This window comes from Cnephaeus nilssonii (assembly GCF_951640355.1).
Source record: "Cnephaeus nilssonii genome assembly, chromosome: 18".
In the NCBI taxonomy this organism is placed as follows: Eukaryota; Metazoa; Chordata; class Mammalia; order Chiroptera; family Vespertilionidae; genus Cnephaeus; species Cnephaeus nilssonii.
Genome location: NC_137089.1, coordinates 6,961,749 through 7,105,927, shown reverse-complemented (window position 1 = coordinate 7,105,927; position 144,179 = coordinate 6,961,749).

Here is a 144,179-nt window from a genome sequence, read left to right as displayed (position 1 = left end):
ACGGGACTCTACGGGAGGCTAGGAACAGTCGTCTGCTTAGACAGCCCCTTTCCAGCAGCAACTGTCATCTCTGGAAGTGGAAGCAAGTATCTGTGGTGGACAACCAGCCCTCTCTGGCACAGGCAGTAAATTCCATGAAGCTAGGGACTGTGCATTGCTTATTGTTTGTTTTCTCTGCTTACCAGTGCACGGAGCAGAAGACATTCTCAATGAATGTGTGTGAAATGAAGTGATACTTGCTCCTCTGGCTTCCTAATAACACAGATACAGGGAGGTTGTTTAGGTCTAAAACAGGTTTTATAATGAACTGTTACCTTTTTAAACCTAGAAACCGCATCTCCCAAGTCCTGTGGCTTGTCAATTTCCTTCTGCCTCTCTGCTCTGAGCACTTGTGGATCACCCCAGGCTGGTTGGTGGGAGGATTTTGATTCTCCACTGGGCAAAATATTGGATTTCCCATTTCCTGGAAGTCACCACCCAAGATCTTTCCCAAAGACTACAGGTCTCTAGAGTAGAGGGGAGGGGTGACTAATGGATTAGTTCTTTCATTTCCAATTCAAGGAGGACTTCATTATAGCTTGAAGGACATCAAAGATCATCTGGTCTAGGGATGGAAAATTCTTGTCATATGTGATACCAATTTCCTAATACACCTATGGCAAGCATCGCTAATCATTCATATTCCAACACTCACCAAGCCTGCTGTGGCTTCAGAATGATTTTCAGCACAGAGATTCTGACTTTGACTCACAACTTACTGGAATTGGTATTAAGGGGGCTCTACTTATCATCTTTGATCCACTCCATCTCCTTTATTTTGTGCAGGTATAAGACAGTTGAAGGAAAGAGACATAAAACAACTTTAGAAAGATCACACAGACAATTGGTAGCAGAGCTAAAGCAAAAATTTAGGCATCCTAATCCTTAGCAAAAATTTTTGTTTTATTTATATCACTTAGAAACAGAACACCCAAAGCAACAGGAACCCCTCCAGAAGCCTGGGTGTGGGTTGGAAGAGTGAATGTGCTGCGTGCCCTAAAAATAAAATTTGTGTCTCATAATTTGGCCGAGGTCATTCTCTGACATTTAGGAGGATTTTTATTTTGAGTTGAAAAGATGCTCATTTGTTTCTCAATGGCACCAGCTTGCCATGGAATATAGTTAAGATCTTGGGCCCTAGAAACAGGGCCCAAGATCTTAATTTTTAGATTCTCTCCAGATGTCCAGTGGTTGGGTGACCTGAGGTAAGTTGGCATCCTGCTCCATGCCTCAGTTACCTCTTCTTCTAAATAGAGTATAGTATCAGTTTTTTGAGGTAAGATTAGCTAACCCATGTAAAGCATTAAATGCAATATATCATGGGTATTATACCTATTGCTTTACGCCCAATCTCAGGTCCCAACACACATTGTCAGAAAAAAGGATGTTTGAACAGCTGAGTAAGATAAAAAGAGTACCTCCAGGGTCTCCAGCTAGGATTAATTCTAATTCTAGCTTTTCTGCTGTCAATATGATCTTGGGTGAGTTGCTTTGCTCTCTGGTCCTCAGCTTTCTCACCTATAAAGTGGGAATATTGGAAAAATATATTAAAGGACCCTTTTGAACATCCATGATTCTGTGTTCTCTCACTACCTGAATCCCCAGAATTATGTTTCCTGAGCTATTTCCCTGCACTGAGAAAAAGTTATCAGGAGGGCTGCTAACAAGGTTTATTTTGGGTGCAGTGGCCAATCACCTTTGCACTTGGCATTTGAGATGAATCTCTGTGAGCAAAGTATGCTCCAAGCATGACCTCAGCCTGCTGGCCCAGCAAAGTCTTTGGGTGCTGCCAGCAGGAAATGAGGACTATTCTAGCCGTGAGGCAACCAACTGTCTTGTTATAATGCATGGGCATGGAAGTGAGGTGCATGTCCTTGGGGCATATCCTTATGCCCACCCCAAAAAGGTCATCTTAGGTAAAGCCTCTCTCAAAATAAATATTGGTACAAATGCATGGCAGAAGTGTAGCGTCCAACTCCTGCAAACCACCGACACAAGCAGCATGAAGAACCAGAATAAGGTGGCTGGGTATGTTTTGGAGGGTGAGTACCTTGGTCATTTCTTTATGGAGAATAAATCACTTTGGGCCAAGCATACTTGCTAGGTGCTGGTCACACTGAAACGACGAAGATGCAAAAATGCATTTTCTGTTTTTAAGGAGATTATAGTTACACAGGTACAGTGGTAACTAAGGCAGTCTTATTACTGTAATATATAATGTGGACATTCACCTAGAGATTAAAATAATTATTTTAGCAGGTGAAGTTGGCATCTACTTCAGATTATTGATGGGGATAATAAGTCATCCAGAATCACTACGTAGGGCCTCCCTTAGAAGGACGTAATTCAAAGCACATTGATTCCGCCATTGATGACTTCCCCTCAAATGCAGATACAGGAGAAGGAGGCTTGATGGTTTTGAAAGAAAAGAGTGTCAAAACCTAGAAGCAGCAGCATCACCCAGGAGACAAGGAAGAGGACTGTTTCTGAGTTGGTAATGTAGAAGTTGCTAGAAACAGTCCCGGTGCCCTGAGACCAGTCCCTGTCTTTAGCTGTGTGTGCAAGCTGAAAGGCCTAAATGCTAGAGCTGTAGTACTTGTGGCTCTAGCCTAGTAAATGTTTCCCCCCTAGGTTGCAGCTTTCTAGAGTGGGAGTGTAGTTTCTCACCCACATCACAATCCAGTGAGTTTCAGGATGAGTTCTCCTCCATCCTAACCATCTGCCCATGGAACCTATGTCCTTCTACATTGCCTTGGAAGAAAAAGGAGAGCTGGAAGTTCACTTCCACGCACATTGCGTTGCCCAGCATTCAGTTATATGGCTCCCAACCTATTTGCAATTGAGGTTGAGACGCATCTTCCTGCATTCCCGAGGGGAGAAACAGTGCAGGAAACATGTTACCCCAGTGGAAACTGATGATCTTCACATTGGCTTCTTGGTTATAAATGAGGCCCCAGAATCACTCTCGGATTCACCATGCAACTTTGAAAAGTGGCCACGAATGACCTGAAGAAAAAGGGTAGAGCATCTAGGGACACTGACCATCGGCTACTTTGACTTCACAGAGGCCTGCAGGTGGTCCTGTGTTGAGTCCTTAGCACAAGCCCGTGCTAGAGCAGCCACAAAGAGCCAGAAGGAACCTTGTGCCTCCTTAGTATGAACAGGTGGACAGAAAAGACTTTGGGGCAGTGATTTAGCACAAATGCACAGAGGAAGACCAAGATAATAATGCAAGCTGTTCCTCTGCCTTTCAAAATGAAATCTTATTTATTTTTCTTTCAAGTAACATGAAGCAAGGGCACTGACCACTCAACACTTTATGCTTTATTATTATTTTTTCATCACCATTTATCCCCCCTCTGCCCTCTTCCACCTCCACACACTCCCCTCCCCTCCTCCCGACACTTTATGGTTTAATCCTCCCAACTCTCAAAGTGGACACCAACCTCTCCACCTTATTGCTGAGGAAACGGGGGCTCTGAAAGCTTGAAGGACTTGTCCCTGATCTCCCAGTTTGTCTGAGGCAGAGCCAATGTCACACCCAAGGTGATCAGAGTCCAAAGCCCAGCTGTGTTCACCAAGCGGCCGGAATAAGCTACTGCTCTCTCTGAGAGCCTCAGGAAGACTGGGAGTGAAAAGGAATCTCATTGGCATGTAGGAGAAGGAATAAAGTATTGGTGTTTATCTAAACTCAGGATTTTTTTCTCCCTCAGAAGGGACCATGGAGCATCCTCCATCTTTTTCTCTAGAATATATTCTAATAACCCTTCTTTCCACTTGGCTCCTAGTCTCATGTTAATTTCCGGGGGCAGCAGCTTTTCATTCTGAGCCCATTACGACATCCCAGCTCGCACGTCACCCATTAGCTCCCGCAGAGTCTCCAGAGCTTAACCGCTCAATGCGCTAGAGGAAAGGTTAGCACTGATTTCCTTTGATAACGAAAGAATTTGCTTACCAAACATGAAACAGGAATGTTGATTGCGTTCATATGGCAGGTTACTCGTTCCCCTGCAGAATGGAACATGGCATAGTATTTCATTCCCAGCCAATATCTTCTGAATTTCATTTAAGCAAAAATCTATTGTGAGTCCACTCTGCAACAGGCACTGTGGTACACAAGGTAATACAACAGTAAACAGACATAGTCTCTGCACGCCGGGCCTCACCGTTTGGCTGGGTGAAGTCAGTAGGCGAAGGAATAGCACTCTGGGCAAAAGGAGTTAAAATAAAGGTCTTTGAGTTCACTTTACAAGTCATGGAGGACTAGTCATAAACCCCAAGTTGTCTGATTGCTGAACGAATAGTCTTTTTTTAGGTGTGACTGTGTCTCACCCATTGAGAAATGCCTTATTTTATTTATTTTATTTTTTTAAGATGTTTAGTTATGTGCATTTTATTTCAATTTTTAAAAATTAAAAATGACATGATTTTTTGGATAAATGTGAGGTATCTGGTGGAATTTAAAAGCTGTTTGGTCACAAAGAGAATAAACAAATTGAAGTTTAGTTAATCACACTTTTCAGTTTCTCTGCTATCTTCATCTGAACTTTCTTAAAAATTAAGCACGCAAAGTGAATAGGGCCATAAAGGAACGATGTACAAGGACTGATCTGGGTAAAGGCACGCAACTAAAGAAGCAAGACAGAGCTCACATGCAAACCACTGCCCACTCACTTAACTGTAGGCTCTGGCATGTGGTTTACCTGCCCAGAACAAAGGGTGCCATTTCCTAACTTGCACAAATGTGCTACATGGCTTAACATTAATTCTAGCCAGAGCAATGCAGAAAAGTATTATCTGAGAAATTCCTTATTTTAGTTTTGATATTGTTCTCAGTACTTTTCTGAGAAGAGAACAGCATATAACCATTGATAATAATGCCAAAATTTATTGGGGTACTTGTTATAATTTGGGTATTTGAGCTGTGTCTTATAGTGAGCAAGCGCTCAATGAATATAACCTACTAGAGGCCCAGTGCATGAAAATTCATGCACTGGAGGGGGCGGTCCCTCAGCCCGGCCTGCCCCCTCTCACAGTCCGGGAGCCTTCAGGGGCAGGAGACGACCTGGCGATCAGGGGAAGGAGATGCCCCATCACACCTCTGCTGCTGCCACTGCTGGAGCGCAAGCCTTGGCCGGCCCTGGTTTCCTGAGCCTCGGGCGGCCCTGGGCGGCTGGGCAGCCACCATCCAAGGCTTGCCTGCACCTTGGGTCAGCCCTGGGCAGCTGGAGGGCTGAGGGGATTTGGGGACTCCGGAGGCAGCCTGCCAGCCTGGTGGGGCTGAGGGGACTGGGCGCCGCCATCTTGTGGCTGTGGGTGCTGCCAACTTTGAGGGTGGGGCAGCCAATTAACATATCCCCTCCTTATTGGCTATGGGTGCCGCCATCTTTGTGACGGCATGAGGGTCAATTAGCATATTCCCTCTTTATTAGATAGGATTACTATAGAGCTATAATTAATCCTCAAGCAACACTAGGGAGTAGATAGAGGTAGTACCCCAATGTTGCAAGTACAGAAACTGAGGCTCAGGCAGTTAATTAACTTGCCCAGAATCACATGAGGAAAGTTGTGGATTCATTTGATGTTTACTAAGCTTTCTCTTCAGCTCTTTTAGGGCTGGCCTATGGATAGTTTAGTGCCCACATAAGGTGTAATCTTTCTGACGTCTGTAACAAAATCCCCGTGCATTCAACAAGATCTCTACTCTGTGGCTAACGTGAACCCAACCAATTCCCCCAGGTCAGTGTGAGGTCAGGAAACTTTGCAGTTTAGGGCTCCCTGATAATAATTCTTTGTACAAAGATGTTTTTTGCCTAGTCTCATGAAGTTTCATCCTATGCACATAGAAATTACTACTATGTTGTCATGAGGGGACCGGCCCCATGTAGCTTTCTGGAGTCATTTTCTCTATTATTTCCCCCAACACATTCCAGCTGCCTCTACTTCAACCCCAAATGACTCTGGCTCCTCGATTCAGGAGGCTGTCCAGCTGTTTTGGAGTCTGCCCTTCGCCCCACAGTTCATATACTGTGTCCAGGCAAAAAGCTGGATGATTATAGGGCTACCCTCATTTGTTTTCCTCATTCCAGGGATCATGGTCCTGCACTGCCTATGACCTAGCACTTTAAAATTGTTGTTTTAAATATTTCAGACCATATTCTAATGGTGTGTAATAGGAACCTTAGTCTGAAGAAGGTTACTTGTTCGTGGCTGGAAGCAAATGTTCTACTGTCATGTAACAATATTGGTGGTATTTTGAATGGGGGAAAAACATTGTAATGAAACATGTGCAGTCTGGCCCCATTATGGGAAAATATGTTAGAAAAATAGCTGAAGATACATACATGAAATGTACCTAGCATTTTCTAAGTGGGTAAGATTGTAGACGTTCTATTTTTTCTTCCTTTGATCTACGGTTGGAAACATACATTACTTCAGTAATGTAGAAAAAAGGAGAGCTTTAGGGGAAAATTAAATGATAAAATATACAGTACTCAAAAACAAAATTACAATGAAAATGTGTCATCTATGTTCATCATTAGAGTTGAGTGGTGCCAATCAGAATCAAGGATATTCTACTAGAAAACTTAATGGCACTATTTATACGTCCAGAAATCAGTTACTGCTCTTTAAGTTACTTTGAATGTTTCTTTTTCTCAGACTGAAAAACGTTGACCCAATGTGTTCTTAATTGTGCACAACAGCTTTGCAAAATTTCAGCATTGCCTCCTCCTTACAGAGTGTTTCTGCTAGAAGTTGCTCTTGACACCCTTGTGGCTCTAAGCTACAAGATGTTTTTAATTGTTTGGGTCATTTGTTTAAATTTGCCTCCTTTACTTTTTCCTCCTCCTCTGGCCTGTTCTACCCTGAGAGGAAAGGGAGTTGAAATTTACTGCTATTGATCAGGCACTGTAGTCTCTTTCATATACTTTGCTCATTTGATTCCCAGAATAACCCTGAAAAGTATTTCTAATTCCCATTCGATAGGTGTGGAAACTATGTTTCAAGAGGCAAACTAATTTTTCCAAGACTGTAAAACTAGTAAGCAATAAATCCAAGACTAAGCTCCAGACTCCAGATGTACTTTTTCTTTTTTTTAATTGAATTTATTGAGGTGACATTGCTTAATAAAATTATACAGGTTTCAAGTGTACAATTCTACAGTAAATCATCTATATATTGCATTGTGCATTCGCCACCCAAAGTCAAGTCTCCTTCCATCACCATTTATCCCCCTATAGCCTCTTCTACCTCCCCCGACTTCCTCTCCCTCTGGCAATCACCATATTGTTGTCTATATCTGTTTCTCTCTCTCTCTCTTTCTCTTTCCCTCTCTCTCTGCTTAATCCCTTTTCTTTTTCACCCCAGTTCCCACCCCCCTTCCCTCTGACAGCTGTCAGTCTATTCTCTGAATCTATGAGTCTGTTTCTATATGTACTTTTCAATTTACTGAGAGACTATTATACAGAAATTAAGTAGAATTTCACCCTCCCTGCCCCGTCCAATCTTCATCAGTTTTATAATATGCTAGTAGTTAGTTCACACACACACACAAAAATGTGACTCTATCCTTATCAAACCATGTGGTCTGGGTACAACACTATATATATATATATATATATATATATATATATATATATATATATATATATATATATATATAGAGAGAGAGAGAGAGAGAGAGAGAGAGAGAGAGAGAGAGATTATCTTGCTTCATAAGCAAGCCTTATATCCAGATTTCTGGGGTCATTTTCATTTTGGTCATTATCTTCCCTGTGCTTCCATAGCAGTTAGTACATTCATTTATGTGTTATTTTATTTACAAGCTTTTTCTTAGTAAGTGATATACTTGAGACCTTGGTTAGGTAGCAATAGGTAAGTCTCAGTTCCTAGCCTCATACAGTGTCATGTGAAGACACTTGCATGAGGTGTGCATGAATTATGTTAGCAGTAGGAGTTCCATGAGTGCACAAAGAACCCTGATCTTATCTGGAAAGGGGGTTAGAGACGTCTTCTTGAAGAATATCACAACTGAGTCAAATCTTGAAGGATATGGAAGAGTTAGGCTGATAGTATAGGAAAGAGGGGTCAGGTATTGGAATTACGCAAAAATGCTTGTCAGTATGAAAAAGCATGACGGATTTGAAAATTTATAAGCATTTAAATCTGCCTGACAAATAAGTATGGTGGTAGAATGGTGAGAAGGAGGTGGAAGAATTGGACACAATTTAGATCTCATGCAAGATGGCATGCAATAGTAGAAAGTTTAGTCCCTGAACTAACATTGAGTCTTCACTGAAGACTTTCAGGAAATGAATGATGTAATCAGATCTCTTACTGAAATCATGTCAAATCTTGGAGACATTATACACAGGTACCAGGGGTTAAACTTCAAAATATTTTTTGGCCCTGGCCAGTGTGGCTCAGTTGGTTGGAGTGTTGTCCCATCCACCGAAAGGTCACAGCCTTGATTCCTAGACGGGGCACATACTCAGGTTATGGGTTCAATCCCCAGTCAGTGTACATATGGGAGGCAACTGATCAATGTTTCTCTCTCATAGATGTTTCTCTCTCTCTCCCTGCCTCTCCCTTTAAAATCGCTAAAAAATTTTAAAAGGACATAATTCAAACCCATAAAAGAAGGTATCAATCTTATAAAGATTCCATCCATAGGGCAAGGATATAAAAAATGAGGAATGTCTGTTGGATTCATCAACAAGGAGGTCATTATTAGGTCCTCAAGAAAATTGTTTTCCCTGGAGTGTGTTACCACTGTGGCAGAGTGCCTCCTTGACAGAGCTCAGTCTAATGGAGAAGTCAAGCAGAGATTCAGAGGAAGGCAACCCTTGGAGGGTCACAGAAAGCTTCCTGGAAGGGGTGATAGCTTGCCGGGGCTGACCAGCAGACCCTGAGGGACAGATGAATGATTACTCTGACACAATGTTTGTTGTAAAAGAGAAGGCTAAGGGACTCTCTGGCTAAAGGAACCAGACAGCCTTGTTAGGCTTTTATTGTAACAGCAGTTTGAGATAAAGTTTATCTTTTAGATACAATCAGTAGGATAAGTAATCTTGGGAGGGCACATGTGTTTGAAGTGTCTTTTAAGCAAGGAAACCCAAAGATTAAGCATAAGAATCCCAGTAAACAACCCGGGGGTCTGCACTGCACATGCACAGACTTGTTTGGAAAGGTCCAGGAATAATTAGGGGTGCCTCCTTCTGCTCTCCCCTAAGTCAGAATTCCGATAAATGGGGCAGGCTGCCTTCAGCACACTTCCCTTTTCTCGGAACGTCTTCCTTACAAACTTTCCAACCAAGTCTCGTGTGCTCCCCAACAATAACTGAACTAGGTTTTAAAAGATGAACAAGAACGAGCCATTCAAAGAGGAAGGAAAAACATTCCACATACAGGAACAGTGGGCAAAAGCACAAAGGACAGGGAAAGCATACACTGAGTGGTCAGATTATTACGATCTCTGAATGCATAATAATCTGGCCACTCAGTATATATATATTAGATGCCTGGTGCATGAATTCGTGCATGAGTGGGATACAGCCAGCCTGGCCAGGGGGAGGGGACATGGGCAGTTGGCAGGCCTGCCTGATGGTCGAACTCCTAGTCGAGGGGACAATTTGCATATTAGCCTTTTATTATATAAGATACACACTGAGTGGCCAGATTATTATGTGTTCAGAGATCATAATAATCTGGCCACTCAGTGTAGTTTGTGAAGTAATCTGGTACGGATGAAGAGTAGAGAGTCATGGAGTAGAGGGCAGAAAGTAAACTACAGAATAATTAATCTGGAAAAGAAATGAGCAACCAGGATTCAAACATGGGGCTTCTGAATTTCCGCTTCCCACTCTGCCTCTCTCCCAGCGTCTTGTTTGCCTTTGCCCAGTTTAGAGCCTGCTTTGTGGGAGCCTCATTAGGTTCAGCTTTCACTGGCTGGAAAGGCACGGACTGGCATATGGCACACGCAGGTCAGCCAACGGATATGCAAGGTCAGAAAAAGACTTTCTGTCAACATTTGTCCTCACTCCATAACCCCCACCCCCACAACGAACAAGAAAATAGGAATGCCTGCCCAGCTGTCCTGCTTGATGTCACTGGGTAAATTATCTTTTATTAAGGGTTTGTAATTGTTCTTCACTGAGCTGTGACCTAAATTTAGTCGTGCTGAGGAGTGAGCCCCAGCCAACAGGATTTCCCTGAGAACACGATGAAGTTCCTGTATGGATTCAATTCATTAACCAGCATGAGAGAGCAGGCAGCCAGGTTTTTTTCCCACCCCCATTCTTCAGTGAATTGTTTGTTTAGCTTGAGCAGAATTTTTCTAGGATCAGTCTGAGACTCTGTCAAGAAAAAGAGACTGCAGAGCTTATTCAGATTCTTCCTGAGCATCAACTTTGAGGCAGAAACCAGACTCCAGTCAATGAATCTGATTCTCCTGCTTTTGAGGATCCTGGCTTCACTCCCTGGATATTTTCACTCTCATGGGAAGAAATGCCCTCAACCTGGGTAGGGTGACTTGGGTAAATGAAGGGGAACAATGTGACTCATCATGAGAGGGGAGAAGAGGAGAAAGAAGAGAGGAAAAAATTAATGAAATATAAACCCATAAAAAAGTCCCTCGTGAAAATGTGTGTGCTATAGGGGGACTAATGTAAATGCTAAATACATACAAAAATGTCCTTTAATCATGAAATTCCAGCTGAGGCCAAGAGAGGTGAAGAAATTGACCCAAGGATGCAGTTTTTTAAAAGTATATTTTTATTGATTTCAGAGAGAAAGGAAGAGGGAGAGAAACATCAATGATGAGAGAGAAGCATTGATTGGCAGCCTCCTGCACTCACCCTACGGGGGATCGAGCCTGCAACCCAGGCATGTGCCCTTGACCGGAATTGAACCTGGAACCCTCAGACCACAGGCTGATGCTCTATCCACTGAGCCCAACTGGCTAAGGCTAGGACACAGCTTTTAAGAACTGAGCCAACATTGAAAGCCATGTTTTCGGACTCTACGTCCACTATTCCTCCTCCCCCTTCCCAGCACAGTCTTGGCTTCTGGCAGAGTGGACTGCTGATTGGTGATAGTCAGGAAGGCCTTGAAACCTTATAGACGGATGCTCACACAGATGAGAAGCAAATGACTCTAACCTTGAACATCTTCCCGCATTTTGACAGCAATGCCTCCAAAGAATCACTGAGTGCTGCTGCTTCTACCATTCTGGCCAGAGCCACCTGATGACTGATACTTTACTATATAATCATTCCATGCTCCCTTGTGTGAGAACCACAAAAGCATGGGGAATACAGAGGAGAGGTGACAACATACCCTCCAGAAGTTGACTCTTTATTCAAGAGGCTAAGTGATACACAATTCTTGATATTAATTTATATTGGAGTCTTATTGTCACATTAGTTGAGTTTCATAGCAAATCTGTGAGGCAGATTGAGCAGATAATGTTGTACCCATTTGACAAATCAATAAACTGAGGCTTTGAGGGTTGAGTCATTAGCCTAAGGTCACTAAGATAGTGAGTGGCAGGACCTAGTGGCAAGCCCAGGGTACTGGCTCCTTGTTTTGTGTTTCCCCCACTCTACTGGCAGGACTGTGAAGATTACAGTCGTCCTTTGTCAAATTATGACTCTAGGGTCTGAAGATGGAGCTAGAAGCATCACAGGGTCTTCAAATAAGAGCCTCCCTCTATGAATCAGGTTTTGGATCTCATCCCATCTAAATAGCATAGACTGAGTGGCTTAAATAACAAATGTATTTATCACTGTTCTGGAGGCTGGGAAGTCCAAGATCAAGGTGCTGGCTGATTTGGTACCTGATGAGGGCCCTCTTTCTGGTTTGCAGATGGCCAGCTTCTTGCTGTGTCCTCACACGGCAGAGAAAGATCACCTCTCTCTTGTCTCTTCTCATGAGGGCACAAATGCCATGCATGAGGTCTCCATCCTCATGACCTAATCACCTCCTAGAGGCTCCCCGACCCCATACCCTCACACTGGAGATAGGGAATTTTGGGGGTTGGGGACACAAACATTCAGTCCACAGCACATTCAATCTCAGCACTTTACATGGCTGGGCAACCTTAGACAAGTCATTTAACTCATTTTGGCCTCAGTTTCCAAATCCATAGGGTAGAAGTTTCAACTGGATAGAGCATTAAGTCTATATTGCCTGCTTGACTGTCAGAACTTGCAATTTTCTTTCATTTGAAAATATGGACAATTAACCCAAATGTAACATATTATTGGGCCAGCACTGTATAGTCCAAATAAAATGCATCTCTGGTCCACATGCTCTGGAGACAGGCTGCTTCTTACTCTCACACACTGTTTCCAACTAAGTCATGACCACTTACGTATGCGTGGACTCAACAGTGTAGGGTGGTGGCCGTGAACATGTATTCCAGAACCAGACAGTCTGGATTCAGATTTGACATTAAGTAGTTGGATGACCTTGGACAAGTCATGTTATTTCCTCCATACCTCCATTTCCCTATCTGTAAAGTGAGGGTTACAACAGTACCTACTCCCTTTGGTGGCTGTGAATATCAAATGACTTGACATGTGTAGAACACTTAAAACAGTTCCTGACACATGGGAAGAGCTATGTAAATATCAGTGCTTAGTCGAGCTCTCATCCTAGGATAAATGTTTAGAAATAAGTCTTTCCCCATATAGCAATTTGATCACGCTAACTGTAGTTAATGTTCATGCCACATTATCACATGTCCCTTCTGGTTAGTGTAGCCTGTTGATCCTGACCTTGGAAGAGACAAAGCAGCTTAAACATGCTCCCCGGGGATTAACCTTTAACGGAATGATCACCCTGCTTCCCCAGGGCCCCGGCCAGGGCTGCTCTATTCACAGCTGTGCAAAGAGTTTCCTTCCTCACTTGTGTCTCCTAAAAGCGGAAACGATTGCCAAGCCTCTAAGAGGAAGGAAAGGGGATCTTTTTAATTAGCTTTCTCTTTTGAATGACGTCATCAGGGACCTGATTCATTTCCATGAATTGAAGGGGGGGGAAAAAATGAGGTGGGTGGGAAGCTCTCTGTGGAGGAACGAGTGAAAACTATCCGGAGAGCACAGATTAGAGGGAAGCTGAAGTTGGAGAAAACAGCCCTGTGAACTTGGCCGTCACCGTGACCCATGTGCGGGCCAGGCGATGATGTCAAAAATCTAAATTTAAAATGGAGGCGGCAAAATGTCTGCTTCCACGGTTGGACACTGGAGGCCAAAAGAGTGATGGAGCAACTGGTGTATCTGGAATTTTTCATGAAGGCGTCTCCTGTTTGCAGACCTCTTTCTGTCTGTGTTATTCCACAGGAAGGTTTTCTGCTTTCAGGCCATTTCATGGTGTGTGTGTGTGTGTGTGTGTGTGTGTGTGTGTGTGTGTGTGTGTGCATGTGTGCACGTGTGTGTATAGATACCTTACATAAACTTACACAAGCCTGAGGCAGCCTATTGAATGCATACCATCATCTCCTGATAATCTTTACACCATGAAAAACCAGTGTGTCTCTGGAGAAACTGAAGGAGAGTAAGGACCCAGATTCATAAAGTTGGGATGCAATGCCATTTGTTCTAGTACTTTCCATGTGCCAGGCCCAGTATTAATGCATTTAGTACTTTACCTGTCTGTCCTCACACCAGTCCTCTGAAGTAGATATTAAGTGGATGTAGAGTCAGACTCAGTAAAGTCTATTAATTTGCTCAGCTAATATAACCACTGCGTGGGATTTAAGTTAGGTCTGACTTCTTTAAAAGCCTATATTCTTTTCACTGCCCCATGCTACCTCAAACACACACACACACACACACACACACACACACACACACACACACAATTAAAAAATATTTTTTTATTGATTTTTTACAGAGAGGAAGGGAGAGGAATAGAGAGTTAGAAACATCTATGAGAGAGAAACATCGATCAGCTGCCTCCTGCACACTTCCCACTGGGGATGTGCCCACAACCAAGGTACCTGCCCTTGACTGGAATCAAACCTGGGACCCTTCAGTCCGCAGGCCTACGCTCTATCCACTGAGGGCGATCAGGACGACTTCTGACTTTTTAAGACCTAATGCATAAAACCCTCCTCAATGAAGGTTTTACTGACCTGCCATTGTCTACCACATTCCCCTCGCCAGACACCATCCGTCCCACTTCTGTGATGCCCCAGAGGTGTCTTAGCAACTCTACTGAGTCAGTGGGCATATTATACAACGAGCAAGCATGGCTCTGTGATCACTGATGGACTCTATCATGTCTAGATCACATTGCACTCACCACCAATGCTCAGCCCAGAGTCTGACTCATGGTGTCAATAAAACTGGTTAGTATTTGTAGAAGAAAGGATGGGAGGGAAGAAAGAAGGAAGAAGGAAGGAAGGAAGGAAGGAAGGAAGGAAGGAAGGAAGGAAGGAAGGAAGGAAGGAAGGAAGGAAGGAAGAAAGGAGGGAGGGAAGGAGGGAAGGAGGGAAGAAAGGAGCCTTATAGACTATTTTCACAAGTAAAAGAAACGTAAACAAGAATCACTGTGAAAAGTCTTCTTATTTTTGATTCAGCAAATTGACTTCTGTTCCAGCCTCCACCACCATATGACTTCTTATACAGCTTATGTATGTATGGGCCTCAGTTTCTCTAAACTGATCAGAGTACATTGTTTGCTTCTAAATGCTGATTACATACTCTGCAGAGGATTTTACTCATCAATTCTGTTCACATTTGACTCTTCCCTGGCTAACAGTCACTCAGTGCTGCAGCAGGGAAACCAACTCAAATGGGAGAAGATGGCTTTGGTGTCCATTTGTGTTCTTATTTGTTTCTCTTTAACCCCAAATTCTGCCCCAACTCCACTTATAATACATGTTTCCAACTGAGTCAACAGGTGTCGCTGTTGAGCAGTACAAACATGCCCCCCTCACCCTACCTTTTGGTGCCGACTGCCTTAGTTGGTTACAAGGCCCACCTTCCACTCAATCTTGATCTAACCAAATAAGTTAACTCTGTGCAGAGTTGCCTGAACAGACCTCCAGGGACACCAATACTTTTTTCTTAAAGGCCTCATGACTGAGGATAACCATAGACCATAAAAGTGGGCAGATAGGAGGAAGGAACTCTAACCATTTCCATGATAGGAGATGGCATTGTGCAATGGGAGATAGTCTGAGCTTCAAATGCCTTCACTGTCCCTTACCAGCTCCCACGACTGTGACAGGCTCACACCAGAAGCAAGCTGGAACAGGAGAGGGAAAGGGTTACAAATGATCAAAAACACCAGGTATGAGTTTAGGCCACGGGTCTCTGAGAAACACCAGTTATTCAGTGAGAATTTGAGAGGGGAATATACTCACAGAAAACAGGGTGGCTGGAGCTAAAGAAACATGGAACTTGTTACCATATTTTTAAAAATCCTCAGGCTGATGTAGCCTGGAAGACATGGAATTAGATAGAATGGAATGGAATAAAATAGGGAGTGGAATGGGATGTGATGGGATGTGGGGTAGCGTGTAGTGGAAAAATCATGGGATTTGACAGAGAATGTAATGAAGAAAAACTTTCAAATGAGATTAGGTAAGATGGAATATGGAATGGAATCAAATATGGAATGGAATGGAATGGAATAGAATGGAATGGAGTATAAAAGGATGTGGATTGACTAGGTGTGAAATATGCGTTAGAATGCAAATAGAATGAAATGAAATGGACTAGAATAGACTGGGATATAAAACATATTGTCTCAAAATTTTAAAATGGGGATAGAAAATATAGTGGAATGTGCTGGGCTTTTCCAGTAAATGCTTTGAGATGTACAGAGAAGCATTGTGTGTCTTTGGCATGAAAGTAATACAATGGAAACTGCCCTCATAATTCTAGTCCAGATGACTAGACTTTAGGGACCTAAAAGTGGGGTGCCATCCTTGAATTAGTCCTCAGGTGGTCACCTGCCTTATGATTATAGCACACAACTGACACTCTGTAGTATCAACAACCAACATTGTCGGGACTCCGCTAAACCCTTTATACGAATTACTTCATTTGCTTCTCATGTCAGTCAAATGACACGAATACTATTTTGATCTCTATTTATAGTCACGGAAATGGAGATATCAAAAGATTAAGCTACTTGCCCAAGATCACACAGCTAGAAAGTAGAGGAATTGAAATTCATCATCAAGCAATTTGACTTAAGCTCCCATGGGCTGAACCCCTTTCCACACCTCCTCTTACCACGCCAGGAGTTTGTAACCTATGACACCACAAATAGAAATATTTGGATTGGTATGAACTATGTTTTAACCACGAAATGTCACTTACAGAAAGGCTGGGAACCTTGGCAGAGGCACTGTTCTTATTCAAGTGCCATGGACCAGGGCATGGTCCCAAAGCCACGTAGCTCTGCCTCCTTATTCAGCACATCCGGAACCACACTCATCCCTTCTGCCTCTGAACCAGGTCTCCTTGGGGCTTCCCTCACCGATGGACCAGTCCTCATCCTAACACTTATTTTGTTCAGTAGACATTTTTAAGGACCCACTGCAGACTTGATCAACAATTTATTCATTTAACACTTGAGCACCTTTTCCTTTCCCTGGGGTGTCTAAGAAAGTGGATTCAGGTAATATAGAAAGATTATCCACAACAAGGAAAGGCAGTGCAACTGGAAGTTCAGATAACTGCTCCCTGCCCCTACTGAGATCCTAGAATGTCCATTCATGACAATGTCTGGTGAGGATACTAACAGCTGCCTTTGTTGGGTATCAGTTACTTCAGAGAGGCTGTATAACCTACAGATTGATGGGGACTGCCTGGATTCAAATCTTGGCTCCATCACTACACAGCTCTGTGCCCTTGTGTGAGATACTAAACTTATCTGTGCCTCAAGTCCTCAACTGCTCAATGGGGATAAGAGGATAGTTTGAAAGATATATATATAGAATCACTTAGAATACTTGTCACAAATAAAGAATGTCATAATTCCAGCTATTATTATTGGCCAGGCATCATTTGCTTCATAGGCATGATCTTTTTGAATCCTTATAACCATCCTATGAGGTAGATATTTTAATTTTCACCATTTCGAAGGTGTGAAGACTGAGGTTCCAAGAAATTAGGTAATTTGCCCAAAGCCACATAGTAAGTAGTACAACTGAGTTTCAAATCCAAGCGAGTCCAACTCAAAAGCCCATGTTCTTAGCCATTACACAACCCTGCCTCCTTTTCAAGCTGTTAGAGGGGTCTAGCAGAGCTTAGATAAGGATACCAGCAGTTGGGCAGCAATGGAGAGTTTCAAGCAGCCCTAGAAGAGGAGTGTTGTGGAAAGGGGAGAAGGGTTTATGGGTAGAAAGCAGAAAAACTTAAAAACCACCGGGGCATCAAAGAGAAGTGTCATCTCTTCCTGGAAATAGCTCATGACTTCCTGAGGGCCCCACCCAAAAGACCACATTCGCCCTCCTCCTGCATTTGATCTCTACCTGCTTGTTTCCTCCTACCTTTCTCCTACCAAACCCTAATTGAGTCCTTTCTGCCTACCAATTGTAGCCAACATGGCAACCAATTTATTTAGGAAGACCTGAGAACTTAGCACCTCCAATATGGCCCTGCATTATCAGGCCTTATCTAATGTGATACCACTCTGGTCCAAGCCACTACCTTCTCCCTCCTCATCTCTGCAGTCATTTCTTAGCTGGTGTTTCTCCCCTTATACTAGTCCTCCCCCAATCCACTCTCTAACCTGCAGCCACAATGAGCTCTAATATAATCAGCTCGCTGCATTCTGTAATATCAGTGTTTCATCACTCTTAGATAATATCCAAAATTCTTAACAATAATTATGTTGTACAAAATCTCTGCGATGAGAGAGAATGTGGTTAGTAGGTGAGCGTGTAATGAAAGAGGGTGGGCAGAGGTGAGATTGAGACCCCGCAGGGTCCAGAGTCCTAGAACTATAGTACTAACCTTGGTTTGGGACTTTACCAAACTCCATTGGGAGATTATTTAATTCACAACATTGCATGGCTCAAGTTATAAGTCCCAGAGTCATCTTTACTTCTCTGTTCCTGTCACACTCCAGATCGAATCATTCAGCAAATCTTGATAACTCTACTTTCACAATGTCGTCACTAATATCACTGCAAACACCCTAGGCCGAGCCACCTTCCTTCTTCTTATTGGAGAATCACCAATAAGATTGGGTCCTCAAGGATGATCTTGCTGGTCTCCACCACCCATGCCTCCTACCTACAGTCTAGTCTTCGAATGTCAGAAAGAACTAATTTTTTTTTCCCACTGTGAATCAGATATTTTTTTTTCAGTATTAAACATGATTAAAACCAGTACAGAAAATACTAAGTGCGTTTGGTAAGAGGTGAGCATGCTGTTTCAGTACTTGCTTTTTATAATTTAGTTAAGACAATGAGTGCATAAGAAAGCATCATTAACTCAAGGATGTAGCTGAAGGGCGAAATGGGATACCCTGTGTCCTCTACTGGCCTCCAATAGCATTTAAAGGATCATCAAAATGTTGGCCACCTTCTGTTCAGATCTTGGTTCAGATGGCTGCCTGTGAAGGCTGACTTGTTGGTTTGCTTGTCTTAGCCTGAAGACCAGAGAAGACATCATCCACATCATCATCAAATATAGACCCAGCTTCCACTTTCTGTTTGCACTTTTCTTTTGGGTGTACAGTTAGTTCAGCAATGATATCAATGTTATGATCAAACAAGATGATTTCAAATGTTCTTTTCCTTCTCTCTTGTTTTTGTGAGGGTTTAATTGTTTCAGTAGCAAATATATCATCCTCAAAAATATCTGTGCTTTTGAGATGACATCCTGCTGACTGTTGAATTTTGACTCATTCTTCCTGCTTTTCTGATCTAGAAAGAGATCAGCCTCATCTTCCAAGAGAGGGAAAGGGCTGGTTTTCTTTTCTGGTTTTGGTTTAATAGACTACCTGCCTCATCTTGAGCACTGAAAGAATGGGGCTGAAAGAATGAATTTTTTAACATCTAAATCAGACCGGATGACGACCCTGTTCAAAACCTTCTGGAACATTCTCATCTCACTCAGAGTAAAACCTAAAGTTTTCATCAGGGCATTACAGGGTTCTATACAAAACTGCCCACCCCTCCCTGCTCCAATATCCTATCTGATCTCACTTCTACCACTCTCCTTTTCTCTTCCGGATCACCACCCTCCTTCCTGATCCTCAAGCATTTCAAACATCCTCCAACCTATCTGTGTCCTCCCTCCTCAGAATATGTTTCCACTATCTACCCACATGACCTGCTTCCTAGCTTCATTCAGGTCTTAACTCAAATGTTACTTTAACAGAGAAAACATCTCCAATCATCTATATCTACACTAATAAAAGAGAAACATGCAAATTAACCATCACTCTGCTATATCCACAAGCCACGCCCACCAGCCAATCAGGAGTGAGTATGCAAATTAACTCAACCAAGATGGCGGCCTGCCACTGAGCTGGAGCAAGCAGGAAGCTTGGGTTGCCCCAGCAATGGAGGAAGCCAAGCTTCCTGCCCGCCCTGGCTGGCCCTGGCCTCCGCTCAAGGCTACAAAGTTTCAATTATAGAAGATAAATAAATCCTAGATACTTGCTTCCAGCCAACCCTGGCCTCTGCTCAAGGAGGAGCTGAAAAAAAAAAAAAAAAGAAAAAGAAAAAAAGGAGGGGCTGGGACCTTGGGTCGCCGGGGGGTGATCAGGCCAGGATGGGATAGCAGGGGCCTTTGGGGGTAAGCAGACCAGCAGGGGGGCCAGTTGGGGGTGAGCAGACCATCAGTGGGGGTCAGTTGGAGGTCATCAGGATAGTGGGGGGGGGCAGTTTGGAGTGAGCAGGCCAGCAGGGAGGCAGTTGGGGGTGAGCAGGCCAGTGGGGAGGGAAAGTGGGGGCAATCAGGCCAGCAGGGGGGGGCATTTGGGGGTGAGCAGGCTGGGGGGGGGGGCAGTTGGGGGTGAGCAGGCTGGCAGGCAGAGTGGTTAGGGGCAATCAGGCAGGCAGGCAGGCAGGTGAGCGGCTGGAGCTAGCAGTCCTGGATTGTGAGAGGGATGTCCAACTGCCGGTTTAGGCCCAATCCCTGTAAACCAGCAGTAGGACATTCTTCAAGGGGTCCCAAATTGGAGAGGGTGCAGGCCGGGCTGAGGAAACCCCCCCCCACCCCCGTGCATGAATTTTGTACACTGGGCCACTAGTGTATATATATATGCGTGTGTGTGTGTGTGTGTGTGTGTGTGTGTGTGTATATTTTCTATATAATAAAAGCCTAATATGCAAATAGACCAAATGGTGGAATAACCGGTTGCATTGACACATGCTGTCCATCAGGGGACAGACACTCAATGCAGGAGCTGCCCCCAGCCCACAGGCCCCAACTGGTGGCGGCAGCGGGGAGCGGGGCGTGTAAGCAGGCAGCACCAGGCCAGTCAAGGCAGGTGCCAGCTGGGATCCCTGATCGCCCCGTTGATTGCCCTGCAGAGGGAGGTAACTGGCAGTGGCAGCAGGGGACAGGGCTGGCGAGCAGGCGGCACCAGGCCAGCCAAGGTGGGTGCGAGCAGGGGCCATGATCACCCCACCAGTTGCCCCACAGATCGGCCCTGATTGCTGGCCAGGACTAGGGACCCTACCTATGCACAAATTTCGTGCACCGGGCCTCTAGTATATATATAAAAGGCTAAGTGACTGGCTGGTAGGCATGATGCACACTGACCACCAGGGGGCAGACACTCAATGCAGGAACTGCTGAGCGATAGCAACTTTGCAGAGTGCCCTCTCACACTCCGGGACCCCTCAGGGGATGTCAGACTGCTGGTTTTGGCCCGATCCCTGTAGGCCAGGCTGAGGGACCCCACCTACTTAAGGGACCCCACTCACTCTGAAGATGCCCTTCAAGCTCCGGCGGCGCCGCCTCAGGTGTGGCTGGCCGGGGAGGGACTGCAGGAGGTTGGCTCCAGGGCATGTCTGGCCCATCTGCCCAGTCCTGCCCCACCTGTCACCTTCTAACTAATTTCCTTTCAATGTGCACAAATCCGTGCACCAGGCCTCTAGTTCTATATAAAGTAGAACTACTCATTGCTCTTTTATTTTCCTGCTTTAATTTTCTCCTATCACTTCCTTCCTCCTGGCATATTATTATTTTTTGTGTCTATTGTTCTCTTTCACACCTTACCCCAAAACAATGTAAGCTATATGAGGGAAGGGACAGTATCTGCTCTTCTCTACTATATCCCTCATGCTAAGAACAATAGTGGATGCCTGATAAATATTTGATACTCATAAATAGGTGTCTTGTCTACTCTAAGAAGCTATGGCTCCAGAAAACTAGTGTTATTTGCCATCTATCTCCAATGCAGAGTCTGGCTCATAGAAGATGCTCCATAAACATTGTTGAAGTAATGAGTTAATAGAATACGCAATGAATGAATGGTTATGGTAGTTCATGCATGGATTGGGATCACAGAAAGCGCAGTAAAAGGATTTAAAATGTGAAGCAGAGATCTTCCCAGTTAGCATCACCTAAGAAGGTCATCTGGAAAGAATAACTCAATGTCCCAGTATCAAAGACCCCAAATTAGATTCCAGGCAGGAGAATGGGACAGGGCTGAGGGATCAATCTAGAGTTCAGAGGCGGGATATAAATGAGGCATTTTGTGCTTTATCCCAGGATATGGGAGCGTGTGAACTTTTCCCAGCTTCGGATGAAGACTGACTTTAGAAAAAGACAGGAGGGAGTGTCCAGTGGATGTTAAGTGGCCCCCATGCAGGTGGGGAAGCTGAGCAGTGCAGAGACTTGGAGAGGCGAAGCCTTAGGGGGTGGGTGTGGGGGCATTTCCAAGTTGGCTGTTGGTTTGCTTAGGAAGGCCTCACTTGGGTAGTCAGGTAGACTGTTAGTGCATGTGGAGCCTGTGCCCCGGCCTGAAGGTGAGCCCAAGCCTGCTGCAGAGGCACTGTGCATTCCAAGGTGTTTCATTAGCGTGCAGGCACCACTCCAGTGCACATTTTGCTGACCCACCCGAAATGCAAATAGAAAGAGCCGGCTCTGCTTCAGCTGTTGCCTTCCCTCCAGCTCCGCGAGAAGTCCATCAGTAGCAATTAAGACACCAGGTTCCAAGGAGCTGCATCTGAAAAGCTGTCTTGATATAAAGAGGGAAAGTCAGTGGAGGGTGGAGGGTATGTCATTTAAATTTCAGAGAACATAAACAACGCAATGTCTATGCTGTACATCCTGGAGGCAATGCGATGGGAGGGAAGAAAGAACTGGTGCTCTTGGTTTAAGCCTCGGCTCCAGCACCTACAGGCTGTGGGACTTTGAGATGGCACTTAAGGTCTCTGAGACTCTTTTATCCAAAAAATATGGTTTCCTCTGTACCCTTTAGATTTAACCACAAAGTTAGTAGCAACAACATCGGCATAGTATTTTCTCAAGCACTCATGAGTATTTGAATTTAATCTCCTTATTAATCCTATAGAGTGGGAATTATTATTAGTGTTCTTATGTTACAGACGAGGAAAGTAAAAACCTGCCTCGGGTCACACACACCTGTTGGAGGTGTCCATGCTATTTCCTGTGTTGAGAGTGATTAAGGTGTCATTTGTTATTTAAGAAGATGACTTTTGGAAAGCACCTAAGGATGGAGGCTGGTTGCCAGGAGAACCGACCTTGTGATTAGAGGGTGGGGACTTTCAGTCCCTGCCCAGAAGAGAGAGAGGCTGGAGGCAGAATGAGCTCCAATGGACAATGATTTAATCTGTGAGCCTGTGTAATGAGTCCTCCATAAAAAATAAAAAAATAAAAAATAAAAAAGGAAAGGGTTCAGAGAGCGTCCAGGTTGGTGACACCTGGAGGTGCTGGCAGTGGTGCACCTAGAGAAGGCATTGAAACACTGCACCCTTCCCCCATACACCTTGCCCTATGCATCTCTTCCATCTGGCTGCTCCCGAGTTACATTTTCTCATAAACCAATGGTATGTCGATGTAAGAAATGTCCAAATGTGTAGAGAATTTTTATGAGTTTATTTGAGCCAAACTGATGGCAATTGCCAGGAAGTAAAATCTCGATGGGTTGAGGACATGCTCCGGAGAATGGCGGGTTTGCACCTTATTTTATACATCAGAGTCAGAGGGAAAGACATAAGGGGCTACATGAAATCCATTGGGGGTAGAATAGAGAGGCATTTGGGAGTAGCAAAGTGGGGGAATCTCTGGGATTGGGGTGGGGGAGTGAAAGGAATAGACACATCTACACTAATAAAAGAGTAACATGCAAATTGACCGTACTTTCACAATGCCCACCTGCCAATCAGGAGTGAGTATGCAAATTAACCCAACAAAGCTGGCAGGTAAATTTGCATACACAGGCGCGAGCAGCCGGGGGCGGGGCGGGACGCTTGTGCTTTCACCATGGCGATGACGCAGGCGTTCCGCACCGCCCCAGCCGCTCGGGCCTCTGGGCAGAGTGGGAAGGCAGAAAGGCGGCTCTGGCCCAAGCAAAGGCGGTGCTGACAGCCAGGGGAAGGAAGGCCCATTCTTGCATGAATCTTCATGCATTGGGCCTCTAGTATTTTATATAGGTGGGCATAGGATAGTGGACATTTAACAATTAAGAAGTTAACAATAATAATGAGGGATTCTGTGTTCTCCTGCTCTGGTGCAGTGATTGTGCCCTGGCGGGTCTGGAAAAAGGAAATTTTCAAATTCCAAAGGTATGTTATTGTAGATAAAAAAGGACAATAGACAGGCTCACTTAAGGTAAAGTTTGACCTTTGTCAAGGAAGATACCAGCCTAAGTTGAAGCAAAGTTGGAGCAAAGGAGGACATGACTTCCTTTTTGTTAGAAAATTTTAATTTCAGACCATCTTATATGGTTACTTTAGGTCTCTGAGTTTGTAAGGCTCCGCATGCAGGCCTTCCTGAACTTGTCATGTCTAGTGTGTGGCCCCTTTGTCATCTCCAGATGTAATAAGTAACATGTTCTGTGTGCTGTTCTAGAAAGTTAAGTGAACTTTAGGAGGAGGTTGTAGGAACTTCTGCCTTATAGCCAGTCAGAAACACAGGTAACAGCGGTCTGTGTTAGAAAGAAAGACAAATAGTACCATCAGCTCCCTGAGCCCTTGTCCCGACTGTAGGCTGTGTGGACCTCTAAAGTTACCTGTCAAGTTGCCCAATTTTGCTCCATATGGATAAACTGGGCTAAATGGCCCTTCCATGTTTTTCTAAGTGTGTAAAAGAGAACGTGATTAGTTTTCACAGGCAGCAATTAGCCTGAAGTAGCTCTATTGGTCAGAGTAGTCAATCACCCCAGAGGCAGTGAAAATGCCCCACACTCAGCCCAGAGATGGGGACTTTCTGGCCTATACAAGTGCACGGTTGCAGTTTACTGTGGCCCCTTACAATGTCTCTGGCAAGGGTGACATTAACTGGGGGAGGGGGCATTATTTGACCCCTTTCCTCAGGAGGTATTTGTGTACAGGGAGCTATAAAGGCATTATCAAATCCTCTTTCTGAACAAGACGTTTTAACAATAATTTCTAATTGCTTCTTGAGTAAAGTCATTATGTCAAAGATAATCTGTCAAAAAAAACCCCAAAAACCTCAAGGTGATATTAAAGGCAAGCTCATCAGATAGAAGAGAATCACTATACGTAGCTTTCAAGTCACATATAATTAATAGCCACATCATGTTTCTCTCTTCCATGGGCCAAAGAAAGTTTCTTTCTTACGTGATTAGGAGGAATTGGTCATGAGGATTCAATATACCCCCAAATGACACAAAGCTATATTACCTTCTTTTCTACTTATGCTATGTGGAAAGAATGAAAGGTAACTTTGCTAAAGATAATTTCATTAGCAGTTTGTGGGAAAGGAGTTACATTAATAATTCTGTGATTGGAAATACTCATTGCTTAAATGTTTGAAAATCATTGTGAACAAATTTTAAAAGTCCATTTGAGGTTCCATAGTAGTGCTCAAGCTCATAGAGGCACAAATAGCAAAATTTGGCTGTAGAACACAGAAATGAGCATGTATGGTTATCCTGTGACTAGTAATTAATAAGAGATAGTGAAGAGTTGCCAACATTTATCTTCAATTCTAATTTCTCTAAAATCATTCACACATGTAGAGTTTCAGATACATATACAGTACAACTATTTATGTACAACCAATATGTACAATCTTTATAATTATCAAAACTAAAATTAACTATTTTAGTTGTGCTATTAAAGTTTACTTTAAACAATTTAAATGACAGTAAGTGAAAAGGCATATCAACTTTTCCCTATAGCCATGAATGAAGGAATGAATGAATGTGCGAATGAACAATGATTAAAGATGGTGAATCACACGTGAGGCCCTTACTGCCACCTGGTGGCAGCATACCTTAGTCGAAGAGTTAGTTTTTGAGGGAAATAGAGAAGCCTAAACATGAAAAAATGACAAGTCACATCACATGAGACAATATAATACAAATCAAAGATTAGAGGGTGAAAAACCTCTGTACTTTAAATACAATACTTGTATTCAAATTGTCTATTTTAAGTAAGGAAGAGAAACGAAACTCTCTGGTCTTCAGTAGAAGGGTGGTTTCCCCTAGGCTCTATCAAGACTGTTTACTTCATGAGCCACAAAGCTATTTTACCTCTAAGGTGGCCCAGGCCCATTCAGGGGTCATATTGACTAAAAAGGTTTTACTATGTCATTTCTATGGGCATCGTGTAGTGGACATAACATTGGCAATGGATCTAAATCAGCAGTGGCTTCTAAAGATAGCTGCTCTCTACTCCTCAAAAATCTCTGTAGTTCAATGGATTCCTGTACTTACTTATTTACAAAAGATCGTTTTATTAAAGGAATCCCAACACCCAGGCCACAATTCAGGCCCATTACATCTTTATCTCTAGAGGATGAAACAGGCATCCATGTTTTTGTTAAAGCTTCCCAGGGGTTCCAATGTGCAGCCGATGTGGGAAAGCACTGAACAGCAATAAGGAGAATGTTGAAACACAGAAAGGCCAAGGAAAGATGATTTTCCTGCTTAAAATGAGGCAACTCTGCAGCAAAGCTAATTACAACATTCAAGTGCATAATGAAAGTAAGCAGCCGAAAACCAAAATGCCACTGGCATCTTTCCTCCACAATTCTTCAGAAACGCTGAAGCGTAATGGAACGTAAACTGGCTTTAATTGGCAGCTCTCTGTGCAGGTGCTTTCTGCATTCATTTCGTTTAATCTTCACCCACACTGTCGGTAGACTTGACTATTCCTGTGGCCCTTACAGTTTCAGAAACTGAAGCAAAAATAGATGAGCGCAAGATCGTGCAAGTTATAAATAGCATAAAGCATAGCACCGATTTCAACTTAAGACAGCCTGGCTCCAAACCCATGGGTGTTTTCATGACCCCTGGCCAAGTTCACATTGTTTAAGAAACAGAAGAGCCGTCTGATGTCCAAGGGTCTCCTTTCATTCATTAACAACTTCTTGAGCCTTATAAACCACGAGGGCCAAAGCTTATTCCAGCTCATAGGCGGAGACTCAGCTCAATGACTTATCTGTCCTCTATCTCTTCTCCCTGTTTACCAGCCAACCTAGTTAAAGAAACTCAAGTTCCAATGCAAAGAAGGCAGTGAGTAACGTCTGATTAGGAGATGAATCAAAAATGGGTTTTCAATGGGAAGTTTGGGTCCAAAGAATGACTTTTTCAGCCGTGGAGAGACTGCCCCAATGGTTTCAAATTGAGGTGGGGTGCCGTGTCTGACCTACCGTGTCCTCTATTTTTGGACTCTGGACAATTTTCTGGACTTGCCCAGCCACCTTGTGCCATTTATCTCATCTTATAAGCAAATACTTATTTGATGAAATCCGGCTCTCCGCCTCACCTCTGACCTCCATGAGGGCAGGGGCAAGGTCTACATTTCGGTGTTTACCACCAAGCCAGACCCAAAGTCGCCGTTCAGTAGGTGCTTGTTGACGGAACACCAGCATGTGAAAGTCAAGTTGAGAGCAAAGTGGTTTACAGGTAGTTACCACTTCCTAGCTGTGAGAACTTCATCAGGTTACACAACCACTTACATCTTGTTTTCATATCAGCAAGCTGAACGTACACACGGTAGGTGCCAATAAATGCCCTTGAAAGCAACATGAGATGAGCGATTTAATGTCAGGTGAAAAAAAATATGCATTTTATCCTCAGATACTTTTAGAAAAACAGGGGATTATCAGCTCCTGTATTGATTAGTTATTATCAACACACACACACACACACAAAACACTGCTCTCTGTGCCATTTATGTATAAAGAAGGATGGAAGTAGATGGTAAAGAAAGACGGAAGCCTTAATTATCCTCCAAAAGGGTCTTTGTAACCCTCAGGTGCCTTTTTTTATTTTATTCAATAGCAGGTGGAGAAAGTTTCCCACCTACCATCTGATCAAAAACACCCAGGATTTGTCTTTTAAGAGCCCCTGATATTTTTAGTGCTGGGAAATCTGTCAGAATGACCCCAAAGACTCACATTTTACAAGAGTAGAAGAAACAAAAAACCACGGGTAGACTGAAATGAGACAGTCATTAGTAGTGAGTTTGAGGTTGACTGCTCTTAAAAAAAAAAAAGAAAGAAACAAACCCGTTTCTTCTGTTTTTCCAGTGGTGCCAGACCTCAGGGGCCCCTCTTTGTACTCCGTGAGAGGCAGCTCTGTGCCTGTCCCTTTCCGGTTTCCTGCCCTTGTGTCTGAAATACACATTTTGCATATTGGAGGTGAGCACCAGAATAGCCTCTTCAGTGAAGTTGACCTTCATAAGTTAAAAATACTCTGATTTCAGAAACCAAGTGCTCCAGGGGTTACAAGTGATGACCATCTTGCTGTTCCCACCTGGGCAGATGACAGCCTTTGTAAATCCCCAAACATGAAGTACTATTTTTTTCTTCTCTCACATTCTCTCCATTCTCTCTTTTTAATTTCCCCTAACCCAAGAGATATATATATATATATATATATATATATATATATATATATATATAATCAACTTTCCCAAAGCACTGTGACAGAAAGCAGTTTCAAAAAGCACGAGAGAGTTTTATCAAAGAGAAATAGTTCACAGTAAAAGTTTAAAAGACCTCTGGGCAACAGGCTCCCATAATCCCAGCATTCTTTGGATCAGATATGTATTCGTCAGCTTAGGCCAGACTGCGATAACAAATAGATCCGGATTTGTAACGGTTCAGCGCTCCACAAAATGTTCCTTGTGTCATTCATTATGTAACCGTTCAGTGAGGTGGCAATTAAAGTGCGTGTGGTGGGGGGATGGGCTCTGCTCCGCAGCCTTTCAGGAATTCACGCTGATGCTTCTGCCATCTGGACCCAGTGGCTCCCAGTGTCACCTGGAGATTGCTGTCGCAGTCAGCAGAAGAGGAATGGGAATAAAGATCTGTTCACGGTCCATTGGCCCAAGCTCAGCCTCAGAGCCACCACTAACTGCTGAAGAAGCTGGGTGGTGGCATGTGTGTATCTGAAATAAAAAGAGGAAGATGGAGTTGGGTTAAAAAATACACACAAGATACTGACACAAGAAAAAAGAAAGCTTTCAATAAGAAAACAGTTCATCGATAGTATTTCCCATTTCTTCTCAAAGTGGCCCTTCTCTCGGCCACTAGACCAGCTTTCACACTGTCCTCCACACGGCACGCTTCTTCCAGACTTCCTGCCTCCAGCACCTCCATGGCTCCCTTCCATCCGGGCTGCGCACAATGCTCAGCGCCTCTTTTTCACATGGCAATGCAGTCCTCTTGCGAGTCTGTTCTCCAACCACTTCCAGTGACGCCCTGGATGAAGGGACATGGTCATGGTGGACAGGCTCCTTCTTAACCCAGCTCTTTGATTTCGCGATGTGGAGCTTGGGGACACGCATTCCGCAACCACAGGGCCTGGGTTTGATTTGTGTCTGTGCTGGGTAACGCTGAGCAAGACTTCACGTCTCGCCGAGTTCCTTTCCTCATCTCTAAAATGGGGATGGCACTGCTGTCTACTGCACTGAGTTCTTGTGAGTTCTAATGGACTTCGTGTAGGTACAGCACGTGAATAACATACACCTGCCTGAGTTATTACTGTTCTCTCACCTGACCTTCCACAGCTCTATCCTGCACACCTCGGTCCAGCTATACACATTGTTGAGAGCAAAACATGATCAACAAAAATAACCAACACTTATATAGGCCAGGAGCTGGGAGATGATACGCCTCTGTTGTGCTAAGCTACGAAAGTTTGGGGCGATTTGTTACCTTCCCTCGATAAGGTAATGGGAGGTCATATCTCTTTTATTTCACCTCTCTGGCCTACGTTTCTCAAAGCCTCTGATTCTTCTTTTAGAACAGAGATCATACCCATTTCACCAAGTTATTGGGAGAATTAGATTCAATGATTACTTGAGGCCAAATCACATGTTAGAAGGGATATGAAAGTGTTTGACTCAATGCCCAGAACTTAGATAGGATTTAGTAAACATTTACATCCTTCTTCTCCCGGGATAAGTCACTGCCAGTGCCTCCTCACTACCAGCCTTAGTTTTTAGCCATCAGAATGGTTTACTGAATACATCCTTACACGTAATTATCAGCTCCTCTAGCGGTCTTTCGCTGAGGACGTTGGGGAGAATTGTTTTCTAGACTAATGCTAAGCATGCCTGCAAACCCCGCCAGGCAGGCTCTCTGCCGTTCTCAGTGTCACACCCCGGGATCTTGATTGTCGCATTTCTGAGCAATCATTTCAAACTGCAGTAAAGGCAGTGTGGCTGTACAAGGACTGGGTACGTTGAAAACAAAGGAAATGCAATGGAAATATGCAAGCGCAGGACAAATGTAAATGTGAGACGGTAAGAGATGTCACCTGGGCACGAATGCCTCAGGGAGCACACTCCGCGCTTTATTGAGAGGATGTGTAGAAGTCGCTGCACAACCCTATGTGCGGCCCGGGTTTCTGTGGGCCAGGCTTTTACATTTGCGGGAGATGAGATGCTCCGGGACCTTTACCTGTCCTTGAAATCTAAACGATGAATGTTGCAAGGACTCAGCAAGTTCATCCTTATCCTCATAACACAGACTCCCATAACACAGAATCTAAGACCATACGAGTTTAAGAGTCTTGACCAGGGAGGAGACAAGTGAGGAAAATGAAACATAGAAAAGAGGGGGTGATCTCTTTTCTGAAGGAAGATTCTTGGGGGGAGGAGCGGGGAGGGCGGTACCTTTAGGGCTGGCCAGGAAGCAAGAGTGTTTGCCTGTTCTTTGATTTCTTTGCCAGTATCTTCACCATGTTTACGTCAGAAGTCTGCTTCCACTGGAAAGTCACACAGTGGTAGTGATGAGAGGGAAAATTTATTATGTCAGTGCTGTTCTCAGACAGACAAATAAATATGTGTAACACACACGAGGATACTGAGGCACAGGGAAATGAGTACCTTGACCAAGGTTACACAGCAAGTAGGTGGTAACTATAGGATCTAACCTAGGCTCTCTGATTCTAGGGTCAGCCTTGTCCTGAAGGGTACCCATGACTTACTAAAATACATAAAAACACCTTAAATACATACTCTTTACAGTAGACAATGTTGTTGTTGTTGTTTTTCACATGGATTGCTCATATTCCGAAACGGGTCCTATTCATTCCCATTTCGTAGCTGGAGAATCTAAGACCATACGAGTTTAAGAGTCTTGACCAATATCACTCAGCGCGTGAGTGTTAGAACTAGGAACCTCATATTTATCGTGCCAGCTTCACCACTTAACAGCATGTGATTGAGTGAATTCCTTCACCCTCTAAACCTCTTTAAACAAATTTCCTAATCTATAAAATGGGAATAGTAAGTTTCCACCTAATGGGTTTGTTGGAGCATCCAATTAGGCTATATATGTAAAGCGTTTAGCACAATTCATGGTGCATAGCAAGTGTGTGATACATATTTGCTATTATCATCAGTAAAATATTTACAGATAAAGTATCCTCAGTAAAAAAATTATGAGTGGACTTGATTTGCCTTTATACATTTCTGGGCAAACATAGTGGATAATCATCAACTGAGTTTTATCATTTAAAGTGTATACTCCCCACTCTTAAAACTACCTACTTGGAAGAAATTTGTCAATGTTAGACTTGGAACAAAGAAAAACCCTGCCCTAGCAGGAAACCGGTGAATAGAAAGGTGAAGTTTTCCTTCATAAGCACTTTTCTTTACTCTCTTGGAGGTGGACACTAAATGATTTGTGTGTGTGCACTTGTCTATGCAGCTCTCAAAGTTAAAATTCTTTACAAGAAACTGTTGAAAACTAATCGTTCAAAAATGCTTTAAAAATAACATCTTGAAGAGATCCTGGGTGCCAGTTCATCAAAGTTAGCAATGATTCAACTGTGATTCTTTATTCAGACTTGTCTCTCCCACAACACTAAGTACCATACAGCTTTGCATCGTTGTATCTCAATAAACGAAGATACTAAGGAGAAAGTAGGGTGAGTGAGTGGGTGGAGAACCATGAGATGTATCCACTCTAACAGCTCTCAACAAACAAAATAAAATAAAAAGCTCTTCAGAAAGAATGATCACTTTCCCTTGACAATTTCCGCACTTAATAGTGCAGCGATAGGGTCACCTGTCTCTAACAATAGGGAATTTGTCTCCAGGTTACAATTAGCCTTTCTATATCACCTTCAAAAACATTTCCCACCAGCATTACCTCAGCCAGCCCTACTGTAATCCTGCAAAGTGAACAATATTGTGTTCCTGTTTTACAGAAGAGGGAACTGAGCCACAGAGAGGCTATGTACTCAATAACACTGAGAGCCAGGAATGACACTGTCTTCCTTCTCCAAATCTGTTCTTCGCACAATTATTAGTATCTCAGGAATAATTGACATAAACAGCTCCGTAAGAATAAATATAATGCCTCATATGAAGTCCGAGTTTTAAAAGGTAGGGACATCTATCTACAAATTAAATGCCAGTCATCTACACTAATAAAAGAGTAAGATGCAAATTGACTGTACCTTCGCGACACCCACCAGCCAATCAGGAGTGAGAATGCAAACTAACCCAACAAAGATAGCGGGTTAATGTGCATATGCAGGCACCGAGCGGCGGGAGTGGGGCGGGATGCTTGCGTCGTCGCCATGGCAATGACGCAGGCGTTCCGCACTGCCCCTGGCTGCTCCGGGCCTCTGGGTAGCATGGGAAGGTGGAAAGGCAGCTCCAGCCGGAGCAAAGGCGGTGCCAGCAGCCAGGTGAAGGAAGGCCCATTCTTGCACGAATCTTCGTGCATTGGGCCTCTAGTTTAACAATATTTTTTGAGCATATACTGGAAGCACACATGAGGCCAGGGGTACACATGAACTGTAAGGCCCAGTGTCTGCTCACAGGGAGAGAAATATAAACTGGGTAGCAAATGACATAAAATGGAAATTGGTCATTACTTTAGACCAGCTTTTCATAAATTGAAAGTTGTCTTTCTGGTTCTTCGAGGTGTTAGTCATTGTTCTGCCTTTAAAATCTTGGGGGAAGGGGAGTGTTTCATTTAGGGGAAGATATCTTATAGAAACATAAGCATCCTTTCTTAGAGATTCACAGTGCGCACTAGCCCATCAAAGTGTGCCATAAAGTTCCACAAAAGATGAAAACCTGCTTTGCTTTATTGAGTCAGCATCTTTTAAGCATTTCATCATGAAACACGTTTCCTTACAAAGTCTTGTTGAGGAGGAACGAGTGTCCTAGAAAGAACTCAAACATGAGAATACATACAAATCACTAGGAAAAAGTAATAAAACAAAAATTCCTGGCTCCACTTGAGAAATTCTGACTCAGGAAGTCTTGGGTGAAGTCTGAGAATTTGTGTATTTGTAGGCAACCAGCTGATCCTATGTTGCAGGGTTGAAATGAAATTTGGGGAGCATCTCTACGGAATTGTTTCTAAAATATCCTTCTAGAATGCTAGATCCTTACTATGGACTGAATGGTACCTCTCCCCCCAGATTTATATGTTGAATCCCCAACCCCAATGTGATTATATTTGGAGATAGGGCTGTTAGGAGGTATGTAAGGTTAAATGAGTCAGAAGGATGAGGTCCTAATCCTATAGGATTGGTGGCCTTAGAAGAAGGGGAAGAGAGAAAAGTCTCTTCCCAGGCAGGTGCCCAGGGAAGGCTCTGTGAGCACCCAGAAGGTGGCCCCCTGCGAGCTGGGAAGAAAGCCCTTGTGGGCCCCAGGCAGTGCTGGCACCCCGATCATAGACTTCCAGCTTCCAGGACTGTGAGAAAATGAATGTCTGTGGTCCAAGCCAGCCAGACTACGGCATTTTGTCTGGCAGTCCTGGGGCCCTGCATTTTTTATAGTATTCATGAATGCATATAAATAATCTCATCATTACATATGCATAATGCACCCCTTTCATGGACATGCCACAAAGAATACCTGATCTAAACAGGAAAAAGGAATAAAGGGAAGAAGTTATTGTTAGAAGAACATCATTCAATTTCTATATCTACCGTTTTTAAGATGTATAGTTCCACTTATATGTGGAATCTCAAGAACGAAATAAACCGACAAGCAAAATTGAAATAGACTCATAGACACAGAAAACAGAATGATGGTTGCCAGAGGGGAGGCAGTTGGGGGGCTGGCAGAATTCCATATAATATCAAACCTAATAATATATACCCACATCACATATTTCTGGGTCAAAGGCTATGCAAGTCTTCAATTTCCCATTTAGGACCTTTTGGTATAACATCTAGTATGAGAGTTCCTGTTTACCTTCATTCTTCAGTTTCACATTTGCATGGAGCACAAATGACCTACAGGCCAGGTTGACAAAGAAGATGGTTGCTAAAACCAAAGTGAGAGATGCTGAGGGTCCAAGGTACACAGACATACTAGAGACAAAGTAGGGGAGGAAAACAGTTAACCTATCTAGCAACAACACTCATAGGACTTAATAATGGGCTATGTAGACATAAGGAAGTAGAAGGAATTAAGAATAAATCTTTTGTTTCTAGCTTGAGCACAAGGGGGAAGCTTCTGTAGAGTTAGGGCTAAGATGAATTCCCTTAGAAACTGTTGCTTTTGGAGGAGCAGGAGGAAGCTAGAGAGCACTATCCATCAAGCACTTGTATATTTAGCACTTCTTATTTCCTTCCCTAATGTGTTTTTCTGCACAGCATGCAACATCTTCTATGACAATATAGAATTCACTTTCTTTATTGTCTGCTCCCATTCAAAGGTCATTCCAAGTAGGGGATTGGATCTTGGCGGCATTGAGAACAGATCAAGACAGAAAATGCAAATTCTGGAATCATCCAAATAGGTGACAGTGGAAGAGTTGGATTGGGGAAAATATGTAGAAACAGAAGAAAAGTGAGCTGCGAAAATATCCCTTGGAAACATTAATGTTTAAAGGGGTGTAGAAGGAACAGAAGATAGTGCTGGACTCAGAGACTACAAGAGGAGCCAAAGTGTGTATCATGGCAGCCAGAGAAATAGAGTTTTCAGGAGTGAGTAGTCAACCACATTAAATGCAGCGAGGAAACCAAGAAGGTGAAACTGAAAGTTCAGCATTAGTGTGGCAATGAGGCCATGGACTCCTTATTAAAGATGGTTTGAGTGGAAGCATAGATGTAAATGATTGCAGTTGGTAAAGGAATTGAAAGGAAGAACAGCAAAGGCAGATAGCTAATTTTTATAAGTTGGGTGGTCTGCAATTAGACACTGAGATAGAGTTTAGGTGCAAGATAATTCTTGGAAATCAATACGTGTGAAGGGAACAAGAATGAACCCAGGAAACTTGACTTTAGGGTCCATGAATTTAACCACTATGTTAGAAGGCCTCTCTATCCTTAGGAGGAAACAAATAACAAATCCATCTCCTGCCACCAGAGTCAGATTCATCAAATCCATTCTGTGCTATGGTCCCTATTTTCATCCTTATAGACTTAATAGGGAAACTGAAGCAAAGGGTTAGGAGAGCAAGGAACATACATGGAGATGTGTGTTTCTCCCTCACTTTTGCCTTCTTTGACTTTCCACCTTATTGCTTGAATGGGCACTCAGAAAACTATGAAATGAACTTGGGCCAGCCCCATGATTATGAATTGTGACCTCCAGTAACAGAAAGACCAAAGCTGTTGCTATCTGACCTTTATGGCTGGAAACTGGGGAGGCAGGTGACTTAAGCTCATTGAACCTGATTGTGAAATAGAAATAATCACAGCATCTGTTCTTAATCACAGGGTTGCTGTGAAGGGTCAATGAGAGCTCACTGTTGGGCTCAGCTTCTGGCACACAACAGGGCTCACTGTGTGGCAGCTCTGGGTGCCTCTATGTATCAGTATCGATGGAGAAGGAGCAAGAGCAGCCTGAGGATCCTTGGATGCTCACTGAGAAGAGCTGGAATGAAACTGAGAAGAACAGGGAGCTAGCAGAGGTGTCTGCTGTTTAAAAGAGACTTTAGTTCACTTTCAGTCAATTTTCTTAGGAGCTAGGGCATGAAAGTTGAACTTGACTCTCAAGGAACACACCAGTTGTTAACTGGGCCCCCAGGAGGAAGTCAACAAGCTCTACCACTGCTTGCTGCCCTTCCCGCAGCTCAGGCAGCTCTACACCTAGCTCTTCCGCACTCCAAACGGGGGAGGATGAATGGACACCAAGAGGAAGTTATTTCGCTTCCTTCCCAGCGACAAGTAGGGGGTGAAGAAATCAGCATGTATTGACCATCTACTTTGCGCTGGCTGCCTTATATTTGTTGTGCAGTATTAATACCACCACTACACAAACGAGGACACTCAGGCTCAGCGACCTTTTCAAGACTCCCATCTGGTTATTAGAGAGCTAGGATTCAAAGTCCTGTCAGCCTGGTACCCAAGTCCCTCTTCTTTCTATAATTACATGGGATGTTTCTCTTGATAGTCTGTCTGTGTTTCAGGGCATGGATCCCACATGAAGGTGGCTGCCTGTTGGAAACTATCTCCATAGGAGATTTCCAGCATCACTCACCTTCTTCCTCTGTATGATCACAGGACTTAATTTGGGCCCTTCTCTAGGAGTTTGCAGTCTCGGAAGAGAGATGGGCACATGAGGAAATTATTTCAATGTAATATCGTAAGTGCAAAGCTAGAGGAATGCATTGGCGACTATAAAGAGTGGGGGATTGGGGACACCTAACTCAACATAGGGGCTCACAGCAGTCTCTCAAGGAGAGAAGTGGACGTAAAAAGAGGAGGGAAAAGGAAATTCCAGAGAGAAATAAAAGCATGAGCAAAGGCGAAGAGGCATGAAAGAGCTTGGAATCTTTGGGGGAATTACAAGCAGACTGGCAACATTAAAGAATGGAGTATGGGCTCAAGAGAAGATAAGTAAAGCTGAACAGATAAACAGGGTCAGCTTACAAAGAGTCCTGACTAGGGTAAATTCCAGGTGCTGCTACAGAGAGACAGATAAGAAAACTTACATGGACTATGTTAAGACCCTATAGAACCTTTTAAGAACTTGAGTAGATATTTCATTAAGCATTCCTGTCTTTGGATGCAGAATTCCATATCGTATCAAACCTAATAAAACGTACCCATATCACATATTGACGCATTTATTCAACAAGTATTTATTGAGCAACTACTAGGTGCCAGGCACTCTCTAATATCTTAGCATTAAAAAAAGATCATGAAAAAAACACTACTTGAAATTACATTCTAGTGTGAGCAGACAATAAAGAGAATAAGTGAATTATGTATTATCACAGACATGTATTATGCAGAAAGATCCATCAGGGAAGAGAGTAAGACTTGTTAAAAAGGGATTACAATAGCCCTGGCTGGTGTGGATCAGTGGTTAGAGGGCCAGCCTAAGCACTGAAGGGCCACAGGTTTTGATTCCTGGTCACGGGCACATGCCTGGGTTGCAGGTTCAAACTTCAGCCTAGTCAGGTGCATGCGGAAGGCATCTCATAACAATATTTCTCTCTCTCTCTCTCTCTCTCTCTCTCTCTCTCTCTCTCTCTCAAAAAGGGGGGGGGTTACAATAAATATAGAATGTTCATAAAGAGCAGACTGAGCAGGTCATGTGTGAGCAAACACTTGAAGGTATGAGGGAGTTGGCCACGCTGACCTAGCGGGGGAGCCTTTCAGGAAGGGGGACCAGCCAGATGTGCTGGCATCTTTGAAGAGGCTCGTGGAGGCCAATATGGATAAAGCAGACCAACCCAGGGAAACGTGGTACGAATGAGATAAAGAAGCACTAAGAGAAAAGGGCTGGCTTTTTAGGTCTCTGGGGATTTGTTTTTTCCCCTGAGAGGGAAGGGAAGCCATTGGAAGGCTGAGCAGAGGATGACATGATCTAACTCAGGTTTTAACTGGATCATTTCAGGGCAAGAGTGGGAGCAGGTTGGCCAGTGAGGAAACGGTTGCGATAACTCTGACAAGAGGCATGCAGGCATGGGCCATCAGTGAGCAGTGGAGGCCGTGAGAAGGGACTGGGCTCTGGGTATAAGAAAGGGTAGGAAGCAGAGGGGGTCAAGGATGATCCAGAACACTGGTTTTTACCCCATGGTAAAATTCATCACATTTAACGGCACATAGCAGGCATTTCATGAATACTTGGAGAGGAATGTTGAATGAATGTTTGTGGAATAAAAAAATCACAACCTTTCTCAGTGTTGGTCCTCAGTCTTGTGAGATGGCTGAAGAACAGGACAGAAAAAAAAAAAACAACCCAAAATACAATAGGTCAAAATGCTTCATAAACAGCAAGACACTGTCATAACGTGAGATAGTGTGATTCCAATCGGAAAGAAACTGGTTCAGAAAGCAAAGGTCAGATTCGCGAGGGGCCTTTCCTAGTTTAGAGCCTGGAGTTAGAGGGGGAAATGAAGCTGACGCTTCCCGAGAAGCTCTGATACTGTGTGTAATGGGACGATGCACATTTAATTGTCGTCTACATTTATGAAAGCGCGAATTTCCAGAGGAGGAAAACAGGGTCCTGACAAAAGCAAGGTTCGCTCTGGCTTTTCACAGAATTTTGTGGTTCTTTTCACCTTTTTCTTCAAAGCTGGAACTTTTGAGGCCACTACTGGTAGAAGGAAAAAGCTAGCGATGCTTATCTCTGTTCAGAGCTAGAAAAATGCCCTCTTCCGCTCCCTAGGTTGGCCCCGTTGTTGCTCAGGCACTGCCTGCGAGAACACCCACAGAAGACGGAAAAGATGAATCCACAGCGCGCATGCTCATCTAGCAGAGGGGCAGACACTGCAGAGTTGGTGCACCCCATCTCAGGATGACCGCACCTTTCCTAAAAGGGGCAGTGGTGGGCTATTAAAGGGCAGCTGGGTTCTGTGGGCCGCACCCAGAGTAAGAGTCAGACGATCCAAACTGTAGCCTAAGATCGACTGCTTGCTAGTATCCCCTCCCTGGCAAAGCGGGGTCCGTGCCCATGCCCAGGCCTGTTTGGTCATTTATTCATGTACCGAATACGCCTGCCGTCAACACCTGCCATACATGCCAGGGGCTGTGCAACACGTGAACACACAGTTTCGTTTCCTACAAAATCCTGCAATCAAGGTATCCCCATCTACAACCAAAAGACTTGTATGCATGCCAGTGGTCACAGACAGCAGGGGGTTGGGGACATGCGTGGGGAGGGGTTTGGGATGGAAATGGGGGGATGTGGACAAATATGTGATACCTTAATAAAGAAACTTAAAAAATAAAAATAAAAAAATAAAAAAAGCAAAAGAGGTAATCACAGGCTGGATTACAAAAAAAAAAAAAGAAAAAGAAAAAGAAAAAGAAAAAGAAATCACCATTTAGTGAAGGGGAAGAGCATGAATGCAAATAATGACCTTAGCAAAAATTCATCAAGTTCTCACTGAGGTCTACGAAAAGTGCACGAGAACTTGGAGGAAAGAGAGAACAGCTCACCCTGTGCAGGGGCGTGGAAGCTCTCATTACAGTGAGGCTCTTTGTCTGAGTCTTAAAATATGTGTTAGAATTTGTCATACAAAGTGGGTAGAGAGAATGTTCCAGGCAGAGGAGGTCCTACGGCGATGAGTCACGACATGGTGTCTAGTCCAGAGAAGCCACATTAAATATTTGTTGTATGAATGAGTGAATGAATGAATGAATGAATGGACATTAGAGAAGCATAAAAAATGTGTTGTCCCTGGATGGATGGTGTAAGATTTAGAGAAGATAGCATTGTGGATATAAACTATGGGAAAGTTTAAAATAAATTGAAACATACAAGTAAGTAGCTTTGACCTAATTGTGTTTTTCTAATTGAATTTCCTTGCGGGCTTCTGGCTGGAATATTAAGGAAGAGATGTGGCAGAGGAGGAGAATAGCTTCCCAGTGATAGTGGCCTTTAATTACCAAGTTCAAGGATATTGAAGGTCATGGCCTAGGTCCCATTCTACTCACCATGAACATGGGTCTCTGAACTCTCACTTGAAGCATGAAGTTGCTGGATGGAGTGTCCGTCGGTACCTTGTTTTTCTCTAATAAAATATAAATAGTCCTTATTAATTCTTTCATACAATTAATATTTACACAGTGCCTGCTGTGAACCAGCCATGTTATATCAGGACCTGGAAGTCAGTAGTGCATTTCTACTTCATTCAATAATACTTACCATTTTTATCTTGTGTAAAAATACATCGCTCACTTGAGACAAGGATGATGTCTACATTCTAGCCATGGGGAGGGAGAGAGAAAGTGTTCAACAGGCAAAGGTAGCAGTGATATCCAGTCTCTCTTAAAAGAGAAAATATCGCCCGGCCAGTGTGGCTCAGTGATTGAGCGTCAACCTGTGAACCAGGAGGTCATGGTTCAATTCCCAGTCAGGGCACATGCCTGGGTTGTGGGTTCGATCCCTGGCAGAGTGCGCATGTAGGAGGCAGCCAATCAATGATTCTCTCTCATAATTGACATTTCTCTCTCTCTCTCTCCCTGTTTCTTCCTCTCTGAAATCAATAAAAATATATTTAAAAAAAATTTTTTTAAAAGAGCCCAAATAAGCCAGGCAGAGAAAGATAAATATCACGTGATCTCACTCATTTGTGGAATATAATGAACAACATAAACTGATGAACAAAAATAGATCCAGAGACAGAGAAACATCAATCAGAACGTCAAACCTCAGGGAAGATAGGGGACACTTGGGGTAAGAGGGAGAGATCAACCAAAGAACTTATATGCATGTATATAAGCCTAATCAATGGACAGAGACAACAAGGGGGTGGGGGCATGAATGGGAGGTGAGGGGTAATGGGGGAATAAGGACACATATGAAATACCTTAATCAATAAAGCAATTAAACCCAAATACACTGGGTTAACAGGGTTCTATGTGTTCATCTGGGAGTCTGAGTATTTTGAGTCTGTCTATTTCCTTCCTCCACAAAAAGTACAAAGTCAGTGCCATGCCAGTGTGTGTATTGCACACACACATGTGGGTTAGGGTGTTTACATGCATGATGAATGTACATGGATCTGTATTGGATTCTGTGTACATGTGTGCTTACGTGTGCATGTGTTTCTTAGTGGTTGTGTGCGAGGATGCAGGTGTGTAATGTGTGTTCATATGTGTGAGTTTGAGTGGGTGTACATAAAAGTTGTTCTGGGTTTTATCTTACTCTAAAAGCTGAGTAATAACAGAAAAAAAGTGTGAGTCAGAAAGGTGAAGGGTTAGCTGTTTAATAAATGAGACATTCATTCAGAAAACTGTGCTTTGTACCTGGTAAGAGGAAATATCAAATAGCTTCTCGTAAAGTTACAATGGCCAGACCTGCAAAGGAAACCCCTCCCAGCCTGGAATTCCGGAGTGTTTTCTAGAGTTTGAAAGGTGGGCAAAAAATGACCAGGCACTTAACAGAGAAGGGGATGGAGTGGGGAAACTGGCGTTGCGGATGTGAATCGTCTTGCTTTTGCATTCACTCTTCCTTTCCCTCACAGTCATCGCTAATTTAAGGAGGAAACGAGTGGAGCTGTACTAGTGGGTTTATACTTCACTTCTGTTTTTCTCGTGCCCTATTTTCTAGTGTGGCCCATGGCATAGCTCAGGAGAAACCTGGCACTCTGGAGTCTGGCTCTTCTCCCACTAAATAGACTCAGTTTCCTCATCTGCCAAATGGCTATAGTAATTCTTAGCACAAAAGTGGTTGCTGTGAGCATCAGATGAGCATAAGCTTATAGCTTATAATCTGTAAACTGTGCAGAAGTAGGAAACACTCCTGGTTTGTTTACTTTTGTATACAGGGAGGGGCAAACGTAGATTTACAGTTGTGAGTACATGGGCACAGAGTTTGTTCTTGTATTATTATTTTTTAAAATGATTATTCTATTATTATTGATTAATTATATTCTTTTCCATATGAACAACTGTAAATCTACGTTTGCCCCTCCCTGTATTTAGTGTTTAGCACAGTGATATGTAATACTAATCCATTGGATGCTATTATAAAATCATTTGTTGATAATGGTGAGAGAGAAGTAGGGAGGAATGGCTCTCATTTGTATGCTACAGCTATTTTAAGGGGGCGGGGAGAAGGAAGGCCATTTCTGGGTAGGAGATGGCAGCTGGAGTCAGCAAGACAGACTGAGGCCACTCATGCTTACCGAGACAGGCTTTCTTCTTCACTGTCTGCCCCCTTCCCTGCTGAAGCCCTCTCCCATCTGTACTCCACCCCCCTCCACCTCTCACAAACACAAATCCCTCCATCCACCAACAGGGGGTGCTCTCCTAATGAGCTTGGCACTGACATTGCTGTCCTCCGCCCAGCACAGTGGAGAAAAGAGGACCTGCAGATCAGGCATAGACAGGTTCACATTCCTACTCCAGTACATACATAGTCAAACCCTGGTATTAGGATTATATTTAGATAGAATAAAACAATATCGGACACATCATTTCATTAACATAAAATACACAGTGAAACACAAAACCAATGATCTGATATCACAAAAGGTTCCAGTCAGCCTTTCTACAGGACAGAATTGTGGGAGTGTACAAGCAAGTACCCCAAATACTCAGTACTCTTCCCCATGACCTACTAAATTTAGGAGAGCAAGCCACCTACACACCCTCTCTCCCATCCTAGGCCCTACACTGCTTGGATTCCAAGCTGCTGTCTCCATCTTGTCTGAACTATTTGCAATCATCACAGTATGGTTTTTTTCCTTGGTTAGGGGTCAGTTTATAGTTTCCTTAAGTGACCTCATTTTATTTATGCCCCAGACAGCCCACCCCCAGGAAGTATAGGTCAGGATTGGTTAGGAGCTCAAGGCTCAGCAATAAATGGACAGACTTCTTTTCCTCCTGAAGGCCACCGATGCAGTGATTCCTTTATTGCCACAACTAGCTGCATCGTTTTTGTCCTCTTTTCTAAACATCATGCAAACGCTTTAAGGCTCTTTGTATCCTTTTGTTCCCACCACAGCTCTCTATTATAGGTGCTCTCATTGGACCCATTTTAAATATGAGGAACCGAAGCTGAAAATGGTTACATAACCTGCCTAAAACCAGTCACATTACTGATTAGGAATTCAAATTCACATTCAAACAGTCAGACTCCTAAATTGGAAGCCACTTCTGTGGCAGGAAAGAGAAATGAATAAAATGGAAGAAAGCCATCTAAATGACCATAGAAGTAAGCAGAGGGGGAATCCCCTGTTGTAGTGTCTTGAAAAATGAATAGAAAAAGGCAGTTAGAGATGAGAAGTGAAGGCATTCTAGGAAGAAGAGACAACATTTACAGAACATCTGAGAATTACAGAATCTCCCATTATACTCTGAGAATGTGATGCCAAAGCTGTCAGTGAGCGCCCTGCCCGTCCTCCTTCCAATGGGGTTGGGTGGTGGTGAAAAAGCAGAGATGGAAATGAGGCTGGGAAAATTCCAAATTTTCTCAGTCAAAACGTGAATGGCTATTTTCTCAGTGCCAAAGGTGGCCTCAATCTTTGTGTGTGCTTTGGAGGTGAAAATGTGGGTAAGTTGGGGGATTATCATGATGAGTCAAATCAGAGCAGAGCCTCCAAGTCATAAGGCAGGTTTTCTTGTGCGGCTCCACTATGACCCTAGAACATGGTACCTAAAGTCCATCCAATGTGTTTTCAGCAAGGACATCAGAACGGCAGTGGTCCAGAGGAAACCATGGGTAAGAATGGATCAGCGTCAGGATGGCAGTTCAGGGGTGGTGGAAGAGATGGGTGACCTTTCCAACTATCTACATCTAATCAGAAATGGGATTGCCTTCCCCGGCTTATCGTGACCTGTGCCTGGGACTGAAGATACTACATCCTCCTAATTACCAAGGGATCTCAGGAGATGAATCCTAGGCATACAGAGATGTGGATGAGACAGTCAGCACCAGAACACATTTACCGGGAGGAAAAATATACAAACTATCCAATAGAAGGGATATGTGAGATATCTTTTTTCCCCTTTTCTCTATAAATGTTACCTAGCCATCCATCACCTTTCTTAGGTGCTGCGCCCCATACTTACAAAAGAATAATTTGCACGTAGCACTTTGTGCGTTTTTTAATGTTCAACCGAATGATTTGATATACATACCTTGTAGAATGATTACCGAGATCAAGATAATTGACACATCCATCACTTCACATAATGGACATAGGTAACTCATGTGTGTGTGTGTGTGTGTGTGTGTGTGTGTGTGTGTGAGAGAGAGAGAGAGAGAGAGAGAGACAGAGAGAGAGAGAGAGAGAGAGAGAGAGAGAGAGAATATGTAAGATCTACTCTCAACAACTTTCAAGTCTATAATACCATATCATTATTATTAACTGTCTTCACCATGCTATACATTAGTTCCTCAGAACTTCTTCTTCTTGGAAATGAAAAGGTGTGTCCTTTGTCCTATATTATCCCATGTGGCATGTTGACAGAGACTCTTCACCCGAAGGCTGGTGCCTGAACCTGGCAGGGAAATTATGGCAACAATGAAGCAGTGTCCTCACCTCTGTCTCAAAATGTCCAGCTCTCAGGTTGAATGCTTTCCCCCATGAAATCCCCATTGAAAACAGAAACCAGAACTGTGCACTAAAAAACAGCTATTTGAATTTTCCTTCCGGTAAACAGCCTTTTTAGCTATTTTAGTGTATTTTCTTGGTGGCTGAAGCAGAGCTAACAGAGTGGGGTTTCTTTCCCACAGACATCACATTTCTTCGAATAGTACATGGAACGGCACAGATTACATGGCATTTAGCACCCAGCATCAAAGCCACTAGAGGAAACGTTCAGGGGTGGGAGTGGGAAAGAAGCAGTGGGTACCAACCCACTTGGGGATCCATTACTCAGAGGTCACCAGGTAACCTCAGGTGATATGTGAGAGTTTCACAAAGGAAAGTCTTTTCTCTCCTGCATATTGGCTGCCAGCCCTGCAGCCCACTAATTCTGGAAGTTAAGTGAGCAAGACCTCTGCGCCGAAAGCTGATCAATTATTACTGAAGAATCACAGAATTGCAGTGTTGGGAACTGGCCATTGGACGCAAAGTCGAGAGGAGACCCGAGCCAGCCCTCTGAGCAGCAGCAGCAGCAGCAGGCCATGGGTTATTAACACTGATTTGGGGGACCAGACCACAGGGGTCCAGAGGTGTTCAGGCGTCCTCCTCTGGTGCACAGGTGGGCTCCCGGAACCAGGCTGCCGGTCCTGACAGTGGAGTGGGGATTCTCTTTCCATGATCGCACTAGCTCCTCTGCCCATCCGCTTGCTGATTAAAATCTGGCTGTGCCCAAAATCTGCATTTTCGTCAAGCCTGCAGTGGTGGAAAACACAAGCTTCCCCTTCTGCACGCATACCTCTGAAGGGTGTACAAAGAATGTGGAACAGGTCATCACCCCTGGGGCTTAGCTTTGGGATTTCCTAATACTCAGAGCAGCATAAGCAAAACTGCCTCGCTTTGCATAGCTGAGCACAGCACAGAGAAAAATTCTGTGGGTGCTCTGTTCTCATTTGTAGCCAGATATTTTTAAATACTCATTTTTTACGCATTATCGACATGATACGTGTCGATTGTGAAAATAAAAAAGCTAAATATAATGATGCTTTCACAAAGATATCCCTCTGCAGTTACAGACATCGTTTTTAACATAGAGCAGGAGTCAGCAAACTTGTCCTCTGAAGAGCCAGATGGTAAATATTTGAGGCTGTGAGGACCTGTGGTCTCCATCACAGCTACTCGGTTCTGAGTGAGGGTGCTTGTTTCAGTGATCTACAGTTTGCCAACTCCTGGCACACAGAATTTGGATTTTTCCCCATGCGTACCATATCACGTATACAACTGTGTATCCTGCTCTTTTCACTTCATCTTCTTACTACGTTCTCAAGTTATTGAACATTTTATACAATATTCTACACTCAACTTGCATAATATTACTTTTACAAATATGCCAAAATTTGCATGGCCATTGGACATTTCAATGTATTATAGTTTTCTTACTATATTACATGCTGTGATAACTTCTGGGTACTGGCACCCCTCACAGATGTTTCAGGCCCGGCTCCAGACACGGCAACAAAGCAAGTATCACAATCATGCGGATCACAATTATTTTGCCAGTGGAGGGTCTTTCCTTCAATAGGTTTTTTAAAAAAACAGTATCTAAGAAGCACAATAAAATGAGGGGTGCCAATACATTAAACTTTTGTCTGCTTTTCGGGTTATTTCCATATGATAGATTTCCAGACCTGGAATGTTTTAAACACTCTTAGGAAACATTGCCAATTTTTTTGTCTCAAAGGGCTTCCCCAGTTTACTCCCAGATCTGTGTAGGAAATTGTCCATTGCTCCACAACCACACCAACACTGAATATTACCACGTTGTCAGCCATTGCTAATTTGATGGGAACCAGAATGTCTTAGGCAAGTGAGGAGCTGTACCAACATGGTACTCAGGTGGCCCAGCCTCCTCAGCCTTCACTCACAGGATGACTACAACACAAGGGAATGCTAAAAGGTCACCACCCTCCTTTCCTGCACCCCCCAAATCCACTCCCTCCTCTGCTCCAGGCAGAGGGCAGAGAATGGAACCCATTATCTTTCTGAAAGTTCCTTCCCTCTTCCTGCCCATCTCACATCTGGACTGAATACAAATCCCCTTGCTTCCTGTTTCTCTCCCTACAAAAGCTCCTAAATGTCCATTTTAAATTACCACCCCGCCCCTCCCCCCGGTATTTTTTTGCTTCTCTATCTCATTCCAGCTCCAAACCCTTTACTGGCATTTTCTTATTGTCTCAAAGTGCGTTTTAATAAGCTCTGCCTCTTTAACACACTCCATCAGACCACTCTTGATTAGGTGCCTAAATTGAGGCAGCCAGTTCACATAATATGTGAAAAGGCCTTGTGGACAATAGGGAGTAGTGGGGTCTGTGGTGCAGGCCATTCAAATTCAAAATCTTTCAACCATGTACCAGGCCAACAAGTTAGTCTATTGACTAGAGCAAACCTATAGGGTCTTCCATTTGCAATCCTGGTTCTAGCTAGTTAGCTTCTTCTACCCATTAGGTCTTTTGCATTTTTCTCAGATACTACGCTAGGGTCAGTTAAGCTACACTCAAATTTTGGCTGTGAAACTGATTAAGTATGTGACCTAAGACAATTCATCTAACCACCATACTTTTGTATTTTCTTAATCTGTGAAGTGGAGGTAACAGATACCTTCCTTCTGAAGTTATGATGAGAAACTAATATGATTCCACAGTCTTATAACTCTGCCTTCCTACTCGCCTTTATCTTCACTGCCATCAACTAAGTTCTGGCCCAAACTATTGCAGCATACGTCTTTCCACACCAGCCAGGCACACCAGGCCCTCACAACCTTCCCCTGTGCACGCCTTTACTGCTGCTTCTCTCCCCGAAGTGCCCTAGGAGCCCACTCCCCCATATGCTCAGCTGCCCCCTCACACAGGTGAGCACTGCTAGTCTTTTGCTCGTGATGTCCTTTCCTCTTCAATATCTTTAATTAGGAGAAGCTCAGAGAACATAGGGGTGTGTATGTCTTTGTGAATAAATGCTTTCAAATTTTGGGGGTAAATACCCAGGAAAGGGGTTGCTGGGTCATGTGGGAACTCTATTCTTAATACTGCAGAGTGAAAAAGCAGGGCCTGCTGTTCAAAATTTCAAGCCGGTGACAGGAGAGCATTAAACCAAGCACGGGCCCTTCTGAATGCAGGGCCCTGTGCAGTCACACAGGCTGTGTGCCCATGACCCAGCCCTGACCTTGGTCAAGCTGTGACACTTTTCTCGGCCTCAGTTTGTAAATGGGAAAGGATAGGAAATACCGACACATCTGATAAAGGCCAACAGATCTAAAGATTTTTGCTCTAGGTACTGTGTTAGTACCAAGGTCATTTTTTTACCCCCAAACACCTTGGATCAAGAGTTCATTGTCTAGGTCTCACAGAACCCTGGAGAGGATAGGTTAGCCCAAGTTCTAACAAGCTTCTGCAGTGTCCTCTAACAAGAGTGTGTGAGTGCACGTGCATATGGTGTGTGTGTGATGTGTGTGTGGGGATATGTATATATGTGAGTGCATGTGCATGTGTATGCATGGGTGGTGTCTGTGTGTCACACACATGTGTGTTTTCCCACTGGGAAGTGGGTCCATAGTCTTCAGCGTATTTTTAAAGTGGTACATGACCCTTTAAAAGAGTTACTTAAAGAACTAGAATCATAAATTTCACTTAGTCATAGGGAAGTAATGGTATTCATTTCTACTGTGTATGTGTCTCCTACTGTTTCACCATGATCATAATTCATCTCATTTGAGCCCAGGATAATCCCCTGGGCTGGCTTGTAACTTCTCTCACTGGTTCTAGAACCCGTGTTCCTCAAGGTCCTGTCCGTCGGAGGGCATGGCCGTTTCCCCTTGCCGTTTCGGCTGGGCTGTCGAAAGCAGCAGATCAAGGGCAGGACCACAGTTTGACCTTAAACTCTTCAACTCCACTTAATTACCCATTGTAGTGGGAGCACATAAATACAGGATGTCCCCTCACTCTGCCGCTCTGCTTTGCATCACTATCAAAAAGACAAATGTAATTCATGTCCAATTACTCACTCACCGCAAGGTCAGAATATTTATTTTTATCATACATGTGATTTTTAGGATTAGGGCTATCAGTATTTATTTATGGCTAACCTAAGTCAAACATCCTGTTGATATCTCTACAGAGCCATGCAGTTATTGTGCAGGTATGCTGAGTCACAAAGCACATTCGGAGTTTATGAGTTGACAGGGAAAAGGCTGTGTGGAGGTAGAGATAAGTTCTCAGGGTGATCACAAGTGTGCTGTGAACTATCCACAATGTTTATTTACATCATCCATTTGTTGAACTTAATAAGTGCTTGGGAAAGTGAAAATAGTTAGAAACAAAAATTGTGTTGTTGTTTTTTTAATTTGATGGTGGTGGTGACTTTTTGGTTAAATTCATCAATACTCATATTATAAATTGTTTTCTCTATCAAGTGGAATAGAGCCTTGACCAGCTAGAGAAAAACAAAGAGAGAGGGAGGAGAATACAGAAATAAAAGGCACTTATGTGATGGATTAATTTAGATCTAGAGTAGCAATAACTGCTGTCTAGCAATAACAGGTCCAAAATCCACGTGGTCAACTAATGAGATTTATTTAAAGTGTTGTATTGAAAGTGAAACCTAAGCATTTGAAAGTAGCAATATTCAATAGACCTATTTCTTTTCCATTCCCATTCACCCAGTTGAATATATTTTATTGTCTTTGGCCACTGTCATCAAAACTGTACTAGCTAATTGCCTGAGTTTCTCATCAATTCTCTATCTTTGCAGACTATTACAGGTTGTACCTGTTATTCAATCTTTATTTCATTGAACTATTTATCTATCTACACCAGTGATTTTCAACCTGTGTGCTGCAAGAATTTTTAAACATGCAATACCTGACTATTTAGTCAGGGACATTGACCTCTTCTCCCTTCGATTATCAAATAAAAAAAAAATGACAACAGCCAACACAACAATAGCCGTCAATGTGAATGTCCTGTCTTGGACCATAAATATATAGGCCATAAATAGAGTTGCATCTTATTGGTCGCGTCACATAATAAGGTTGTGTCTGAGGGGTTTATTTTTGATACCATCAATCCTTAGATACAAGTATAGGCACCTGATTTTTTAAAAAGCCACTTTGGAGAAAAAGGGCAGGTAATTACTATTTTTTATATCAACCCAAATATACCTATTTTTATCAGATAGGCAAAAATATATGTATTTTTTGTGCCGCAGAGTTTTAGTATTTAGTTTATGTGTGCCATGAGATGAAAAAGGTTGGAAATTGCTGATCTGTAGTGAATGTGTGTGTGTGTGTGTGTGTGTGTGTGTGTGTGTGTGTGTGTGTGTGTTTAACCCATTCCATTGTTCCTCATGGTATCCTTGGACAAGTCAATAGTCTTGGGATTAGGCTTCTAGAAGAAATCTTAGTAGAAGTTAGCAGTTGTGAAACTTGGGCAAGTATTTTACTTCTGAAAGAAGGCTATGAGATCCAGTTGTCTCTTTTGTCCTTTTCTACTCCGTCACTCTATATTTTTATAATTGTCTATCTAGTTTCTAGGGGGCACATGGTTATTAGCAAGGTGCCAGATGAACCTCTTTAGCTTAATCAGGTGACCCACGATGGGGTATTGGTGAACAAAGTATTAGAGCCTGAAGTTGACAGAATGAAATATGGGTCATTGATGCCATTACAGTATCCAGAAAGGTGAGTTTGATGTTTGAATACTTAGGAATATATTAGGTTTGAGAATATGAGATTTTTATTTTGGTAGATCACAAAGGGTTGAATAAAGGCAATTTATTAGGTTCATAGTCTGTAGAGTGGGATAGAGGCAGAAAATGCCCTGCTCAGCTCTGTTCTGCTCAGCTCTCACTGGATGCCATACAGAAAAAGGGAGTAATGGACGAGGAGAGAGACACACTCAGTAGATGGAGACGACGGTGGGAGGGGACTGAAGGATGTCTGGTTAGTGGGGAAAAGCATAAAGGTGGCCTTTAGCATAGAGATGTTAGCCGTCTTCAAATATCGAAAGATAGGTACAAAAGATAAAATATTTCAGCATCTGTACAGTTTCCCTCTCATAATTATAAGCTGAGCTAGTGCCTCAACAGTTCAGGAAGACTCGGATTCATGTGGGGAAGACTGTTTTGGTCAGAGCTATCCAGATCGGAATGTGTCATGTCATCTGGTTGTGACTGTGCCATCACCAGGGACGCTTAAATCCATACTGACCACAGGAACTGCAGGGACACAGGATTGGGACATAGTCGAGTGGCCTTCAGTCTGTGGTCAGTTTGCTCCCCACAGGGACATTGGCAATGTTGCAGATATTTTTGGTTGTCACACGTTGAAGTGAGTAGAAGCCAGGGATGCTGGTAAAGATCCTACAAATCACAGGGCACCTCCACCATCGAAGAATTATCTGGCCCAAAATGTGCGAAGGTGGAGAAACCCTCGTCTAAAGATATTGATAAAGATGTTTAGTTCCTAACATCCCTGTGGGTGGGAGAAAAAAGAATTGATCTGTCAGTGCAATGGGTATATAGGCAGTGGTTTAAAGAGAATATTAATGACATGCAGAAATGTAAAGGAAAAAAGGGACATACCGCATTTAAACAGTTGTAAGGAAGAACACATATCTATGTTGGGAATGCATCCAAAACTATTGGTTTCAGAGTGATTATCTCTGATTAGTGGGATTGCTTATGCTTTTCTTTTGTTTGTTTGTTTGTTTGAACCTATTTTTTCAGTAGTTATAAAGTGCAGATAGTGCTTTTAAATTTAGGGGCACAAAAAGAATCTAGGTTGACTTTTGAAAACCTGATATGCCCCCGAGGACCTAATGGCACATGGTCATAAGCATAACAGTAAGAGTAACTTCCATTTAGCCGGCGAGCATGTGTGGAGACAGGCCAGCTAATTCACTCCCAGTCAGAATGCAAATTGTTACAACCCCTTTGGAAGACAGTCTGGAAATATGACTGCAGAGCCTTAAAAATATTCATAGCCTATGACCCAGTCATTCTAATTCTGGGAAGCTAGCCTAAGGAAATAATCAAAAAGGGGCACAAAGATTTATGCACAAAGATGTTCATTTAAGCATGATTTATTATAGTTAAAACTTCATCTTGTAATGGCTATAAATTGAAAACAGCCTAAATGAGCAGAAATAGGTGAATGTTTAGCTAAATGATAATCCACATGATGTCATACATGGCTATTGAAAATAATGTTTACAATGACTGTTTGATGATGTGGGGAAAGACTTATGATACACAGCTAACTTAGAAATAAAAAGAGTCAAAAATACATAAAAAGGATGACCCCAAAATTATAAGTATACAAAGAAACAGAAACGTTTAGAAGGAAATACGTTAAAATGTTAATAGAAAGTAAACACTTTTAGGATATAGGATATGAGTCCTTTTAAATATTTTATGCCCTTTCCAAATTGCATAAAATGAAAAATGTAATTATTATAACCATATGAAAACATTGGTAAGATATATTAAATGCCAATTCTGAGTCCATTGCAATTGTGCATTTAAGGAACATCATCTTATTTAACGTTACAACTACTTTCATGATGGTAGGTATCATCATGCCCATTTCACGGATGAGAAAATTGGACGGGCACTCCTCATTTTTCATGTCTGATCTTCATTATTGTTTTCTCCAAGAAACCCTCCTTGACCTTCCAGGTCTGGTTAAGTTACTTTGTCCCCCTCACTCTTTTAGTGTTTTTGTTTGTTTGTGTTATTTGTTTGTTTTGTATAGGTAATGCCTAGCAAATATATGCCACAGTTTTGGATTGAAGGAATGGCTAAAGACATGAATAACTTGCCCAAGCCGGTGAGTGGCAGGGGTGACCAGGTCAGGGTAACTTCAAAGTCAGTGTTATCACTGACTGCTCCAGATGAATTGTGGAGAAGACCAAAGTCCCTTTCTTGGCACCTCTCCCAAAGCGCATGACTTATTGTTAGACCAGAGTGGGGCCTGGCCGGGAAGTTACACATTCATCCAGCTCAAAAGGCCTGAATGCCTTCAAAGAGCAGCATGGATTTTTCTCTGTGAACTGGGAGCATTTTCGCAATGCCTAACAGGGCAGCTGGTAATGATTATTGCTCTTGTTTTCCTTTGAAATTTCATGTTCGTTTACTTAACAGGGCATTACTAATCTGGAGGAAGGGAGCGGGTGGAGAATCCCATTTGTAAGGAGGATAACAGGTTAATGCAAAGAAGCAGAGGTATGTGGAGGTGATAGTGTTTCTACAAGGCTCTGTTCCATAGGGATGATTTAAGGGCAAGCCTTGGCTGGCTGGTCATAATAAGGGCCACATTATGGAGGGGATTTACGTGGCAATTACCGTGGTCCTTGCTAGTGGGCTACAACGGTTTAGGGCTCCCTGGATACTTAGGATTAATGTCTGAATCAGGAGTGTTATTGTTGCAAGATCTCGGTGTGATGGGGAGCTATTTGAGACAGGGATTTTTATTCCTTATCAGAACATAAAAATATCTTACAGTCTGCAAGAACACCAATACCTATGGCTTGTGGCCGCCTTCCAGATAGGCTAAGCATCATGTTGATTGTGTGTTTTTTTCCTTGGCAGTGAGAATGCATAAATCAGTCTAGAGCTACTTTTGCTCATCCAGGTCATGTGATTAAAATAGGAATTAGACATGTCCCGTCATTCAGTGATGAGGGACTAAAATCACCGACCTGATCAAGGCAAACGATTATAGAGAATTTACTATGTAAGTGGCAGATCGGGCTGCAATTAAGGGCTTTCCCTGCGCCCTAGAGAGCATATTCATAGCGTTCTCTGTGAACTCGCCATCCTTTTATCTTAGTGTGTTTATTGGTAGTAGCCATCCTGGACCTCAAGGAATTTGGGGGAATGGATGGGTTAAGTGCTAAATATACACCTGACCAGGATTAATTTGGTGACTCAGAAATCACATTGTAAAAACACTAAGAGGACTACTTGATTTCTCTATTAGTGTGTTTTCTCAAGTCTGGATATCTGGGGTAGGGGGTGGGGGTGGAGGGATGGGTGAAAGTGCAGTGAAGATGGGGCAAAGTCCAAGATGTTTTCCTCCAAGAAAGTGGTCAAAATGAGTAACACTTATTAAGAAATCACTTTGAGAACCAAATCATCCTGTCAGTGGGATCAATGCCTTAAGCCCTCATCCCCAGAATCCCCCCAGATTAACCCATAACACCATTTCAGCAGAAATGAGATGAGGACCTAGGCATGGAGAATATGGTTGTCTCCTGGCTTCCAAACAATCAAATAGAACATTTTAGAAATGCCGTTGAAACAAATAAGTCCCTTTTGAGGATGTTGGGGGAGATTAGGGTGCCAGTATAGAATGATATATTTGGCCAGGAATATGTAAATGTCTGAATCCTGCTCTTGTCCATGACCATCCCTTCCCAATATATCTCTGAGAGCAAAGGAAAGATTGGAGGTATTTCTAGCTTAATTTTCCCAGGGAGTAAATGGAAGTTTAGATCTAGTAAGTTAGATGCCTAAAGTTGATTAGCTAGAAAGTAACAAAGTCCAGATTCCAACCAACATCTGTGTATCTCCAAAGCTAACACACATAACCACCACACTGTAGAGTCCATTACATTTGTGGGGGAAAGGTGGGCTTAAACTGAGGAAATCTGATTTCTGCTTCCTTTTGCAAGTGAAGAGTTTTCTAAAGTCAATGGAATTGGAGTTGTTTAATCCTTAGGACCCCCTGACAAGTACTTACAATTAGCCCCATTTTAGAGGTAAGAAAACTGATGTTCAGAGAGGACAGTCCTATAATTACAAAGGGCCCAACCTAAAATTTGATTCCATCTGACAAAAGGCTGTGCTCTTAATTGCTACATTTCCCTGCCTTTTAAGAATAAATATAAGTCACAGGACACCCGCCAAAGTCAAGTGCTCTGCAGTTTCTAACCAGCACTATCACTTGGTAGCAGCTTTTGGTAAAAGAAAAATGAGGATGGACATTGACCACTGTGGATGGAGATCCATGTTCCTCGCATGGATTCACTCAAAAGCACCCAGATTTCACAAGAGGAAATGATGAGGCATTTTTCTGAGGTGTTGAAATCAATCCCTTTGTCAGTTACCAACAACAAAACAAAGTACTCTGAAAATTCCTCAAAGGTAAAAGGTAGCCTTTCTTCTCCCCAAGTTCTGATATGGTCCCAAAAGGAAGTAGAAGCTTGCATAATGCAGGCTCCAGTGATGTTCTTTCCTTCCTATGAACTGCAAGTCCCTGCCACATTTTTCTTTACTAATTAGTTAAAATGCTTAAGCTCCTGAGTCACTGGGTTATGTGCTGGTTAGAGCTTGTTCTAGCTCTTCCACCATCCAGTGGAACTTGCAAGGCATTAGGCACTCCAAAGATCCCACATTCGTGTCATGAAAACAAGCCAACAATGAAATCAATCACCGCCGAGAGGGATGGACAAGCTTGAGCATTAAGACCCACTAGCGCTGAGTCAAGGCCTTCAGATACGGTGCCAATGGGAAGAGGATAGAAGAATCCTGTTTATTCCTTTATGGATGTATGCGTTCTTTCCTCCAAAGGCCCGGATTCCACACGGGTCCTCTGGTCCCTGTTACGTTCCGGAGCACAGCTGTACTTAACCTGCTGCTTGAGAATGCAGTTGAGTGTCTCTCCGGCAGTGATGGAGCCAGATGTGAGGCCAGCTGTCCTGCCCTGAGTGGCTGTTGGAGGCTCTCAGAGGCCAGAAGTTCGCTGAAACCACATGATCTGAGAAAAATCTACCATGCACTCCTTGGGGGCAGGACATGATGTTAGCCATAAGCAAGTATAGGAGGTGGGAACTTGGCCTTGTCCAGGAAAGTCATGTCAGCGTAGGCTATTTCAACCCACACAACTCAGTGCAGAGTACCACTCAAGACTCCTAGTATTTTCCCCATGAATAACTGTCATGTAGACCACAGGGAAAAACTCTGAGCAGCATTTCTTCACTGCATCTATTAACATAAACTCGCACGACTCTCAGCACTGAGAACGTCTCCTCTCCCTCTGAATATACTGGACTAGCAAAGGTGGCAAAGTCCTAGAGAGCTGAAACAGGAGGTATTAGCTGCATGATTCACTGGTATCCCATACTTGCTCAGGACAGTAGGGGATGCTAATGGGATGCTATCCAACGCTGAAATAACCGTCCAGTTTCCTGTACATGGTAGTGAAGTGAGTAAGGTGTTCTGAAAATCATATGTACTCATGAAAGCTTGAGAGTTAACCCCATAAAGCAACATTATAGAATGCCAGGGCTGAAGGGATCTTGATATCAATCACTCTATTATAGAAATAAGAAAACTGAGAGGGGAAAAGAGATGGGAACATGAATACGAATCATAAATGAATAGATATGCCACAGGTGATGGCAGAAAACCTTCCTTAGTAGAAGAACGGGTGTGTGTGTTTACGGTGCTAGCTATTCTCTACATGCTCAGGAATCGCTCGGGCATAGTCCTGGGTCACTCCACTCTGCAGTGGACCCCACGCCCCCTTGTAGGGCAGAGGTGATCTGGGGACCTGCCACGGGCCTTGGCAGCTCTTGCTGTGCTTGTAAAACATTGACATTTTTGTTAGGGGTGACTAAGAAGGAAGATTTGCCTCGGTTAGAAATTAGTCAGATGGCATTTCCTTAGGCTTTGCTTTCATTTCTTAGTGAAAGGTTGAAATGCATGAAGCATTTGGTTTTCCTGCCAGATTATTTCATTAAGGATCTGTAGTTATTGCATAGATTCCAGAAGCCTAGAGCAAGAGAACTTGATAGTGAAGGGTACTCCAAAAACCAGAGGATGTTGGGCCTCTCGCGAGAGCTCATTACAAGTCCCGGGTCTTGATGTTCTTACTTGTAAAGTGCGGGGATTTGACCAGGTACACTCTGAGACCCCTTCCTTCTCCAAGAATCCTTACAGCCTCCAAGGCCACTCAAAAGTTAAATGTTCTGCAAAGCATACGTACCCATAATGTTTGAGAGTCAACTCCATAAAGCAAAATTATGGAATGCCAAGGATGAATAGACTCCAGTATCAGCCACTTTATTGGACCATTATTCACTTAGCTCATTTCTCTCTTGCCTCTTGTGTGTTGGGCTCTGTGATGGGTCCTGGGAAGGGTCTGAGAATAAGACAGACCTCCCTGCCGCTGTGGAGCTTTAAGTCTAGTGGAACAGGCCCCAAACCACTGGGAAACATGCAAGAATGCTTGTTACCAACTGCTATGAGTGCACTGAAAAAGAATGAGGGTGGAAGCATTCAGTTCCGTGGTAAAGGTGATTGCATGGTGGGGAAGGGTCTCATTGTGGATCGAGGGTCAGGAGGATCTGCTCTGAGGAGAGGGCTTCTAAGCTGAGAATCAGAGGAGGGGGAAAGAGCTGTTTAATAAAAGGAAAAAGAAGGTCCAAGCACTCCAGGCAGAAAGAACAAAATGTACAAGAGGCTGAGGTGGGGAAAAGCTCAGCCTGTCTGAGAAACTGAAAGGGCATAAGTGTCACAAGAGCACAGTGAGTAAGGGGACAGGAGGGGATTGCACAAAATGAGGTGAGAAAGTCAGATATGAAAAGGTCAAAATGTAGTTTCAGTATCACTACAAGGGAGTTCATTAAGCAAGGAGGTAATATCATGTGATTGATATGTTAACTCTGTTTGGGGAATTACCTGAATTGGGTCCCACACCAAAGCAGAGAGAACTTGGGCTATTGAAGTAGGCCTGGTAAGAGAGAACGGTGGTCTGCTTGAGGTGGAAAGAGGAAGATGAGTTTGATTATATTTTGGAGAAGGCAGTGATAGGACCTCTTGACGAATTGGTATTAGAGTAACCATTTAGGGGCGTCACTGAGCGAGGTACTGGATAGGACGAGTACACCAGTTGTGTGGACTATGAACAGAGCTAGCGTGGTGTGAACACAATGGTGTGATTCAGGGACCATTTGCAGTGTTGGCCTGGGGCCAGAGCAGAGGGTATGTGAGGAAGAACAGTTGGAAATGCAGGCTGAGGTCAGACTTTGGAGGGTTTGAAACCCTACTAGGGGAGGGAGGGTCTGCACTTCTTAAGAATTCCCAAGTGACATTACTAGCTCTAAAACTGGAAAGATAATTCTGGGAGGAGACCTATTAAGGTGTAGGATTAGGCTAATCACTGAGTGGTTTGACATTGGATGGGCTTACAGGTTACTCTAAAACTCTGTTATTGAGGTGTGAGTGGGAGCCAGCCCATTTCACCTTTTTCTAGGTGTGTGCTCTGAGCCAGCTGAACAACAGAACAAAAGGGTAATATTAATACCAAACACTTACAGAGCATTTACCTTGTTCCAGGCACTGTTCTGAATGCTTTATGTATATTATCTCATTGAATCCTTACAACTCTGGTTGAGCAGGTAACAGGAGGGATTTGAAGCTCCCCTGTTTGAAGCCATCACCTATGCACTCATCCATGACATCTCTCTGCCTCTGACAAATGTAAGATGAAAAGATTACCTTCATCATAGAAAAGGCCACTTTGTAGAATAGGCTTATCCCTGCAGGCATGTACCCACCAGGCATAGGCAATGCGCGGAAATCCAGGTCTTCAGCCGGAACTGTTTCATAAAATTCCCGACGTGGCTGAGAACAATGGCAATAAGTGCCCTCTGTGAACAAGCCAGTTCTGGGCAGTGAGGGTGGGGCTGAGGGAACCAGGTTCATGTGCTTGGGTCTTCTTTCCAAACTCACAAATCATATTAGCACTCCTCTTCTGGGGAAAAAGGACCGATAAGGGGAGAGAGGACAGGAATGTTACATGGGGGAAAGTCTCACCCATGGAAGGGAACACCAGGAACAAAGAAAGATTTCCTCCCAAACATCCGTTATCTAGCAAGGTTAGTTCTATTTCAGAGCGATTTATAGTCTGATGTAATAGAATATCATATACCGAGTACTAACATTATGTTGGAGGAAAAACTATTTGTTTGCCTACCAAGTTTTCACCATTAGAGCCATCATTAAAAATAATCATGTCGTTTTATACCATCAAAGTATACATTTTTTAATTAGAAGGATGGGGGTGGAATGGGTCTAAGAATCTGATTTCTAACAAGACTCCCAGGTGACCTCCACAGACCCCGTGTGAGTGGCAAGGCTCCAAGCTCCAACAGCCAACCAGATTGGGAAGAAGCAAGATGAAATATATCTGACATAACTTACCCCTAGGAATGATCCCCACCACATAGGATGGTCTGTGGATTAACTGAAATAAGCCCTACAGAGCTTCCATCATGGCACCTACGCCACATAAAGTTCCTATTCCAAGTGGGGAGTCAAGCATTCTTAACCAATTATCTTACTAATTCAGTTCATATTAAAACTTCAGACAACCTGGTTTGCAGAAGTCAGTCTGGCTTGTGTAGAACAAGGCTTCTACACAGTGAGACTCAGAGGTGGTCTCATCTAGCTCAGGGCCTCCCAGGCCTGCCTGCACAGTAGACTCACATAGACAGCTTGTAAAAGAAATGAATGCCAGGACCTCACTGCCATCAACTGAATCTGAATCTCTGGAGGTGAGGTCTAGACTTCCCAAGTATAGAAAATTCCCAGGGTATTTTAAATTGCAATCAAGTTTGAGAACCACAGGCATAAAGGAATCAGAACTGCCTAGGTTGAATCTCAGTTCTGCTTTGGCACACTTTCCATGCCTCATTTTACTAATTTGCAAAATAAGTAAAGTAGAGTTAACAGCAATGCCTACTGCAAAGGGTTGTTTTGAGACTTAATTTATGTAAAGCCCTCAGAACAGTTATAACTTATGACTGTAATTCATGTCTTTCATCTCTAGCTGAATGGGTGGAAGGTATGTGAGCATTATGATGGAGATCTAAGATCTGATATCTAAGTAAGAATTAGCCCTTATAGAATTCTAACATAAGGTCTGCTTCTCTCCAGGATGCTACATCTTTTACAAGCATTATTGTAGGCATGGTAACATGACAACTTAACCTGTGTCTAGAAGCACATACTCTTTTTCAGGCACTTCACTGTATGAAAGGCAAGGAGGTCTGACAGGAAACAGATCCAGGCGTGAGTTGTTGCTCTACTATTTACTAAATACACGACCTTGGGCAAGTTATTTACCCCTCTCCAGCCTGTTTCCCTACCTGTCAACAAGCATCATGCTAATACCCACCACTTAAGAATTATTTTAAGAAATTAATGAGATAATCTATGTGAAGAATCTAATATAGCATCTGGCACTGAACAGGGGTGTAGTAAATGTTACTCTTCCACCCCACCCAAGTGCTATGAGGGAACAAGAATTAATAATTACCTGTCCCAGTTTTCACAGTCACCTGAGAAGATGGGAAGCAGACATACCTATTACTGTTACGTTGCTTCTTCTTTAAAATCTGTGTGTCAGAGACAGGTGATGGTAGAGAGCTAGCCTCTATTTAAAGGAAGTTAATCATGGTTAGTGCTCAGTTCCTTGAGAGGGTGCGTCTGGGGATCTTCAGATTTCTCTGTGCATGGCCGGTCACTGTTTTGATGTTTGGTTTGTGGGGTTTGGTTGCTTTCATTTTCCCCTGACATGATTTGGCAGGTGATTAGACTTGTAGGTGTGTCTTGCTTTCAGTGTCTTTGAGAACACAGAGTCCTTGAGGGCTTGGATGATGTCTTCCTGTAGGTTGCACTCTCTAACTAACGCTCAACACCACTCGCGAGCATTCAACAGTGTCACTCCAAATTACATAAGAGACCATTCTTTGGGGAGTAGGGTGAGTTTGTGTGAGAAAAAGAACAAAACCAGCACATTCCACATGAATCTTGTTCAACCCCACTTGACAAGGGGCCAAAGTGGGGAGTTAATAGAGAAAACTAAAATGTATCCTGTGATCTACTTAGAACTTGGAAGAAGTCTTAAACCTGATAGTCCCAGAAAAATTGAGGATGGTGATTTGAGGTTGATAATGATGGTCTATTAGGAATAGAAATGCTGACCAAGGACTCAGGACACCTGGGTTAAATTCATTTATGTCCTGCACTATATGTCTAATTGCATTAAATATCATTTAACATTGAAGTGACACTATAACTTACCAAGAATATTTCCACCACCATCTCATTGGATCTTTATATCTCTGTGTGCAATGTTACTGTCCCCATTTTACAGACCAGTAAGTAATCAAGGCTTTGGTATTCAGCGAGTCCATAGCTGCAGTATCTATGAATCCAGCTGTGTCTTGTATCCAAAGACTATACTCTTCCCACCAAATATTAGTCATAATCAATCTGAGGCAAGTTACTTTATCTGTCTTTGCCCCTGGTTCTTCATCTCTTGGCTTTGCTTACCTCACAGTGATAATCTGATAAAAAAATATGAGTTACTAATGACAGGAGCTTTGAAATCGTAAAGTCCTATATAAGCCTGAGTATTGTGATGATGTTTTGGAAAGCATATAAATGGACCAGGATGTGTGTCTACGTAAACCCACCACCCTCATTGAAATGTTCAATCCAGGCACTCTAAAGTTTTAATTATTTTTTGGTTAACACTCTGTGTTTCTAAAAGCCTCCTGGAATATTTTACTTTCACTTGCCAATTTTTTTTTTAAATCCTACTTGGGCTGAGTCCAAACTTGAAAAATTTCATGTGAAAATGGATTTTTTTTAACTTTCATAAGGCTCAGAGCATAAAGCACTCTTTCACAGAGAATGAAAACAAAGCTTAGAGTGGAAAGCATGTCGTAGACAGGCCATGGGGTGCTTTGCTCCCCAGCCAATCCACCCAAGCTGAGCTGGGAGAGTGGAGGATGGAGCCTGGCCTCAGAGAACAGTCTTTTAGGCTAGACCTGCCTCACTTACACAGCTACTCCTGTTCCAGGCATCGCGAATGCCATGAGCTCACAATGAACTTAGAACATGGTTTGGATCTTGGTTCCATTTGATCATAGGGTTTGGGAGAATAATTTCTCCCATCATCCAAAGGAAACATGGGCTACTTATCAAAATTGGTCTAAACCAGCTGGACCATTAAACTTGAGATCCAGGGCTGTTAACAAGGTGGAGCAAGTGGGACCCATGCCAACTGGTTTTCAGCCCCAGGTAGACTTTATTTAAACAAGGCCATGAACCCTTTCAGCAACCTCTCTCCTTCAGTGCTTTTTAGCGAAGTTGAAACCAGAGACTCCCAACCCACAGTGACGAATTAAGAGCTGCCATTACCAAACATATTGAAAGGAAGCCTTCTCTTTTGTTGCCCACCTCCTCCCCGATTCTGCCCCCACTGTTCTGTGACACCTACAGCTGTCTAAATGTGCCCTGGTCTCAGTTGACTCCGTGCTTTTGACCCAAGAACCCCCTCCCTGGATTCTTGTCCTCACCGCTCCATCACCACGCTCACCCCACATTATGATTCAGAACACAGGTCAGATTCTTCCTCTTCTGGAAAACTCTCCCTGATTCCTCAGACTGTCCTGAGGGCTCCTGGTTTATCCTCCCAATGTAGTCTGTGTTTACTTCCATCCCCCCATTTGTCTCCACATTTGTTGCCTGTATTCAACCAGTTGTGAACTCTCCCAACATCTGATACATTCTTCTCTACAATGTTGGGATGAAGAATAACGTGAAGCCTGGCCAGCATGGCTCAGTGGTTGAGCATCGACCTTTGAACCAGGAGGTCACAGTTTGAGTCCCAGTCAGGGCACATGCCTGGGTTGTGGGCTCGATCCCCAGTGTGGGTGTGTGCAGGAGGCAGCCAATCAATGATTCTCTCTCATCATTGATGTTTCTATCTCTCTCTCCATCTCCCTTCCTCTCTGAAATCAACAAAAATGTTTTTAAAGTAAAGAATAACATGAAGAAAAATCATTCAATGCCATTAAGGTAAAAGGAAACTTATGGTTAGTTATTAAGTGCTTTCAATATGCAAGGTGCTTTGTTCAGTAAGTCAGTAAGTCAACTACCACATCTCATCATGTTATCCCAAATATGCCATGCGACATTATCATTTTATAAGCAAAAAGCTGCAGCTCAGGACACTATATAATTGAGTGTGATTGTCCCAAGTTCACACTGAGAGTAGAATATTCCGAATGGAATCCCAGGTCTGTCTGACTGCATCTCAAGCCAGGCCCGTCATCATGCTACTTCCATTACTTCTAAGGCAGAGCCTTGGTTTCCTGTTTTCAGATTTTGTTTTTGGTTTGAATCAAGCCAAGTACCAAGTGCACTTTCCAATTTCCTCGAATGGGGACCTGTGGGTGCTAGGGTGTGTCATTCTGAATCAAGGCGCTCATTTCCTTGGCTGCCAAGAATGTGGGTTGTATGGGAATTGCCCTCTTTAAAGGCAGTGACTTGGCACTCTTGACAGTTTTTTTACAACCCCTCCCGGGGGTCAGCTGGATTCAGGAACTGGTCACTGTGGAGGACAAAGGCAAGACCTCTGTGCTTAGGAAAAATCCGCAGGGCCATCACAGCTCCCGAGCCCCCTGTGGGATGGGCTGAGTCTTCAGATGCACCAGTATTCCAGTTCTAGTTCTCCCTCTGCCCAGTCCTGTTTCCCGCAATCTCTTACAAATGTTGTTCCTGAAAATACTACCCAACAGAATTCCTGTGTGCAAGTCTCAATCACAGAGTCTGTTTCTCAGGAAACTCAACCACGATAAGACAATAGGAAATTACAGATAAGACAATAGAAATTACTAATCAGAGTAACAATTCAGATTACATTTTTGCCATGGGTTAAGCACAGGATGCATGGTTCAGAGAGGATGCTAGTTTCGGTGCCTACTCCCTGGCCCCGGAAGAGATGTAAATTAAAAAAAATTTTTGGAAAAACACCCACCCATTACTTTGGGGTGAAAGATCAGCCCCTCAGCATCATCACTCCGTGGCTTCACTCTGCGACTTGGGCCAGGTCTCGTCATTTTTTGAAGCCTCTGTTTTTGAATGTCACGTGTGCCCTATGGTTAGGGGAGCAAAGCCCAGGAGAAACAGCATCTCTGCAAAGTCCAAGGAGTCCCACCATCGCATTGTGTCTCAGCGGCAATCTCTGCATTAGAAAAATGAAGACTACTTTCTTGGTGAAGTAAGCCACTGCTGTGCACACCAGGCAAGATATTTAAGTAGATATATTTTTAATCTGAACTATACTCAAGAGTAGTAAATTATAGGGCTGAGGACCCCAAATCATGCCAGATACCCATATTGAGCCATCACACATCCCTGTTAGTTCGGACTGACACTCACAGATTCAACTATCTTACCTCATTGTCATAGCCTTGGTGACATTGTTCACCTTGGGAAAAGATGAACAATGTATGCCTAGAAATGGATGAGTTTCATCCAAGGGAAGAGAAGGCTTAGTGCGAGAGATGATCATTGTAACAACCTTCACACATTTCTTTCCCTATGCCGGACAACTACCTATGTCATTAAATTAACCCTAAATAAAGCTATTATTTTTAATTTTGCAATTTTTCCCCCTTCAAATGCCACCAAATTCATCGGGCATCTGCTATCAGAAACTATATTGCTAAGTCAATTTCAAGCTTTATCTCTCAAAACTCCTGCTAGGTAGGGTGCCATTTTATAGATGATAAAAATGTAAGTCTTGCAGTGTTTAAATATCTTACTCTAGGCTACACAACTAGCAAACACCTGAGCCAGGTTTCAAATTCAGGTCTGTCAGAATCCAAAAAATCCTGTTTGTAATCACTATACATGCACATACTGCCCACACCACATACTTCTCTTTATCTCTAATGGGATAGCATTTGAAAGACAGTGAGAATTGATCTGTATGTCCCTACTGAGTGGCCCTAGGACAAATGAGAAGAAATTCCAAGACAGATAGAGACTTAAAGTAACTCCGGGAACCCATTCAAACTGATCAAAGTTGAAAATCCAGGGACAAGCACACATAGCTGGTTACAGATGCTCACCCAGTACGGGCAGGGATGTATTTTCTTCTGCTGGCTTCATTCTCAGGCTTAGACAAAGATGGCCACACAAATATCTAGGATCACAGCTATCAGTTTAGCAATCCCAGGAGATAGTACTTTTTTTTTTCTTTGCCTAATTACTCTAGAAAAAATCCTGGTATTAGCTCCAAATAGCTGGCTTTGACCCGTATCCACTTCTAAACCAATCACTATGACTATTAGATGGTTCACAATTATTGCCCAGGACTGGACAATGTGTTGACTCTGAAGCTAGGAAGTCAACTAGGAGGAGCTAGAATCAGCACCTTCCAAATCGTATGGACTGAGGTAAGGGAAAGGAAGGGGAAAATCCAAAAGGGAGACATTAACAAAATGAGAGGGAGAGATTATGGGAGAGCAAAATAGCAGGTGCTTTTCGCAATGAAGAGTAGACTTCCACACCTTGTCATGCCCTACTCATACCTTCTTGGCTCTATGATATCTGCACACAGCAAGCAGCCCAACCAACTTCCAGTGCTGTGCTCCTTTGCTATAAGGCTGGAGAATGTTATGCAATTCCGGTCTGCCATGTGTATGGGAATTAACTCAACAGCAGATACAACCAGTAATTATTCATTCTGGTAGCTAAATACCCCAGCAACCTCATCCCTTGGGTTAGATTTTTCTGACATGCATGTTTAAATTCGTTTCCTAGAGATCCTTAGCAGGATTAAGCTCCTGTTATCTGAGGCAATAACTTGATTAAAACTATACCGTATATTCATTTCCCTGTCAATCCCTTATGTCAATTGTCCATGTCCCACATAACCTAAGGGTGCTTGAATTCTTGTCTTACAAGTCAAAATAATGAAATGGGCTATCTCATGAGACAGTGAAATTCTCAGCAATAGAAGTATTCAGTCTGAATGTAAGAAGGCATCTGGGGAGACTCAAGAATAAAATGAGTGACTGAATTGAATGACCTACTTTTTTGTTTTTTAATTGAGATATATTTGACATTCTGCATAAATTAAAAATGCACAAGATATTGATTTGAAATATTTACATATTGTAATGCGGTTGCCTTTGTAGCGATAACGCCTCTATCACATCACATAAGTATCATTTCTTTTTTGTGGTTGGAATAATTAAGATCTAGACTCTTGGCAAGCTGGATGAGTATAATACAATATTGCAAATTCGTGCCCTTAAATATCTTTTCTATTCCACCACCCTTCTGCCTCTGGTAACCAGCATTTTACTTTCTGTTTTTATGATGTTGGCTTTTTAGATACCACTTATAAGTGGTATCCTACATTATTTGTCTTTCTCTGTTTGACTTATCTCACTTAGTATAATGTCCTCAAGGTCTACTTATGATGTCACAAATGCCTGGATTTCCTTCTTTCTCGTGTCTTAATAATATTCCATTATATATCTCGTATCTTCTTTATTCGTTGATGAATGCTTCGGTTTCCATATCTTGGCTATTGTAAATAATGCTGCAATGAACATAGGGGTACAGGTATCTCTTGGATGATCTGCTTGTTTCCTATGGTTTAAAATTGAGGCTCAGGGCAAAAATCTTGCTCATATAGAATGTGCCTGAATATCCCTTGCATTGAATCAACCATACAGGAGAGCAGCTAAAATTTTGGGTGAACAACACTCAACAGCATTTTCTCTTTTCCTTTGGGGTACCGTGTACAGGATCGAACCTGGTGGTTCTGACAGGAGAGCTGTTTACTAGTATCAAATATTCAGAGCTAAAAAGTGGTGCTGGCCATCTGTTTGAAAGGCCTGCTTATATATTGAAACACTTTAGTGCCACAAGAATTTGGACGGCCCAAGACTGACATGATGAAAATGTCTTTCTTCACTGTGATAGTTCTAGAATATAATACTATATGTTATTTATGTGCTCTTCAAAGCTTTTATTTGTAAACTTTAGCATTAAAAAAACACACATAATAAAACAACTAATATTTGTAAGGACATAGTTCCCCTCACTTTTGCCATGTAAAAAACCGTCACAAGAGCTAAACTGTGGCAATAGTTTTATAGATATATTTATAGTTTTAAAATATTATTTTTTATTGCAACAACTTTACTGGCCCCATAACACTGTAGGCAAATCTCCAGCTGCGAGTGTAACATAAGCTGGGTGGTTATGCTATGTTACCCGGTACAGGAATTTTTCAGTTAAAATTAAGGTTACTAATCAGCTGCACTTAAAATAGGCAGATTGTCCTCCATTATCTGGTGAACCCACATATGACAAGAGCCCTTATGGCAGAAAGAAAAGGCAGAGAGCGGATAGGAGAAGTTTGGAACATGAGAGGGGTTTCACACACCTTGCTGGCTCTGAAGATGGGATATGGGTGGTGCACGCAGAAACTGTAGAAGGAAGTGGGTTCTGCCAAGAATGTCAAAGATCCTGGAAGTGAGTTCTTCCTCGGAGTTTGGAGAACAGAGCCCAGGCTGGCTGATGTGGGCTTGTGACACTCTAGTCAGAAGACACTGCCAAGTACCCAGATTTCCACTTTAAGAAACAGAGGAGAGGAAACTGTGTGTTGTGTCAGGCTACTAAATTAGTGGTTACTTAAGTCGGTAAAATTAAAGTAATGTACATGGGAACAAATTTAAGAGTAAAATATTTAAACAAAAACAAATTCAAAGTCTCCATGAATTACCCATGAGCAATAGTATTTTGATCCCCAGTTATAACCATTCTCTTCCCTGAGGCAAATCCTACTTCCAGTGAGGTTTGAGAATGGGTCTGAAATTGTATTTGAAATTGGACTGTGTACTAACACACACACACACACACACACACACACACACACACACACAACTAACGCATCCTGTTCTTGGCTCAGTGTCTCAGAGGTAGAGAAATAAAGGTTGGAGTTACAAAAGCATGGCATTGCAGGAGAAAGAGAGGACGCAGCCTGTGACCTGGGAGTCAGTGTTTGTGAAGGACCCACATGTAGACCTTGCTGTCCCTTCTAATGCTAAGTGGCACCATTGCTTGTTTGACTTGTGACTCCTTCATTCTCACAGGAAAAGAAACCCAAAATTCGTGCTAGATTTTGAAATTTCCTGCAGAGGGAATCTATAGATTTCTCAGGGGAGGATTGCTTTTCTAGCGGTAGTTTGAAAGTCTGATGTTCAGCCTCCTCCTTTTTTGCATATTCTTATAAAATATCCCTTCTTAGGCTGCTCTGCTCTTTGTCAGCGTAGGGTGTGCTCGAGGTTATGAGAACATGTCATATCCTGGGTCCCGACTATTGGAAACGCTGACACCCACCATCACCCGGGCCGAGAAAGAGCCTTCATAAGACAACCTGGAAAACAATGGGAACACGCCATGGCCACAAAGAAGCAGGGAGGGGGTGTTGTCATCTAAGGGTCTTTGTGTCCTTTTGGACATGTGCCCAGGACACGGAAGTATAGAGGAAGTGATTTCTGTCAAAATAAACATATCAATAAAAATGATAATAAAAATAACTATTGCATCTCTTTGCCATGTTGTGAAAAGAATGCATGTCCTACAGAATTTATTCCCAGGTGATGTCTTCATTTCCCCCACTGGTCCTTGTCTCCAGCTCACTCATACAAATGCTAATAATAGAACTTGTTAAGTGTTAATTATGTGCTGGGCACTAGGAGAACGATTACACTGAAACCTCCCAAGAAATATGTGAGTGCGTGCGGTGTCAACATTTTACTATTTTTATTTTTTAAATGTGCAAATGTACTTGATTTTATTACATTTATATTACATTTATTTTTATAACATTTATTTTTTTTAATTCCTTTATTGATTAAGGTGTTACATATGTGTCCTTATTCCCCCATTACCCCCCCCCCATCTCCCCCACTAATGCCCTCACCCCCCCCCCCCCCCTGGTGTCTGTGTCCATTGGTTAGGCTTATATGCATGCATACAAGTCCTTTGGTTGATCTCTCCCTCTTACCCCCACCCTCCCCTACCTTCCCTCTGAGGTTTGATAGTCTGATCGATGCTTCTCTGTCTCTGGATCTACTTTTGTTCATCAGTTTATGTTGTTCATTATATTCCATAACTGAGTGAGATCATGTCATATTTATCTTTCACACCACGGTGAGATGCTGGCCTCCCTGACTCCAGAGGTATATTAGTGAGTAATGACTGTATAACAGACCACTTCAAAGGCAATGTTCAGAACAGCAAGCATTTGGGTTGCTCACAGGGCTAGGGTCGGCTGGGGAGCTTTCCTGGCCTCAGTTGGGTTCACTCATGCATCTCCAGTCAACCATGGGTGGGTGGACCGTTCTGCCAATCTTGTTTGGACTCACTCACCTATTTGGGGTCAATGGGCCATTAGCTAGACTGGGATATCCTCAGTTGAGGCAACTGGGCTCTCCTCTAGCCTGTCTTATCCTCCAGGGGGCCAAAACGGGTTTGATTTTACACGTGCATGAATTATCAACGTTCCTCCATGGTGGGGTGCCCAGAGCCAGCCCACCCTCTGCATGCTCCTACACTTCCCTTAACTCGTGCATTCTGCTTTTATTAATACAGCCCCGAATTGGGTTTTATTGTTTTTCTTTCTCCACCTTTTCCTTTTAATATTGCATCTTGTTCTTTTTTTAAGCATTATAATCTTGTTTATTTCTATCATTATGCCTTTTTCTTTACTCTGATTGCATGAATTGAATTTGGTTTCTCATCCACAGCAGATGATTTGAAATAGGGCTCTGACCCCTGTATTTGTGCAGTTTGTTTGCAAACCAAAGGGCAGGCGTCTGCTTTTCTCCCCTCGTCTCCTCTGCGAGTTCGGGCCTCGGGGCTGCAAGGCTGTAAACCAATGCTGCTCTGGAGTCTGTTCCTTACCGTTCAGCGCCCTCCGCTGAGATGCTCTTCCATGCAAGGCTCTGTGCTGGCTGCTGGCACACACAAATGGCTGAGACCCAGCCCTGGTCCTGAGAGCTTGCAGGGGCGGCACTTGGGCCTAAAGCAGCGTCTTTCAGGTAACCTCCGGCTCTTTCAGGTGCATGCGTACCTTTTAGGGTTTCTTCTATGTCCTTCTCCTAAGTTCCAGGAGAACACGTGAGAGGGTGTAGCCTTGTGGTGTCGGGGAGGATGGTCTGGATCTCAGCTGGCTCCCTCAGCAGTGCAGGTGCTCGGTTCTCATGTGGTCCCCAGCCCTCATGCTGGCATCCTCTGCCAATGATGGACATTGTTGTGCCCTCCAGCCTTGAGGGCCACCTTCTGCAGGACCCTCATCCCGACTCCAGAGTTCCTTGGGGCTCAGGACCTCTGTGTCCTCCGGGTGGTGGTGACATGAATCCACTGTGACTCTCTCTGCGCTGGGCAGTGGGGGTGAGAGGCAGCCTCAGTCAGCTCTTGTCTTCCCCACTAATCCTCGCTGGAGTGGATCGTAGACTCATGCCGACTAAGACGCTTCTCTGAGGGGCTTGCAGACTCCCTAGACTTTACCCAAGGATGCAGTAACAGTTCTCCTAAATCCGTAGTCGACAAACTGCGGTTCGCGAGCCACATGAGGCTCTTTGGCCCCTTGAGTGTGGCTCTTCCACAAAATACCACAGCCTGGGCGAGTCTATTTTGAAGAAGTGGCGTTAGAAGAAGTTTAAGTTAAAAAAATGTGGCTCTCAAAAGAAATTTCAGTCGTTGTACTGTTGATATTTGGCTCTGTTGACTAATGCGTTTGCCGACCACTGTCCTAAATGATACTAGGTTTCTATATCCTTCTACTTGGCAGACCCACACTAAGGAATAAGCTGGTATTTGGGAAAAAAAAAAAAATATATATATATATCAGATTATTTACCTCTCTAATGACACTGCAACCTTCTTAGTTGCTTTTGGTCCTCACCAGTACGCAAGCCCCTCACCAGGCCCCAAGCCCCTCTACCTGGAATGAAAAGCTGAAATGCCCGGGCCACTTCCTTCTCCTCTCCCTTCCAGCAGCACCAAACACACCCTGCCTCATACCCGATGGTTTCTCCTCTACGGACTTATACTCACATCTTTCCTTCTCCTGCCTCTCTGCTTCTTAGCCTGACCATCACCCTTTAGGTCTCTGATGAAATTCAGACGTGTCACCTCCTCTGGAAATCATCCGTCTTTATCCACGGAGGCTGGGTGAGGAGCGCATGGGCTGAGTTGCCTCATTGTGGTATAATATTCTGGCCACATAATCCATTTCTGTCCACCAGACTTGAGCCCCTAGAGGACAGGATTTGGGGCCCTGCTCCCTGTCGTATCTGCTAGAATCTGCACAGTATCTGGCACGCAGTAGGTTCCCACTAAGTATTTACTGAATAAGTGAATGGCTCTATGAACTAGCACTGGAATGCCCAGCACAAGGGTGGGCACACAGGCTACCCCGAATCACTGCTTGCTGACTCGGTCTTAGTAACATCAGCAGGATGCTTTCGGAGCTCTCGGTGAACCCCACAGTGGAAATGACTTGGCCTGAAATGAAGGCTGGGAGCTCTGTGGGAAGGAGTTGTGAGGCAGCTTATGCAGGGCCCTGGTTCTCGCCATGGAGTCTAATTGAATACCACATCTAAAGCTCTCCTGCTGCCGCTCACAAACATGAGCTCTCCTGTAGCCAGAGGGACAACTGCCTGCAGTGTTAACCTGAACAGGGTGTGGGCGAACCGCACTCCTAGATTATCACTCAAGTATGGCAGAGACGTTGCTACAAGTCAAGGTATTTCGCCAGGAATTTTCCATTCATTTACATGGCTTTCCAGTAAGATGCAAACAAACACCCAGGGCTTATCAGGCCCGGGCGTCGTCCTTCCCTTCCGATCACCCTTTGGAACATCACCATCATGTGGCTTAGCTCCCCTTCCATCCCCAGTGTTCCCTCCCCACCCAGGCAGCCCATCCACCCAGATCTACCCAGCTCCCAGCCAGGCTCACTAACTGTAACGCCTTTGCTGCACTTGAACACTCCTACCCCAAGTTCACATTTCTAAGCTCGATGCCATTCCCTGGTGTTCCAGGATGGGGAAAAGAACACTTCATTCATTTCCATTTCCGTTCCAGTCACTGTGGCAGCCATGCTCTGTGACAAGGCTCTGATTATGAGGCTGCTGGCTGGCACTGTCGGCAAATGACTAATGCTAACACAGTATTCAGTGTTAGTTAAACTGCAGGGGGAAAAAAGAAAAGAAAAACAAAAAATAGAAGCACCAGCAATGGCTTAGTTGAAATAAAGTGCTCCCTGGGACAACTGAGCAAATCAGATGTTAGTTCAATGCTATTCAATAAATAGGCACTGGGAAATGAACCCCTTGGGAGAGACAGGGTGCCCGCCTTCCCCTGTGCATACCTACTGATAGAGAACTGGATCCGACCCTCCATGAGCGCTGGAGAACCCAATCTCTGCTCTTGAAAAACATGGAGTTGGCTGGCGTGGTGGTATCCGTACATCTTTTTTTGCCACAAGGAATGTCTCTTTGGTTGTTTTGCCCCATAGATCCATATTTTTGAAAGGATTTGATCCAAAAATAAATGATGGTAGCTTTCAATTAGTATTTAATTCACTTTCCTTTTTTTTATTTTTATTAATTGAAGGTATGCAAGTTACTCATCAAAACTTCTGATCAACAGGAATCAGACAGCAATTCCAGCTTGAAGCACAGACTATTGGATGTTTTAGTCAGTTCATCAAGTAGTAACACAAATTAAAGTGGAATTTATTTTAGACTTTGAAAATATTGAGAACTGTTCAGTGCTACTTTTGTTGGTCCCTCAATATGGGTTCTGAGTGAGGCATGATGGACCATGCATTTGTTCAGAAATTAAAGTGGGCTCTTTGGTTCTTATGTGCAAATGATTTTCAATTCCATACACTTGGATTTTTGCATTACTTTATTTTAATTGATTATGGGAGTTCTTTGAGGTTATTAAAATTGGGTTATTTATGCAGTGTTATCAGCAATAACTGAGGGCTCGAATTAAGTACTGTCCTAAGAGTTGGCTGCCACCCAATACTTAGAATTGTTGCAAAGCTCCTGCTGTGAATGACTTATGCAAACAGCATCACTAGAGAAGAGTATATTTATATTTTATTTTAAATTTTTAATATAAAAATTGAAATTTAATATAAAACTAAAATAATTTTACCATTAAAAGATATTTCTAGAATAGATTGTACTCTTAAACAGAGATTATAAAACCTATTTAACTTAACCAATGGCCGTTATAAAACCTGCTCTTAGTCTGCTTGCTGGACAGAGAGAGAGATAACCAAGCTCTGAAAGCTGATTTGGGTTTCTGAGCTTGGTCATGCCTGAGTCCAGGAAAACTTCATGGGCAATTATATGAGCCCAGTATTTTCCCCATTTTTTTCCAAAGCCTTTTTGCATTAGGCTTCTGTCACCATTTGAAAAAGTTACTACTAATACCCTTCTCATGAGGTACTAGTATAGTACAAACTACATTTGTATATTTAAGAGCATTTGCCTAAATAAAATGGCATCTGAAATTTATTAACATGAAATGGGTACTCAATAAATTAGTTAATGAACAAATTATTCTGGAGAGATAATCAGCTCTTATTTTTTCATAAATACGCTATTTGGTTTGAAAGAAATGACATCCTTACATTTTTTAATACTGCCTCAGAGTTTTCAAGATACACAGCTATTATTTTACTTTGCTCCTCTCCACCTCTCCCAGGTATTTCCCAGACTACTGTCCATACGGCCAAACAAAGAGAATACAGTTTAAGCAGAAGGGGTGTATGTAGGGAGAGGGACTTCATTCCAGAGTCAAAAAGAGATGATTATATATCCAAACATATTTATTGGTTCCCTTCTATGCCAGGTCCTGGGGCTACAATGGTGAATAAGATAGGCAAAGTCATTGGCTTCCTAGACAGGAAAATGCCCAGACTGAGAAGTTAGGTTCATTCCACCCAGGACTAGAGAGAGAGAGGTAGACAACTGCCCTTCAGCAGCTTTGTCTACCACCAAATGAACACATCAAAATTGGGTTGAATGAAAAGGGCAAGAGTTTGGGCCAAAAATCTTGAAGTCACCACCTAGTCTCCATAGCACTTGGGTCATAGAGCTTACCTAACCTTCCAAAGCTTCTAATGGGACCTACCTGACAGGGTTGCTGGGAAGATTCAGGAAGATAATGCCTAGCAAGTGACATAGCTGACACACCCAAGGTGCTCAGCGAAGGAAAGGGCAAGAAATTGAGAACAGAAGGAGCCCACTGGCTTTTTTCAACAATGTCTGTTTTGTGTTACACAAGCAGTACTACAGCACTACATAGGAAACTGTATAAATTTCATTCATAATCTCAACATCCCCCAGAAAATGTACTTCTGTGTGCCTAGGTCCTCTTTTTCCCCTGGACCACCAGCACATGGCACATCTTGACTATATCAGCGTGGGGTCATCATTTTCTTCTCTGAGTAGAGCGCAGAGAGATTCCATGTTTACCAACTGCATCTGTTATAGCTGTAGAACATTCTTTGGGCTTTATTTTTCTAATATATTTTTATTTATTTCAGAGAGGATGGGAGAGGGAGAGAGAGATAGAAGCATCAATGATGAGAGAGAATCATTGATCGGCTGCCTTCTACATGCCCCACACTGGGGATCCAGCCCACAATTGGGGCATGTGCCCTGACTGGAAATAGAACCAGGACCTTCTGGTTCATAGGTTGACACTCAACCACTGAGCCATGCCCACTGAGCTGGGCTTTATTTTTAAGTGCACACGTTCAATATTCACTGGTGGAAATAGTGTTGCAAAGCAGAAAACATGACACTTCTTTCATGCTAAGTCCTTAAAATAGGTCCTTGGGATTATAGACTTAATTTTATTGATGTATTTCAAGGATTTGATTATAAAATGTTATTTCAATTCCTACTAAAGTCCTTTGGGAAACTGATGGAGATTGAGGGGGAAAGGGCTCATTGTGGAGTATGAGTGATTGACAGGAAGAGGACCTAGGCTTATCATGCAGTGTGAAGGGAGGAAGACAAGCTGAGGAGGGGAGGAAGGCAAGATGAGGCAGGGAGGGAGTGTGAAGTGGCTGTGTGGGTGGGAAGACTGGGGTTTGTGGTAGAGATTTCAGGGACTGTGGGATTCAAGGAAGGTGATTTACTGTGGAGTGTGAAAGGATAGTGGGTGGGAAGGATGTGAAGTGTTTGTAGAGAGGGAGGATTCATGTGCATGTGCATGTGCAAGGATTGTTGTTTATAGGGAGTGTGAAGTTGTCATGTGGAGGGAGAACTGAGTTCTGGTGTGGAATGGGAACTGGTTATGGGGAGGGGAGAATGGAAGTTACTATGCTGTGTAGAGTGACCGGAGGGAAACGATGGGATTATTGTGGAATATGGAGTGGTTGTTGGGGCAGAAGAATGGGGGTTTGGATTGGGAGATCGGTGTCACTTTGGGCTGTGATTTTGTTTTGGGAGTTACTATAGAGTATAAAATGGAGTAGGGAAGACAGATAGGGGTTTGCTGTGGATTGTATAGGGATTGTGAGGGTGAATGGATTGGGTTTGCTCAGGAATGTGGACTAGTGTTTGTAGAAAGGGAGGACTGGTGATTAAAGTGGAATGTAAGAAGGCTGTGGGAGAGGAGACGGCATTTACAGTGGAGTGTGAGAGTGTGTGTGTGTAGGGGGGCGGCATAATACTTAATGTGGAATATGAGTGGCTGTGTGGTGGGAGCATGGGGTGCACTGGGAAGTGTGACCTGACTGGCAGGAGGATGAAGTAATGAGGTTTTCCGTGGTTCCGTGGAATGCAAAGTTATGGAGAGAAAGGGTCAGGCTTCACTGTGGAATGTGACATGTTTGCGTGGGTGGGAGGATTGGGGTTTCCTGCAGAATGTGAAGGTGTGAGCATGGGTGGCATGTGAATTATTCCTGGGAAGAAAGGACTGAGAATGACTGTGGGTGTGAAGTAGTGTGGGGACTGAGGATCAGGTTTCTATGCAGTGTCAAGTGACTGTGGTGAGAGAGGTTTGGTGTTTACTCTGCAGTGTGAAGCATTATTGTACAGAGATGGCTGGTGTTCACTGTGGAGTGGGAAGTAGTCCAGGGAGGAAGAACTGTGTTCAGGGTAGACTGGGAAGTAATTATGGGAAGGGAAGGTTGGCATTGCTGTGAGTGTGAAGTGTTGTGGATGAGCAGAGATAATTTTTTGCTGTGGAGTGTGACTTGGTAGTAGGGAGGGGAAACTGAGCTATACAGTGTAGAGAGTGAAGTGAGGAGGGGAGACTGACCACAAATGTGGAGTGTGAAGTGGCTGTGAGGAGGGGAGACTGACCACAGATGTGGAGTGTGAAGTGGCTGGGGGGGTTGACCACAAATATGGAGTGTGAAGTGGCTGTGAGGAGGGGGTTGACCATGGCTGTGGAGTGTGAAGTGGCTGTGAGGAGGAGAGATTGACCACAGATGTGGAGTGTGGAGTGGCTGTGAGGAGGGGGTTGACCACAGATATGGAGTGTGAAGTGGCTGTGAGGAGGGGAGATTGACCACAGATGTGGAGTGTGAAGTGGCTGTGAGGAGGGGTTGACCACAGATGTGGAGTGTGAAGTGGCTGTGAGGAGGGGAGTTGACCACAGATGTGGAGTGTGAAGTGGCTGTGAGGAGGAGAGATTGACCACAGATGTGGAGTGTGAAGTGGCTGTGAGGAGGGGGTTGACCACAGATGTGGAGTGTGAAGTGGTTGTGAGGAGGGGGTTGACCACAGATGTGGAGCGTGAAGTGGCTGTGAGGAGGGGAGTTGACCACAGATGTGGAGTGTGAAGTGGCTGTGAGGAGGGGGTTGACCACAGATGTGGAGTGTGAAGTGGCTGTGAGGAGGGGGTTGACCACAGATGTGGAGTGTGAAGTGGTTGTGAGGAGGGGGTTGACCACAGATGTGGAGTGTGAAGTGGCTGTGAGGAGGGGAGTTGACCACAGATGTGGAGTGTGAAGTGGCTGTGAGGAGGGGAGACTGACCACAGATGTGGAGTGTGAAGTGGCTGTGAGGAGGGGAGTTGACCACAGATGTGGAGTGTGAAGTGGCTGTGAGGAGGGGGTTGACCACAGATGTGGAGTGTGAAGTGGTTGTGAGGAGGGGGTTGACCACAGATGTGGAGTGTGAAGTGGCTGTGAGGAGGGGAGTTGACCACAGATGTGGAGTGTGAAGTGGCTGTGAGGAGGGGAGACTGACCACAGATATGGAGTGTGAAGTGGCTGTGAGGAGGGGGTTGACCATTGCTGTGGAGTGTGAACTGGCTGTGAGGAAGGGAGGTTGGGGCTTTCTGTGAAATATAAACATGTTATGAGGGTGGATGGATTGCAGTCTACTGTGGAGTGTGATGAGGTTGTGGGTGAGGAGGGTTGGCGTTTACTGTAGAGTGTGTGGTGTTTGTGGAGAGGCAAACCTAGAGATGAATGTGGATGTCAAAGGATGGTGGAGGTGAGAGTTTGAGGCCTGAAGGGATTGAGGTTGGGTGGATTGGTTTTACTGTGGAGTGTGAAGGGATTGTGGTGGGAGAACTCTGGGGTTTACTGGGAAGTGCCAAGTGTTTGTGAGAGGGTTTGGTTTATGTGAGTGTGACATGACGTGTTTTGAGGAGGGAGGATTGGAGATAATGCAGAGTGTAAAGTGGCTGTGGGTAGGAAGTACAGACAGATTTGGGAATGTGAGGGGTGTTAGAGAAAAGATTGGGGTCACTGTTCAGTGTGAAGTTGCTGTAGTCAGGGATGATGGTACTTAAAGTTGAATGTAACTGGGTTTTTAAAAAAAGATTTTTATTGAGTTTTAGAGAGAGAGGAAGTGAGAGGGAGAGAGAGAAACATTGATGTGAGAGCAAAACATCAATCAGCTGCATCCTTCATACCCCCTACCAGGGATCAAGCCCGCAGCCTGGGCATGTGCCCTGATTAGAATTAAACTGGAAACCTTTTTGCACAGGACAAACTGACGGAGCCACACTGGCCAGGGATGAAAGTAACTGATTTCGTGGAGAAGGGATTGGACTTGTCATTGGAGTGAGGTGGGTAGAAGAGCAGTGTGGGCGAAAGGAATGGCACTTTCCATGGCGTGTGAGGTGGTAGCAGAGGTGGGAGGTACTCGGGAGGGGAAAACCCAAGACTTGCTACTTCGTGTCAAATGTATTTGGGGCGGGAGGAATGGTGCCTAAGGTGGACTGTGCAGTGGTTGCAGGGATGGGAGGCTGAGCGATGACTCTGGAGCATTAAGTGGTTTCCTGATGGGGGGATTGGGTTTCCTCTGGAATGTCAAGGGCTTAAGAGAAGGGAGGATGGGGGTTTATGTGATGTGTGAATTGGTTGTGGCAGGGAGATTGTCCTTTACTGAGGATTGTGAAGTGGCCGTTGGGTAGAGAATGGGGCTACAGTGGAGTGTGAAGTGATTATGTCAGTAGGAGGATTATGGTTTCCTTTGGAGTATGATGCAGCCTTCTGTGTTACTTTTGGCCTGCTCTTTTGTTCTCTGTCTCTCTACAAACTATTTCCCAACCTGACTAGGCATGTCCCTCCTTGGGAGCCAACACTAGAATCGAGAGAGCTCTTCATCACGCATAAATCCCTCCATTCACTTTCTTATTCAGCCGATATTATTTGAGCACTTACCACGTGCCAGGCCCAGTCCTAGGTGCAGGAAAGCCAGTATGAAGAAGACACAGGTTCTTCCTGCATGGAGTTTTGAGTCTAAAGCAAATGGGCTTGAGCACAGAGCAGGCAAGTCATTGAGTCTCGAGTCAGTCTAGACTCCACAGAGTAGCAAAGTGCACCCCCAGGTTTCCACCTCACATATTCACGCCAACACCTGGCATTTGTGACAGACATGCTCTTCTGAATATGGGACGTGGATAAGGCAGCATAGAATAATATGGTTAAAAACACAGACTCTTGAGTTGGCTAGATTCGGGCTCCAATCCAAATTCTACAATGTGCTTGACATCTGTCATTTAGCCCATAGAAATACATGCTCCACACTTGGATGGTTCTGCAGCATGTAAGTCTCTCCTTCCCAACGTAGAATTCATTTCCTTGTTGTAGGATGCAGCATAGGCTGTGAATCAGGTGGAGCCTGGAGGCCGTTTTGGAGACAATGAGATAGATTCATGAAGAAGGAAGCAAGGTTGAGGGACACAGACTAGGATCCTCAGCTGGGAAAGCAGTTCCTGGTTCGCAGTGCCTGATCATGACAGGGCAGCCTCTCTCTGGATGGGTCCATGGTATGGCTGGGAATCTTTCTTGGAAGTCTAGCTTTAAAATCTGTTGTTTCAGTCTCTTCATCCATTGTGGGAGCTATCTACATCTTTCCATGGATGCCTTCCTTCTTCATATAGATAGATTTAATCACGTGGTTTGCCATAAAGAAACACAACCATTACCACTTTGAATTCACTTTAGAACTGTGGGCAAATCAACCTGCACAGACTCCTTGACCTGTAGGGGCAAAACAGCCTAAGGGTTAAGGGCATGGACTCTGGAGCAAGACCACCTGGGTTTGAATCCTGGCTCTGCCGTAAGTTGTGTGAGCCTGGATACATTATTTCACCTCCTTGTGTTTTCTGTTGCCTCCTCCATGAACTGAAGATAATGTTGCCTTCCTCATGGGATTGTTGTGAGACTTAAATAGGATAATTCATTGAGGCGCTTAGAAAAGCACTGTGACATATGAAGCACTGAAAAAATTATAATTATCACCCTCTCTGAGCCTCAGTTTTCTCTCTTATAAAATTGAAGTGACATAATTTTACTCCTAAGGCTGTAGTTACAATTAGGTTTTCAAACAATGCATTTGATAATTGTTTCCTTCCTTCCTTCTTTCCTTCCTTTCTTCCTTCCTTCCTTCCTTCCTTCCTTCCTTCCTTCCTTCCTTCCTTCCTTCCTTCTTTCCTTCCTTCCTTCCTTCCTTCCTTCCTTCCTTCCTTCCTTCCTTCCTTCCTTCCTTCCTTCCTTCCTTCCAGAATGGAGAAAGGAGGAAATGGTTGTCGACCAGAACCTGAGGACCAGCTAAGGCAAGCACGACCTGTTATCAATCTTGAGCTCTAGCCTCTCCTCTGGGCCATCTAAAATTAGAACGACATCCCCCAAAAGAATGCATTGCCCAGGAAAGACATAGATTAAGAGAAATAATTAAGCAGCTATGTGAATTGATTAAGTTAAGTCTACTTTAAGGAGTCAAGCAGTTAACATTTATTTTAGCTCCCACTGGGCAGAGAACTTTCAAGATTTTTGTGTGTGTTTTGCTTTTAGTTTTGTTTTTAGTGCCTGGCTTTTAAATGTCTTTAATGCACCTTTTTTGCAGTGTTCATCGCTTTTTCTTTTCATTTTATACCTTGTATAACATGTTGTCGTTAGGTAGAAGCTATTCTTCTTTATTCTCAATAAGTATGTTCCCCACAGGGAATGTAAAGCTCTTAGACATGAGCTTTTTCCTTAGGCAATTATTAGAACCACTCTGAGGCACCTAAAATTTTGGACGAAACAATAAAGTGACTATAGATCAGCAAAATAGGTGACAGTTGGTGCACTGACATCTTTCTTTGCTTCGTGTGAATTTTATTCTGTACCCCAGTTAGATTTGTTGTCATTGCGAGCCATGGAACCCCCGACTCACCTTGGCTTGAGGACCAGGAGGAAGTTTGCTTGAGTGGTAGACTCATCAATGGCCTGAAGCAGCCCTACTCTCTTTAGTGTGAGTTTTATCCTAAAGCAAAATGGAAGCTGGTGGGTATAGCCCTATGCTCTCCTAGATTTATATCCAGCAGAGAAGGTACATTTTCTCTTCCCCCAAGACTCCCATAAAAGTATAGGGCCTAACTTTCAGTGGACTGAATCAGGTCAGCATACAATCACTGGAGCCAGGGCAATGCCAAGTTCTGATGGCCAAGCCTGAGGCACAGGTCCACCCAGAGCATGTAGTTGGCAAGTGGAGGAGGGAGTGACACCGGATGGAAAATCAGGAAATTGTTACCTACGTAAGGGACCCTGGACTACCCAATAAAAGAAATTGTCTACCACAGTCATCTCCAGATTGCATTTGGGCCATCAGTTGAAGAAAAGTGCAGGTCATTCCATTAAATGAACGCACGTGCTGTTCTACTGAAGCATGTGCCTGTCTGTGCTTGAACTACATACCAGTCACTGGAGTTAGAATGCTGAGATTTCAAAGTCACGTTCAAGAAGGACACATCACACAGCCTGGGGATAAGAGGACGGGCAACAAAATATTGTCAAGAAGGAGTTTTGATACAGTTTGGAAATGCAGACTTCATATTACAAGTAATGTCTGTTGAATAAAAAAAAATAAAAGCCTTATTTTTATAATAGAAACTGCAACAAGAAAAGAAAGATAACATTGTGTTAGCCAATGACCATGGGTGGAAGAAATACTTGGCATATATGTACTTGGCAATATATCACCAACAGAAGCATGACCCCACCATGAAAGGCGCAAACTGGAATTTTAATAGCATGAGATTATGATGTAAAAATACTGTCATTTTTTTTTATGGAGATATATCATTTTAGATCTGCTAACATGTCACCATTTCAGAGGTGCGAACTCTGACTACCAAGCTCATATCTATACCTTGCCAATTATTCTTCAAAATTATTCCTTCAGTCTCTTTACTGTTAGTTGTAATTATTTATTTTGTACCCACTTGTAATTATTTATTTTGTACCCATTTATTTTGTACCTCTTTACTGTTAGTTGTAATTATTTATTTTGTACCCATTTATTCCTCTCTAGACTGAATGCTCCATGAGCACAAAGATCATGTCTGTTTTGTCTTCTCAGTATAGCCAGTCCCTGGCGTTTGAGGAGGAGCATTATTTTAATCAGGACAGGGCAGTCTCTGCTGTGGTAACACATAAACCTTGGAATCTCAGTGGCTTAGAAAAATAGAGGTTATTTCTCATTCACACAAAGTTTCTTTCCATTAAGACAGTTTTTCTTTGTCTTACAGCCGTGTCATTTAATATATATGGCTTCCAGGGGTCCCCAAGGCAGAGAATGAGAGGGACTGAGGAAGGTTTTAACGGATTCAGCTCACAAGTGACACATTACGTCCACTCAAGTTCTTTGGCCAGACAGTCACATAAACCCAATCTAACAGCAAGGGAGGCTGGGAAATGTAGAAGACAGTATTTGTGTGGAGAGTTTCTCCTGGCTTGACCACAATAATTCCCAACTTTGCTGGTTTCCATGAGGAGGGATTTACCTTAAACTCTTGACTCTCTGTCTTACCCTCAATTGAGAGGGAGCGTGGCTTAGCTTCTGGTTGCATTTGCAAGAAGGAGCTAAACTTCTTGGAACAATCTCTCTCTTCCTTTCATTCTCTGGGAGTGGGTCTGACTGCAGAGAACACATATTCTGCACTGCTCCTCCTTGCTGTACGTTTTGCTGAAGAAGGTTTGAACCTACAGGACATACAGAGGTGGGAGGCCTGTGATGGTCCAGCGTGCTGGAGAATGGATGAATAAATCCGTGTTCTTTTGCGGGTTGTTGTTAGGAAAGCTGTTACTCAGTTTGCTTTATACCCTCAGTGGTGTTTATTAAAATGGTGAAATTCTAATCTCCATCTGTCTAACCTCAGTGTCTTTTTCTCAATTGGTTCTGAACTCAGGCAGAAGACAAGAGGGGTCTTGATGGACTCTGCAGCCCATCATCAGTTTGTTCCATCCTGATAGGTGTTCAATAAACATTCAATGAATGAATGAACCTACAGGACACCTGAAAGATGGTCTAGCCCCATTTGCCCTTACAGACACCCAGACCGTGGATGAGACGACTCAAAATCACCTCCCCAGACAGCTGATCTCCCAGTCTCTGCTTCATCTAACACACACTGCTAATGCCATACGCTAGTAGAATATAAAGCAGTATCTATTACATGGCACATTCTCTCCATAATTTTAGAGACCTTTCCCACAAGGAGGATTAAAATCCTCTGAGTACATCACATACTTTTCTTTTCTTTGCCAGAAGGTGTGTGTGTATGGGGGAGGAGGGGGGGGGTAAATTCTCTCCTCCCTCCCCCAGCTCCTACCTCCCAAACCACTGAATACTTTTGAGTGAATCATTCCCAATCTAAACCGATAATCCTTGTAGCAAACTTTTCTTTCTGGACCATAAAAATGCAGTGGCTTGTTAATCACACAACTATTTAACCCAGTCCCTCCCTAGTCCTACAACTAAGCTCCAAGTCCATAACTTATAATCTACCCACCCACAGGCATTGAAATGAGATTATTGTTCCCACAGAAAAGAACCCTGCCGTTGCACAAGTCCCAACTTTGTTCCAGAGGGTGATAAAAAGGACAAGGAAAAGACCCAGAGTTCTTTGATAGGCTTCTAAGGAAGGCAGAGGAAGGATGAAAGATTACCCTCCCTGGTACACAATGTGAACCGGTGTTCTTGCAAACATCCCGAGGGCTCCCACCCTCCACCTGGGCACGCTCCCTAACTCTTTGATCTACAAGCCATTACAAATTGCTGATAGATAGAGGGGTGGTTCAGGTGAATGCCCTTATCTCTTCCTCAAAAGTAATAGCAGCCAGGGTAGAAGACTGTCCCTGAGAAGATCATTGTGGTGAGCGAGAACCCATGCTGAGGAGCTGGGCACAGCAGGAGGAGTAAAAGCTTTGGGATCATGTAGACATGGACTGTGGTTTCAAACCTGCCACTTACTGGCTCTGAGACTCAAAAACCCAACTACGAATGGAATCTATGTGCTAAGAACTAGATTAGCCACTGCGGTTGTAACCATCTGAAGAGCCTCAGCAGACAGGCCATCATCTGCTTGAAGCTAGACCTTCCCCTCCTTTAAAATGAGGGTGATAAATTCTACCCCATGTAATTGTGATATGTAGAGGAGACCATGCAGGGCTCATGCCTGGCTCACCCGTCAGCATGCAGCCCACAGAAATGATGATTCCTCTTCACGCTTCGGGAGGGGCTAGTTGTAAGGTGTCTTGGAGAATGGGAGCCATTTCTGGGAGGGCCAAACACCCAGCCATAACTCTGGACAGAGGCCCAGCTAAAGAAAGCTTGGGGTCAGAAACAGGGTTTGAGCTTCAATGCCCTGACCACCCTGGGAACCAGAGGAGCTCCTGGATTACAATGACATCCCAGGGGACACCGGAAGAGGATTGGGAGGGTCAGGACCTCTGGGCTGGGAAACTGGAAGTAGGAGTCATAGATGAACTCTCCAGGAGGCTGCTAGAGGTTTGGAAGGAGACAGAGGTGCTTTGACTTTCTGTCATTCCCTCTTAGAGAGGCAAACTTGAACAACGTCAGGCTGACCTCTGAAGATGAAGTTCTGAAGGAGGCAAGGCCGATGCTCTCTGTGACTGTGAACCTGACCCATGCCGCTATCCCAGCAAAGCCCAGAGTCCTTGGACACCATTGCCCCATGCATGCCCCCCTAATGTCACCTGGAAATCCATTACTGAAATGTCTATCTCCCCCTCCACTGGAAACACCTCCACTGGTAGGTTGTGTTGTATTTGTGTTGGTACTAAATGCCTTACTCATTGACATACAAAAATATATATACTAGTATACCTTTAAAAATTAGAATAATATACAAATTATTTTGTGCCCCCCCCTTTTTTTTTTACTTTTGAAGTTTAGAGTTGTGTCCCTATCCTTTTAACGGTTGCAAATATTTCATCAAATAGTTATGCCATAATTAACATAAACATTCTACTCCTGATGGATAGTTGTCATTTTGCCTGTTCCATAGAGTGAGGCAGTTAAGTGGTAAAGAACAAAAATTCTGGAGAACAAAAACCCACCACATTGACTAGTTGTGTGACCTTGGGTAGGATATGTAATATCTCTTGAGCCTCAGTTCCCTTGCCTCAAACTGTAGCTGATAATAGTAAACAACTGATAAGGTTGCTGCAATGAGTAAATGAATGAATACATGTAAAGCACACAGAACAGTGCCAGGCACATAGTAAGTGCTCTGTGAATGTTTGCTATTATTTATATTTACACTAGAAGCCCGGTGGAGTCCCTTGGCCTGGCCTGTGGGAATTGGGCCAAAACTGGCTCTCCAAGATCTCCCAAGGGGTCCCGGATCACAAGAGAGGTCAGGCCAGTCAGAGGGACCCTGCTGGTGCACGATTGGGGCCAGGGAGAGACCACGGGAGGGCTCCAGGGCATGTCCAGCCCATCTTGCCCAGCCCTGATCAGCCGGACCCCAGCAGCAAACTAAGCGTCTGCCCCCTGGTGGTCAGTGTGCATCATAGTGACTGGTCGAATGGTCAAATGAACAGTTGGACACTTCGCATATTAGGCTTTTATTATATAGGATAGCTGTGTCCCACAAGACTGAGAGACCCTTGAGGGCAGTGGTCAGCCATGTATTCCAAACTTTCACAACTTGGCAGTGAGAAGGACCTTTGTGCATATTTGCTGAATAAATAAAATATGCAGGTGTGGAAATACCTGATTGTTGCCCAATATTTCACAGGAAGTGGTTCATTAGTTTGGGTTAAACTAAATATATGTTGAAACTTACCAGTCCTATGCACCTTAGTTTGGAGTAAGTATATATGATATTTTCCAGAGACAAGGATTGATAAGAGGAGGGAGAAAGATACAAGAGAAATCCAGGTGCCCTAGAGAAAGAGCAGAGCAGAGGAGAGGGTACAGGAATGGGAGTGGCCAGCCTGAAGACAAATGTCAGTGGCTCTCCAATTTCGTCCAAAATTGGTTCTGCACCTGTGAAATTATATGAGTCAGACTCCTATTCACGTAACTGTAGGTGATCATTCCCTCTTTCATCAATAGAATAAACTTGAAATGAGGAAGCAAACAAGAAAGGGAGCTAATGATTATTGAGTGCCTACTATACCACAAAGGCTTTTAAAGAATGATCTTATTTGAATCTCACAGACACACAGAGAAGGATGTATTGTTATCCCTTCCTATAAATGAGAAAGCTGAGACAATCACCCATAGTCATACTGCTAGGAAACACTGAGCAATGAGTTCAACTCTAACCTATTTACCTCCCTGCTCTAACCCTTTCTTCCTGTTTAAGGAAAGCCCAAGTAGAACTCATTCCCAAGGAGCAAAAGCACTGCTAGCATTCTGGCTTCCTACAGCAGGCAGGAAAGGAGAGAGAGTACTTTAACTTTAAATCCTGTCCATAAAACTGCCAAGAAGCAAGCACATTCATTAGCCTTTGTTTCTGCTTGGGTATCATGGTTGAAGATGGGAAGGAGCAAAGGTGTTGAAACAGGTGACAGTAAGCCCACCCCGCCTATTAGTGGGATCTTGCAGCATCAGGGCACAGATACTGTGGAATGTTCCATACTTGGAGAGGATTCAGCACAGCTGAATATCAGAGACAGTGTTCCAAGTCTTACATAGATTTCCTCTCAATCACCAGCTTCCATCATGGTTGTCAAGCTAGGAAAAAAGAAGAGAAATACCCTTTTGTTCTTAGTTTTCATTTTTGACTGTGTCAAATTGTGGTCTTAGTAAAAAACAAAACAAAAATGGGGGGGTGAGGTGGGGGAGGGTGAAATGATTCAATGCCATCCCTACGAGAGTTTGGTGTTTTCTGGAGAAAAAATGGAAATATATTTGGAATATATGTACTGCTTAGGCATATGAATCATTCATACCCTAGAGTAAAATCTTAGATTTATTTTCACTGTTGCTTTCAAGGATCTCATAACACAAATGTTCTGTTATTACTTCATGTGTTATCATCTCTTAATGGAGAAATAAAATAGAGACTACAATTTATTTTCCCACCTATACAGGTGGGATACTCAGGGAACTAGGATTAAGTAATTCATCTAAGTATAGACAAATAAGAGGCATTTTTTTAAAAAGAAAAGAAAAATCAACTCATTCAGGGACCTAGAATCATAAACCTCAAAGAGACCTTACTGGATGTCACATCTAACATTGCCATAATATTGCCACCAACACAGGGACCCTCGCTAGCACATTCCTGGGCAGTGGCCATCGAAGCACTGATTCAACACATCCAAAGAAGAGACAATGTTTTTCCTCTCAGTGGGATCCCGTATTTCAAAGAAAAGATTCCACATGAGCAATGCAGATACTTGGCAGGCACTGAGCAAGCCTGGGAATGCTGGGACCTATCAGCAAGGCAGTTAATCCCAAGTGGTAACTGATCAGTGACACGGCTAAGCCGATGGTTTATTGAAGTACCAAGGAATTTGTTTCTTCTGTAACCGCTATGTATGTGGCCACTGCAAAAGCTGAGTCAAGACTTTACCCTGGCTCATGTTACAAACTCTTCATCTTCAATTTTAGCCTTTATATTGGATTCATATTTACAACCTAAAAGTATGGAATGTTCACGGAATGCCAAACACATATGAAGCACTTCCAGTTTTATCCTTATAGTCACTCTGATGAAGGGTTATCATCCCCACTTTATAGATGAGAAAATTGAGGGTTAAAACTTGGTCCCAGTGAGGGAAGCAGACCAAAGAAGCCATTAGTGGAAAGTGCCACACTTGTGAATTACTTTAGGAATATTTAGAAACAGTTATTCCTGTTGGTGGAGGGTGACCTGTTGGAGGGGATGACTTCAGAGGTGAGCCTTGAGAATGAATGAAGGAGAGGAAGGCAGTGCAAAGGGGATGCCATGAAGAAAAGGCAGGGGCCTTGAAAGAAGACAGTGAATTGCAACACTTCTTTTTTTTTCCCAATTACAGTTGACATACAATATCATATTAGTTTCAGGTGTACCACATAGAGATTAGACATTTATATAATTTACAAAGTGATCACCCCAATAAGTTATTACAGTGTCACTGACTATATTTCCTATGCTGCACTTTACATCCCCACGACTTTTCTTATAACTGGCAATGTGTACTTCTTAATCCCTTCACCTTTTCACCCATCCCTCCAACCCTCCTCCCATCTGGCATCCATCAATTTGTTCTCTGTGTCTGTAGGTTTGTTTCTGTTTTATTTGTTTATTTTGTGTTTTAGATTCCATGAATAAGTGAAAGCATGTGGTATTTGTCTTTCTCTGTGTGGCTTATTTCATTTAGCATAAGACCCTCTAGGTCCAGCCATGTGGTTGCAAGTGGCACAATTTCATTCTGAGTAATAATCGATATATAAAGTAGCTCGCCTGACTACCGGACCCGGCTCTCGTCACTATGCCCTTGTACAAAGCAGGTACCTGGGATGTAGTTATTGATTGCCTTCTCTGTCATTAAGATGTTTGACTTCACAGTGCTTGCCCCTGGAGATGGGTCTCCAAACCTTTAAGTGTGGGATTAGCTCTTAAACCCGCTTGATGTCATGGCGATAGGAATGGCATCAGCTAATCCCCCAGCAGGCAGGGCGGGAGTTTATTTCAGGATGCAGGCTTGGATAGACCGAGTGAGTAGGCCTTCCAGATCCCTTCATGAGAAGTAGCGTGTTTTCTTTTCCTTCGGTGATACCTGTAATGAGTTTTCACTTAAGGCAGTAACTGGCTCCACTCACCAAATGGCAAACGGCTGTATCAACCCTCAGGGACTCATTCCTCTTTTAAAAAGAAAAATTCTCATTTAAATAACCACACGTTGGCCTCTGAGTTAGGCAAATTGTGGGCTGCTTAACCAGGACTATTTCCAAGAACATCTGAGACGTTATTCGTTGTACTCCATGATTTTTACTTGAAGCTGTTAACCCATTCTGCGCTTTAGTGAGATCAGCTGTGGATCTAGAACATTTGGGGGATATTGGCACTGTGGCAGATGAGAGAAAGGAAGAACCAGAGAAATGTAGCAAGGTCTTAGGAATAGTCTTCTCTAGAGCTTTCAAACTTGTTTTTAATCATGGAAACCCCTTTTCAAAGAGCATCTTAAACGGACCCTGAGATAGGCATCTATTACTCCTAACTTGCTTCCTTCTTGATAAAATATGCCTACATTTTCTTTGAGAAAATACTCTAATGTCATGTATATGGACCCCAACCCAGACCCACTGCAGCTGCCATTGAAATTCTAGCCTGAGGTCAAAACTGGCACTGGACCCAGATCTCTGTGAAGGACAACGAACTGAGGCCCGAAGGCAAGTATCATTCACCTGCTGGATTGAGCTGGATTTGAATTCAATTGCCCCTGAACTTCTTCGTTATAGAAATAAATATATTGTATTTCATGCTTAAATTAGTTTCAGTGGGATTTTCTGTTGTTGACAACAGAAAACGTTGTAAAAGGGTCCAAAACCCAACAATATGAAAAAGGTGAAGCCGGACTCCTCTGGGGGAAGCGAGGGTGGGAAACCTCAAGCCCCACTCACAGTGCTCTCCCTCCATTTCCAAAAATCTCTGGAGATGGGCTCTCTATCTAGTTCATTTCTTTTATAGATGGACAAGCCATGGTTCAAAGAACAATACTAAAATTATTGATATCACACTTGAAGGAATTAAAACTTAAATAGGTGTTCGTGCTTTTTAAAGCTAGTTTTATATAATTAGACAGGATGAGTAGTGACTGCTTAAATTCTAGAAAAGGTTTTATATTGGGACATCACAGAATACAGGATACAAAACAACACTAAATACGCCATTGCTATTACACCACAATAACCCAAGTAATATCAGCTTGTCCTACAATGTCCATAAAAAGCATTCATGGTGATTGCCCTGTAGATAGTCAGTCATCTTTCAAAATCGCATTATCATCTGTGTAGACCTGTTTGCTTCCATCACTATGCCCCTTATAAACTTGCCAGAGAAATCTCTGCAATGTTCTGGTAAAAATGCACTTTTCCTTGGGAGCTGGCTTTATATTATGTCATCCATCTTACCTCTTTTTTTTTAAAGTATATTTCTATTGATTTCAGAGAGGAAGGGGGAAAGAGAGAGAGAGAGAGAGAGAGAGAGAGAGAGAGAGAGAAATAGCAATGAGAGAGAATCATTGATCGGCTATCTTTTGCATGGCCTGACCGGAAATCGAACCGTGACCTCCTGGTTCATAGGTCAACGCTCAATCACTGAGCCACACTGGCTGGGCCATCTTACCTCTTTACTTCAGCAAGTTGTACACAGCTTCACACTATGTTGTGTTACCTTATAATGTCAATCTTCCCTCTAAAGGTCACCCCTGTTGCAGGGAATATCCTTATAGCAAAATAAAAGAAATTCAACATACAGATCAGAATTTGGTAGCACAATCTGAAAGGCACCACTGTGCCATGATAGATTGGTAGAACATCATGCTCTCTAAAGGTCATAAGACCTGCAAAATTCACAAGCCAAAGAGAAAAGAAAGTAGAATCTGGCTGTGAATGTGCAATGAATAAGTGAGTCACTGCTTCTTATTTTAAATATACTAGTAGAGTTATCTACTTAGAGGGGCTAATTCCACAAACCACACTGCCTCATTTCTCTACCCAATGAGTGCAGGGGGAAAACCTAGTGGTTAAAAAAACAGATTCTTAACCAAAATTTGAAAGAACATCATTTCCTTCTGTCTCTTATCAAAAGATGAATCATTACATGACCCCTTTCTGATGTTTAAGAAGCATTTTATAGAAAAGTATATGATTAAGATCTTGGAACTTAACTCATTAGCAAACACTTTTTATCCTTCTGTTTGATAGAATGGAAATAGTACTAGTAATAGTCACACATTCTGGTTAAAAGTTTATTTTTTAAATATATTTTTATTGATTTCAGCGAGGAAGGGAGAGGGAAGAGAGAGATAGAAACATGAATGATGAGAGAGAATCATTGATGGGCTGCCTCCTGCACGCCCCCTACTGGGGATTAAGCCCACAACCCAGGCATGTGCCCCTGACTGGAATCGAACCTGGGACCCTTCAGTCTGAGGGCCGACGCTCTATCCACTGAGTCAAACCAGCTAGGGCTAAAAGTTTATTTTTGGTGGCCTGCTTTATGTAATTACTAGTAGCCCTATGCATGAATTTGTGCACCAGTAGCTCGCTGCCGCCCTCCAGTAGCTCTCTCCCTGCTGCCCCGCCTTCCTGTAGCTCCCTCCGCTCCCCCCCGCAACCCAACCCCCCCTCCCCCCCATAGCTTGCTGCCCTGTCCCCTTTAGCTCTCTGCCCCACCCTCCTGCTGATCCGTGATCTGGTCGTTACTCGGTCGATTGTTAGGCTTCACAGCGTAACGACCATTTGCATATTACATCTTTATTATATAGGATTTGTTCCTTGCTGTCTCATCTAATATCTTTGAATAAAAGAGAGTTTTAAAAACTTCATGTTCTGTTAGTGGCAAAGTTGCTGAATTATTTGAGAAACACTCAAGAGGCTGGGAGTTGGTATATAAAAATACAATGATTTATTCATGAAAATCCAAGGAAATTATCTTTTCTCCATACACAGAGTGATTTTGCTACTCAAACCTCTTCATCTTATTTGGGCTATCTTCGGTCAGTGAAACCTATTGATAAGTAGTTACTAGAGTTGAGGGGTTATTAGAAATGCCAGTAGGATGAGTTTTAGTACAATTTGAAATCATGCAGTATTGCTGAGACCAGAGAGAGAGAGAGAGAGAGAGACACTTGGGGATCTGCTATCCCACAACAGTATGCAACAGGGATTACTGCCTGAATTCTAACCTACTTGCCACTTACTAATGATGTGAACTTGGGCAAATCACTCACCTTTCCTCAGATGACTGTTTCGGTTTTCTCACCTGTCAAATGGAGTGGTATATAGCATTTATTGAATAGGGTTGTTATAAAGACTACATGGGTTAATATATATTTAAGACTCTTAAGATGATTCCTGGCACATGACAAACACTCAGTATTAGTCTTTATTAGCATATCTGTCTAGTGAAACTGACATTAAAGAAGCTGATTGAGGGATGGCTTCCCCTTAAGAAAAACTGATGTAGAAAAACCTGGTCTCACCAGCCAGGGAAATATTAGACTAGTCTTTCAGGTCAGCCTGGCTATTCACCCGTGTGCTAGGCAGAATTCTAAGATTCTCCCAAGAGTTCTGCCCCATCGTGTGCAGGCTTTTTGTTTGTTTCCGCCCCCCCCCCCCTTGAGTATAGGCAGAACATTGTATACCATAGGGTACCAACCTTATGATTAGGCTACAAACCAGCTGATTTTGAGTAAACCAAAAGGAAGAAATCCAGGAGCTGCCTGACAAAGAACTGAAGTGTTCTCTAGGAACCGGGAATGGTGGCTGGACCACAGCCAGCAGCAGAATGGGGGGCTTGGTCCTACAGTGAAAGGGACTAAATCCTGCCAAAAACTAGGGGAGCTTGAATGGGACCCCCCCTCACCACGAGGAGATCACAGCCCCCGCGGTTACCTTGCTTTCACCCTGGCTGTACACTGAGCAGAGAATCCAATCCAGCTCTGTCTGGACTCGGAACCTACAGAACTGTGACATAATAAATTGATGTCATTTTGAGCCACTACATTGGTGGTAATTTGATACACAGCAATAGGAAAGTGATGTACTGTTAATGACCTAAAGTTGTACCTCATCTACTGGGCTCATAAGAGGCTTGGAGGCTAGACAGGGAAAGTATACAGTCCCCATTCTGCCTCCTGTCTGCCCCTGTAATAGGAGCATAATTCAAGGGACCAGGTGGCACCAGGGGATGGCTCTGTTTATTCTTGTGGACTCACCTGTGGCACATGGGCTGCTGTCAACCCCAAAATGCCTCCAGTGCCCTCAGTATGGTCCCCAGAAAATAGTTGCCTCTAGAACTTCATCATTTTTTTAGGCTTTTACTTAATATGCATACAAAGAAACTTATCCTAACCACTCAATCTAACTTTGGCCACCTCCCAGAGATGCCCCTGACATCACCGTTTACTTTCTTCAGAGCACTGGTCTATAATTACCTTGTTTGCTCACTCATTCGCCTGCTCTCATACCCTCTGATTCAACAGTAACAACATAAAGACCAGGGCCTTCTCTGTCTTATTCACTCCTATATCTCCAAGGCCTGTGCTGGTACCTAAGGAACATTTGCTGCATGAAAGTGTTATAGAGAAACGTGTCCAATGCCAAAAAGACCAAAAATAGCCATCTGCCAGGCATTCATGCACAGCCTCATGAACTGTTTTCATAACACGTTGTCCATATTCTTGTTCTAACGCTTTTGACACTATAAGATCTTGAAAGACTCGGCCAGTGTGGCTCAGTTGGTTGATGTCATCCCATGCACCAACAGGTTGCCAGTTCCATTCCCGGTCAGGGCACATGCCTGGGTTGTGGGCTTGATCCCTGGTAGGAGGCGTGCAGGAGGCAGCTGATCAATGTTTCACTCTCACATTGATGTGCCTCTCCCTCTTCCTCTCTCTTCCTCTCTTGGAGATCTTGAAGGACAGAGACCATATCTCCTTACCTTTGGGTCCCAGTACTAAACACAGTGACCAAGGTATGATAGATGTTCAATAAATGTTTATGGAATATAATATAATTTGGAGTTAATAATTAGACTATAAAAATCAAATTATCCTCAATATGACCACATAGATATAGATACACATAGATCTAGACATATAAATATATAGATATTGATTAGACTAAGTGTAATTCTTTTTTATTTTATGAGCTATAGTAATTCTTCACTTTTTTTTTCTAACTCCTATGGCTTTTATAAGAGTCATTTTTTTTTTTCAGTTCTCACTTCCTTTCACCAGCCTCCCTCAATAACTAATTCCCCAAGACCTGACCAATCTTTCCATCTGAAGCTCAGCCAGCCTCGGAGTTCAGACCCGCTCCAATGAGAGGACATAGCATATTCTCAGCTGCAGCCCACCCCTCATGAGTGACTTTACTACAGCTGCTCTCCCATGCCCAGAGCTGCTTCTGACCACAGAGTGTCCCCTGCAGCCATCCCATCCTGTTTGCTGGTGCCTCTTAAATTTTGGCATCAGCCACAGCTGTCCTCCCCTAGCTCCCCAATACCGCACCTCTTCTTTAGGCAAACTTCCTGACCTTCGCATGTAGACAGACCTGCAGATAATATTCACCACCACTAGGCTTGAGTCTCTCCTGCTGCTTCACTTATTTTCCTTAAAAGACTCTTTGGGCATCCTGTACACGTTCTCCTCCCATATTTCCCAGGAGAGCAGTAGATGAATCGCAGCCCTGAAGACAGAGTGCTAGAGTCTCCTTCTCTGCACTCCCAAAGCCCCTGCTCTTACCTCTCATACTACTTATCACATTGAGCTATCTAGCCCTTAATGTCTGTCTATGCGTAGCTGAGTTCCTTCGTCACATTATAGAAGGAGAATGGTGCCATCAGGCCCAATTTTAGAAGAAAGATTGGATGGGGACAGAAAAGAGGAGGTCAGTGAGTGACAAGAGGTAGCAAGTTCAGCAATGTGAACTTTGCTGGATTGTGGAATCTTTAGAAAAGAGTTCTAAATGTATATTTTCTTAGTGTGAGTGTATTTTTGTGGAAATGCATAAGTGTTAGTTCTTGGAACCACTTTGACTGAAGACAAAGCAGAAAGGAGTTTCAGGTGGTGGGTGACCATGAAAGGGTAAGTCCCCTCCTCAAGGGAGGACTTTGAACTTCCATAGATCCCGTGATTGAGAGTGGAGCCCAGCTTACCCAACTCTCTAAGGACAAGGTCATGGCTTACAACCATTATAGGAATGCCTGGCAAGTTATAGAGATACAAACAATAAGGGCTTCAATTTTATGGGTGTCCTGTACACGTTCTCCTCCCATTTGAAATATATTGACTTCCCAGTTTGTTTAGATAGAGATGTGGGAATTAGCAGACATCTGAACTAATAGGAAAATAGTGGGTTGACAGGTGGCAAGAGCAATCAAGAGGTCCATTCCATCTCCAGGTCCTAGAATGTATGGCCTTTGTTCCCAATCACCTCTCTGCCCTCTAGTCCAATGCTGCCTGCTGAGGAAGACTTAATGCAAAAGAGCAGATGGCTTCACAGGTCTCACATTTGGGTAATGAGTTAGAACCTTTGCCTAAAGCCAAGCCCAAGGACCCTTCCAGCTGCTACAGACAGGATGTGGACAGACAGCAACATATATGTGCATGCATGTGTGCGCTGAGAGGGAGGCTGAAATGTCTTCGTAATAATTAACATGTTCGTAGCTATTTTCTTTTTCCTTTCTTTTTGCAAACTGTAACAGTTTCTTGGTTCACTTGCTTCCTTTATGCGGTGATGGGGAAAAAATCAAGCCTACCTTTAGGCATTCAGCTACCTCCTCAAGCAATTAGCTTTATGGACAATTTTCAAGGAAATCCTCCTTGCCTTTTCTGTGGGAAAAGATTAGAAGGAGATAGCCAAAGGATAACATAGGGAGAGGCCCCTGGGCACCTCCTCAGCTCAGGGGGAAGGTTAATGAATTGCATTCTGGAGACAAAGAGAACTTTGACAACGGAGAGTCTGACAGTTTTCATACAGCAGGAAATGGGGCTGTTATCAAGCCAGAGCGGGGTGTGCAAACATAGTCTATATGTTTATATACTTACCTGCAGCTTGTGGACATTGTTTAAATGGGAGGGGAAGAAAGTGCAAGAAGGAAATTCTCTTCCTTTTGGCAAGACACACACACACAGAACTTCACATGCAGGTCCCACATCATTTGTCTCAAGGAACAAGTGTTGTGTGTCACAGAGAGTTCAAAAGACAGCATCGTCACCATCAACATCATTCATTCAGCAGCCATTTATTGAGCATGATTATAGGACAGTCACTACAGTAGGTTCCAGGGTTACAACAGTGACCTTTCCTTCCTTCATAGGGTTCCTCGTCCAGTTATTATTGGGGTTCAACTAGTCATCATCATCATTACCACCATTACTACCATCTCTCTTCTCTTAGGGCAATGTTGAAAACTAGTGTGCTTATAAAACACCTAGGGGGAGATATATATATATATATACATACATATATATATATATATGGCACCTAGGGATGGATATATATATATATATATATATATATATATATATATAATATCAATATATATATTAATAAAAGCATAATATGCTAATTAGACTGGACATCCTTCTGGACGACCTTCCGGACAAAGCTGGGGCTGCAAGGGAAGCCCGGGTCCTGGGTGACAGAGGGAAGGTGGTGCCAGCAGCTGGGAAAAGGAAGGCCTACTCTTGCACGATTTCGTGCATCAGGCCTCTCATATATATATATATATATATATATATATATATATATATATATATATATATATATGTATATATATGTGTGTGTGTGTGTGTGTGTGTGTGTTAAAAAACAAAAGAGTGAAAGAATAATCACCTGAGGATTTCATTACAATGAAGATTTAAGGTACAATTAGCCCTTCTTAAGATGGGCCCTAGGACTCAACATTTTCAAAACAATCCAAAGGATTTTGATGTAGACATTTCAGGGCTTATATTTTGAAAATATAGTCTTACGTTAAGCAGTTTACTAGTGTACATTTTTGTCACATTTGTTTTATTTCGAATGTCACTACCGCTCAACATAGTAGACAGAATGGGAGCTATTCCCAACTTACCGATGAGGGAAAAGGAATGCACAAAAACGTCTATTGAACCTACTGTAATACAACGGGCATCTAATTTGCTCAAGCGCCGTGTGAGAAGTTATAGGGAAGAATGAGCGCTCAAGGGGTTTGCCAGGACAGAGAAGACAAGCACACAAATATGCCAAGTGCTTTATATGTTATACTATCTGTAATTTACTTTGATATATAACAGCATATATGTACATACTAATTTATTATGTTAACTTCATTCTGTAACCCGAGGCTGATAAGTTCATTCATTTTACCTAATATTTATTGAGCACTTATTATGTGTGTGACATTGCTCTGTGTATTGGAGATACAGTAGTAAATAAAATACACAAAACCATCTGCCTCCATGAAGTTGACATTCTAGCCGAGGAAACAGAAATTAGGAAACCACACCATGGTGTAACTCATTCATAGTTTAAGGGACCTATCCAGGAACAGGCTGTATGATTGACTGGAGCTTAATTGAAAACCAATATTTATACAAGTGGAAGAGTTCTGCCTGGGACTTGCTTTCATCAAAACATTCCTTTCAGAAGTACGATTGTCGGGGAGCAGACTCACGGCCCCCCACCTACCTGTAATTGTCATAGCCCATGCTTTACCCAAGTAATCTGACGGTTGTGAGCAGCCAAATTGACGTATCAATTTGTAACAGATGGCCTCACTTAATCTTTTACAGTAATTCTGCGGTGTAGATAATATTATCTTCATTTTACAGATTAGGCCTTGGAGTCTTAAAGAAGTCATTAATTTCCTGATGCTCAGTTATTCGGTATTGAGTAGCAGAGCCAGGGTTTAAACTGGTTTGTTTCCAAAACCTGCACTATTTCGACTCTCCCATCCTGGTCTAAGGAGGTCCTGGTGGCACGGATTCTATGTAAGCCCACCTCTCCACACTTCCCAAAGGCCTTCAGGTTCAGGGGCCCTACTCTTTCACATGGCCAACATTCATCTCATCTCCTGCCTCCTGCCCAAACTTCTGTCCACGGAGATACAATCTAAGGTTTCCTTTCCAAAGCATTTTCCAGGACCAATTTCAATTGGTGATGATCATGATCGCTTCTTAGTCTGTATTAAATCTTTTCTTCCCCAAGTAACTAACTGAATATTTCCTTGAGATTAAGGAGTATTTTTCCTACTCTTCTTTAATACCTACGGCATGTAGCATGATACAATGCATACAGAAGGCACATAATCTTTTAATTATATGTAAATTTTAACTGCATCACTTAGAATGCAGTGCCTGGCAGATAATAAGTGCTCAACAAGTTATTTGCATTTGTAGATAGACTCTGGCTAATACAGCGGATGTCTCTCAATTTTTATTTCAGAAATAGGATATCAATGACAATTCAACTTTTTAGTTTAGCCCTTTGCACTCGCTTGCTTTTTTCTCGATTCCTTTATTCTAATGCTAACCGTGTCGAGTCACACTCGACATCTGAGTGCAAAAGGTTAAGACACTTTGATTCTAAATAGTTATTATTTACTTATTTATTTCGAATATAAGGCTTAGAGGTCTTGAAACAAGAGGTTCATTTTCAGTATATAATATTTGTATCTCAAAATCTTTGAGTCAGCAATGAAGTTATCTGAGACCAAACTGAGGAAATATTTGTAGAGGGAGGTCCTGGATAGCATGAACAGGATTGGCATGGAATACAGAATGTGGGAAAGGGAAAGTGTGCATGGGGCCAAGTCTTTACATATCAGGTTTTCTCCTTTATGTTACAAACAAGTTAGAGGAATAAGTAGTGGGTGAACCAAATGTGAAGCCACAGGGGCATGTTTAAGCAACTCTCTACTCCTCAACAATTAATACACTCAATGCCATGTGATGGCATTTGAAACAGACAGGTTTGGCAAATATTGATTGATTACATATAAACTTGATAGAATCATAGTATTTAATATATACACATACATATGTGTAGACATATGGACCTTGTTTTCCAAGTCCAATATTAAGATAATCAGTTCAACAGGGGAGTTTCTTAATTTAGACATTTTTTAAATTAATGTTTTACAGTGCAATACAAATTCATCATATTTAGGTATATGTATTTGAAAAGAATAAAATTACCTGAAATTTGGGTTCCTTCTGTGAACATGTACAATATAATCACATACAAAAAAACACAATTATCTAAACTTTACATAGATTATGGGATAAAAATTATAACAGTAAAAAACGTAAGGAAAAAGTTATTATGTGAAACACACCCATGTGTACACACACACATGTATACATGCATGTTGAAATCTAGAAACAATGGTCTCATGATGACGGCCTTTTGGCTGTGTTTGTCCCTTTGAGATTCACTTTTCTCCTCTCTAAACATGAAAATAATGGTAATTGTTTCTACCTCAAGGAGATGTCAGAATTAACTGAGATGGTAAAGATGAAAATGCCTAGCTGATGGGGGACAGGTCATGGAGGCTATACCTCTGACTCTCGCCTTGCCTCTATTCCGACATAAAATGAATCTAGCCTGAGCTAGATTACCTTTGGAGGAGCAATAATAAGTGCATACATCATACCTTCTTTCAAGGACAGTTTTGTTGGGAAAACAAAATTGTTAATAAACAGATTAGAGAATTTCAGAAGAGATATGCTTCATGCTTTATGTGTAGACAATAGAGGGTGGAAATATTAAAATATGCGGGTTGCGGTTTCCTCAAGGTTTATCCTACTAGACGATGGCCAGCAAGTATTGGAGACAGGTCTCCGGTGAGCCAGAAAAGTCAGAATCCAGGCCTCTGTGACACTAGAGAGATGCCCTGAATGCAGGGCGTTCCCTTCCCAAGGAGTAATGATGGGCAGCAAGGGGGCAGGAGGAAGGACCAGGCTAGAGTCAGGGTATATATTCAGGTGAGAGGAGCAGAACAGTATACCAGCAGAAAAGGAATCTTCCATCTGAGCCCAAGCTCTGTGACCCACCCAGTCCTGAAATTCACAGATGCTACCATACAGCTGCTCAGCACAATCAGGTGCCAAGCACAGGGCAGGTAAGGAGCACCATGCATGCCTCACCGTAATGACATGGATGGTGACGGCCTCACCATTAGAGCAAGCACTCAACCAGCAGCCAGGAAACACAGAATTGAGTCCCCCTTCCGCTTAACAGCTCTATACCATTGGGCACATAAATTTGTGCAGTGCCCTCACTTGAAAAGTGGTGATAATGTTCATGCTCTCTTTCACAAGTCATGTGAGATTTAAAATAAATATGGACAGAGAAATATCGATCAGACCATCAAACCTCAGAGGGAAGGTAGGGGAGGGTGGGGGAAGGAGGAGAGATCAACCAAAGGACTTGTATGCATGCATATAAGCCTAACCAATGGACACAGACAACAGGGAGGTGAGGGCAGGAAGGGGGCGGGTAATGGGGGAATAAGGACACATATGTAACACCTTAATCAATAAAGAAATTAAAAATAAATAAATATGGATATGAAGCAGCATCAGTTATCGGTCAAAGGCACAGATTGTCCAGATTCAAATCCCTGGTCCACCTTATAGCAGCACGTGATCTCGAGTGTAGCTGGTCTTCAGAGTTTCATTGAGAAAATGGGATAATGTGATGCTTCTCACAAGAGCTGTTGTGAGGAGTGTTTTCCGCAGTGCACGTGAAGTGCTTATAACAAAGCAAGACACATAGTGCATGTTCAGTAAATGTCATGTGGATTATGATTACTAATGAGAGCATGGTTGTTGAACAGGTGATGTGGGAAGTCCAAAAAACTTGGCTTCAGAATCAAACAGAGTTAAGTTTTGATTGAAATTCCACCATGATGAGCTGGATGATTTGAAAGAAATTACTTAACTCCTTTTAATATCAACTTTTAATTTTGCACACTGTGCAGGATAGCTTATGTTGAACGTATTTTTATGAAGATTTGAAGAAATAGCCTATATCAAGCAAATTGAGCATAGTATATTTTCAATAAGTGGTAGTTATTACGTCTAATCATAGGGTGGCAGACATATCTAGAAGGCATTGCTATTAAGTTGATAGTACTGTCAAGTTCTTTTCTGATCAAGAAATGACTTCTCAGATGTTAAGGCTGAGACTCAAACTTGAGTCCATATGAGTGAGCGATGCTGGGAAAGACAAGAATCTCATTTTAAGCAAACATACGGGTTGCTTCCTTTCCAGAAAACCGGACCAGAACAGACTGATTCACACAATCCCTCTGTCCCCAGTGGTTTGCATTTATAATGGCACTTTGCCCAGCCCCTCCCTCCTCTCTGGTCCCACACGTTGGTGAGACCGGTGAGAAGCACAGCAAAATGTCCCAGGAGAGAAATGCCACAGGTAGCCTGAGGACATGAGCCCTGTGTCCTGCAGGCCTCAGACCTCAACAATGCCGCCACTGTCCTTCCCAGGAAGGCTGGAATGTGGACGAGGGCCAGCTGGACCCAAGTGCCACTCAGCACACCAAAGGGTTGCGCATGGGCCAGGAGGAAGGCTGGGAGATGGGCCTTTGAGAACGGGGCAGGCAGTGTGCTCTCACAGAGCTCTTCAAAGCGCTGGACGCTCCCCAGCTCCAAGCGTGCCAAATACCCAAAGGAGCAAGCAACGCACGTCTAATTCCCAGTAGGCAGTCCTGGTTCAGAGGATCCACAAAGAAGAAAATAGACCCAGTGACGATTAGGTTTCCTGGACGTGGCAGGTGCTTTATACATTGACCCCATTTGGTCCCTAGAGCACCTGTGTCACACTTCAATCATTATCCCTTTACGTACAGCCTGGTGTGTTGTAAGTCTTCAACAGATACGAGCTATTATTATTGTTGTTGCCATCATTCTTATGACAAATGAAGAGAAGACGGTTCATGGCACCAAAATCACTTGTCCATGATCATAGAGTTGTGAGTGACAGTGCTGGGGCTCAAACCCAATTGTCTGTCTCTAAAGCATATGCACTTGGCATCAAGGCCTGTAGCCAGCGTGGCTTATTAGATACCTTCCCTGCACCAGGGCCAACATTAGTTGCAATGGTAGAGAGACAGGAAACACCCACCTCCCCAAATCTTAGAGTCCAATACAGTGTTTCTCAAACTATGAGTCTTGGCCTTCAGTAGTTCATGAACCACTTTCAAGTCCTCACAAATGCATTTTAAAAAGAAGAAAATGTAAGTGCATTAGGATAAAATTGCAACAAACAATGCATCTTATGTAATTCAACTAAGCATTTAATGAAACTTTTAATCATGTCTAAAAGCATGTATATGTATAACTGGATCAAGATATCTAAAATAATTTTATAAAGACCAGGGTTAGACATGTTTGAAAGCCAGGGATTTAGTAGGTGGGCAAGCAGCAGACCCAGATTTATGTGTACAATTCCCTGCTTGCTAAGTCTCCTCACTGGTCACTTTGGGACTGCATGGCGTCCGTGTGGTATGTCCAGGGGAGGGAAGGGATCATAATGGCCCACACCAAGGTCAGGAGCTCAGTGACTAGGACTTCAAATTAGACCTCCGAAATCCACTGTGAAACTCAGTATGCTGAATTTAGTAACATGACATGAATTGAATTTTGAATTGTTGGGATCAATCCAATTTTTTTTCACTCAACATAACATTTTTAGAACCCCTCTAGGTATAAGTCACTGTACTAGGCCCTGAGAAGAAGGGGTTCAAAGGACAGATACACTATTGCCCTGACCTTGCAGAGCTCACAGTTCCTTCCACAAACATGTACTGAACACCTTCTGTGTCCTCGGACCTGAGCCAGGAGCTAGGAAGATGAGAGCCAGGCCAAGCCATGCGGAAGCCTGAGGCACAAGGGATTTTAATTGAAATGTTTAATGGCTAGTTTTTTCCAGAACTCTAAAATGATTGAAAAGTCAAAATGTAGGACTATGAAAACTCACAACATTATTTTAAGTTTTAAATATTTTATTTATATCCCATGCAGACTTTATTATAGTTTTACTTTCCTGGTTTTTTGGAAGTGAACTCATCAATAATATTTGAAAATTTATTCTTTGTCTCATTTGTAACCGGGGGAATTGCTATGCATGACAATTTCCCTTGACCAAGAGATGATCTGAAATAATTTTAAATTCAACTTTATTTAAGTTTTTGATATTATGTTTACCATGGAATTTTGCACTAATTTTAATTTTTAAAGTAGCATATTAAAATACTATTTATGTTGATTTTTTTGCCTGCATCCTACCCATCAAATTTCACACCCGGGCAAGTGCCTCCCTTAGCCCACCCTAGTCCCAGACCAAGGGATACATACATGAAATAGGATGGAGACCTTCTGCGTCAGCTTTTATAATCTGATGGGAGACTCAAAAAAGTAGACATACTGGCTTCCCTTCTTTCCTGAGGGTGACAATGTGCTCCCATAGGGGCCCCTCTTCCACAGTGAGTAGCCACACTGAATGAAACCCACACGTGGCATTCATCTTTCTCAAATATTCCATCTTAGCTATTCATTCAACAAATATTTATTAAGTACCTATTGTGGGTCAGCTTCTGAAGTCTCATTTTTAAAGAAAATATGAAATGATTTTAAAGCATCCATCCACAAGTCTATTGGACTCTGAATTTCTCCTTTGAAAGAAGCAGTGCTAATGCAAGAAGTAATATCCTCAAATATACAACTATATATAACTTATGTCTGTATCATGGTTCATGGGTTACCGAGTGCTTTTGTGTGCATTATTTCATTTGCTATTCATCCTTCAGATTGTCTCAGGAGACAAGTACAATTAAAACAACACTAATTTAAAATACTTGAATTAAAGAATCCCAAAATGGTAAGCATTAGCAATAGATTAGCTCTAATTGTTGCCCCAGTGAGAGAGTTTGAAAAAAAAAAGAAATAGGTCATACATAATGCTTTCCCTGATTAAGGAAGGAAGATAAAATGCTTCAGCCCTGCCACTAACCGCTTGGGCGATGTCAAGTGAAGTCATTAAACTACGTTTCAGTTTCCTTACCCATAAAGTGAGTGTCCAATCGCATGCCAGTTCATTTCACAGAATAATTGTGGAAATTGATGATGAGTCCCTCAAGTACAGAGATTGTTTATCTTTTTATCCATGCAGCGTTTATGTCTAGCACAGTTCACAGTATGTGAAGGGCACCCAAAATGTTTGTTGGATAGATAGATGGATGGATGGATGGATGGATGGGTGGATGGATGATGGATGGACATAAATAACTAATTGAACTGGCTTCCTCTGCCACTGGCCCTTTAAATGGATTTGTACAACCCTCCCATCATATGAAGCTAGTTGTGGGTACTATGTATGATATTTTCCCAGGGCCTTTGCACTTGCTGTGGCTACTGCCTGGTAGGCTCATCAACCAACTGTTTACCTTCCTTGTTTTTACTTGCCATTTGAATCCCAGCTCAAATGTGTTCTCCTCAGAGGGGATTTCCCTGATTGCCCCATAATAGTGCCTTCCCAGGACTGTTTGACCAATCATCCTGCTCTATTATTTCCAGCGCTCATAGCCTCTGAATGATCTTATTAAGTTTTGATAATTTACATATATGTTATTGGTTTTACCCCTTGAAGATAAGCTCCAGGAAGGCAGTGAATTCGTGTCTCTTAGGCACTACTGAACCCTCCAAAGAGCATTTCTGGGTTATCCAAGGTGATAAGGAGCCTGTGCTTCTTAGAATAGATGCTCCCGGGATGCGTTTTCTTAGAATGCTCTCTCTCAAATCCCAGCCACCATGCTGTCAGGAAAGTCCAAGCCAACCCTGTGGAGTAGATACAGGTAGAAATGAGGGCCCAGCCAGCCTCCAGCTATTCCAGCCATTCCTGTCACAACAGCAGACATGGAAGTAAAGCCCAGCCCTTCCCCAAGCGGAACACCGCTGGGTGCCCTCAGTGGGTGCTGCTTGCAGCAGAAGTGAGCAGCTGCAGGCTCCTGAACTCCAGGTGCACAAAATTGGTATGAAAAAGTGGCTGCTTTTTAAGCCACTGAGTTGTGGGGGTATTTAAAAAATAGCAATAGGGCCAGGTTCACCAGAGAAATACTCTGACCTTTCTGTTTGACCTGAAGCGTTAACACAGGTGCATCAGAATGTCTTAGTGAGCGCACAAACTCTGTCTGGGTCTGCATGGAAGAGGGCAATAGAGAGTCAGTCATCCCTAACAACCCTGGTCAGTGAGTCCAGGCTGATGTGATCGCTTCCCAGGGCTGAAATAATGCCATTGCCCACTTCAAAGTGAGGGACACATTTTGTACCACTTTTTCTAATTGAATGACTCCCATTCTAGGATGTCTGCCTGCAGGGTGCACCGAGAGAGTCAGTTGGATTTCTGTGAAGTTTATGGACGAGTTTTCATCGAAACTAAATGGCTCCAGGGAGGTTAAAGAAATATTTCAAGCATGTGATCCCTCTACGTGTCTCGTTATAGGTGCACATATAGAGTTGACAACGAGTGGGCCATAGAACATTCTTAGAATGTAGTAATATAGCATTGTAGAAACAATGCTATAATATTAGAAGTCCAGGAAATAGTGTGAATTTGGAACCCTGAACAGAGAAACCATCTGCCTTCAAATGACCGTACACTTAACAGCCTGTTTCATAGAATGTAAATGAGAAACAGTATTGCTTTTACTTCATGATAAACATTTTAATTAATAGTATTCTTCATGATAAACACTACTCTCTCAGATGCTCCTAAAGAAGAAAGAGTATATTATTATCTTGCTATTTTAAGTTTTTCTCCATAATTTAACTCTGCCTGCTGCTTATAATTTGCAATCAATTATGGAGTTTTACACATTAAAATAGAAAATAATTTTGTCCTATTTGAAAGAGGGCCAAGGTTACATTATCTATTTTCCCTACCATTATGAACAACCAGCCAAAAAAAGACAAAAGGAGAAGGATAAGGGAAAAGATAGAGGAGGAGGAGGGAGTGCACTCAAAGTGGAAATACTTGCTTACAAGTAATATTGTATAATTCTTTGCAGTTTCTCAAATGCTTATTTAGAAAATTAACTTTGAAACACTGGTTTTTTCACTCCCCATCATTTTAAATGCAATATTATAGAAGTAAAACATTAGAAGCTGAAAGTAATTTTGAGTTTAAAGACTGAGTATAAAACAAAAAAAAGAACTCTACATATGCTTTGAATACTATTGTAGAAATAAGATACCAGAATTTAATACATACATACATGTATATATATATATATATATATATATATATATATATATATATATACCCATCTCAATATTTACCATGGTTGAAATCTGCTTCTATTCAATTGATCTCAACAGATCTCAAAAGACCATGTTCACTCATTCATTCTTATATGTATTCATTTAACAAATGTTGGTTCTACTGTCTGTCAAGCCCTATGTTAGAGGCTGAGGATATCTCAATGAACAAGATAGGCATTGACCTTATTCTCCTAGATCTTAAAATCTAATGGGTAGACAGAAATTTAACAAAAAAATTAAGCAAATTTTTATCATCATTGTGGTCATTATTTGAGTATGAAATATCAAAAAATATTTCAACCAGCAGCACAGAGGGTTATAAGGAGAACACTAGAACCTTCTAGAGGTTTACAGAAGGCTTCCTTGGGCAGAGCTATACGTTTCTCTTTTATAGCGTATAGTTTGGCTGCGTAACTTCCAGCATTTTCAATCCATTTCTTCCTATTCCCTTTCTGCCTTAACTAGAGAGGCTACAAATGGTAGGTCATCAGTCCAAGCCTCCCATGCAGCTGGGAGTATTCACGCAATTCAAGTCTACCAAAAGACATCCAAGGGCCTTTGCTAGAGTCTCATGGGAAATGTGTTCCTACCTTGTTAAAGTAGATGAGCATGAGGGGAGGTCTCACTCCCCTCTGGCCTCCCCTTATTTGGAGACTGAATTCAGTTGCCACTGGAGATCACCAGGCTGCAGCCATGAACGAAAAGGAAGGTGAATTACATCAGTGGTGGCCTAGAGCCCTGGTATTCTTGAGCCACGGAGCCAGCTCTCCACATCTTGCCACGTGCAATAATTGTCTTAATTATTCGAGCTTGGCTATTGGGTTACTTGGAGCTGAGATTATTCTTAGCTTCCAGCTTCCCAGTAAAAAAAAAAAAAAAAAGTAACATGTAAGCTGATCTTTCTGAACTACTAAAAATCTCTACCCTACTCTTTAAGCAAACTCAGCATCTTATTTATATCTTTCCTATAACGTGTATTTCCCTGTATCTTGTATAATTGTCATTGGTTTAATGTTCTAAGTTCCTCTAATAGACTATTGTCCTCTAGGGTGGGCATCATGGCATACTCTGCTTGATAGTGCCAGGGCTTAGGAGCGTGCCCCTCTGTGCTCAGCATATAACTAAGTCAGCGGCTGCTCAGCGAATGCTGGCTGGAGGAAACTAAAGTAGTGATGACGGAGCCGTTCTTAGTGGCGGCGGTGGATGAGGTGCTGATGCAGCTGTGATGGTGGTTTTCGGTGAGGGATGGTGCAACTGATAGTGGTGGTGATGATACCGAGGGTGGGGGTGAGGGGAGGAGGTTGTAGTGGTGGCTGTGGCCATGCTAGCCATCGTGGTAATACAGGCGATGGTGCTGGATCAGAGGGAGAAGTGCTAGATTCTCCAGGAGAGAGATCATTTTGATAATGAAGGAAGAGCTTGGTGACAGCCCTGATTTTCAGTCTATGCCACACTTTGCGGGAGGACACAGTAGACTTTCTCGGACAGACTTTAGGATCCCGTGGATAGACCAGCCACGGCTTTGGGAAGAAATTCTGTCAACCAACAGAAAAGATGCCCCCTTCCAGCTGATTGCCCAAATGCCTCTTTGCCCCAGGACTTGAGTTTTTGAAGGCATTGAGCAATGAATATAAAAGAAGAGAGATAAACAGTCACACCCAAAGTGACTTCCCACTCCTCATTGTCTCATGCAAAGAAAAGAAATTCAAGGAAGAGGGTTCCTTCCAAAGAAAACATCCTGTGCACCCAGGCAGCCTGCTCGTGGATCCCCGGTAGCCAGCAAGCTGACTCACTGACATCTGTACAGCTCCCCAGAGCCAGTGAATTCTAATGAGAACATTCCAGGCAACCAAATGACTGGGGCTGGAGGGAGTGGGGAAGTGAAGGCTGCCCACATAGGTCACTTTCTAGAAAGCAGGTTCTGAGAATGGATTTCTGTACACGGAGAATTAGACTGCACACAACACACACAGGCTGGAGGGATTAAAACGCATTGGGTTTACTTGGAAGCTGTTGTCCTGAAGTCCATGAAAATTAGGTACTTTTCAAGCTTATTTACCCTGCCCCGTATTGAAACCACCTCCCTCTCCGTGCCTTTGTTCTGTAAATAACAATTCCCAAATCCAGGCTGCCTATCGAACAAACAAACCAATGATTCAGTTAGTAATTATAAACCCGAACAATTGAGCACACACACCCACATAAAAAGGAACGAGATATCACTTGCCTGAAATATTTGACAAGCGTGCAAGAAAGCGAATGGGGCTGCTTGAACGCAACCGTCAAGTTGGGAGCTGTTGGGGAAGGGGCAGGAGAGAGAGAGGGTTGCTGTTGTTTTTTTTTGAATGAAACTTCACTGAAGTGGTTTCAGTTGAGTCGTTCTCACACAAGATCAAGCCTACATCTCCCAGAAGTATTAGATCTCTTCACTTCCTCGTGCTTTGCTCCAAGAAATAGTGAGTCATGCTTTAAGCACAAATTCTTACCTTAGGTGCTACCGCGGAACAAAGGAAAACAAAATGCCTCATTCTTTTATTCATCCTTTGCAAGGAAACTCATGAGGGAAACATTTGTCTAGCATTCCATTTATATAACAGGGGAACCTTCAGCTGAAGGAAAAGAGCAGTGCAGCTGGGGAAGGGGAGCGTGTGTTGTGTGTTTGCTTTTCACACACACAGCTGCGCCCCTCCTGACCGAGTCAGTGGTTCACGAGCCCTATCACAGATCCTGGGCCCAGAGAGATTCGAGGGCCCATCATGGATGGCCAGGAGGTGGAGGAGACATCAGCGAGAGAGCCAAAGCCAATCAGGAGGGATTAGGAAATGGGTCAGTGCAGTGTTTGCAAGCATGGGTTCGAGTCAGGCAGCCTGGGCTCAAATCCCGCTTCTGACTGGCTGGGTGGCTTTGGGCAGGTTGCTGAATGTCTCTGAGCCTTTGTATTGTCATTGGCAAAATAGGGTTCAGAAAACCTAGCTCCTGTATAATCTGTGTGGAACTGTGTCTGATACATGAACCAAGTAAAAAGAAAGCCCATAAGGCCGAATTCTGGTTTCTCCTCTTGGACTGGTCATTTGGCTTCTTAGTTGCAGTTTCCTCATCTTTCTCATATATTTGAGATTGATGGAAAAGTTACAGGAATGTTCTGACAATGGGAACAGTCATTGGTACCAGTCATAGCTCAGACAAGAATCCTCAATGTTAACCAAACACTAATTGCTTTGTGACCATACAAGGCAATGGGGGAAAAAGAAATCATTTGAACTTCTTATAGCCCATATATCTTGAAAATGTTGGAAAGCCTTTATTTACCCTCTTCGAGTCAGTTTATTACTGCCCGGGTTTTCCTGATGCTTTCCATAGGGGATGATGTATTAGATAGGGCTCTGCATGCAGACAGACATGGTGATAATTACAGGTTTTCCACTCTGTGCCCTTAAGCAAGTGAAATGAACCCTCTTTTTCCCATTAGCAGACTTGCCACATTTCATTCCATTCATTGGTCTTTTCAAAGAACTAGCTTTTGCTTTCCATATTTTTTCTATATATTGTTTTTTAATATCATGAATTTCACCTTTTGCATTTGTCAATCCCCATGTGCACACCCTCATGATTTACTTTGTGCTTCTTTTTCTAGACATTTAATTGGATTAATTCATTTCAATAATAAAATAATGAAAGCATTTAAGGCTATAGACTTTCCTCTAGTTGTGAGATTATATCCAAAAGGTTTTGATAACAAGGAGTCATCTTTTCACTGATTCTTGGATAAGATGTAATTTCTATTTTTATTTTTCCTTTGCTCCTGGGCTTATATTGAAAAGTATTTCAAACTTTCCCAATGGTTAAACTTTTCGTTTTAATCTGTTTTGTTTTGTTTTTTAAATATTTGTTTGGCATATGAACTTTTGGTCCTTGATTTCTAGGTTTACTGAATTGCAGCCAGAAAATGGCAACTGTAGAAATGGCAACTGTTTGGGAGACTTCTTTAAACATATTTTTATTGTGACCAGATACAGGCAAGATTTCTACAAATGATACTTGGACATCAGAAAATAATTAATATCCTTTGTAGGCTCTCTTCACATATGAAATCAAATCTACTTTGAACCATTCAAATTATCTAGATCTTTCTGAAATTTTTGTCAAGGCCGTTTTATTACCTATATTTCTAGGCTGTATTTTGGATGCAAAGAGGTTTATGACACATCTTCCTGGATTGCTGAGCTTACTGCTACATAATAAGGCTCTGATGGAAGGCTTTGGATTTGAATTCATCTTTACACCATTGACCCACTGTCTAGGCCTCAGTTTACTTGTCCATAAAATAGGGCTAAAAATGCCTACATTGCAGAGTTGATATAAAAACATACCATGAGAGGAACACTGTGAAATACCCAGCATAGCGGCCAACATTTAGTACAGATTTCCCCTCTTTAGTCCTCTTCCCTCCTGCCCTATAAATTATCTACCACCTAGTCCCAAGAATAAAATCTTGGAAATAGAAAAAGGCCTCCTGATTTCTATCTAGGAGCCCTGAGAGGCCAGGCCATTGGCATTCTAATGCTCTCCTGTTAGCTACTGAGCCATGGGTGTGAAAGAAGAGTATAATAGTACCATCTAGACAGAAGCTTGGGAAGGGTTTTCTATGCTGGATCGGAGGGCGCTTTGTGAAATAAGGCAGTCATTGTTCTCCACCGTCTCATTCCAGTCAGTCAAGGGCATGCTGGTGTATCTGGGGTAGCCATGGATTCGGGGATTTCCCCTTTGCCACAAGAAATGCCGTAGGTGTGAAATTCCATGTATCTTGCTGATCTTTTGCAATCCATTCTACCTTTCTTCTCTCCGCTGGTTTCTTTAGATCCTACCTCTACAGCCTACCTGGCTTAGAGCACTGAAGCTTTCTCCAGAGTCCCTCCTTAAACTTCCCAGCAGCTAGGACTGTTCCAAAGGAGGTGGAATCACTGTTGTGGAAAATGAACGAATGCCACGCACAAGGGTTATCAATATCAGAGAAATTCCTTTGGGTGACTCACCCACCAAACGAACCTCTACTTTTTCAATTGTATGCCCTTGCTCATTAAACACACACATAACTTCTTGACTCTCCTCTCCTTCTTCCGCAAGTGTTTGACAAAGTGTTTTCTTTTCTCTGTGACTTTAAATACCTCTACAAAGTTAGGTCTTTTAACAAAGAGAAATGTTGCTTAGTACAATAGGCACAACATTTGTTCAACAATTCAGTCAGCGCCTGTATATATCATCACCTTGAGCTTTCACATACACAAGAAAAGCCTGGGAGAAGATATCTTGTGTGGTTTTCTGAAGTCAAAACTGAGGCTCAGGAAATTAACCTACCAAAATTCTCACCTGGAAGACCTATATGTTGAAACCCTTTCTGTTCCACTCAAACCACAGTCTTTTCATTTGATTGTGCTCCCCTCCCACAAACTCCCTTGGGCTTTAGGGGAGCACAGAGTGAATGTGGAGTATCTGACTGAGTTTCTTCAGTTAGAGTTGGTCAATTAGCTACTTTCCCAGCAATATGAGAGAGGAGGCAATCCCATACATTCTCTAATCCCTATAAGACAGCCATTGGTGGCCTCAAATGCTCATCTGGTCCAAATGGACACTTGATGCTGTTTTGTTTGGTATAAAGACTGACCGTCTCCAGTGTGGTGTCTCAGATTCCTGTTCTCTAGCAAATTGTGAGAAGATATTGTGGTAAATAGTCTCCAAAGATGACACCTTCTATTGTTTCCCTCCCTATACGTGCATGTCAGAATGTGTCATCTCTGCCCTATCTCCTTAAACCTGGGTGGCATGCAATCGGAGCTGTTCCAAACCTAGCCTTGAAGAACCTTTAATGAGCTGGCTTTCGTTCTTGAAGCCAGCCACCACATAAGGAATCTGATGATCCTGAGACCACCGTGCTTTGAGAAAACCCAAACTGTCTGCATCCAGAGGCCACATGGATGAGAGCAAGGCTCTGCACCTGAGAGTGAAGACTTCTCAGATCTTCCAGCCCAGACAACAGCAGAATACAGCCAAATAAGTGTCTTGGCTGATATTGTCTAGAGCAGAAGAACCACCCAGCTGAGCCCAGGCAATCTATAGAATCATGAGAAATAGTAAATAGTTTTTGTTCAATTCATTAAGTTTGGGGGTGTTTTATTGCACAGCAATGGATAACTGAGTGGATGTTTAAGCCTAGAATATACAAAGGAAAAATGTATCCCATAATGATTCACCAGTAACCTGGAGTTTGCAACTCTGCCTGTGTATGAGAATCGCCCAGAAAGCTTTCTCTACTCGAGGTGCTCAGACTCAATGTAGATTTCCAGGATGCAAAACTATTAGGCTTGTAAATTTGTATGTTTTTTTTTTCCAACTACCCAAATATGTATAATGAGCAATCATTGTAGTAACCCACAAAATTAAAGACTCATTTGACTTTAGGAAGCCCCTCTTTTAAAATGCAAATTTCTTCAGAGAGTCATAAATCCAGCAGATGGTCACAGGAGTATATCCCTAATCAGATAGTTTTCCTCACTTCTGGCAAGGATTAAAATATGCAGAGTGTGGAAGCGCTAAATGTGGAGCAGGCATCCACCTGAGCAGGGAGCTGTTGATCAAGGCCCCCACATCTATCATTTGAACAGTCCAGGGTCAGCTTCAGTCTGATGGGAAACCAGAAGACAGCACAAGAAAGACAGTGGAAAATTGGAGATGCTAATTACATGTACTCGATGGAAAAAGACCACTAAAAATCACCCCTGCCCCGTACCTTTGGAGATTGTTACTTGGGCACCTGAGAAATGATTATAGAGGTTCTCCTACAAGGGACCGGTAAAGATCCATCCAGGTAGTAATGCCTGTGTTCACATCGGATCTCCCAAGAGGCCAGAATATAAAGTCATCCTGAGCCTTCACCCCAATCGTATAAATAAAATGTGTCTAAAGGTAAGTCCAGCAGGACTCATGGTTCGGTCTTGAGAACAGAGAGTTGAAGGGGGAAGGTTTGTGTTGGGAGGTGCTAAGTAGCAGGGGGAGCCTGTGTCTTTCTCTTTTCTTTCTCATTCACTTTGGGTTTCCCCCAAGCTGGCTGCATCTTCTTCCCTTCAAAGCCCCATTGCTTGGCTGACTTTTCCCTGAGGAGGTGTGTGAGTCAGCTCCCTCTGAGAGCTTTGCATTTCTCCTCTCCTTTCCTCCCACAGTTGTGAGCTAAGACACACCTGGGGGTCTTGTGCCCCTAAAGAAAGGAAGTGAAAAGGATTGCATCTCCTATGAAGCCTAACTTTCCTTTCTCGACAGGAAGAAAAAAAGAAATCTATAATTTCTGAAACTTCTGGACTTCCTGTGTTGCTGAGTCAGTCTGAAGAGAATTAGCATATGCGTAGCATCTCCCACATACAGTCGCATCACACCCATCATCATCATGTTGAATTCTCATGTCCTACCTACAAGAGTCTTCCTTCTGGAGCTCAATTTTATCATCCCATTTAACGGAGTAAGACACTGAGGTGAAGAGTTATGAAGTCACTTGCCTTAAATCACATGGCTAGGAAGTGGTGGAGACAGCATAGAACCCATGTTGGGTTGACCTAAATCCTATTTTCTAGCCAACACAATACCCCTGCCAACATTTTTTTCTTAAACCCATTATTTCAGGAGGTGGAGTAAAAGTTGTTCAGCAGGTCATTTTGACATTATACAGGCATAGCCTAATGACCTGCTATTCCAAGTGTGGTCCATGGGCCAGCAGCATGGGGCATCACCTGGAAGTACTGACCAATGTGGTCCACGGGCTGGCCTCATTGACATCACGGGGGAGCTTTTTAGAAATGCAGTACCTCGGGCCCCACCCCCAGTCCTACTGAATTAGGTAACTAATTTGAGCAGGGTCCCCAGGTAACTTAGTATGCACATTGAAGTTTGAGAAGCACTGACCTGAATTGAAGTGTTCTAATTATTTGACCTGGTACCTCACTGAACCTCAGCCTCTTTTTAGACACAATGCTACTCAAATACTTGAATTCCTAGAGCCATCAACTCTCACCTCAGGGGGACCTTTGAAACCCAAAGAGGTAGTAGGCATCCCAGTAAATTAGTGGCAGAGTCAAAGCTAAAATAAGTCCCTACCAGGTGCCTAATTCCTGTCATGGTATCAACTCTCATGTATTAAGCTCTTCATCTGTTCCAATTACCCAGCTAAGCACTGATTACTCAGAGACAATAGGAACGATCTGTGTCCTCAAAGAACTCCTGGTCCAGTGGCGGAGAGAGACACACACCCAGACATTTAGAAAACAGTGTGGCAAGACAGGGACATAATGTGCAAGGTATTATGCCATTACCCCGGAGAGACACTGGGAGCCCTCCAGCTTCCGGGAGAAGGCGCTGGCTTCCCAGGTCCCCGCTCTCCACAACCGCATGATCAGATGACTTACCAATTCCTCCTCTCACTTTTCTTCACTCCATTTCCCCTTGGAATAGGTCCATCCTGCCACTCAAATTTATGTGTTTTCCTTCAAGGCTTTTCCTTTCTACCCATCCTAATCCACAAATTGTCCTTTCTCTCAACATGTACAAGTCTTTTTACTTATTAGCAGTTCCCAAACCTGTCTGCCCAGTTACATCATCTGAAGAGGTTAAAAGGAAGATGCCCCATAGCGGCGCCTATCCCAGTCTGTGGAGATGATGCCAAGGCATCCGGGGTTTTGACAGCATTTCCCATAATTCTAGTGGGAAGAGATGGGCCTGTTTCACACCACTCACTTACCGCTTCATTCTAGCAGCTTGCGTTACAGAGACGTAGACTTTCCAAACTTGCACACCCATCACCTCCTTTGATTCCCCAGGTCACCCTGTTAAATAACAAGGGAGAGGTGCTTATCCCATTTCACAGGTAGGAAAACTGAGTCCTAGCGAGGTGAGGTCACATGCCTCAGATCGTGGACCCACACCTTCTGACTTGCCCTGCGCTGCTTTGGAAATTGATACAGATGTGTGTTTAGGATGAAGGAAAGGCCAGGCCTTTCTCTTTGATTGCCCCTAACCCTGAGACTAACACCTGGACCAGGGCTCACGGGTGGATTCCAGCCACTCACCAGGCATGTGTCACCTCAAGAGTTGACGCAGTCTCCACCTGAGAAAGAGGAACCAGGAGCCGGTGTAAACCAGAAGCCATATGACCAGACACACTTGAGCAAACTCTGTGAGAAAAGGGAAGGATGCAAATAGCCTGAGGTATTGGAACTTTCCTCAAAATCAATCAGGAGTCACGTTCTGATCAGACGGGCAGATAATGGGATCCTGAGGACCAGAATGTTCTGGGGTTTCCTTTCTTTCTGCCCCTCTGTCTCTGGCACCTGCTGTGCTGGCTTACCGGGGCCTCTTGTGAACGGGCCCCTTCTTCCCTGTCTTCGCTTAAAAAACCAACAGAGAAACATGTGTTAAGCTCCCCCGTCTTTGTCTCTGAAAATAGCCCAGGAAGTCGGGTTGACTGAAAGAGGCCTCAGCAAACGTGAACTTGGGCAGGAAGGGGTATCGAGTGGGGGCTGGGGGAAAAGTATTTCATTTAAATCTGTTCACAAAGTTTCCTCCATGCTCTGCTTTGGAAAGAGACCCATGGACTTGGGAATGCATTCTATGTATATCCCATTCCTTTCTTCTCAGGAAGACTTTTTGGTTCTCAGAGCAGAACAAGCCAGGGAGTGGGAAGGGCGGGATGGGTCCCCCCCGAACCCTGTTGTGAGGAGTGGGGTTCCCCTAGGAGGGCACAGGAGGGCCCATTTTACACAATTCCTGAAGCAGCATTTCTGGGGCAGCCAGAAGGTGATTCCTAAGAGGAGGCTGTTTTAAACCAGCAGAAAAGTAAATGCTGCCTTAAACACAGGCATCTCGGCTGTGACTCTTCTGGGTCAAGGAGCCTCGTCGTCATATTTCAGAGGCATAGCACTCCAGCTCACACAGGCTGCTGCATGGCGAGCTTACTTCAGAAGGCGCTGCTTTTCATTTTCATAAGTAAATAAGCCCTCATAGGCCTTGGGAAGCAGATTATTTTTGGAACAAAACTCTTCAATATAGGGCCATGAGCATAAGCCAACCCCAGTCTTTTAACCTAATTTTGTCTGCTAGAGAGTGGCACGTGTCCAGGGCCATGATGATGAGTAAGCTGGCTCTCAACAAGTATCCCGGGTCCTTGCTGTCCTTCTCGGGGAATTGGGGACAAATGGCTTTCTCTTGATTAGACAAAATGGTCCTTTAACTTTCACCTAGAAATACTCCCTCTTTGTCGGTGTTTCTCATTTGTCTTGAATAGGCCAAAATCCTAGTTTCAGTACCGCCAACTGGTGGAGAGGTTGGTTTCCGTCTTAGAAAATGGACCCATCCCCAGTTTGATTATTTTAAGTAAAAGGGTAAAGACAACTCTATTCCTTCACCAGACACTGATCAAATCCGAGGAATAATTTGGTCAAGAGGACAGCTGTCTTTCTTGTCCTTGGGAAGCTGTCAGTCTACTGGGTGAGGCCATAGGTTGGGGGGTTACCGTACAGGCTGGAAATTCAAGAAGAGCTTTTCTGAGGAAAGGATATTGAAAAGAAGATGGAATGGGTAAGAATGGGCTAGTGAAGAGGACCCAGGAGGATGGGTGCTCTAGGCAGTGGGAATGTCCAGTGTGGATGTCCTGAAAGAAGGCCAGGCCTTGCCTACTCGGAAAGTAGAGGTCATGTGGCACAGGATGGGAACACAGAGGAGGGAGCCCAGAATCGAAGGCTTCCGGGAGGAGCCATACCTGAGCCAGGTGAAAGGAGGCAGGATGAAGTCCCTTCCTGTTGCAAGTTTTACAAAAACATGGCCCATGTGATCTTATTACTAGGACCAAGGAAGGGGTCCATGCATGTGAGGGGTCCTAAATCCTACACTTCATAAATCTGCCCCTGACTGTAATGGGAGGTTACCGTGCATGGCTCCCCGTGAGACTGTGAGCTCTTTAAGATCAAGAAACGTGTCTTCTTTCTCTAAGATAATTATTTTTAAGAGGTCAGCTTTTTTTGTGTCGTATTTCACAAGCTTATGTATCCTAGGTCTGGATTCTACATGAATCAGGAACCATCCTTGGGGTGTCTTTCTGTCTGTTCCATGAGCAAGTATGTGTTGATTGTCTCCTATATGCCGGGCTCTGTCCAAGGGCCTCAGAATTCAGTACTGAGTAAGACTGAGCTACATCTATCCCTTCATCAGTCTGTCCACCCACCTATCTACCCAACAAGCAATTAATAAACCTCTGGTACTACAAGACATGTTGGCAGAACTCTGAGTAATGTATCAGTTACCAAGCCATGGCTCCTGCCTCCAAGTTGCTTACCTTCTATGGAGGCAATAAGCAATTTGCATGAATATCCAGGACCAGAGGTGGGAGGGGATTGTGCTGGAAGACAAGCACAGATGGAGGACGGTGGGTGCTCAGGGCTGAGTGGGATTGCTTCCAGCTGGAAGAGATCAGGAAGGCTGACAAGATGACATCTAGTTTCCTGTTAACCCTTTAGAGTGACATATGAGCCTGTGCAAAGATTACAAGCAGATTCTGAGAAGACAGTGCTCCTTTGTACATGTAACCAGCCCTCAGGTCCCTCTGGGACAAGGCTTGTTACGTACTTTGTGAATGCAGGGTTCCTGGGAATGGCTCTTCTCCCTTTGCATCAAAACCCCTTGCCTCTGAGTCTGCCTATTTGCAAGAAATTTCTACATGTGTCAGCCCTTGAGTTGTATGTGCTCTAAAGGCAGCTGTTATTATGCCAAAGAACAATAATAATAATAGTAATTCTCACATCTCCATAAAGAGTGTTGTTGTACCTATTTCTCAGACGGGACAGTGGAGGCCAAGATTATTAATTAGCTTCCTTAGCCTCACAGAAGAGAGAGAAGCAAGTTTAGAGCCACGTCTTTCCTCTCTCGGATGGCTCTCTCTTTAACCATCTGTTTACTTGCCAGTCTCCAGATCAATAACCTGGAGTTCACTTTGGCTCCTTCTGTGGTCATCTTCCATTCAGGCCAGCTCTTGTCTGACATTTCTTTCTCCATCCTATTTCTCAGAGACCTCTCCTTCTGCTTCACTTCTGTAGCTGTCACACCAAGCTAAGCTCCACTGGCATCATTTAGCCAGTCAACGAACATGTGTCCCCTGTCCGAAAGGAGTACACAGTCTATAACTTAGGCCTTTAAATTGGCCTTCCCACCTCTTTCTTGCTCTTTTCCAACCTATCAACCAGACAACATTAATAAGCCACCTACTTAGTGCAACTGAAGACACATTCACTGATTATTTAGCTTGTGCCAGCCACTGTTCTGGGTTCCGAGGAGAGAAAAAATTACAAATCTACAGACATCGTAGTTTGCAAAGCATTTTACTGAAGTCATAAAGGCTTCAAATAGATAGCAGATCTCAGTTGAATTGGACACAGGGAGTCTGGACAAAAGAAACATCCAAGAACCAAGAAGAAAGAAAAGCTGGGTTTTCTGAAAGAGAGAAGTGACTGATCATTGAGGAAGCTTTGTGCATCAGTCATCACCCTTGACCTGCAACATCCACAAGCCAACGGCAGGAGAGGGAAGGGAGGAAGAGCATCTCTAGGCAAGGATAGCTACAATAAGCCACAGAAAACTCAAGACCTACGTGCATGGGGCTGGCCCTTGGCCTGAGCCCAGGAGTTTAATGCCCTTGATCACCCTCTGTATTCAGAGGCCACTCGACAAAGGTGGTTATGAGCATTAAACTGATTTTCGAAATAAGAGCAATTCCAAAAAGGCAGGTTGTCCTTTGAAGAATTTCTAGTAGCAATCACCTCATGATTGATTGGAAAGATCTGCAAACACACGTGTCCTGAGAGGGGAATGAGAAATGTGTGCTGTTTTTCCCCTCATTGAGTCAATATGTCCTTGTAGAGTACTTTAGAGGAGAGGAGCACTGAGGAAGCACAAAGGGCCTGGGGGTCCAGGAAGCCCTATCTGGGAACAGATTCCAAGGTTCTGAGATCGAGGGTGGTTTGTAGAGAGATAGAGAAAGCATGACTAGAAGGCAGTACAGAAGAGGAGAGTAAACGCAATAAATAAATTTAGGTCATTGCACTGATTTTTTTTTGGTAGAAAGCAAGCTAAGAAAAAATAGAAGTCCATGTTACCAAGTTTGAACTTTATCTTTCTAAAAACAGTGCTTCTGTGGGCAGAGTTCGTGTGCTGGAGGAATGCATCATAATGATACCCCTTGCTGTGTCCCCAGGGAAAAAGATCTGCCTTCCTGGAGGTTTCGGCAGATAGATTCTCTTTTGACAGAGAAAAAAAACAAGAGAGGGAAATACCCTTTTTTCCTTTACGCGCTCAGGCCAGAAACCTACTTTAGAAGCTCTGCCCTATGACAAGCACACCCATGCAAATGCTGTGCTTGATTTCTCGCTCCGTTTCTTTACCAACTATGGAGCTAAGCAGAATGGAACAGAAAATAGTGTCTTGGGAAGAATAAAATTGCTGGATGAGACGCAGGCCACCTTCATAGAAAGAAAGGAGTCAAACTATGCTACTGCTGAAGCGGATTATTGTAGAATGTTATGTGGGACGGAGATAGCTGGTTAAGATGATGTTGCCTGAGAATTATCATCTTGGTAGTGAAAATTTCTAGAACGAAGGGAAATAATACAGTGTAGTGCAGAGGTCAGCAAATGGTGGCCAGGGGGCCAGCAGCCTGTCTTGGTTTTGTTTGGTTTTATGGCCCCTGAGCTGAGAATGATTTTTACATTATTTATTTATTTATTTATTATTGAATTTATTGAGGTGACATTGGTTAATAAAATTATATAGGTTTCAGAGGGTAAATTCTATAACACATCATCTGTATATTGTATTGTGTTTTCACTAACCCAAGTCAAATCTCCTTCCGTTACCATTTCTCCCCCTTTGCCTTTTACCCTCTCCTGCTCCTCCTCACCCCGCATTCTCTCTGGTACTCACCATACTGTGGTCTGCCTAGAGGTTTTGTGTGTGTTTTTTGTTTTTTGCTTAATTCTTTCACCTCTTTCACCCAGCCCACCTATCCCCTCTTTGGCTACCTTTAAATCTATAATAATAAAAGCATAATATGCTTATTAGATGGGACAGCCGAATGACCTTCCAGACATCCTTCCGGATGAGCTTCTGGACAAAGGGGGGAGGGCTGCGAGGGCCAAGATCCTTGCATGAATTTTGTGCATCCAGCCTCTAGTAGTCATATAAGCACCTACATAATAGCCTAGATCAGTGATGGGCAACCTTTTGAGCTTGGTGTGTCAAACTTCACCAAAAAACTGAGCATAACTCGGGTAGTGTGTCACTTTAAGGAAAAAACATTATTTCGCAAATGTTTCATCCTCAGGAGCAGCAAATGTTGCATCCTCAGCATGCGGCCACCTCAGCGGCCGCGTATCATCAGAAATGGCTACACATGTCAATGCTGACACGCGTGTCATAGGTTCGCCATCACTGGCCTAGATTGTGCCTATTGACCCACAGAGTCTTAAACATTTACTGTCTGTTCCTTTAAAAGTTTGTTGACCCCCTGGTATATTGGATGACAATGTATAAGCTTTTGGGTCACAGAGATCTGGATTTTAATGCTGCCTAGATGTGTCATTCATTCATTTGATGAAAACTTACCAATCAAGTAGATATTCTTTTTCTCTCTTGCATTTCAAATGCCACCCTCTCCTGGTTTATTTTCTTCCTTACTCACCACTTTTTTTCCGTCTCCTTTGCCAGTTCCTGACCTCTTACCACCAGGTCCAGAGCTCACACTGGGACCCCTTCTCCTTTTCATCTGTACTCACCACATGCTTAGAGTGCATTCTCTCTCATTGCATTGACCTCTGCACTGATAACTTCCAAGTTTATATCCTAGTCCAGGCCTGTCCCCCAAGCTCTACAGTTATAAATGCAAGTGTCTTCTTGAATATCTCCACTTGGCATTTATCTCAAACTTACCATGTATAAAATGGAGCTCCTGGTTTTCCTCCCCAAACCTATGATTCCTAGACTCTTCCTCATATTAGTAAGTGGTAATAACTCCATTCCCCCAGTTAGGTCAGGCTAGCAGACACTTAACCTTTTGAATTTCAGTTTTATCATTTGTAAAATGGCCAATGCACCCATTTCAAAGTCAGTGTGAAGATCAAATGAGATCGTCTAATGCAAATGTTTCTCATAGTAATGGCACCATTAGCATTCAATAAGAGTGTGTGATTAAAGTACAACCTTTCAATTCTTCTAGCCTGGTGTCTCTTAAATATGTCTTTTTTGATTTTTTTTCTTTCAGACCCTTATTATATCACACCAGGATCATTATAAAAGTCTCTTAACTGGTAGCCTTGATTTAGTAGTAACATCATAATCATCAATAATATTATTCTCCCATTTCAAAACCAAGAAAATGGAAATCAGCCAAGGGTGACCATCACAGCTTAACAAGCACCGAAATTGGGATTTAAACCCAAGCCCCGTGAAAAGCCAGTGCTCTGTATTCTCCGGGCTCGTCCTCGGGAATGCCATCTGTACCCAGCTCACTCCCAGGTGGCCAGCAGGACCTGAGAGGCACAGTATGACAACCCAGGAGGGTGACAGGAGCATGGAAAATAGGGCTGATGTATCAGAATCCCTGGATTTTTTACGCAGATTTCTGAGCCTGGCCCTAGGGTGACTAAATCCAAATTTCTATGGGTCGGCTCAAAAATGCATTATTTTTAAAAAGCTCCCAAGGCAGTTTTCAGCAGTCCGATTTGAACACTCCTTCTCCAGGTTCGAAAAGTTAGTTTTCACAATGTTTGGAGCCAATAAATATGATACCATAACCTCCAACTTCAAAGGGGAATCTAATATTCTGACACTGCATTCTATAAATGGGCAAAGGAGAATTCACAAAAGAGGAAGCAAAATAGTTCATAGAAATATTTTAAGTTGCCAGAACTATGCATATTCAAATTAATGCAAACTTTTAAAAATTAATGTCATGCCAGTTTTTGTACCTATTAAATTAGCGAAGTTTTATTTTTTTTAATGCAAATACATAATGCCTATGAGGATGTGATGAGATGAGCACTTTCACAAACTAATGGGAAAGTAAATATTGAAAACAACCACTTTGAAAAGCAATTTAGTAGCATGTATCAAAGCCTTGGAAATGTCAGTAATCTTTACTTAGAAATTCCCTTCACATGATTATTTCATCAAATGTATATTCAATGAAATAATCTAAAAGGAATTTTAGAAAACACATTGCATGTAAGAGATATTTATAATAAAAGCAAAATAAATGAAAATAAACCAAATGTTCAACGACAAGAAAAGTGGATCGTTCTACATCATTATATTATTAAGCAGTTATTAAATATTTCAGTATATGCTATGTTATTTCATTTTACACAAATATATCAATATATGTGCCAGGGACGGGGGAATGCCTAAATGTCCTTCCACCCAAGTATTAACAGAGTCCTTGAGTGGGACATAATATTAACTCCCCATTTCATTTTGTTTTACAGTAGGAAAATATTTTTATTTTAAGAACCAATGCAGGTCTCATTTCTGCCAAGAAATCTCCTTTGTCTTATATATATTGGTGTAAGGGAGGGAGGGAGGGAGGGAGGGAGGGAAGGAGGGAGGGAGGGAGGGAGGGAGGGAGGGAGAGAGAGAGAGAGAGAGAGAGAGAAACATCAATGATGAGAGAGAATCATTGATCAGCTGCTTCCTGCAGGCCCCATACTGGGGATCGAGCCGCAACCCGGGCATGTGCCCTGATCGGGAATCAAACTGTGACCTTTTGGTTCCTAGGTCAATGCTCAACCACTGAGCCACGCTGGCCAGGCTCTCCTTTGTATTTTACCTGGGCAGAGACCTCTATCATAGTTGACAGTTACTTAACTATTCAAAACTTATCTGTTGTTCCATGTCTCCCTCTTAGTAGATATGAGCTGTTTGAAGGTAAGATTTGGGAGTCCCAGGCACCAAAATTGAATTAAACTCCATGGATGACAGAAAATCCAATGGAAAATTCCCAGTTAGCATCTGTGACTCCATCAAGAAGAATGCTGGGTAAGACTTGTGTCTCCTACTTAGGATGTCGGAGGTGGGAAAGAGTGGCATTGCCATAGGTACTACAAACACAGTGCTGAGCAATCTGCAAATTCACAACTTTTTCTGAGCCAACCAGAGGACTGAAGTCACAGGACAACCAACTAAAACAGAGGAAAGACAGGTGCCTTCAAGAAGAGAGCCAGGACAGGAACTCTTGCCTACCTAAGGAGATGCCACCAGGAGCCATAAAAGCTGTTCATAAGAATCTAGACAAAATTTCTAACAAATGTCTAAAGGCCAAGTATATACTAATATGAGAAAATAAAATCTCTGGCACTGCAGACACATGGGAATTTCCACCCAGTCACTGGTTTTCCTCAAAAGGTAACAGACCTCATCAGGTAGTCATAAGAATGATTGGAGGGAGGGTGAGAATCTCAAGAAAGTCTCCCTCATCGAAAAGGCCTCAGATAGCAGGCTAGCAGCCACTGTGGGAAAGGGGTGAAGCCCTACCTGTATCCTTCTACTCCACTTCTCTCCTACAGAATAAAACATTAAGCTTATAGGGAAAGGACAACAAACTGTAGGCCCTGGGACAGTGTGAAGGCTCACTGCAGCTGGGAAAGGAAACAGAAAAAGAACTTCCATCTGGAAGAAGTACCAGAACACATTCTGGACCCAGACCAATATGTCTCTAACGGCTTAGGGAAGAGCAGGATTATGGAGAAGTCTTATATCTAAGACTTGGAAACACAATATCTACCTCTGACTGAGACTCAATCACAACAGCAAAGACTCTGCCCTCCTCACCAACCAGCAGCAGTGTACTGCTAAGAGAGAGCAAGAGACCATAAAGAGATCGTCTCAAAGATTCAGAGAAAAGAGAAGGACCACAGATGAAAGTTGGAGCAGGTCTTGAGAAAACCATCTTGCAAACCAGTGTCCACCCTGAACACAAGGCAACACTAGATTTGAACCCTGTGGTGCAAGGAGGGTAAATATAGCAACAATAAATGTCCAACTGAACTCAATTCCTGACTCGATTGACTCAAATCAGCACCCTTCCTCCCTGAAAGGCCTAGAAAAAGAAAAGGCATACTTATTTCCAGGCATAAAAATTATATACCTGTCTCTCTTGTCATATAAAAAATATTATGGAGCTTACAAAGAAACAAGATAAAACAACACGTTGTCAAATCAAAGCAATCAATGGAGCCAGACTCAGAAATGAGACAAATGTTCAAAAATGTCAGTCAGAGAATTTGAAACAACTACTAATTAAGATGTTAAAGACTCTAGAGTAAAAGACGCATAAAATGCATGACCAAATGTGTAATTTCATTAGGGAGATGGAAATTTTAAGAAAGAACCAAATAGAAATGCTAGTGATGAAAAACACTGTAGAAGATGAAGGATGCCTTTGATGAGCTCACCAGTAGACTTAATGCAGCTGAAGAATTAAAGAACTTGAAGATAAATAAATATAAATTCTACAATCTGAAATGGACAGAGAAAAAATTAGGGAAAATATGTTATCCAAGAGGTATAGTGCAATATCAAGAGCCTAACATATATGTCATCAGAATCTTAGACGAAAAGGAGGCAGAAAGTGTATTTGAAGAGATCATGGATGAGAATTTCCAAAATGAGTGAAAGACACCAAACCACAGATCCAAGAAACTTAGAGAATGTGAAACAAGATAAATATAACAATACAACACACACACACACACACACACACACACACACACACACACACACAATCTATACATATAATATTCAAACTGTGAAGACCCAAGACAAATAGAAAATAGCCAGAAGAGAGGGGGAAGAAAACACATTATAGAAATAAAAACAAAGACTGTTTTGTGTATTATGTCTGTGATGGGCAATATAATTACCTGCAAAAAATGGCCATAACTCAATCCCAAGAACCTGTGACTAAGTTACCTTATGTGGCAAAATGGAGTTTGCAGATATGATTAAATTATGGATCAGAAAATGGTAGGTTATCCTGGTTTATCCAGGTGGGCTGAATGTAATCATAATAGCTTTATAAGGGAAAGAGGGAGGCAATAGAGGGAGTCAGAGATGAGTGATGCAGAGTTAAAGAATGATGCACTTTAAAGGAAGAGGAATGGATCACACCATGAGCTGATGACCGTAGGCAGCTTCTAAAAGCTAGAAAGGGCAAAGAAACAGGTTCTGTCCTAGAGCCTCCAGAAGGAACACAGCTCTCCATCACCTTAATTTTAGCCCAGTGAGACTCATTTCAGACTTCTGATCTCCAGAACTGTAGATAATACATTTGTGTTGTCTTTAGCCAATTTTATGATAATTTGCTGAAGCAGCATTAGAAAACTAATACAATCTCCAAAAGACTGATTGTCTTGGGGAATAGCCTTCAATGAGTGGATATTTCCTCTTGCTGCACTGTCAATTTGCCTATAATTATTAGTACTGGGTAAAATAAGGACTTACTAAATTAATGATGATTGGCAAATAAATAACTGGATGATTCCTGGACAATTCTTGGAAGCATTTAATCAGGGGTAAGATGATACAGTAGACGCAGCTACAGAACCAGAAGCAGAAACCAGAATTGCAGTTTTAGCTCTTCCACCTGCATGGAGATGAATCGCTTTACCTCTTTGAATCTCGATTTCTTTACCTACAAAAAAGACACTGAGATGTTTTTTGTTTCCAAGGTAACTCCCAGCCATAAGACTGTGTGACCATATGCCAGGAAACTTTTGGAAGATGTGTCTAAACTGGGTCGGGGGTTGGACTAATGACCTTAGAGGCCTCTCCCAGCTCAGAGATTCTGTGACACAGACACAGCAGGACACCTCTTGTGTAGGAAGTAACTCTAATACAGCCGATTTTTCAGAGCCTCCTGGGGTGAGGGGCAGTCTTCTGAGAGTGAACAAAGGCACCAGTAGCTTTGGGTCAAGCCCTGCTTCTGATTCAGGCCAAAGGCAATGAGAATGCCACAAAGAACATCAAAGGGGAGAATTTGGCCCTGGAACAAGAAGATGGATGGAAGGGAAGTCATGATCTGCAGTAAAACAAATAAATAACCTTTAAAATCACATCTGCAGACGGCCTAACGTTCTTAAATGCTTTCCAATAAGCTTCCCTGGTAGCTTGCCACAAAGCCTGTCCAAAAGGATTTATAACAGTTAGAGGCAGGGAATCGCAACCCAGCCCTGAACCTGCTACTAAGCATTTGGGTGACCTTGGACACCTCATTTTACCTCTCTGGCCCGAAAGTTTCCCATTTCAAAGTGGGGGAACAGAATTAGATGACTTCCGACCTCACTTCTGGCCTCAACATCTTACCACCGCAGCCCAAGCGCTGATCATGAATCCTCAGAAACACAGTGGTGGGTTTTGTATTAAATAAGCAGACATTTACAGGATTCTACAATGGAACCCAATTTAAATTTAAATTCTAGCCTTGGGAGAAAAATGGGAGGGAGGGAGGGAGGGAGGGAGGGAGGGAGGGAGGGAGGGAGGGTTGCAGAAGCTGGAGGTATTTATCCTTAAATCATTTTCTAATTGTTTCCCCCTGTTGATTCACTGCTCAAAATCAGCCATGACCAATGTCCTCTTAAATAACCCTGCTCTGGCTAAAGATATACAGGTCAGGCTTAGAGCCGCTGCTATCTGCCTGAGCTTATGCAGAACTGCAGGCTTGGGCCTCCCAGCCATGCAACCCCAATCCCAAGATAACGTTTAGGACACTTAATCCTCTTTTGTCCTCAGCTTTCCAGTGTAGGAATCCAGCAAGATGGAGCCCTGAGCTATCTCCCAGATTTCCCATTTTAGGGCAAGTCTTGAAATAGTTGATGATGTCACTGTTTCCACCGCATTTCTTTCAAACCTTCTCCCATCTAGGACAACGTTGTGAGAACAAGGGCTTTTCATTTTTTTGAGAAAGGCCCAAATGAAAATCAAAAGGGGGGGGGGGTTACATTTACCAGATGTTAAGAGGTGTTCTGAGTTTGAACTTCAACAAGTTTATAGTTTTACCAAGACCAATCCTCCTCCACCTGATCCCCAACCACTATATAAATACATAGCCAACTGTGCCCTTGGGGTCATTTTGAGTTCTTCAACCCCAGGATAGATTTACCAGGGAAGAATGGAGGAGAAATGGAAAGACCAAAGTGTGTTTAAATAACAAGTTATGACTAACTCCATGCATTTGTGGAATGTTTTAAAGCAGTGTGTCCAAAGTAAGATACATATACATATGGTAGTCTACAATACACAAAACAGTCTAAAGTAGGACAGGTGTGATACATTGACTGACTGTTCAGAACTTGCTCATGGGCATCCATGCTCCCAGAGTCCAGTCCAGTGGGGAGAGCGGGGGAGAACACATAACTATAAAACTTAAAATGATGAGGACACATATTCCATCACCAATTCTCCTCACTAACCTTCCCACTTCTAAACAGGTATTCTGACTTACCTTACTATACCATCACCATGCTAACTCCCATCCCTCAAGTCCTTCTCAGTATCTCTCAAAATCTACCTTTCATCAGACCCCTTTCCTTAATTCCCTCAAACCCCTTCATTCCCAAATCAACCTTATGTCTCCTCAAGTACCTGCCCCAATCCTTCTACACTGACCCTTATATGACTTCCTTAAAAGTACCCTTTTCCTAAACCCCTAGCTCTTCTTGCTCAGTTACAGCCTCTTCCTATCAACAGTGCTTCATCTACCACTCAGTCATAAGAACAGACACCCCACCTCTAAGTCTCTATCCCTTCCCACTGTAGTCCTCCCTTTCACGTTAGATTTCTTTTCTGTCAATTGGTCAACCCACTGCCTCAGGTCTTCCTCTCCCTTACTCATTGCATCTGCCTACCTTTTGATCCAGTGCACTGGAAAACTGGTCCCCAAGCCAGAGACTCATTCCTGTCTCATATACATTGAGCAACTCTTTCTCTATGGGCCACGATCCCTTCTACATTCTCCCCATCTCTATTTCCTTTCCACTCATTTCCTTTTTTGCATCAATTTATTTAAGTTAAAAAATAGTAAGTTGACTCGAAGAAAAGATATTTACTAAATACTAAATTGTGTAGTGGTTGTGGTCAAAATTTTGATAATTATAATTGAATGACAGTTTGACATTGAGAATTACAGAATAGTTTCCCACATAATTTTATTTGTCCTTGTGACATTCATAACAGCAGGGAGAAGGGGAGTAATTAACCCACTGTTGAGACCAGAAATCTAAGACTCAGAGAATTGGATGAATTACCCAAGGTCAACAACAAATAGCTGGTAGATCCAGGACTAAAATGAGAACCCACTGACTTCATGTTTTCTGCGTTTTGCACGTCCTGACAGAGACATTCTTTCCTTCTATGTGTACTTATATATGAATACTTCTTAATCAAGATGTAAATGCAAGATACATACCTTAGCAAAGGTTATTTTGCAAGAGTAAAGCAAAGAGAACTTTTTAAAAAATTCATCTTGAAAAGGAAGTTTGAACATGTGACAAATGAAGAAACAGCATGATCTATAGCCAAGGAAAAGGCAACAACTCCCTGAAAAGTAAATAAGGTTCCCTATAGAAGGTGGCAAAATATGGACACCAAATGTAACTCAAGGAAAATAATGTAATACAGCTGCATTTTCAAATGTCAGATGTTTGAAAGCAGAAATTGCTAATTGATGAAAAAGGCAGATTCTGAATGAAGTCATTGTCCAAGAATATCATGGTCCCCATACTCTCATTCACTGTGAATACTGAGATAGCAAAGTGGTGGGGAAAGAGGAATGAGATGAACCAGGCATTGCCTGGGCTATCAGAACTGCCCCAGCAGTAGATTTGAACCCATGGGAGGGTGGTGCTAAACCTGAACTTCATGGAGAGTCTTTAGAGCATGGTGACAAAGAACATAGGTGCTGAAGTCGGAACTGGACCAGGTTTAAGTCTCACCCCTCTCACCTACTTGCTGGGGGATCTTCGCAACATGTCTAACATCTCCATGTCTCATTTTTTCGCCTTTAAGAAGGTGGCAATGACAGTACCTGTTTCCTAGAACTGGTGTGAGGACCGAGTGAGATAATTCTCCTAAGAATATTGGCCCAGAGAAAGTCCAGTCGGCTGCAATAGAAGAATAAAAAATTACCTAAAAAGGATAAGGAATTAGAATGACATCGGGCTTAAAAAACAACATTCAACACGGCAAGGCAGTAGAATAATATCTTCAAACCCTGGAGAAAGTGTGGTTCCCAGAATCCCATAACCCTAAACGATCAGTCAAGTGTATGAGGAGATAAAGGTATTTTTAGCCATTCAAGATCCCAAAATATTGCCTACCAGACAGCCTTACTCGGAAAACTTTTGGAAGCCATCCTCCACCAAAGTGAGGGAGTGGGCCAGGGGAAAAGATCTCGGAAGCATGAGATCCAGCATAGGGAAGAAGAGAAGGCAATTCCAGGACGTTGCTAAAGACAAGATCCAAGGACACTGAGATGCCACCTGCATGGAAAGCATTAGGTTGGACAGGGAGAAAGCGGGCTCCAGGAGGACCACTCCAGGGGATTTAACCAGCAGATTACTCGATGAACTTGACAATAATAAGCAGAATTTTGCCACATGAAAGAGACTTTGTGGATGCATTTGTGACAGTGACAGGGAGCAAATAAAAATACAGGGCACTTTTTTTTATCTCCAAAAACACCCACCAAAATGGAAAAGAAGAGAAAATGTCATAAGAGCATATTGTGGCTCAGCCATAAAGAATATATCACAGGGAAAAATTTTAAAACACTAGCTATTGATATAACAGAACCAGGGAGAGAAGTGTGTAATGTTGTGGTATGTAAGAGACCTAATTCTTCATCTTCCACATTGGAAACCAAAGGCAAATATCTAAAGTGGCAAAATCAAGAAATTATAATATAAACGTGTTATCAGGATGTAAGGAGATAAATCATATAATAACCGCTCAGGTGATTTTAAAAATAGTGGCCTCTGAGTTTTATAATAAGCCTTATAGTAGTATTATGTGAAATTTCAAATTCAAACTACATATACTTTGAATTTTAAACAGTAAGTAAATAAACCTGGCCAGCATGTTCAGTGGTTGAGCGTCGACCTATGAACCAGGAGGTCACCTTTTGATTCCCTGTTGGGGCACATGCCTGGGTTTCGGGCTGAATCCCCAGTCGGAGGCATGCAGGAGGCAGCCAATCAATGATTCTCTCTCATCATTGATGTTTCTATCTCTCTCTTCCTCTCCCTTCCTCTCTAAAATTAATTTAAAAATATACATATTTTTAAAAAAATGAAAAATAGAGTGCCTAAGAGTTTCTGGCATAGAGAAAATACTAAGTACCCACTATTATTATTCTTGTTCTTAATAGATTTCAGGAGATAAGTTAATGAACTAGCTGTGCATTGTCAGGAGCACAGAAACCTTGCATAAACCAGGCTCTTAATAAACTGTTGGAGGACAGGAACCTGTTTCTCCCCCTTTTTGGTATACCACTGTACGCTACCCCACTCCAATGTAGCAGAAAACTGGCACAAAATAGGCATTCAGAATGTAGTCATTGGATAAATGAACAAAAGAAGGAATGAGTGAGCAATATAATATTCAACTGCTAATGTGGGGTTAACTCAATCTTCAGGGACAGGAAATAAAGTTGGACACACGTTAAGAGATTTTGAGTATTCCGAATAGACGGTAATTCGTTCGATTATGGACCAAGCACAAGAATCAAGTCTCATATTAGTAATTTGATTTTAATTCTCATATCATGTCTCACCAACTTGTCTTCCATACCTCCCCAACCCCCCAGTATCTTGAATTTCCAAGCAGTTATCTTACAGAGACTGGGAATGGGATGATGACAAAAAGGCCGAGCAGGAAAAAAATAAATAGAAACTATCCAAAACTCTCTTAAAAAAGAAAAATGAAATGTAATTTCAACTATTGGGAACATGCTAGACAGGGCCTGCCAAAGTTTTCCAGGAATATCCTCCAAGGGGAAAGGACACTGGAACATTCTCAGTTCGACGAGTGCCGTTGTCTGTGTCCCAGGCTGACAGACGTCCTGGAGCTCTCATTGTCTGCATAAGTCATGAAGAGGCCAGGTGGGAGGTTTGGCAAAGACTAGCTTTCTGAAGCTTGTAGACAAGAGATTTTAATTCATGTATCAGAGACTTTCTGTCCTCTCCTCTCAACCATTGCCTACACTTTTCCATCCTGCTGACCTGGCCCATCCAGATGCAAGTGCTTCACCATCTGGTTCCTGACTGTGAGATGCAGAAGGTCAGGAGACAGAGGAAGTGAGCTTAGGCTATTGACTCCCCCCCAACCCAAGCCCACTTCTCTCTGCTCTGTTTGCTCTATTCCTCTACCGTCTCCATTCAGATGCTCTTTCGGGTTCAAGTCATTATTCCTTCCCCTTGCTTCTCACTGCTCTTGCCAACCCTTGGGATTCTGCACCCTTTCATGTCTATTTCTCTAAGCCTTTGCATGGAGTCACTTTAGAGAATTCACCCCCATGACCTGGGTGAGTGTGGTATCTGTCTCTTACATGACTATTATACATTTGATGTGTTTAATGATTACATATTTAATGAAGGCTACCAAGACTTATCAGGTTGGGGGAATATCAGCAAATACAGCTTTTCATGAACCCCATTTCTTTGGGGATACTTGCTGGAATTTGGAGTTATAGTATTCTGTAAGTCCACTGGGAAATCCTGTCTGATACCGACAAGCCCCCAATGAGATTCTCTTATACCTCTAATTACTCTGCAACTCCAGGTGGACAAATACTGTGCATCAGTTTTCTACTGTAGCATGAAAAGCCACACAAACTTAGCTGTTGAGAGCAATTGTTTGAGAGCTCACAGTGTATGTAGTCAGAAGTCTGCAGGGGGTCTACATAGGTTCTGTGTTTAGAGTCTTACAAAAGTACCATCACGTTGTGGCCAAGATCATGCTCATCTCAGGTGGAGTCCTCTTTCAAGCTCATTTACATTTTGCCAGATTCCAGTTCCCTGCTGCTGTAGGACTAAGGTTCCCATTTCTTTGCTGGCTATGATCTGAGGATCAATCTCAGCAGCCAGAAAACACTCGACATCCCTTGACCGTGGCCTCTCCATCCTGGAAGCCAGCAATGGAGAGACTCCATCATGTCAAATAATTCTCATGATTTGCATGCCTGATTTCCTCATTCTCTGACCTCTAGAGCCAGATTTAAAGGGCTCATGTAGATCAGGCCCACCTGAATAATCATCCTTTTGATAAACTCAACTGATTAGGCATCTTGATTACATCTGTAAAATTCCTTTTGTCATATATAGTCCTCACATTCTCAGGTTCAGCTCACCACACCCAATAGGAGGGGCTTAGGAGAATGTCCTGGGGTACTTCAACATATAGAGGTCTGTTGCATTCCAGGAAGATAAGAAGCCAGCAAGGGTACTGAGAAAGTGCAACCAGTAAAATATAAGAAAATCCAAGAGATTCTTCCATCACAGAAATGGAACTGTAGCTAAAGGATGATCTTAGCAGGCAGGATTCCCACAGAAAATAGATAGCACAGTCAAATTAGGTTCAAGTCAATGTTTTTATTTTTCTGATAAGGTAAATGATATTTAAAGATGTCTGTGTTCCAGTGGGATTCATCCCATTGAGAGGGAAAGATTAAAAGGGGAAAAAGGGGCTCACTGGAAAAATGAGATATTTAAAAATGTTAGTGGGGTGAATCCAAAGAGCAAGAGGCATAGCTTAGAGAGAAATAGAGATAGATCTCCAATTGTTATAGGAGAGAAGGTACAAGTGAAGGCAGGGTTGTGGAATGAAGAAAGGGAGTTGGAGGGAATATTAGAGGAAATTCCTGATTTCATTTACATTTTCAATAAAGTATCAAATTAAAACAGCTAGTGGGGAGGGGTGCTGGAGACTTAAAGAGAGAATGTGCATAATAGTCATCTCAAAGAATGAGAAAGTGGATTTACTTTTAAAAAGGTGGGATTAACTGATCGCCTGGTACACTGCTGGACTTTGTGGTCACACATTTGAAGTGACCACAATATTTTGATTTTTCAGCTTCTCAGGAGCAAGCTCAGATTAAGTGATGTAATGAGGCTTATCCTATGATTTTCTAGGCAAGAATGGCAAAAAGAGAGAAAGAAAAGGAAGATAAGGGGTTTTTTCAAGGAACTGATTTTAATGGCGAATCATAAAATCTACGCTGGATGATGAGAGGAGTGAGAATGAGGGGGGATGGCGACAGAGTTGCGGAAGGTGAATGGACTTAAGGTCAGTGGTTTCAGTCTCTTGAGGGCAGTGCTAGAGCCAATCAGATAGCAATACAAGCGATAACTATATGCAAGTGCGATGTAAGGAAGCAAGATTTGAGGGAGAATGCAGTTGACGGAGGTGACAAAGACTAGGCCATAGACCTGTGAGTAGTGGCTGGTGTGGAGGGAGGAAGAAATGGTCTGAGCTAAGGAGGCCAAAGGCTGAGAGATCACAGGGATAGATGGCCCATCTGAATGGATGCCGAATTTGCCAAGAATGATATCAGGCAGAGAGGAGGAGAGGAAGAAGGAAACCAGATGCTCCAGTTAAAGATGAGGAAACTGAGTATCAAAGACATTAATGAATCTGCTATAATCTCATGACTATACTACTAGTAAACGGCAGAGCCTATATCCACCCCAGGCCATCTGATTCCAAACCTTATGTCCTTAACCACACATTTCCCCTATTGCTCTAAAAAACAAAACTGAAATCAGGAGAGATATAATGAAAGCCAACACTTTGGAAGCACTTCCTCTGTGCCTAGTAAGTTTGGGTAATAAAGTCCAACAGTATAAGTTTCAAAGCAGCTGGGATTCTTGAAGTAGGAAAAAACCACTATGGGAAAAGAAGGTAACTTCATCATCCTTAAGCCCCAAGTTATCTGGGGTGTCAGAGCTGAAACAACCATCAATGGGACTTGCAGGTGGAGCAGCTTTGCCAGGGGACAGAGTCTCCATTTACACCAGGAAGTGACAGAACCTGTCAGAGAGAAAGACTGGAACACAGGGGCTTTGTTGGTGGCTCATGTTGAATTTCAGGGTGGCACGGGTTTAGGAGGGCAGGGAAAGGTGGGAACAGGGTGAGATCTAGGAAAGGACTAGTTGGTAGCCTTGACCTTTGTGATGACTAAGGAGGGGAGGCTTGGAGGAGTGATAGAACAATTCCCAGAAGTCTGGGAGCATCAGTGATGCAAGTCTTGGGTCGGGGGAGCTTTACACATGCAATGAGGGGACACCCTCGGGGCAACGGTCTGGTCCTCAAATGCGCTGTATTGGTATAGACCCAGCATCCAGCACCCAGCTTAGTTTCCAGCACCCAAGAGAAGACAAGGTCCAGCACTATCTGGCCCTGCCTATGTCTCTTACTCAACAATTTCCAACCTTTTTCATCTCACGCACACATAAACTAATTACTAAAATTCTATGGCACAGCGAGAAATAGGTGTTTTGCCAATCTGACAAAAAAATTGGTGTAATATTTATTAATTCACACTGGACAACTATTGTGTTAGCTTTTGTCATTTTTTAACTTGACAATCGAAAGGAAAAGAGGTCAGTGCCATGCTGCTGACTAAATAGTCAGGTATTGCTTGTTTTACCAATTCTTGCAGCACACCTGTTGAAAATCGCTGCTCTTATTTCATCTCGAACTGCTATGTGTCATGATCATGCAATTCAACCACACTGGGCACCATTGCATTCCTCACCCCCACCAAGCTTCAGTGTACATGCTTACTATCTTATAGCTATCTGCCTGGACACCCAACCTGTCTCTTTCTTCTCACTCAAATAGCTGCTCAAATGTCACCACTTCATTGATGCATTGGTTGACCTCCTACCTTTAACATCACACCCCAGTCTCAATTTCATCCTCCTATTTTTTTTTCCTTCCTAGCACTTATTACTAATTGTTTATTTAGTTGTTCGCGTGCATATCACTCATTTTTGTATATTTGGCTCTGTACTAGAATGTCTATGAAGGCAGAAGCAGAATCTGCCTGCCTTGTCTTCATGCCCTAACACTTAAAATAGAAAATGCAGTCAATATTAAATGGAGAAAACAATGAATTAATGACTATTCAAAAAATTGTTGTTAAAATGCATTCCAATTTTTTAGCGTAAGAGCCATGGTGTATCAGAAAAGCCCTATAATTCACCAACAGCCTTGCATAGCCCAGCAAGATCAAGATCAAGATCTGGCTTGGTGTCTCCCAGCCAACTCATCACATTACATCTGCATCTCAGTGTGTGGGTTCAGTGGCCAAAGCTGAACTGTTCATAAGGGGAGTGAGCAAATATTTGGCAGGCTCATTTGCCAAAGTCATTGCCACTGATTAAAAGGCAATTAATTATGGGAACAAAGGGAAGAGAATGGCCTGCATGTCTCTGGCCACCTTTTTTTTTTTTTTTTTTTTTTTTAATGACTCTTATGGCCCAGGGCAAGTCAGGACATAAAAGCGAAAACAAACCATGTGCTCTGAAGCCATACTGAGGCTTGGACAATAAAACTGATGAGATGGTAGGTCATTAGATAAGGTGACCTGACTGTAGAACATTTTAAAGAGCATGCCTTTTGAACTTCAGATGAACAGAGGAAGAAAAGGATTCTTCTAATTAAAAGGAAAAAAAATAATGCTAATTTAAAAAAAATTAGCATGGGTTAAAAAATATAAGATTTACTGCACTGGGAAAACCAAAGAGAACCCATGCAAAGTGCCGTCGTGGGATGAAGCAATTGAGATAAGCTCTTTCCAGCTCCGAATAGAGGGTATTGGTTTGAAAGCAAAGGGGGCTTGGTCTCTTCCACGTGGTCCGTTTGCGTTTTTATTTTCTGGTTAACTTGACCTTTGAGTCTTGCTCAAGTGATTTTTGACCTAGTTGTGGTGTGGAGGCCTGAAGCTTATAAAACAGAGCTCATTTGATTACATTGTTCAGCCACTGTGAAATTCCTTCACTTTTCCCCTATTTTTAAAATTTTTCCCCACCTCAGTTAAATCTCACCAGTCTTTTCAGTTTATGGCTGCAGACAATAACTTATTGTTTGGGCACCTTCAAAAATTAAGAAATGAGTTCAGTGATCATTCAGTGAGTTCCCAACTCTCTACCCATTTCATGGATGAGCAAAGTAAGTCACAGGATGGTGAAAGAGCTGGTTCATGAGCACAGCTACCTAGTGACAGACTACAGGGCAGAGGACCCAAGTATTGAATCCATCTCCCTATTTGCTAGTTGCGTGACAGTGGCCATACCTTCTCTCTCTGCAACAAGCGAAATTCTTCCCCCTGAATGAAATATTCCTCATCTGTAATACAGTGAGAATTCCATAAATTCCGTAGACATTTATCATTCACAAGCTCAATACTAGGACCTGAGGATATAATATAGATACAATGCAAAATGGACACATGGAGTTTACTCTCTCTCAGGGAAATGGTAATTATGATCATCTTACTTAATTAGAACTCAAATATTCTGAGCAGGGGGATTGGGGGAGAAACAGAGCAATTTTTCATACCCACTGCTAAGGCCATGAGAACATCACACCAAGAGGTGCAGTAGGCTTGTTCCAGGGCCTGCTGAAAAGGCCCTTAGCTCTCCCTGCTCCATACCTTAACCTTTTGCACTCGGATGTCGAGTGTGACTCGACACGGTTAGCATTAGAATAAAGGAATCGAGAAAAAAGCAAGTGAGTGCAAAGGGTTAAAAGTCTATATACAGCTGACCCTTGAACAATACGAGTTTGAACTGCATGGATCCATTTATATGCAGATTTTTTGAATAAATGCTGTAAATATATATTCTCTTTCCTAATATTTTTAACACTTTCTTTTCCCTAGCTTACATTAATGTAAGAAGATAGTCGCTAAAACATATAACATAAGAAATATGTGTTAATCGACTGTTATTGATGAGTGTTTCAGTCAACAGTTGGCTATGAATAATTAAGCTTGGGGCAGGGAGTCAAAAGTTATGTGTAGATTTTTTACTTTGCAGGGGGATTGGTGCCCCTAACCTCCACGTGTTCAAGGGTCAACGTTATTGACTATTCTCTCTGCGCCTTGGTCTGGTTTACAGACCAGTCGCTTCCATTCAGTAGGGGTTTGACCTAGACCTTCCCAACTTTTTATGTCATGGCACACATAGAAAATTTAGATTCTTACCACTCTGTGGCCTAACACAATGATTGGCAAATTTTCTGTGAAGGGCCAGATAGTAGATATGTTGGACTTGGTGGGCCACCTGATCTTTTTTGCGATAACTCAACTCTGCTATTTCTATGCTTAAAAGTACCCTTAGACAATATGGAAAGAGATGGGTTTAACTGTGTATGGTAGGGCAAAAGAGGTGTCCAGTCCAACCAGGTATATGTACTGAGTGGCCAGATTATTATGATCTCTGAATGCATAATAATCTGGCCACTCAGTGTACATCCTATATAATAAAAGGCTAATATGCAAATTGCCCCCTCAACCAGGAGTTCAACCAGCAGGCAGGACGGCCAACCACCCATGTCCCCTCCCCACTGGCCAGGCTGGCCGGACCCCACCCATGCACGAATTCATGCACCGGGCCTCTAAAATACACACACACACACACACACACACACACACATACACACACACACATACACATACATATACTGAGTGGCCAGATTATTATGTGTATATTCATCAAAATATAGCAGGTGCATCAAGAAAAGGTCTATTTTTTTTATAGAGAGCAAATGTCCAGTCATCTGCATACCATCAATTCTCACCTCCAACTTTTCTCCCCTGATTAAGATAATGATTGTAGCTCACCTTTGTGACTCTTGTGATACAACTAAGGACTGAGTTACTATTCTTCCCTTTTCTCAGATGAGGAAACCGAACTCTGATAAGTTAAAAGGATCCATTGTCTCAGGCAGCACTGGCCAATGGAACTTCCTGCGATGACAGCAATGTCCTATGCTCTGTCCAGTACAGTAGCCATTGCCACATGTAGCCATTGGCACTTGAAATAGGGCCATCTGATTAAACAATGGAATTTTTAATTCATTTCAATTAAGTCTAACTTAAATTTAAATGGCCAACCTGTAGGTCATGGCCACCATATTGGACAAAGCAACAATAGACACTCTATGATGTCTTATGTATTGCATTCAAAGTATTTTTCACTGTGAAGTGCAATGAAAGAAATGTGTTGACTTTTTTTTATAGTTCATTCTTATTTACATAATTAGTTCTAAATTAAACTATTTCACATGCATTGTTGCTACCACCTGGTTGTTTTCCAGTTTTAACTGGAATGTGAAAAGGAGGGACTCGCCCAGATGGCGCTGAGTAACTAATGCAACCTGAAGCAGCCAGAACCTTCACAGGAACACACCAACGAACAGCTTTTCCTCCTCCGTCTCCCTACCTCGTCTTCCTGTTTTCAGTTTGCATGTTGTGCTTCCATGCATAGAGGGGGGAAATGTGGCATACCTACATGGTAACAGGTGCCTTGTGGAACAGTGCACCCAAGATACCATTTGTATAAGATGCGGCTTGGGTAACTTGGGTGCCTCTGTGATTAATAGAAGGGAGATTTGAGAGACTAAACCCTCTGAGTGAAGTCCAGGGCTTTTCACTTGATGTCGCACCACTTCTTAATTCAAGTATGTCAAACCCTACCATAGTCACTAAATGATTCACGAGCTACTCAGTCACAGTGCAATTGTTACTTAAGTATTTATGCGTTGTTCGGAGGGAAAGGGGCATTTAAAATCCAAAATAGGGGTGGATCACTCATCCTGAATTGTTAGAAGACTCGGCGCCTCGCCTTACGTATTTTTCAGAGAAAACCAAAGCTTATTATAACTGTTAAAGGCTAAGATTTCCAAAATCCTATTTACTTTTGCTGGCAATATTTCTGAAAGCGCTCTCCCAGTTTCTTAAACAGAATATTTCAAGCATTCTTAGTGTTCCATCCACTTTTTATTCACTCATTCTTCCACAAATATAAAATAAACACTTCCCACGGGCCATGCACGGTGGAAATGCAAGGCTCTGGCTCTGGGGTAGACCAAGCAAATAAGTCATTCTGCCTTCAAGGGACTCAGCAGTCTTAAACCACCAGCCTCCACCCTCCCATTGTTATTCCGAACAGTACAAGTGTACTGCAAATGCTGTCATACAATGAAATGTTCCGCTAGAAATGTAACCTGAGCCATTTTACATTTCCTAGAAGCTACCTTTCCAAAAGAAAGGGAAAACAGGTGTAATTAATGGTAATAATATATTTTTACTTAGTGCATCCTAAATGTTCTCATTTCAACATGTATTCATTATTTAAAAATCACTAATGAGGTAGTTTACATTCTTTTTAAAAAAATACATTTTTATTGATTTCAGAGAGGAAGGGAGAGAGATAGAAACATCAACGATGAGAATCATTGATCCACTGCCTCCTGCATGCCCCCTACTGGGGATTGAGCCCACAACCCGGACATGTGCCCTTGACCGGAATTGAACTCGGGACCTTTCAGTCTGCAGGTCGACGCTCTATCCAGTGGGCCAAACCGGCGAGGGCAGTTTATATTCTTTAATTCTTAAGTCTCAGAATCCCACCTGCATTTTATAATAGAGCACACCTCAGTCCAGACCAGTCACATTGCAGATGCTTGGTAGCTACATGTGGCTCATGGCTTTTGTACTGGACATCAGAATTCTAGAGCTAAACAAGTACTAATGGTTAATTGCCCCTTCATTAGTGGGAGCAGGAACTTGACTATTTCAAGTTCATATAGGTCTGCTTTTCATGGCTTCTCCCTCCCTGCCCCCCCCCCCCCCTCACTCTCAGGCAGCCCATTTTCCTCCATCGTTGTCATCTCCAGCAAATGCCAGTGCCTCCTGTTATCCGTTTATTCTTACAATCTGATATAAGCTAGGAAAATTGATAAGAAAGCAACTCTGTCTAAAAACAGGGCTCTCACTCAGACACGGCTAAAGAGACGTTTGTGAAGAAAGCATACAGGCATTAACGCATGGAATTTCTAACCCAGGTTTGGCTTCGTAAGAAAGCTTTTACATCTCTCTATCAGCCTTCTTCCTGATCACTGGTTGCGGTCCTCACACTAGCGGCGTCTGGGGATTTGTTAGAAAGGCAGAGTACTGGTCCTCCTCCCAGAACTGCTGAATCAGAAGCTCTGGGGACATGGTCTAGCAATCTCTGTTTTAACAAGCCCTCTGGGTGATTCTGGTGCCTGCTAACAGTTGAGGATCATTGTTCTAGAAAATTCAGACTGCTATACACATGACCTTGAGATGAATATGTATTCCTTTATTCTTTCTAAAATCAGTATTCTAATGACTTAGAGGAATATGAAATTAAAGAGCATTACTTTTTTTTCATTGAACGTGGTAATACACGTTGTTTTGGCTAATATATGTATTCCTTTCCTACAGTTGCTGTAACAAACTACCATGAAGTTGGTGGCTTTAAACAACACAAAATTATTTTCTTGCAACACTGGGAGGCAGAAAGTCCCGAATAGGTCTTGCCGGGCTAAAATCAAGGTGTCAGCAGGGCTGAGTTTCTTCTGGAGGCTCTCAGGAGAATCTATTTCTTTGTCTTTGCAGCATCTGGAGGCCACCTGCACGCGTTGGCTCGTGGTCTCCCTGTCTTCAAAGCCGGAAACATCGGCTTTCTCAGGTCACATCGCTCGGGTTCTCCTTATGCTCCCTCTGTCTTCCACTGTAAAAAGCCTTTGTGACTGCTTTGGGTCCACCTGGATCATCAAAATAATCTCTCCATGGCATTGCTGATTAGCAATGTTAATTTCATTTGCAACATCAATTCCTCTTTGACATTCCACCGAACATATTCACAGGTTCTGGGGATTAGGATGTGGATACCTGGGGAGCAATTAATCTGCCTCCCATCGCATAATGACTGAGTTACTGATACATCTTAATACAAGATTTCAAAAAAATTATTTAGCCCCTGCACATTTTCTGGGGCTAAATAATTTCCACTAGAGTTGCAAAGGATGTAATTGCTTGTACTTTGTAAATCTCAATATTTATATCTCTTAAAACTACTGAATTGAATTTAAATGTGATGGTGATTTGATACAGCCATCATCTATTTCAAATCTTTTTCAACAGCATATAACCTTCTTTCTGACAGCTGAAATTGTGTTTCTTTCTGCTTTGCAAGCACATTCCCATTTTCTTTTCCCAGAGTCAGAGAATATTATATAATATATTTTCATATTTTAGGGTCTTTCATTGATAACCCCACATGTAGTCTACAACAAAATTATTAATCTAGGTAGGTAGACAGATATAGATAGATAGATAATGTAAATAAGTGTGTGTATTAAATATCCCATGATCACTAGGATTTATGAGTTTAAATGTTTTCCTCTATATTGAATTGTTAATACAATTAATATGAGTAAGCAATATAGTTAAAAATATTATACATTTTATAAATAGTTTTCAAACTGAAAATAAAATTTTATCGACAAGGTAATTCTTTTTTATGGATCTGGTGGAGAGAAAGCAAATTATTGCATCTTGATTATATGAAAATTTCCAAACAACAACATCTCAAATAATCCCTCTGAGGATTCCACCCCTCAGGACAAGTCTTCATAGTTCAACCCTAGACCATGAGAAATAAGCCCTTATTTGGCAAAAGGGAGTGAGTGGTTCCACCATGAAAGGCAAGGTGGCCATGGAGAAGGGTCAAGGTGCCAGTCCAAGCTGAGCAGCTCTTATGAGTAGATGTACGATAATGCAGCAGATACAACTATAAATGCATAACATGGGTTTTCTTTTCTGATGGAAGGCATACAAAATGGAACGTGCCAGCACACCAATGTTTGTAAGGCACTAATCTCCAGCAGCACTGCCAACAGCATGGCTCCCTATGGGTGAGCTCATATGCCTTATGAATCCCAACTATCAAAAATAAACCCCCAATTCCAGGTCACCCTGGACTAAGTGAGTATCCTCCACAGAAAACAATATGGAGAAATCCTTGTCACTAGGAAGGGAAATCTAAAGGTAGGCAGCCCCATACAGTAAGAAAAGTACTATACAGTTGTGTTTATAAATTAATTATTTAAATTTAAAAGATTTCTTGAGCATTGTGTCAGCTTTACTAATGGTGTAATTTGTTGTGATCTTTTAAGATAATCATTTTCACAACTAATTCTCTCTCATGATTGTGTGTGCATTTTATGAAGGAGCCTCTAAATTTATTTTTTAACTTAAATATACAACTCGATAAATGCTTGTCAGACTAAATGGAATGGGATTCATTCAATCAAATGGAAGACAATTAATATTCATTAATTCCTGGTGCATGTCAGCCACCCTATTTAGATGGTTTGGAAAACAATGTTACATTTACTTCTGACAAAAATGGGGCAATCAAATAAAAATATGCAAAACCTTATGAATGTACAGGGTGTCCCATAAATGTATACACACTTTAATAGCTGATAGCTCAATTTTGAAAATAAAATGTATTTTAATCAGCACTGCCTTTATAATTATTCAAAGTGTGTGTATATATTTTTGGGGACACTCTACATATTAATGTCCTTATTTTACTACATAAAACAACAATGCAGAATTCGATCCCAGGATATACTGACAATAAGTGGTGAGGACCACCAAGTCATTATTCATGTAGTCAGTGAGTTAGGTCACGGTAAGTGTGAAATAGAGCAATGACAGAGGGAGGCAGAGGGCTCAGCCCAGTGGCAGTGATGGTGGTGAAGGAACGCTTGCACAGTTGTGCATGGGTAGTCAGGAAAGGCCTCCTCAACAAGGCAGTCCTTGAGCGGAGAGTTAAGGGACATGAGGAATTGGTTTTGCAAATACCAGAGGCATGAGCACTGCATAGAGGGAACAGTAAATGCAAAGGTTCTGGGGTGGTCTGGAGTGTTGGATGAACCAAAAGAAGGGCTATTAATAGGGCTACAAAGGGTAACAGGTAGAGCTGTTGGGCGGGGTTTGCAGCTCACAGAGGCCCTGGTAAGCCTCCGTAAAAACCAGTTTCTACTGTGAGCAAATCGCAAAGCCACGGAAGGAAGGGTGACGAGGAATGACCTGATCTGACTCCTAGTCTCCAAACTGACTCTGGTTGCTGGGTGGAGAGTAACCTGAAACAGGGAAAGGGTGGAGACGAGGGCCCAGGTAGAAGGCAACTTCAATCTCCGGGTGCGATTAGAGAGACAACAGCAGGGATGGTGAGAAATGGCCCAAACGTGGACATACTCTGCAGGCAAAGCCACGGGATTTGCTGTTGGTTGGTTTCTGTGACATATGAGGCAGTTATTGTTCTGGGTTCTTTACACAAATTGTCTGTAATCTTCATGCCAACCCAACCCTGGAGGCAAGATGGCAGAACCAAGGGTAGAAGCAAGATCTTGCCTGCCCCAAAGCCCTCTGTGTCACAGTCATTAGCAGTTTCATACCCCTGGGCAATCATAGTTTACTTTTGTGAAGGATTTAGCATGTGCCAGAAGAGCAAAAGTGCTTAGAATGACAGCAAAAGGTGAGTAACTCGGTGATGCAAGAACAATGCCGAGTGTGTGGTGGGAAATTGCCTGAGCTGAGGCAGGAAGAGTAAGGTGGGCCCTTGGATGGCATGAGAGGAATTTGGACTCTTGTTTCTGTTCTCCCCAAAGTAATGGGAGCCATCCAAGAAATGTGATCAGAGAGTGACAAGGTCAGATCTGCCCTTCCAAAGATCAGTCACTCTCACCCCCAGAGGAGAAGGAAGGGAGTTGAGCTTTGAATGGAAACCCAGTGAGAGATAATGAGGGTTGAAGTAGGGCAGTGTGGGTGTGTAGGGGGGGGAAGCAGCAGGTTTGAATGAGCAAATATATGCAAAAATCTGAATAAAAAGTCAGTATCATTCTCATTTTTTCTCCATCCACCTACCACTCATAGAACTAACAATAGTCCCATCCCAAGTGGGCAGACAGTCTGCTAAGTTTCATATTCTTGGTTTTGCATATTCTTCCCTATTCCTCCTAGAACATTCGTGGACATTCCAATAGGAGGCTTTTCAAATCCTATCTTTTTCAGTCTCTTTTCTCATAACTGTACCCTTGTGCACTCTGGACATTAACTCCAGAGCTCAAACCCTACGTAGGGAAGCTTAGCAGCCAGTGCTATTGGATCTCCAAACGACTTCTTGGACTGAAAGGTCTTGAAGGATACAGCAAGGACTGGGATAGAACCTGGCTCTGTCATTTACTAGCCTCAGAGAGTCATGTCAACTCTCTAAACCTCATTTCCCTAATCTGTAGACCGGAAATCCTAATACCTTCCTCACAGTAGATGATTTGCTAGGGTGAATGAACTCTGTAAGATTCCTGACATGGAGCCCAGCCACCTGAATGCAAGGTCCTCAAGAGAAGAGAGTCGTTAATACTTGCCTGTCTTGTTTTGTTTTTTGCTTACTCCTTGCATGAGTGTCACGAGACTTGATTCTGCTCTATAGCGTTCTCATGGGAAGCAGAACTCCTGGAGAGAGCTCAGGTATGAATTCCGTACACTACACTGGCATTCCCCAGTGCAGTTTCCCAAAAGCCTTTCATTTACATGAATGGATTGAGCCTTCTGGGAAGCCAAGCGATGGTTCTGACCACCCCCGTAAGAGAGGAAACTGAAATGGCAGAGGCTAGACCAACAGAGCTGGGACTGGAATCAGATGTGTTCCGCTAGGTGGTTCATTCTATACTGAGCTGTTGAGTAATAGTAAGATAGGCAGAGTGGTGTTAGGAAAGAGTTGGGGGCCATGCCCTCAAGTTCACGGAGGACAATAGGCAGAGTGCCTTCTTCATTCCAAGGTGGGCAGTGATCCCCATTTAGAATCTACATCTAGAGACCTCCCTGCTTACAGTCTTCCTCTCTCTCTCTCTCTCTCTCTAGAGCATTCCACAGCAAATACTACCACCCAATTTCATTTGTTTATTTCCTTTCCCTTTCCTCCCTAATGCATGTTGTCTCATTTGCTATCCTTGTTATTTCTACACATCTGTCCATGTCATTTATAAAGGCGTCTACCTGCCACGGGGTGTCTCCTTCTCCTTTATTCCCTTTCTGTCCTTCAGCCCCATCTCTCCACATGCTTGTGTTCACTAGAGAGGAAATAAATAAACCCACCCACATTATTTATGCCACACAAGGA